General features: G+C 26.0%; 3 protein-coding genes and 1 long non-coding RNA gene across 8 annotated transcripts; 1 reads left to right on the top strand and 3 right to left on the bottom strand.

Moving 5' to 3' along the window:
- Positions 1 to 22,910: 22,910 nt before the first annotated feature.
- LOC145838649 (uncharacterized) lies at positions 22,911 to 38,990 on the bottom strand. Of its 3 annotated transcripts, none has more exons than XR_014370043.1 (6): positions 38,823 to 38,990; positions 28,532 to 28,655; positions 25,913 to 25,998; positions 24,093 to 24,156; positions 23,690 to 23,768; positions 22,911 to 23,165 (listed from the first exon to the last, which is right to left on the bottom strand). It is a non-coding gene; the product is annotated as an uncharacterized LOC145838649 (long non-coding RNA). The 3 variants fall into 3 exon arrangements; XR_014370045.1 differs by lacking the exon at positions 38,823 to 38,990 and adding an exon at positions 29,028 to 29,119; XR_014370044.1 differs by lacking the exons at positions 22,911 to 23,165; positions 23,690 to 23,768; positions 24,093 to 24,156 and having other exon boundaries at positions 25,990 to 26,028.
- A 9,471-nt stretch (positions 38,991 to 48,461) lies between these two features.
- On the bottom strand, positions 48,462 to 59,568 carry LOC145837994 (uncharacterized). The gene is made up of 17 exons (XM_082945508.1): positions 58,491 to 59,568; positions 57,798 to 57,947; positions 57,253 to 57,443; positions 56,051 to 56,228; positions 55,330 to 55,449; positions 54,821 to 54,987; positions 54,363 to 54,536; positions 53,958 to 54,076; positions 53,354 to 53,622; positions 52,754 to 52,894; positions 52,279 to 52,458; positions 51,814 to 51,982; positions 51,117 to 51,249; positions 50,732 to 50,877; positions 50,076 to 50,332; positions 49,586 to 49,666; positions 48,462 to 48,804 (listed from the first exon to the last, which is right to left on the bottom strand). Exons 1-16 carry the CDS (start codon positions 59,550 to 59,552, stop codon positions 49,592 to 49,594), a joined length of 3,531 nt encoding a protein of 1,176 aa, XP_082801634.1. The 5' UTR covers positions 59,553 to 59,568; the 3' UTR covers positions 48,462 to 48,804; positions 49,586 to 49,591.
- Positions 59,569 to 67,013: 7,445 nt separating this feature from the next.
- LOC145838150 (uncharacterized) lies at positions 67,014 to 98,944 on the top strand. Of its 3 annotated transcripts, none has more exons than XM_082945699.1 (19): positions 67,014 to 67,086; positions 67,929 to 68,056; positions 69,468 to 69,644; positions 70,994 to 71,069; positions 71,926 to 71,996; positions 72,334 to 72,383; positions 72,851 to 72,929; positions 74,303 to 74,422; positions 74,888 to 75,033; positions 75,696 to 75,727; positions 76,016 to 76,143; positions 76,688 to 76,852; positions 79,919 to 81,070; positions 81,982 to 82,092; positions 94,819 to 94,876; positions 95,303 to 95,370; positions 95,777 to 95,934; positions 96,357 to 96,567; positions 98,434 to 98,944. In XM_082945699.1, the coding sequence occupies exons 1-19, from the start codon at positions 67,047 to 67,049 to the stop codon at positions 98,539 to 98,541; spliced, it is 3,078 nt and encodes a 1,025-aa protein (XP_082801825.1). In that variant the 5' UTR covers positions 67,014 to 67,046; the 3' UTR covers positions 98,542 to 98,944. The 3 variants fall into 3 exon arrangements, with proteins under 3 accessions (XP_082801825.1, XP_082801823.1, XP_082801826.1); XM_082945697.1 differs by having other exon boundaries at positions 70,991 to 71,069; positions 98,434 to 98,943; XM_082945700.1 differs by having other exon boundaries at positions 67,938 to 68,056; positions 70,991 to 71,069; positions 98,434 to 98,942.
- LOC145838151 (EGF-containing fibulin-like extracellular matrix protein 2) lies at positions 87,280 to 93,505 on the bottom strand. Its single transcript, XM_082945701.1, has 7 exons — positions 93,337 to 93,505; positions 92,519 to 92,652; positions 92,157 to 92,263; positions 91,527 to 91,707; positions 89,376 to 89,579; positions 88,868 to 88,970; positions 87,280 to 88,618 (listed from the first exon to the last, which is right to left on the bottom strand). The coding sequence occupies exons 1-7, from the start codon at positions 93,489 to 93,491 to the stop codon at positions 88,000 to 88,002; spliced, it is 1,503 nt and encodes a 500-aa protein (XP_082801827.1). The 5' UTR covers positions 93,492 to 93,505; the 3' UTR covers positions 87,280 to 87,999.
- Positions 98,945 to 105,721: the final 6,777 nt, after the last annotated feature.

Here is a 105,721-nt window from a genome sequence, read left to right as displayed (position 1 = left end):
AATTTACTATAAACTAAAAATAGACCCATAAATGTATACTTTAAAAAACCTGGAAGAAATTTCAAAAACCTGGAAAAAATTTGGAAAAAACGAGTGGCAACCCTGATTAAAATAAAAAAAAAATGTTGTAAAGGGAAAAGTTTTTGTAAAACTCATGTTTGTTTTTTACAATAAAATATCACTTTATTTGTTTTGTAACGACCAAAAAGTATAAAAGTATTTAGATAAACTTTATTTAAGTTAATAGATAATTTGTCATATATTTCATCCACGCAAAGGTAACTTACTATTTTTTTTTATTTCTAAGTCTTTTAAAATTTAAATTTTTTAAATTTGCTTTCAAATGTTTTTAACATTAAGTTTTATACAGTATCCTGCCACTTAAGTTTGCAGTTTTTTAGCCATAAAAAAGAGATTAAAGTTCTCTTTAGTCAACTTTAAAACTCAAAAAAGTTACCTGATAACAGTAATACTAAGATTTTTTTTTGTTTAAGTTAAAATAAAATTAAAACTAAAGAAATCAGAAATAAAGTTATTAACTCAAAAAATATCAAATCCAAAATTTAGAACAAACAAATTACAGTTTATTCATTAATGTAATAACAAATTAGGTGAAATTGATTGAAGAAAAATTTAGTCCTTGGCAAGGCCAGCATGTTTAAATTTAATTGAATTCATAATACATAAGTGTGTAATATTATATTAAATTACACAGAATACTTTTATAAATGTCGTACAAAGAAACAATCTTTTGTTATTAACTTTACATGATTAGGAAAAAATAAAAGTTAAAAATTTAACTATTTTCTAGTAGTTAAGGTGAGGCTAACCTGTTAATGTTTATATGAATTCATCTATTTTCAATAAAAAATATCTTATAACTACTTTAAATGTTCAATCCTGTAAGACATATCTATCGCAGTGTCGTTAAGTTAGGTATTTGTTATGAAATTTGTTACAATTTTATTGTATTTTAAGATTATGAAACATTTCAGCTTGAAAAAAAAGTTTTGCATCCTAATGTGGAGGACTTAAAAACTTTTCTAGTCTTCGGGCCTGACTAACTGTAAGAAATATTTCATGAGACGACTTATATAAAGTTTTGCGGCCATGATAATTTTATAAAGTTAAGATACACTCTTTAAAATCAAAATAAAATTGAAACCATTATTTAACTATCATAATTTAATTGAAAAAATTAAGTATTTTTCACAAAAGTTTTAATTCCATTTTTTACAAAGAATTTTGTTTAAGCTCAAAATAATACTGCATATCTAATAAACTCTAATATTACTGTTGCACCTTTCTAATTTTAATTCTTACAACAATAAAACAAAAGTAAGTTGTTTTTCTGAAAGCTGTTAAGAACTAGTTAGCAAGTATCGTTCTAAAGACTATTCTAAAGGCATAAAACTAGAGCTAAACTAATCGGTTTAAAAAAAGTGAAGATTAACTGGTTTGCCAAGACATGAAAAGTTATATTGAAAAGTGTTCTTTGTTGTTGAAATAAAATAAAAACTACAAACAGTTATGTAACTGTAGAGTGTAGCGTTTTTGAATGAAGCAATCCATAATTGAAAAGTTGTTAAGTTTCTATTTTATGGAAAAAAAACTGTCGAGCTAATAACCCATTAACAAAAATATCCAAGAACTTTACTTTATTAATTAAAACGTTTAGCTTTAATTTTGTTTGAAAAACTGTATTTACGTGTATATCGTTGTGCATATTAAATGTTTATGTTGTTTTTGTTGTTTGATTTTTAGAAAAATTTTATTCCTTCAATTTAACATTTTTATTTTGGTTGAAATACCAATAATATATTATAACGTCATTATTTAAAGCTACAGCTGAAAATTAAGTATTTAATATTATATAAGCTAAATTAAATATTTCAAACAATATCTTAGTTAAGACCTCAGTCTAATACTTTTATAGATATAACAATAAACGTTTTTAATTCCGAATTCAAATAAAAAGCGAAACATTTGCAATTAAATCAAAATTATAAGAAAATTACTCCAAAGTCCCAACAAATTTTGCTTTAGTTTTCTTCGTTTATCAAGTAATTGAAGTAGCTCAGCTCCTTTTTTTAAGTGGCTTGTGTAGAACACTTGCACCCGCGTACCCTTGCTCCGGCCAGCGAGTATGAGCGTTTCGGTAGAATCACATCATTTGGTACCTACTAACATCTCTCACGTATTCTTCCGGATACGGTTTGTATCCAAGGGGCAATTCTTTCCTGAAGAAAGTCTTGACCCGGGCGTCAACCTCGACTTTCTGCGCGAAAAACGGGATTGATGAAGACCTTCTAGGTGCAGATCTTCTTGTGCGGTTCCATGCCCTCTCTGTCGGTGTCCTTCCAAGTGAAGTACATCTCCTCGTTGTTACGGTACCTCTTCGTTTTGTCGCCGTTTCTGTCTGTTGTTTTGAAATTTTTCTCTTTTTCTACAACGGGCTTCAACTTGTTGGATGCACTGACGACTCTGCCCAACTTCAACTTGTAAGCCTTGACTATGGCGCACCGGTCCCCAGCTCTTCTCTTGTTCGGGTAAAAAATGTACCTGAACGAGACTTTCGAGCCCTCGCTGGCCCATTCAGTGGGACCTCCTGCCTAGCTGTAGTAATCTTCAATAGAAGTGTAATCCACTCCACCATTTTTTATGTAGCTGTCAAGCGACCGGAGCTTTCCGTGGAGCGCTTCGATTTTCGAGGTGAAGTTGTGGAGTTCTTCACGCGTGCAAGTGAAATTTGACACTAGGTGGAGTTTGCGTCTATTTTCAACTTTCTCCACACTTGGATGCGCTCGCGACTCGTAGAAGGAAACGCAGAAAATTAGCAGAAAAAATGGCTTTCCTATCAACAACATCTGAAAAGCGAAACAACTTTTTAATAGAAATATTTTAACTTATTTATTCAGTAATACTCCAAGTTTTATACTAAACTGTAGGTTTTCTCTTGCGAATTAAACATAATTAAATTACCGGCCACTAGAAAAAAAAATTAAAAATATTAAAAAAATTATAGAAAGTAGTTTACTTGATACTAATTTTTTTTTTAGTCTATTTATTTTTGTTTTATTAGAAAAAAGGTTACAACTGTAACTTAAACTGTTTAATGTTATGCAAATTCAGATATAACATTTTTGCTTATTAAACGAGAAAGAAAAACATTCAAAAAGTATATTTAAAGGATCTGGTGAGCTAAAGAACCTTTCGGTTATCGAGTGCTTTTACAATCTATAAGTGATATAAAAAAAATCAAAATTCAAAGTTTTAAACTTTAACTATTAAAACAAACGATAAAAAGAATATAACATACTTTAACTAACTCTTCTCATAATACTTTGAACAAAAAACAATTGTTGTTATTTTGTGTACTTATTTACCTTAAATATAAAAACAAAAGTTAAAAAGTTATACTCATATCTGTTGAGGGAAAATAATTGTTTATATTTAATTTCAAATTTTTTTTGATGTACTACTATATGAAATTTTTTGTAGGTTGACTTTAGACTTTGTAATAAATACAGTTTTTTATCACATCGTATAAAGTTTAATTATATATAGTTTATTTTTATTTAAATGTTGAAAATAATTAAAAAAAAGTATAACAAGTTTCCGTACTTTGAAACACAAGCTTAAAAAAAGTAACTATAAAGAAAAAAATATAAATGAAGACTAAGCTTAGTTTCTGTATTTATCTTTTGTCATTAAAAATCTCGCTCTTAAAAAGAATATATTTAGATATTAATTTCTACTTTTTATGACTGTAAAACGTAAAAAAGTTAAAAACGTCATGCTTGTATAGCAAAAAAAAAGAAGAAGCTCATTTAATCCACTTTGTTACAGCTATTTTACATGTTACAAAATTTTTATAAACTGCTTTAGTGTACAAAACTGTAATTTCTCAAATTTGCTTCCTTTTATAAAACTTCTAGTCTTTTGTGACCTGTTTAGTTTTGTTTTCTTATTAACCTTTTGTGTTAAGGTAGAAAGTACTAGAAGCTTTAGTTGTTTACTTTGTTTTTTGACAGTGTTTTGTATAACTTCTTTATAAACTACTTGTTTAAATCAACAACAAAAGGTAAAACTATCTATTAATTCTTACTATTAAGCGACAAAACTATAAGTATATTTTCTATAGATATGAAGTTTATAAAATAAAATAAAAAACTAATATTACCTTATTTCTAATGCTGCTAATTGAAAACATATTTTTCAAGTTGTAAGTCATTTTAAACGTATTAAGCGATAATTTCATTATAAAGCTTTAAATTTATATATTTAAAAGAACTTTTCTGGTCCTTATTTTCACTACTACAAAGTTAATCAAAATTTAAAACAAGTATACTATAAATTGTTTATACGAATATTAAATGTGTCTAGAATGTCAACAATATGTATAAATATAAACTATTGTAGAATAAAAATAAATACATTACCTATCGTAAAATACGATAACTTTACAAACCTGAAGTTTTTAGATGTTGTATTCTGTCCTTTAAATTTAAGCACACAATTAAGACATTACAGTTAAAAACTTTTGATTTCAAATGTCTTAGTTGCCTGGCTTCTAAATATACTTTATACTTTTAGCTGATCTAATAATAGAAGGTTTTTATTTTAAATATCTGAAACTACGCGTTATTACTTGTAAACGAATATAGGCAATTGAATTTTAAGATATTTTTAACAAGTTACACAAAGTTTTTATCGTGAACTAACTAAATATGTATTCTAGTTATTTTTTTAAATTCAACTCAGTTGCCATAAAACTTTTAGTACCAATTATATTTGTTTCACTGAAACAATTTATCTTATTTTTCAATTAAAAATTACATGTTTTTTGAAATAAAGTTAGTCTTAAATAGCTAAGAAATACTAAAAGACAGTTGTAAATGTTGATTCCAAGTATTAAATGGACTAAACTTAACTAATTTAATTGCATCAAAATTTGTTTTTAGAAATTAAACCAATTATAAGTTTAGGCTTACTTTTTATTAAATAAAAAAGCCAACAAAGTTATACTTTTTGTTCTTTTTGTTGAAACTAACTACCCAAAGGTTTAAAAACAAATATTTATTAACTTTATGATTTTTGTTTTAACACTTTCTGATTTAAATTACACATTGAAAAATGTGTTCTGTTTTAATCAAAAATAGAATAAAGTTTTATACTAAACTAAAAAACTGACTTTACTCTGACTTTGTCATATTTAAGATGCCCGTTGTGAACAACAAACACTTGATTTGAAAATTTTATAAAGTAATAACAAACAAATAACTATAAAAAAATTAATTATTTTTAGTAGACTGCTTAATCTGTTGATACTATATTTTTTTTTAAATCTAGTTATCTAACTTTTTTTGATCTAATTACTAGTCAAAAAACACTTAAAAACTACTTTTAGTGTAAATCACAAATTTTAAACAGCAAACAAGTATTTTAGAAAGTTAAATGAAGAACGTACAACAATACAAAAAACCTCTACTCAAAAACTGTTAACAACTTTATAAAGTTGTAAAATGGTTTGTAAAAAATAAACCTTCTAGTAGCTGGTATACAGGCACCTGCTAACTCTACACCAGACAGTAATTTTTAATCAAGCTATGTATTTAACCATATTAATGCAAACCAAGTAATTTTCTTATTTATGTTATTACTTTTGGTTAATTTATTTATCTACTTTACAATACTTGAGTAGGTGTTTTATACTATTTTAAAACAAGTATCAACTGTTCAGGCCTACTTAGTTATAAATAATGTTTGAGAATTTGTGAGCATCGTGAACTCTTAAAGTTCTATTTTCTGAATATAATTTTTAATTACTTTATATTTATAAAATTAATTTAACTTGTTAAAAACCTTTTTAGTAAAATATATTTTTAAATACCTATCAGTTTTTTGTTATTTTACATACAATAACTAATCTACTTAACAATTAGTTCAATTTCTAACAAGTAATTTTAACAATAAGCTAAGTTTTCACACGCTATTCATATCCTTGTAAAACTGTAAATTTCGGTAAATGTATATTGAGTTTCTGTGTCAATAACAATTTATTGGTCAATTTTAAGCAAACAAAAAGAGAAGTTAAAAATGAAAGTTTTCAAAAAAGCTGTCGGAAATAAATCTAACAGACAAACTGTTAAGAACATGGGAGCTTAAGATTTTAGACAGTAAAAAATTGAATCAGCTTTGTTTTTGCTAGATCAACCTTAAAAAAAATAGTTTATTAAAAAATGGGTTCGTATGACAACTACAGTAGTAAAGAGAAATTCACCAATATAATTTTTTTGGAAAGTTAAAAGTTATAGAGGTTTCGACTTTAACTCAATAACTGTTAAAATGAGTCACAACATTCATCTCTCAATTTTAAAAAAAATTTTTACCTCTAACTTTTAACTTTATGTATTCTTTTTATTTTTAATACATCAACAACTTTAGCATACTAAATGGTTTTGAAAAATTCCTAGTACTCACTCAATTACAGTACTCGCAATATAGTTTATTTAGTAATATAATTCTTTAAATTTTATATTTTTCTTATTTTATAATGATTTATTGATGATTATTATAGTTTATTGAAAGACAAAAAAGTGCTCAAAAATTTTGGTCTCAGGACCTGGTGAACGAAGAAACTGTCGGTTATCGAGTCGCCTAACACGGATACCTTTAAACGTCATGTCCAGGAAAAAAAAATTAAATACCGGTTTTAGAGGCTTAAAAACAAGTGGCATTAATTGTTTTTTATTTTCTTAATTTAGTCTAACTATATAAAAACTATTTTGTCAATATTACTATAGAGAATGTAATTCAAGACTTCTTAAAACGCACCTTTTTGCCTTCCTTACTTATATTTAAATACTTTACGTTTAGAACTAAAAAATAAGTAGTTAATTTTTAGAATAACGTATTAATTCAAAACTATATAAATTTTTTTATAAACAATAATAAAATTCGACATAAGTATCCCAAATGATATACTAAATAAAGATTTTTTTTAGAATTATTTGTTTTAAAGTTTTTCATTATTAAGTTTACATCAATTATACTATATAATTATGTTTTAGTTAAGAAAAGCAGTAATTTGTTATTAATTGTTAAATCAACGCCATATAAAGTAGTCATTTACTAAGCTAAATTGTCAAGTAAGCTTATGTTTCCGCTTTTTATTATTTTCGACTTTAACCGGTTAAGTAACAACAAGTTAAAGTGTTAAATTACTTCTGTAATTAATAAAGTTTAATTATCTTCTAAACGTAATTCTGTTATTATTGTTATGCTACAAAGCTTTTCTTTTTGTTTAACTAATTTAGTTTCAGAAAGATATTAGTATAACTATATATATACAGTTACTTTTAATTTACTATATTCGAATTGAGTTTAAGTTAAAAAAGGTTTTCGAATTTTATTTAATCAGTCGAGCGTTGTATTAAAAATGGTTATTATTACCTTGTGTTGTAATTTGATGAAATTTTATAACTTTTATTTCAGTTTAGTCGTTTGTATTAAGCGTATGTTTAAAAAAGAATGTAAAAGAAGCCATAAAATGTCTCAAATACAACTTTGTTTGAATAATTATTTCAAGAAACTTGAAGATTGTTACAAAATAATTATATTTATCTAAAAAACTTGCTTTTTCTCACAAGTTATGTTGACAATTGAGATGTTGGCAACTTTTAGAAAAATAAAAGGTTAACAACGTACACAGAAATTCTCAATTAAATAACGGCTTCATATGTATAATTTTTAACACACTAAAACTCAGAAAAGATAAGTCATAAATTGAAACAACTCGTTTTAATAATACCACTTGGATTATCGAAATGTAAGCTTTTGTTAGGCTAACTTTTAGTAATCCAACTGTTTTGATAAATATTGCTGTTAAAATTATGTATTAAGAAATATATCAATTTATACAAAATGTAAGTTACAGTCAGAAAGCTTATTAAAACTTGTTATGATTTCTGAGTTATAACTTGTAGATTTAGTTTAAATTTTGTTCTTGTTTAGGTGTTAAAACTATTTTACATTAACTGTCTAGGTCTTATAATTATATTTACTTAATAGTTTTAATTAACTTCATATCATCATAGTCAGAATTGTGGAAAAAATATTTTTATTTTGTGTATAGATTGAAAAAAAGAAGTATTTATAAAGTAAAAAACCAGCTTACAGATAAAAGTCACAAAATGATAAGAATATACAGTATGATATTTTTTTAAAAATGGAACTAACTTACATGCATAAATTGTGTATATTTTTTACATCGTTTGAAAAAGTTAAAAAATAAGTTTTAATTAGTAAAATTAAATTATCAACCAAGCTTTAATCAAGTTTAATATATTAAATTGTTAATATGGTTATTTTACGATATAGCTTCTTCACATTATTTGCTTTATTTGTGGACTTTCCTTAAAAAAAAAACTAACAAAAATATCAATACATGCTCTTACTGTTTAAATTGTGTCAACGGAAGTTTAATAAGTCTTAATAAATTGCAGTTATAAAATTTTAAATTAATTTGCACACAAATATAGTTTAATATTTTTAAAAATAGCAACAAAATGATTAGTAAGCGTAATCTGTGTTTATAGTTGTGGTATACCATTTAGTATTTAATTACAGGCCAATTAATGATAAGCACATCACAGAAATCTAACTTTGTAAACATTTTAATTGCTTACTTATCTTGCTTAGATTTAAGAACTTTATTAAAAGCGATAGAGATTTATTATTTTTATGCATAAACACAATGTTAAGTAAATGTTGATAAGCATAATTTTGAAGTCTTGAAAAAAGATATCAAACACAAAAGTTTTTGATAACATTTGATTGTGTATGCTTTCTCTCTATGCTAAAAAAAAGTAGGACTTTAACAACTTTTGTTGATTGGAAAAAACACGAGAAAATTTTATTGTTAAACACTATATATATTTATGATTTTAAGACTTTGATTCGTTTGAAAAAAAGGTCATAAATATAGATTTTCCGATTTAATCGTTAATGATATTTTGTCAGCAACTTATAATTAATTTTAATGTAAATTAGAATTAGTAACAGATAAACTGCTCTTACTGAGCTTATCATTCTAAAGATGTGTGTTTTGTTATAAATTGTATCTGATTAATACACAGTTTTCGTTTCAATATCTTATCAAAAAAGCTTAATTTGGTAATGAGTTACATTTAAGTAATATGTACTTAAAATTATCATCTTAGTTTTAATTTTCAATCTATATAAGTTTAGTTTAAGAACTGTTTCTATAAGTAGTACTTGAGTTTAAAAAACTTAAAAATTAAAAGATATACCTTTTTAATTGATAAAAATATATTTATTTTTATATTTTCATTATCTGAATAAAGCTTGTTTCATAAATTTTCTGAAACAAGTTTCATACGTTCGAGTGTTATCGAAATAAAACTTTACGTCGTGACTTTAATAATTTAGAATTAAGATTATTTACAACTTAATGACTTTAAAAAATAAAACTGTAATTGAATTTATAAATTCTAAGTTTTTTAGCAATACTTTAACGTTCTGTATACAGTTTTACACTTAAGTTGTATTTACCTTAACTTTAAATGTTTTATTTAAAGAAAAACTAAACGAAATGAGTACATCATTGAATAATTTTAAATTTTGATAAAGTAGTACATTTATTTAGTTTAAACTTTACATTAACCTCGCTGTTATGATCATTTACGATAAATGTTATTTTGTAATTTATAACACAACAAAAAGAAACATTTGTTTTTGATTATTGTTAGAAACGATAATATATCGAGCTAGTTTACAATATTTTGATATTTGCTGTTCCACACAAACAGATAAAATTGTGATACTTTTAACTGTATATCAACCAAAATTTTTGTATGGTAAATTTTTAACAGCTTTTATTAACTATATGTGTGTGTTTTTAATATTGTTATTATTTTAATAACTTTTATCTATTGTTATTAAACTAGATTTTACTTAATAATGACTATTCAATATTTAAAATGTTTCTAGCTTCCATATTTGTTAAGCAAGCTGTTTTAATAGATTATTTTTTAATCATTTATGAGTGCATAAAGTAGTAAGTAACAAGTTATATTGAACTATTGTTTTTATTAAGTTTTTCTATGTTACTTTTTATTTCAGAACTTTATAACTTTATGATCTTTTCAATGTTTACTTTCATAGTACTCAGGCTAAAATAACGATTCAAGCACGATTTTAAAGAAAGCTTGTTTTTTATTAATTCTTTAGTTGTACATATTAGTTTACTTGTTAGAAGAACATTTTTACATAACATTGGCATTCAATACATTGGAAAAATAATTTTTAATAGCAATATATCTATGTAACCAGTTGTAGGTGTTTCAAAAATATAAATTATCGTATAATCGAATTTGTTTTGCAGTTAATACGTAGAACCGATTATTATTTTTGAACAAATAAGAAATTAAACAAAAAGCAACATTTTTTTTCCTAAAAACTATAACGTCTATTTATATATTTTTTTAACTTAAAAAAAACTTGAACAAGACATAAAACTTACATCACGAATCCACGATACATAACCGCATTTTGCTGACAAGTGAAACAACAAAAAAGAACAATTTTTCATGCCAATATTTTTTCGAAAGGAAAGTGCTGCAAGATTTTTTAACTCTGATCAAATATCGTTTGCAGCATTTGTTTTTATAATAATTTATTTGTTTTAAGCAAAATTATGACTAAAAGTTGTGAATTGCTAATTAATATCAATTAAACAAAAAGAAAATAATAGCTTTAATTTTCCTAAACAGTAAGTTAGAATAAAAATATTCTAGTGAGGTGCTTATAAATAAATTTAAAAATATTTTTTCATGCAATTTAATCAGTCCATTTTATTCAACACAATTTATTGTATTTATAAATTTTCAATACCAGCTTAAAATTTATCAACACATTTATAAAGTTAACTATTTTAAAAGTTTATTAAAATCATAACCACTTGAAATATTTTTATAGCTAGTAACAAAGCGTAAATAAAAAGTCTTTTATTGTTTTTGTACATTTTATGTATCAATTAAATTTTGACTGTAACAGGTTTTACAACTAGTAATTAATTGAAGAACATGAAATATATTTGAAATAAAAAAACAGAAAAATTTACGTAGAACTGTTTTCTTGTTTTTATTCAAAAAAAAAAAAATCTTCTGCATAACTTAACAGAAAAATCTTTGTTTTTAGTTTTTACATCTATTCAAACTTCTGATAACTTTTTTTAAAAGACAAAGCAAGTTTAGTACATGAAATTACTAAAAATATTATTGCTAGAATAAAAAAAACAATAACATAAAAATATTGAACATATAAATAATATACTAACAAGAAAATAACTTAAAGTTTTGTTATAAAATTTTTCTTTTGTTATTATGAATTAACATTGGTGGAAATACGGGGAAGATTACTGTATAAAGCAATTTAATGCAAAAAAACTTTCAAAATTTACAAAAATTTATAATAGCTAAAATTTACTAACAAAATTTATCACAAAACATTTTTATTATTTTTTTTTTGTATAACATTAAAAAAAATCATATTTACATAATTTATGCTCAACCAGTTTGTAAACTCGACTTTCTACTGTGCTTTTTACATCAATTTTCTTTTTTTTTTCGTTCTGTCGCTACTTAAATTATATTTCATTTATTTCAAACTTTTATTCGTCAAAGGCATTAAAGCCGAAAAATACAGTATAAGTTACAAAAATAGATTGAAAACATTTGTTTAACTCTTAAGCAATATATGTTTTTTATTATAGTTAGCATTGCAAAGAACAATTTTATTTAAGAAGTTAAAATCTATAATGTATTTATTATTACTTTAAAAGCAAAAAAAAATTGATTATTTTGTTGAATTCTTCATTTTTTCTAAAATGTTTATCGATGAATTGTAACAATTGTCCACATTAAAAAAAAACTTCATTTAAGACTTAAGCGCCTGCTAGTTTGTTTTGCATATCAGTTTACTTTATTTACCTAATTCATTTTAACTTATAAGTACAAAATATTTTTAGCCCGACTTAAAAAATATAATAAAACTTTAAATTGTGAAAACTAAATAATAGCATTAACTTAGTTCAAATTGTACTTTAGTTACGTCATCATGATAGAAGCGATATTATTAAAAGAACCTTTCATTACACTTTTAGATCAGTTCAGTTAACTTAAGATAGCTAGTAATTTATCAAGTTTCAAATTTAATTCAAATCCCTTTGTGCATGGTAATAAGTAAGTTATTTAATTTATTTATTCACATTAAGCTGATTGTGTTTTTAATCTAGTAGTTTTGTGTTCAATACAACATCTATAGCTTTCAATTTATTTAGTAATTCTAGTACAGACAACTTTCATGTTTAAGACTCAAAACTTTCTAGCTAACATGAGTTATAATTTCTAATTTACTTGTTTTGTTTTTTTTAATAGTATCTTCCATGTTTTGTTTAACTTTTGTTTTTCACTTTAAAAATGTAACTAAAGATCTCTTAAAGGGTAAAACTTAGTTTTACAAATAAAATTTTGATTAATTAATGTTGTATATTTGTCTCCTTATTTTCAAATAAGTTTAGAACTATTGTTGTTCCATTTTGAAACTCAAATTTAAATCTGTGACAAAAAATAATAGTTTTTGAAGTAAAGTTGAAGTGTCATACTAGTTATTAATAAAAATCTTAAATCTGCTGTTTTGTTTATTTTAAACTATTACAACTTTGTTTCGGATATAATTTTACAGATTTATACACAGAAACGTTAAATACTTAAAGGTTGTGAAAGCTCAACAATCTCCTTTGGTAAAAAATCACATTAAGCTTTATATCTAGTAATAATTAAGTGTAATTTTTGCACCTGATGTAAAAAACAGAACATCTATTAAAAATATCAAAATAGTTTAAATAGTGCGAAGGGACATTTCGTACATGATGACCTTATCTTTTGGTTAGCTTGTTTGTAAGAAACTTTTTTATATTTAGATAAATACAGTATTAATTTCATTCTAAATAATTTCAACAACAATACATGCATGCTTGAGTTAGGCTTATTTTGAATATTTTTAAATTTTAGTTCAAGTTAATAATTAATTTAATCGACTACATTATATCTACCGTTCAAAAATTAAAATTCATGCAAAAATGACCACTCGGTCAAAAGTAACTACTGGTAAAATATGACTCCGTGTAAAATTGAAGACTTGTGCAAACTACTTGAAATTCAAACTACAAAACAATTTAAAGGATATCAAACTTCTAGATAAAAATTTTTTAAAAAGCAGTAGCTGTTATAAGTTTCTATGCTCAAAGCATTTTTTTGTGTCATAAACATCTTTGTTTTAAGAATTGAAATAAGGCAAGTTGAACTCATATTTTAATATATTTAGATTTTTAATTGCTTGTAATTTTTTAGTAGATACTAAATACAAAGTCTTAAAGTAAAAAAAAGAATTTTTTGTACTACAAATATTTAACGAAAGTTTAAAGTTTAGGCTCTATAGGTTTAAAAATACTGAAATTTTGAGATCGTTTGGTTAAAAATTTGGCAAAGTCTGCCAATTTTCTGTGATATGATTTTATATCTACAATATCTAAGAGTTCCAAAATTATAAACTTAATTATATATCAATATTTTCTAAGGATCTAAACCAGGGTTTCCCAAACTTTTTAGAAAATGGCCCCTTTTATAGCAGTTGAAAAGGCCATGGCCCCCTTCAACAAGATTACTCATAAACTACGAATAAACTACGATAAAAAACACCAAAGACCCTTTTTTTCTCTTTATCTGCAACTCAAGAATATCTAGTGTAATTATTAAATTAAGACCTCATATGCCCCCCCCTGTGGCTCCTTTACTCCTCATGACCCCTCTATTTTTGTATTTATAATTTGTTAAAGGCTAGTTTATAATTTTAGAAAATAGTTTATATATTTATTTATACAAGCTTCTTATGGTTTATTTTTTGTTTAACTGTTTAAATCTATACATTTTGACTTTTTTAATTACTATTGTTTCTTTTAAAATTATTTAATTATTTAATTTATTGATCGAGACTTTTTTATAAACTTTTATTTTGGAGTTTTTTAAATTTATTTATAATTTAATTTATCAATTTGAATAAATCTTATTTGTTTTTTTTATCTCTTTTAAATTTATTTTTACTACTTATTTATTCAATTATTTTAACACTGACATTTATATTTGCTTTTAAATTATTTAAAATTTGATTTTTAATTTTTTACTTAAACTCATATTTTTAAAATTTTAATTATTGTTTAGTTTTCTCATTTTTTGATTCTGAATTTTTTTGTTATATTTTATTTATTACTTGATTTCTGATATTTCACTTTATTTTTTTTCTAATTTATTACATAAACAATTTTTAGTTACTATATTTTTACTTCTAACCCTTTTTTTTAGTTTAATATAAAAACAAAATATTGCAAAATTGTCTTCATGAAAAAGAGTCTTCTCGTGCAAAAATGTCTTCGTGCAATTCTGACTCGTCCCTGCGCAAGAATTAAAACCCGTGCAAAAATGTCTTCTGCAAAAGTAAACCTTCGTGCAATTTTATCTTTGTGCAATTTTGTGCTCTCGTGTAAAAGTATCTTGGTGCAATTTTGTGTTTTCGTGCAATTTTGTCCACTCGTGCAATTTTGTACGCTCGTGCAATTTAGACAGCTACCGATATTACTCACGTTTATTATTTAAATTGTTAAAAGCTTAAAAAAAGAATTATAAAAGTATGGTTTGATAAAGTTTATTTAGTAGTAAATTCGCTGAAAAACTGTTCTAAATTTCTGTTTGGTATACTTTAACTCAAATATAACTTTTATATGTACCAGGCATCTAATTTTTGTATGATTTTCTAAGAAAGATATTTATAAGTCAAAAATAATTAAATTTAAATGAAATAACGATAAACACTGAAAAAACACTTTGCAATTTTATTCAAATAGAAATAGAATTAAATTCTTTTATTCATGGGTTTAAAGATTAAAATATAACAAACTATAAAGAATAACTTTTATATTTAATTGCATGTTCAAAGAGTTTAAAATAGTTAAACATTATGGAGCTCGATGACAAAAAACACAAGTAGATATTATGTCTTTTGAAATTTTTTTTATTTTCCATCTAAAATTTTAAATAATGTTTAGTAAATTCATAATTTTGTGTATGAATATTAACAGAGGTCCTTTTTATTATATTCTGTTCACTTTATGCCATATCATGATCAAAATGTTTGATCATTTTTCAAAAAATTGCCGTAAAAGTTAATATAGTGGTAGAAAAGTTAGTAGAAAAAATAAAAACAAGTTGATAAACAAACTCTAAAAATTTTTTCTACCTTTATTTTTTATTCTTTTAAGTTTTGGCTTAGAATGTGTTTAAATTTTTTATCTTATTAGACATTTTCAAAGTGCAAAATGAATCAAACTTTTTTAAGTAAACACGTAACTTATTTAACTTTCGTTTAATTTACTCTATACCCTTTAACTACTTTGATTGTTTTATTTCCTAAGGTAAGAAAGGTTATTCTAAAAGTTTTAATTCTTTTAGCTAGTAAGAAATTCTTAAAGCATGTTTTGTATGACTCGATAACCGAAAGGTTTTTTGTACATCAGGTACTGAGACTAAACTTTTTAGCGTTTTTATTGATCAATTAACATTATAAATAAATTGTAAAAAAAGGGTTATTATTTCACATACTTTAACTACTTTTTTACACTACTACGTTTAAAAAATTTACAATTAAAAAATTTTATTAACAAACTTTTTTAATTATTGAATAAAATAATAATCAATAACTGGTAACTAACAAATCTATTAAAATACTGGTTTTACTAATATAGTTTCAAAAACTAAAAAGAAAATATACATCAATTATATCAGCTGTATAATTTTTCTTCTTTTGTATAACTTTAAATTCAGAAAAAAAAAAGTTTTTGGCTTATCTAAGATGAAGTTAAAGTAATTTATCATGTTCTCGTGAAAAAGATAATAAAACATAGAATTATCAAATTCAGGTCAGCAATAAAAAAATTAATAATATCTTTCTCTGTAGTTATTCAGTTAATATATAATTAATATAAACGCAGAATTGGTTTTTAACTTTTACACAGTACTAAGCTTGATGTACTATAAAGCATATAAAGCAAATTTATCGAATATTCAATAAAGAGATGTTTACGTATAGTGTAACTAATTCAAACGTAAAAGCAAAAGACTATAGTTTACTGTTACGTTTGTTTAGCTTCATCTAAATAAAAACATCAGTCTGTAGCTAATACTAAAGTACTATATAAGTTTTAGGTCAGTAGTGTATAAAACAGTACTGGGCTTCGTTAATAAAAACACTAAACATGCTTAAAAATAAAACAGTAATAATGTAAATAGATAAACAAGAAGCTTCATCTTGTTTTTTTTTTATAACAAGCTTAATTTAAACAAAACATTTAGGTCTGTAGTTTCGATCAAATTAAGGTATAAATTTGAGGTACTTTCATACAGGCAAAAGAACTGTTGTCTTTCATAGCTTTATATGATTCTTCTGACCACTCATCCTTATCAACATCATAAACAACTGCTGTTTCTAAAAACTCGCCAAAAATAACTACCTTGCTTCCCATTGAAACAGAGTATTGTCTACCTGTTTTGCGCATATCAAAAGTAAAATATTCTGGCATCATTTTGATCGACACAAACTTCTTAACACTAGCATCGTAGACTTCACAATTAGTAATTCTCCCCACAACAAACATCTTGTTCTTCAAAGCAACTAAACCGTGATAAAATACACTTCGAACCGTGCTTGCCATGTACGACCAATTCTTAGAAGAATGGTCATAAAACTCGACAGTGTCTAAAACATTGTCGTTCCCATCGACTCCTCCAGAAACAACTACATTTCCCTGAAACACCGCAGATGCTGATTTCCTCCTTTCAACTTGCATGTTTTTAATTTGGTACCATTTGTAGTCACTAGTATCAAACCAGAAGCAATCAGAAGTGGCTTGCCGTTCAGAGCATCCATTAAATCCTCCGGTGAAAACTATTTTATCCATGAAGACACACAAGCTGAATGTAGAGTAGTTATACGGAATGTAGTCACATGCAATTTTCCATTTGTTATCACTCATTGAATACTTGTTTACAGCGAATCCACGATTTCTACGTTCAAAGCGATAAAGCTTTTTATTAAATATAGCTATGCCGGTAGAAAGCTCATCGATTCTCCTTTTTTTCTCTTTTGTTTTGTTGAAATTAGTTGCGTTTATTAGAAGTACATTTCTGTTATATTTACTACACAAAAGAAAGTCAAACATTTTGTGGTTGCAATAACGATGTTGATATGCATTTTTTTCGTTTTGATAAAACACTTTTTGGTTGTCTAGGGTACTGTTTATCATTTTAAAACTTTCTTCATGAAAAGAAGACAATTTACGTAATACCTTAGAGTAACTTAATAAATTTTTCAAGGCACTTTCCGATAACAAGGGTAAGCGAATTTTTGAAAGAAGTTCTTTTGCAAACTTGCTTCTTCTTTCAAGGTCATGGCTTATCCAGTTATTTGCTGCATAATAGACTTGTAATTCAGAGGTGATATTAAGATCAGAACTAGCTAGTACTTTCAAAACGTTGGCAAAACTAAGCTCTAAAAAGCTGTTTTCTTTACAAACTGTTGTGAAGCAGCAATCTATATTGCATAATAAATTCTTTGAAGTCTTTAGCTGGTTAAAACTGTTAATAAACTGATAATAAAGAGCTAAATTGTTAGCTTTAAGTTTTGTTTTAATGTAACTAGCTATCTTTTTTTCTTCATCATCATTTAGAAGCAGACTGTTTTCTTTCATAATTGGTATTATGTTGGTTATGCCTAGACCAAAATTTCCTAGAAATAAAGTTTATTGATGTTATTTAAAAATATTTTATAATTAGTTAAATAATCAAAACATTTAAATGTTAAAATATTTACTTAAACAAAACTTATTTGCTGTAAATTGTAACTAAGATACATTTTTATGGCTATTTTAAACTGCAAAGAAAAACCATAGACTACAAAATTTTCCTTATACTCGGTAAAACTTTAAATTTTAAAATAATTTCAAAAAATTAAATTAATTTTAAATTGTTATTTTTTCGTTTAGTCACATATACTTCAAATAGAGGATTGTTAGAGATAACGCTAACTGTAATTTGTTTGATAACATAACCGTTAAAAAATAACTCCTATAATTATTTTTGGTCGTTTTCATAAAGTATACACTTTTTCTGTCTTAAAAAAAGTATAAATATATATAAAAAGATTTAAATTGTAGACTTATAAGTTAGTTAAATAAAAGCAGAATCTTATTTTACTTAATTAAAAACATAGTAATCTTATAAATTTGACTAAAGTTAATAGAAAGTGTTTAAGAAAAATATTAAACCACACAAATTTTTAAAAAGCACAATCAATCTAAACCTGATTTGTTTGAAAGTTTTCTGCAAGTACTTTTAAAAGATATTGACAAATTTATTTTAGTCAAATTCACAAATTCACTGTTTGTAGCAATACTTAGTTGTTTTTGGTCTCGACATATCTTTTTACCAGGAATTGATGTATCATTGAGACTCTCCACTGAAGATACACGTTTGTACTCATTGGTAGACATTATTTTATAAAGTAAGCTTTATAATCTGAAAATAAAGTTTAAACAAAAAGTAGTCAAAAATATTATAAATTTATTATAAACAACAACAAACATTTTAGTTTTAAATTCTTTAAAAAAAAATTAACACTTTATCTCAAAACTATATTTCTTTTTGACTCTTTAGTAAATTAGTTTTGGATTCAAGCACTATTATTCTAGCAAAAAAATTTTTATCTTAGTAAATCATCGTTTCTTAAATTGATAGTTTCCACAAAAACTTTTTTTTTCTTCCCATAATAATTACTACTTAATACTACTAAACTACGTATTACAATCTATAAATTAATGCTAAGTCTAAACTAACAAATAAATGTACAAATTAATTTTAACATTTAAAAGTTATTATATTTTATACACATGTTTACAGTAAAAACAATTGAGAATTTTTTTATTGTTTTAATAACTAGTATAAAATACGTAAAAAATATTTGTACAAATATATGCTAAAATTTTTGTTCAGTCGGAAAATTTTTTCAAAGCATTTTTTTGACTTTCCTTTTTTTATTTATACCCATATATTTTATTCACCTCACCAAAGAAACTAAAATCTATGCAAAAAAATATTGAAAACTAAAACTTAAAATAACAATGTAAAAGTTTTTGGTTACTCAGTAAATATGCAAAATTTAATGAATTTTAAGTTTACTAGCTTTTTTTTGTCATTATCAATGTAAATTTTTTTTTTTTGAAAACTTGAGTAAAATTTAAACTATTTCAAGTACAAAAACTAATGTAGTACGAGTTATAGTTTTATAAAAATTTTCACCTTCAAAAAATATTTCTCATAACTAATTTACTAAAAAAATTAAGATATTTTTCATTTAAAAAAATTAATAAGTTTATGTAACTAATTTACTTAAATATTCAAAATCATGTAAACCATGTTCAAAGATATACAAATCCAAGCAAAAAAACGTATTAGGATATAAAGTAATTTTGATTTAGTTTCTTTAAAAAATAATTTAAAACTTTTACTTTCATTCTAACAAATAAGACTGATAAAGTTTAAAAAAAGTGTTAGACGTTTGTAAAAGATTAATTTTTAGAAAATATTAATTTATTTGTTTAAAATTTTAATTTTAATATGAAACCAAAAAAACTCACTAAGTTTAGTTGCTTTATATCAAAACTTACACTTCATAGAAAATAGTAATATCAACTATTATTTATATATGGTATATAAAAAGTAAGACTAAAAAAGTTATTTAAGCATATTTCCCTTTTTAGCCTATTTGTAACTATTCTATGATTTCTTTTAGAATTTTATCTGAAAAATACTAAAATTTATCTGTGACTAAAGTTTTAAAAACAATTTCAACTAAGCAAGTACATGACAACTCAAATTCTAAGTTATAGTGTGTTATCTCTTTTTTATCATTGTTTTATTAATCAGGCTTTAAATGAACTACAAATCAATTTTTTATGTTTCTTTCATTAAAGTCATTTCAAAATGTTATAATACTTGAATTTTTTTTGAAATATACTTATTTTTAAGTTTTAGCCCTTTAAATGTTATTTTCATGAATTTTAATTTTTATGTAACTATTAAACATTAGTAAAAAGTAACATATAACTGAACTTACAAATCCAAACACTGTTAATTTTAATCATTTAAGACTATAAAACCTTTTCAGTCATAAATTTTTATGAGTATTCCGAAAATTAAAAGACTTGTAGTAGGATAACTTTGTTTTTAGAAAATTAACACACACATTATATATTACTACTTCATTAAGTTCAATTATTTTTTATCCTAATAAATTTAAAATTAAAAAATATTCAGACAGAACAAACATTCAAAACAAATGTTAATGAACTAACTGTTTAGTTATCATCAGAAGAGTATTACATAGAAAAAAAAAACGTTAAAGAGGTATAACTGTGTGTAGTCAAAGGAAAACTTATAGAAACTTTATATTACTTTCCAGCTTTAATTTAACAGTACTTAATTCTTGGTTTTTTTAAAAACATACTTTTAAAATACTTTTAACGTTATGAAGTTTTATAGCAAGTTATAGTAAAGATAAATTGAAATTAATTGTAAACTTTTACTAACAATATTTACATTCAATAAAAAACACATTTAGAACTCTTTATTTAAGTTAATAATTTTCAGTCAAATTTTTAATATATTAGATACAGTCTTAGTTACTCACACTTTAATACAAAATACTAAACAAATTACTATTTTTTTAATGCAAATCTTTTTTGTCAAATTTTACATCTTTCTCCTGGTACATAAAAACCTTTTTTAAAAGTTTAGTTAAATTAAAATAACTTTTTTAAAAGCATTTTAGAACATTAAAAGTTTATTATAGGTTTGTTTTACTTTTAGTATTAAAAATATAAAAAAACTACAAATATCCAGGGTTTTTTCTTTAATTGTTAAATAAAACGATATCTAACAAATAGAAAATGGAAGTAATTAAATACAAGCATAATAATATAGAGCTAAAAATTTGCAAAATCTGGTTCAATATAGTTTATTTTTTTCTTATTTTAACAATTAAATTTATTTATTTTTCTTGGCATAATTGTTAGACTTTAAGTAAAATACTTAAAATATAAATAAAACATTTATAAAATCTACTAACAAAATCTCAAAAATGGAAAAATTAACAAAATAAGCTATAAAAAAATAGTCAAAATATATAAAAACTATATTTATCATATACAAACTACAACTACCAACATATATATTACTCAGGGTTGTCACTTTTTAAGTCAAAAAATCTGCCCTGAGTGAGCTCAAACTGTCCTGAGCAGGCATGGTAAAATTTAAAAGTCACTAATAATAGCTGTTTTATCTGTTTACACGTGTTTAAAGTTTTATAGTAAATTGAGAGAAACCTAGAGAAATAAAAGAAACTAAAGTGAAAAATAAGTGGTATGCGTGAGCGCGCTCGAGTTATTCTCTTTATTTTAAAACTTTTCAAATTGACACACGCTTAAAGCGGAAGAGAGTGAGAGAACTAAAATAAGAAATTAGTGATTAAAACAAATTATACGCTTAAACTATTCTCATATTTCTTCACAATAGTTTGTAAATTTTTTAAGTTATAGCTAACTTTCACCTCTTGTTTTACATTTTCTTAAATTTCATAGTTTCTCAATTATTTTTGTTGCTGTATCAACTTTATTAAAATATTAACTAATGATAATTTGAATTACCATGCTTATGTAAACAAACATTATTTAACACTAAATTTAAAAAATTATTCTGTTTAAACAATTTATTACAAACTTATGTTACTAAAGTTTATGACATTAAAAGAATTCGCAAGTAAAAGTTTTAAATTAGTTAATATACTTTTTCTTTGAACATTAGTGGCTATAATATAAAGCAAAGATTCAAATTTACAAGGAACTTTACTTTATTTCAAACAACTTTAATGTGTTTAATGAGTAAAATTAACTTGAAGAGAAAAAATTAATTTTAGAGATAATTATCTATAACTTATTTTACTTAGCTTTAAGTTTTTTTTAATGGTGTTTATGTACGTATAATAAGCCATTAAAAGAACATTATTTTTAATTACTTATGTGCTTTAAGATTTATTTATTCAATTAAAGCTTCAAGGTTTGTAAAAAAAAAGGCAAACTGGGAGATATTGTAAATAAAAATATTTTATAAACCTTCAACACAACAGTAAGTTATATTATTAACAGCTAAATACTCTAAATACTTTTCTGTTGTATAGATAACGAGCTTATTAAATATGTTTATTAATGAACAAGTGCACAACATAAAAACATTTTCCAAAACTATAACTTAAACTTTTTATATTGTTATAATTGGGAGTTGTAGCAAGTTTACAAAAACATTTTTAATTTGTATAGTTTAATTTCTTGTTTAAGTTTAAATTTCAGATATAAAACAAAAAAGCTGTTAAAAATTCACAAAAAAAAAATGGATTTGAGCTAAAACTAGTTTGTTAAAATTTTCTTTAAGGAACACAAAGGATTTATATGAAATTTCAAAACATAATACAAAATTTTAAAAAATACATGATAAAAACTACAAAAATAAGAATTTTCAAAGTTTAATAGACAAAAAAAACTTTAAGTCAAAACTTTTATTTTACAAAAACATATTTTAGTGAAACTTAACAGTTCAATCATTATTGCACTTATTATAGTTACTACAAAAATGCAAAAAATAAACTCTTGTTTTAAGAAATTTGTGCATTTTACATATAAAATTTTGTAAATATAGATATTAAAGAATTTCGAATAAAAACATGATCAGCATAACTGAAAACAGTAGAAAGCCTAGACAATAACTCAAGTAAAAATATTTCAAACTTAAGTGAAGTTTCTCAATTTTTTTTATAGATTTATATGAGAAGTATTTTGTCTTTTTAAGAAAAGCATGACTTTGTTAAAATTTGTGATTGTCATTTTCAATGAGCGCTTGCACAAAACTTGTAAAAATATTTTTGACCTGTATTAAACAAATAATTATAAAATGTTTGAAATTATAGGAATATTAAAATTAGGTTAGATACTCTGTCCATAAAATAGTTTATTTTCGTCTAACACTCAATATTAAGAACAATCTTTAAATAAAACACATGTGTATGTTGAGAAAGTAAATAAGAAAACCAGAAATATATCTACTTTTACAACGAAAAATTTTAGTAAAACGTATGAAAGTTTTAAAACATTCTTTACTTAATTTAATTGGCGTTTAAAATAAAGCATTTATAATAATTTATACTTTTGATTGAAATGCAATTACAGAAAGTATGACAACTTATTGGAAGTAAAAATAATTATTTTATAAGAAACATAAATATTTTAGTAACTTGAGTTTTGACTGAAATTTTTCAATAGTAAAGTAAAAACAAAATCAGACATTTATTAATTCTTGTTAGATACATCCTCTTTAAAACAAAATTTAAGCTATTTAGTTTAGTTGTTAATAAACACAATTGACTATACAACATGGATTTTGAGTGGTTTTACCTGTGCTTTTAACTAAATGTGATATTTTCATACATCTCGTTGACTTCAAAATGAAAGTTAGGTTCTTCCACAAAAGTACCTATAAAAAAAATGAAAAATTTTATTTTTTAAAACTCAGTTATATGGATAAATAAAAATTATTTAAATCATTAGGGTATAAATAACATATATTAATTTCACTGTTGTTAAATTTATCCAAAAACTGATTAGACTAAATCTTTAATTTAATGTTAGTAATTTTTGGTTATAAGAAAGTAGTAGTACATTTGTTGGCGTTTATAAGTAAATGAAGATGTTTATTTTTGAGTAAATAATTAAAAACTAATGTTATACCATATTTATTTAATAAAAGCTTAAATTAAAAAACTAGTTATATTTGCTTTGTCATCATAACTAAGCTTACTTGAATTTGGCGTGTAAATGAAGTCTTTCAGATTCTGTTTAAGTGTGTTTATTGCAGATCTAACCTGTAAAGGTTCGATCGTTATTTTTTTGAAGAAGAATATCTATTTGTCAAATAAAATGAACTAATAAATAAACAGTAAAAGTTTAGTCATGATTTATATTTAAGTTTAGCCATGCTTTAAATACTTTTTTATAATTTTAAGATTGTTTAGTCACGACTTTTGTTATAAAAAAAATTCACGTTATTAATAACACCTTTGGTTAAAATAAAATATAAAAATGTAGGTATATAATTATGACAACATTGTAACATATAATAAATTTATTGTTTATACCAAAAAACATAACAATTAACCATTAAAAAATGGTAAAAAGCATAAGGCTTCTATGAATAAAACTACTTAAGAAGCTTGTAACATGTTATATACAAGGTGTGTACAACTTGTTAATGCCATTAGGGATCTAAATTATTAAAAAAAAAACATTGGCTTTATTTAAAAAGAGTTTGCTAGAACATACTTTCTTTAGAAAAAATTAATTTTTTTTTGTTATATAAACTTTTTTATTAAATCCAGTCAACTGTAAAGTATGAAAATCTGTCTAAGTCAATTTTCTTGGCATTTATAGAAAAAACTAAAAGTCTACCACCTCTTTCAACTTTAAAACAATTTACTTCAAACTTTCAGAAAGAGATCTTGATATTATTTAAAAACACTTGTCATAAAAAGATTTATTAAAATTCAAATTATAATATTTTATGAACTATATAAAAAATTAAGTTCCTTTTTTTATTAAAAAGATTTTGTCAAATTAATAAGGAAAAATTAAAACTAAATGTTATAAACAGATTTCCCCCCCTCCCTATGGACTCAATTAACCAAATGATCTAATTAATAAAATTACAAAATCAAGTTTTGCAAAATCAAAAAAAAAACATCAAAAATTTCAAGTCTAAGTATAGTAATAACATAAAATAAATTTGTTACTAAACAATTAAATAGTGCTTAAAAATAGTATTTAATAAATTATGGAAACTATAATTGAAAAATATTAATGAGTTTTAAAGTAATTAAATAAAAAGGTATTTAGACATTGCATATAAATAATTGATTTCACAACATTAAGTTTCATTTATAATTTTTTGCTTTAAAAACCAAAGTTTAAAATAAAAGTAAGAAATTTATAATACTACAGTACAAAGCATATTATGACCAAAATTTTAAGTAAAGCTATTTGTTCATCTTATACTTCATAAAAAAAAACAACCGATATCGTAGTTAATTGAGTAAAAATAAAACTAAATCTTATTAACAAGTTATTTGCCTCCCTTCACCCCAAGGATCCCATTAAACCATTTAATTTACTTAATAAGTGAAAAGCAAATTTTGTTTTCAACTCAAAAATGTTATTTAAATATTTGCAAAATCTGATTATAACCCTTTAAAAATTATAGTCTAAGTTTATGGAAAATATTGAAAATTGCATTGCTAACTGTTGAAGAACAATACTTACAAGATTGTTAAAAAATATCAATTTTCAAATAATAAGTGAAATAGGATTTTAGAATTTACATGATAAATGATTATTTGTGCAATATTAAACTCAAATTACAAATTATAGTTTGAGAATTAACTAAAAAACATTTTTTATAAAAAACAGAAATGAAAATCTTAAATCCGCTTTAAAAACCTTTGCTTTAAAATATTCAGTAAAAAAAGCTAAGTTTTTCCAGAAAAAAAATTGTGTAGTTGATTTCAAAGTATTTATACTCAAATTTGTATTTTAAATTACTATAAATTGTTACATATAAAAAAAAACCTTTTAAGTTATCAACTGATTTCCAAGATTTCAGATATCTCTATTTTTGGGTTGTTAAACATCTAAAGGTAGTTTATCTTCTGAGTCTGGTGAGTTTTAAAAATACAATATTTAGTCTGTAACATAAAAATTATTAGTACATTTAACAAAATAGTTAAGTCATTAGATACTTACCTAAACTATTAACTAAAACTTAAAGAGCTTAAAAAATCTAAAAATTTCTCAAGTATTTACTGCAAACAAGATACATGGTTATCAACCTTTGATAACAGGGATACCCTCAACTTATATGAGCATTTACATATAGTTTATATAATTCAAAGATAAAACTACTACCAACTGACAATATATACATTAAAACAGCAAGTTTATAAAATTAAGGCAATTAAATAATTTTAATTCAAGAAAAAGTTGTAATTACTAGCATGAGACTCAACAAGTGTCAAAAATAACTTAAGTTAGCATGAGATTCTCATCATTTTTTAACAAACATGAGTTTTCCTGCGTGTGTACAACTCATAAGACAAAAAAAAAAGGTTTTAAGTGATTGAATTAAAAAAAAAAATAAGCAAAACATATTGGGTTTAAGAATAAAAATGCACTTTATTATACCTGTTAGCCACTCTTAATTTACAAAACTAGTTATAAAAAACTTAAATTGTGTACTATAATTTTTAATGACACTATGTAGATCGTTTGGTTGAATCAATCCAATCTATCAAGTAAAACAGCATTAGCCATATTTGACTTAACGGGTTTTAGTAATAACACTTAAAACATTAATGGTACTTGTTTATATAAAACAAAAGCTAAAACTAAATATAAAAACAACTAAAGGTTTATCATCATAACAAAAACGTATCATAATAAACTAAACTAGACAGTTTGAATAAATGTAAGCACCACAGTTTAAATTGAGCTAAGAATACATGTACTTGAATTTTTAATACTTGATTTAAATAGTTTTGTATAATTACTAGATTATTTAGTCACCATTTTGTTTTAAAAGTTTTTTTCACTCAATTAACCAAACCTTCAGTTGGTACAAAATTAAAAATCAAAGTATACAATTATGATAACCTTATGGCATAAAAACTTTAGTATTTAGATTTAAACACATAACAATTAAACATTAAAAAATGGTTAAGAGCATAAGGCTTCTATAAATAAAACTTTTAAAGAAGCTTATTATATATTTAAAGTGAGTATAACTTGTAATGAAAAAGGACATCAAAATAATTAAAAAACAAAACATTGGCTGTATTTAAAAGTATTTACTAATATATACTTACTCTATAAAAATTATATAATAGAAAAATTGAATAGTTTTTGAGAAATAATCTTTATTTTAAAAAAAATCCATTCTAGCTCTACAGTATAAAATCTGTCAAAGCCAATTTTCTCGCAATTCATAAAAAAATCATTGAAAAGCTACCTCATACTTAAATTTTAAACCAATTTACTTCAAACTTTCAGGAAAAATTCTTGATATATAATACAAACCACATGTCAGAATAAAGTTAAAGACAAATTAAAATACATAGGATCAAAAATAAAAAATAGTTTTATTTTTTGATTAATTTATAAAAAAAGTATGTTATATTATTAGGTAATAAATAAATTAAATGTAATAAACAAATCATTTACCCCCCTCCCTTTGCCCTCAATAAACTATTTTATCTAATTAATAAAATAACAAAACTAAGTTTATTCTATGAAGAAAACTTTGTTTTATACTAATAAATTTTAATTCAATTAAAAAAAAACATCATAAAGTTCAAGTCTAAGTATAGTAATAAAATAAGTGTTTTACTTAATTGTTGAATAATAATATTCAATAAAAAATGAAAAAAAGATATTGAACAATAACAATGCATTTTAAATTACTAAAAGAAATAATAATTTTGAAGTTACATATAAATAAAAGATTTTATGACATTAAATTTATAAAATTTATTATAAATGTAAAGTTTGAAATAAAAGATAAATATAAGATAATAAACACAATTTAAAACATATTATGACCAAAATTTTTAATAACTTGTTTATATGAATTTCCAAAAAACAAACAACCGGTATCTTAGTTTATTGAGTAAAAAATTAATCTAAATCTTATAAACAAGTGATTTGCTCCCCTCCAACCCTATAACCCCACTAAACCAATTTATCTACTTAATAAGTAAATAAAAGCAAATTTTATCTATGTTGCAAACTTTATATTGAACATAAAAACTCTATAATATTATTTGCAAAATCTGATAATAACCATTTAAATTGAAAATTGAAGTCTAAGTTTATACATAATATTGATAAATACATTTATAAACCATTAACTTACAATAAGTAATAAGTGAAATAGGATTTAATACTTTACATGATAAATGATTATTTGTGCAAAATTAAACTTTATTTACAAATTATTCTTTGAAAACTAACTAAAAATTAATTTTTCATAAAAATTACTGGTGAAAATCTTAAAACTGCTTTAAAAGAACTTTGTTTAAAATATTGAGTGAAATCAGCTGAGTTTTTCCAAAAAAAAATGTGTAGTTGATTTAAAAGTAAAAATAATCAAATATGTATATTAAATTATTATAAATTATTACAGATAAAAACAACCTTTTAAGTCATCAACTGATTCCCATGATTTCAGATACCTCCCTTTTTTAGGGGGTGGAACATCTAAAGGTGGTAAGTCTTCTGAGTCTGGTAAATTTGGTGTCAAAATTTTGACTGCTGTTACCTACAAAGATGCAAGTGCTTAAATGTTATGTTCATTGTGTTACTGAAGTATCATTAATACAATTCAGAAAAAAAATAGTAATTAGATACTTAGCTAAATTATTTATTAAAACTTAAAAAGAACTTAAATTTTATTCAATTTCTCATGCAATTACTGCAACACAAGATACATGGTTATTTAACCTTTGATAAACAGAATACCTTTAACTTTAATGAATATTTACTTATAATTTATATAAGTCAAAGATAAAACTAATACCAATTGACAATAAATACCATAAAACACCAAATTTATAAAATTAAAGCATTTCAAATAATTTAAATCTAAGAAAATTTAAAATTAGCATGAGACTCAACAAATGTCAAAACTAACTTAGATAGCATGAGATTCTCAACAGTTTTTAACAAGCATGATTTTCAGTAAGTGTGTACAATTCATAAGACAAAAAAAGGTTTAAACAGACTGAATTAATAAAAAATAAGCAAAGCAGACTGGGTTAAGTAATAAAAAACTCTTTATTATACCTTTAGCTACTCTTAATTTACAAAACTAGTTGTAAAAAACTTTTATTGTGCACTAATTTTTTTAATAAAACTATGCAGGTTATATATTAGTTTACCTAATTATTATAAAAAAAAAGATCCCATGGCTTTACCACATAAAAAATTAAATAGTTAAGTAGAATTCATCTAAATAACAAATAGTTTCATGGTTGTAAATAAAAGTATTAAGTTGTAAAAAAATGAATTTAGAGTAATTGTATTTCTTAAAATTTTTTTTTTAACTTACAAGTAAAAAATTATAATTTTATATTTACCTTTAGAAATTAAAGTACTTTGATATATAAATGTAAATATAAGTAGAATTGAAAAAAAAAAGTTTAGCTAAATACCATAAGTTTTGTTTTTTTCATCAAAGTTGAGAAAAAAAGTTCTAAAAGATGAAAAACCATAAATAAAAAAGTTTAAATAATCTGTAAAATTATTTATATTCAATACTACTAAGTTTTTATTCAAGTTTATTTTCTTCATACAGGGTTGCAAATCGTTTTTGAAAAAATTTTTTCAGGTTTTCTAAATTTGTTCCAGGTTTTTAAAAGTACAAATTTTTGGGTCTATTTCAAGTCTAAAAGTTAAGTTTAAGGTGAGAAACTGTTTTGAATAGTATAAAAACATTGAAAAGATACTGTAAAGCTACTTTAAATTAAAAAAAATATGATGACAAATTTTTTTATATATATGACAGATTTTTTAAGTCAAATCTAAATTTTGCTATTGAGCATGTGAAAGTTGTTAAAATTCCAGGTTTTTCAGGTTATTTTTAGTGATTTTTGTTCAAAATTCCAGGTTTTTTTAAGTTTTTTTTTCAAAATTTCCCAAGTTCTAGGATTTTCATGAATTCCAGGTAAAGTGGCAAGTTGGCAAAAAACATAAATGTATAACATTTATTTTTTCCAAATTTACTATTCCATTATTATTTACAACTAACAGTGAACACATTATTTATATTTAATTTATTCATTAGATGACTAAAATTAACCTTATTTAAATAAAAAATATAAACTAACATTAAAGGCATTCATACTTATAAAAATAATTTGGTTTTTTATTGTTAATTTAAATAATGTGTACAAAAGTTCTTTTTTCTTAAAGACTTGTTTTAACAACATTTTCATTCATACAAAATTTAAAATCCTACTGCCGGGGATTTCCCATTTTTTAGTTTTAGTTTTAACTAAAAGGCGGCGCTTGTTACCATGTCTGGTCCTGAGTCACCTGGAAATTTTTCAAATACGTAGAAAAAAATTAACATGTTTTCGATATCAATAAAAATCAAGTTTTTAACAAAAATGGCTATAAAACAAAGTATTGAAACTAATTCACCTAAGTCTCATTCAATATATATGAATACTAGCCTAAAATTTTATAAGTCTTAAAACTAGCCTGATGTATTAATTAATAAATTAAAACTAATATATATTGAATAAGGTTATATTTAAGTAAATTAATATGTCTGAATTGGAAATAAAAAGTATCATTGAAAACTGCAAAGTTAGTAAAGCAACAAAGGAAAGTTTGCTACAACTAGGAAGAAAAAATGATGCAAAATTTCAATCAATGGAAAAAGAAATCCATAACTTGAAAACTCAGTATGAAACTAAAATCAAGGAACTTGAAATCAGTATCCATAATACACAAACAACTCATGAGGAGGTCTTCAAGAAACAAACTACAGAAAAGTCTCTTGATCACAAAATCAGTTAACTAAATGAAAGTTTTATGAAATTTAAAACAGAGTTCTGCAAAAAGTTTGATAATTTTGAAAAGAAACTTTCAATGTATGCAGAAGCATCAACAAACTCCTTTCAAAAACAACCAGACTTTATTAGTAACATTGACAGTAAATTGTCACTAGTAACACATCAAATAAATGCTGAAACTGAAAGGAAATTGAAAGAAAAAAAATCTTTAAATGTCATAGTATTTAATATTCCCCAAAACATTAGCAATACATCAGTTTATACGGTAGAAAATGCAAAAAATGACCTGAATAAAATACAAAGTTCTCTAGGTTCCAACAAGATAGCTGAAACTGAATTAAATGCATTATACCGTATCGGTAAATACAACTGCAATAAAACGAGACCAATAATTTTGAAGCTACTGACACAATCTAGCAGAAAACGACTTTTGAGTCTAAGAAACCTTAAAATACAGCATCTGGGAAAACAAATTAGTATCTACATTAACATTGATCGAACAAAATTAGAGATGGAACGTTTTAGAAAATTGAGATTTGAACTAAAACAAAAACAAGCAGAAGCTAAAAGTAAAAATTTGAACATAAGATACGTTATAAAACAAAACAAAATAGTTGAAAGTACTCAACTGCCCTTTCGGTTTAACGCCCAGGATCTCTGGGCCTAATAAGTCAAGCTTCAACACTGACATGCACCTTAATTCATATTTAATCTTTAATTGTTCTAATACTAAGGCCTCAGGCACTGTTTTTTCTAATAGTTTAACCTCTAGTAGAGGTTTATTTTTAAATGTTTCATATAGTAATTTAAGATCTATATTAAACAAGATAAGCTTCATTGAATGTTATATGTATACGCAAAATTTAGATTTATTTTTTTTAACTGAAACATGGTTAAATTCAAATGCTATTGATTCAAATTTTTGTCCTCTAGGGTATAATATAATCCGTAATGACAGAATAGGCAGGGGAGGAAGCGTTGCTGTTATATTTAAAAACTTTTTAAAATTAATTGAAGTAAAAACTAATTTTGTTTCATCTGATGTTTTTGAATTTTTATGTTTTGATTTGATTCTTAAAGGACTCAAATTGAGATTTTTATGTGTCTACATCCCTCCAAGTTCCTCTAAATCTCTAGCTGTTGTTTCAAACATGATCGACTTAATCAGAAACCTTATTCCAAAACAGTCTCCTTTTTATATTTTAGGTGACTTTAATTTGATAAATATAGACTGGAATATTTCAAGCACAACCTACAATGACTGTCACAAATGTTTTATTAAATTTTGTTCAGATAATCTCCTTACACAACTTATTGACTCACTTACCCATAAGAACGGTAATATCCTCGATTTACTGCTTTGTAATTATATGGCATTAGATAGAGTTAAGTTTCATTTGGTTGATTCACCTTTAACATATATAAATGATCACAATGTTATTTTGTTTGGGATAAGTGTTCACTAAAGTAAAAAACCATCTCCTAAATCACTCTATCCAAATTTTCGTAAAGCAAATTTTGAGAATATTAATAAATTTTTATCTGAAATAAATTGGAAAGTTCTTTTTAACAACTCAAAAAATCTACAAATGTTTTATGATAAATTTATCAAAACAATAAACTTTTTAATCAAACAATTTGTGCCTTTGATTAAACAAGACAGAAAAGTGAAAACATATCCTTCTGATATAAAAAAGCTGTTAAAAGAAAAACTAAAACTCTACAAACAATGTAAGTTAGATAAGCAGATGATAGAAAAATACAAAACTGTATCAAAAAAATATGAAAAAGCAGTGAAAGTGTTCAACATAGAACATGAAAAACGTTTTTGCCAAAACGTAAACTCAAAAAAATTCTACAGCTATGTAAATCAAAGCTCAAGTTAACACCTTCTTTACCTGTATTAATTAATGAAAATAATTTTCCAATAATATCAGAACTTGATAAAGCCTCTTTTTTAACAAGTCCTTTCAAAAGGTATTTATTAAAGATTGTGATGACAAAAATTTTAAACTTGTTAGTAAAAAGTGTTTGGAAATGAAAAACTTCTTCATAAGCAATGATGAAATAATTAAGTCTGTTAATCATTTAAAAGATAAAATAATCAGAACGCCTGAAAACATTCCTTCATATTTTAACAAACGTACTATTTATTCCCATTTCTTCCAATTTCACTAACTTTTAATTGTTCACTAGCTACATCCTCTGTACGAAACCAGTGGAAAGTCTCATATGTCATACCAGTGCACAAAAAAGGTAGTAAGTACAACCCTTTAAACTACAGACCCATTTCTTTGACAAGCAGTTTTTGAAGAATTTTCGAACATATAATTTCTCTAAAAATACCTGATCACCTTTTTATAAATAAGCTAATTTCACATAAACAGTTTGGTTTTCTACCTAATCGATCATATAGTTATCAACTGTTGATTTGCTTACACTCATGGTTGGTTTCATTTCTAAGAAATAAGTCAACTAAAGTTATTTACACAGACATTCAGAAGGCTTTTGACTCTGTATCCCATTTTAAACTGTTAAAGACTTTAACTCAATACAAAATTCATAAAAGTTTAGTTAGCTGGTTCAAAGAGTTTCTTGAAAACAGAACCCAAAAAGTAGTTATTGGTAACACTTTTTCAGAGTTTTTACCTGTTTTCAGTGGAGTGCCTCAAGAAGGGGTTATTGGCCCACTTTTATTTATAATTTATATCAATGATATAGCTTTGGAAGTAGATGTTGATAGCAACATAAATCTCTTTGCAGACGATACAAAAAATTTTAGCCATTCTAACACAATTCTACGAAAATCTTAGGATAAAATTTATCATTGGCTAAAAGAAAGAAAACTAGTTTTAAATCCTAGTAAATGTCAGGTTCTAAACATTCAAAAAAATACATCTAGTATCACTTCTGAATTTAGAATAAACAACATAAGGTTACCTTCAACTAAAGTGTTTAAAGATCTTGGAACTTTTATTGCAGAAAACCTAAAATGGAACCACCATATCAATTACGTTTATCAAATTGCATCAACTATTTCTTTTCAAGTTTTAAAGAGTTTTAAGTCTACAGATATAAACATACTAAAAAAAAATTATCTCGTTTACGTTCGTCCTAAGTTAGAATACAACACACCAATTTGGTCTCCATACCTGAAGAAAGATATTAACCTCCTTAAATCCATTCAAAGAAAATATACAAGAATAGTCTTCAACCGTTGCAACATCTCATACACATCTTATTTTGATAGGCTCTCAAAACTTTGTTTTAAATCTTTAGAGTATAGAAGGATTGAGTTTGACTTAGTTACTTTTTTCAAACTGATTAATAGTGAAACTACAATTAATTTACAGTTTATTTTTGAACCTCATAAATGTACTTATTTACTGAGAGGTAACAACAGAAAATTTACATGCAGACATAATTTCAATAATAATGTTTGGCATAATTCTTTTTTTTATCGTTCAGTTGAATTATGGAACAAGCTCCCAAAAGAATTAGTTTTTTGTAAAAAAGTTGAGCATTTTCGGTTAAGGTTAAAAAAGTCTGATTTAAATAAATATTTTGTCAGCAAAATTCATAAGTAATTTTTTTTTGTTATTTCTTCATTAACCACTGGTTGTATTTGTCTAATTTGGTTTGACCTATAGCTTTATTTTACTAGCGGCGCCTTTCCTCTGTGTATAACAAAACCTGTTCCTTAATACATAGTTTATTGGCCTGTTAAAGTGCTTGGGGCCTTGGGTTCTTAAGTTTTGTTTATAGTCAGTGTTCTCAACATTTATCAGCTACTACGAAAGTTCAACAAACGCTGAGTTATCTGAGTATTAAAGATTTGAAAGTAAATATAAAGCAGGCTCTCCTAACAAAAGTGAAAAACATTGTTCACATAAAAGCGGTTCTAGTTATACGAACAAAAGTGAAACAAGTTGTATGGATAAAAGTTAAACCAGTTACTCAAATGAAGGCTGAACCAGTTGTTCAAATAATGTGAAGCCAGTCGTTCGAATGAAAAGGAAACCAGTTTGGAGTGAAACCATTTGTTCGGGTGAAGTTGAAGTAGGATATTGTTGTTCTCTTTTCGGAAGCACCGGAATTATAAATTTTGTGTTATAATTTTTGTGTTTTTATGTTAATTTTTAAACTTTAATTAGTTAGACTCAATTTTTTTTCATTTTTAATGTACAATTTTGGTTTATTTTTGTCTTTTTGTTGTATGTCTTTCTGTATAAGTGGCCTAGGTTTTGATGCCTGGGTCCTTCGTATGACAATAAACTTACAATAATAATAAAACTACCTTGAAGTTATCAGAACCTCCAAGAGATTTTCTAAACTTTTAGAATACCCTTGTTTCCCTGAGTACCCTGAGTGTTTGGCAACCCTTGATTGGTATAATTAATAAAAGATAACAAACAAATTATTTAAAACTACATGGGTTTTGTAAATTATACTTCTGCACTAAAAACAAAATAAAATTAGCCAGATCATTTATCAAAAGCTTTTCTCTTTAAAGATATATAACAAATAAAGTTCTCCACTTATTGCTTAAGACAAGGTTGCTATATTTTTTGGCAAATTTTCTCCAGGTTTTCAAAAGGTTCCTCGCGGTTTTCGAAAGTACACATTTTTGGATGTATTTTTGGTTTAAAGTTTACTTTGAGGTTAAAATCTGTGTTAAGTTTTATGAAAACATTCCACAAATACTGTAAAGCTGGTTTAAAACTGATTTTTTTTATAAAAAATGTGATGATGCTAAAAAATATTTAAAATCTATATGATAAATTTCATTGTGTCAAATCAAAATTTTAGTACTAAACATCTAAAAGCTGTTAAATTCTAGGTTTTTAGTGATTTTTGTTCAAAAATCTAGGTTTTTTTTTATTTCAAAAATTCAAGATTTTTCAAGGGTTTTAGTCTAAATTGTAAAATTCCAGAGTTTTAGGATTTTTATAATTTAAACTGTAAAACAAATACCTTTTTTAGGACTTTTACAAGGACTCTGTAAAGAGAATGATACAACTTTAATTATTTTAAGATTTTGTTTTTATGACAATCTTTTACTCTAAAAAATAGAATACCAAATAAATAAAAAAAAAAGTTAAAAAATTGAGAGCATTGTATGTTGGTGGACAAACATCCAAAATCTCAGTTGGGTCTTGCTGACTGTCTGTAGGAAGATTGTCAACCTGACTTTTTTACCCATATTTTTCCTGCAGATTGGGTGACTTCCTAGCACGTTTATGCTTAGGACTCTCTGCGGGCAGTTTGGTGTTTGTGTTACTTAACTTAGATATAATAAAAATAAACTGCTTTTATACTAACTTATAATGTAACAGTGAATTTTATCTGTCAGTACTATAGACTATTTTAGACTACTTTTTATAAATTAAGCAGTATTATATGAGTCAAGTTTCTTTTATACAAAAGAACCATCCAAAAGTTTTGTAAAACATCTTACTCAAAAAATATAATCTGCTTTCAAAACTTTTATAAATCACTAGGCAAATGTTATTTAGTGAAATGTTGCATCATTGATTTTAAGCTTTATTTCTCATGACTGCAGCAAGCTCTAAATGTTTTCTTACTAATCAGAGTTCAACAATGAACAACAAAAGTAGTTGCAGCAGTTCATTGCAAATTAATAAATATCTTATTGTTAATAGATTTTTTAACTTTTATAACATTGTTATATTAACTACTATAGTTAGATATTATTATTAGATATTAATATTTTTGAAGTTTTAATTCAAATGTTATTAGTTAAAGTTACCAGCTAAATAAATAGTAAAATGTTAACAAAAAATGTTTAGATAAAAGTATTCAAACATCTGCTCTAATGTTACATATTTAAGTTGCATTTATATTCTTTGTTTATAATACTACAGCAGTTCATAACAACGAACAACCATAAAAAAACTAAACAAATGATGAAAAAATAAGAGCGTTTATCCAAAAAGCAGAAATTAAACGCCTTAACTATTTACTTAAGTTTTTTTGTGAGTCTAACAAAAATAATATTTCATAGCTTTTATACTTTGTGCAAGACTCTAAATCAAAATTTATTATGCTTTTATAAGTTAGAAAGCCCATTTTTTTATCTACCCAAGCGTGAAATCATTAACTAATTTTACATTTCATCTAACTTTTGACAACAATTAAGTAAAATTCAAAACATTTTAAGTTGACTACAGAGTGCAAAATTTCGGATTCTGCCAAGTCCAAATCTTATTTTGAAATTAGGATCCGGCCTAATCCGAATCCAAGTTCGAATGTTTGATATGGTAGATCACTAGTTAAAACTATTTGTTAGGGTAATAATTACAAATTACAACTAAAAATTGAGGTTTTTTAGTCTAAAAGTGTAGCTTGGAATAAACTAATTTAAAATTAACCTTTTCACCTTAAATACATTTACCTATTAATTACACTTTCCTTTCCCAAAATTTAAAAATGAATTTTAGTTTACCTACAGCAAACATGCATTAACAGAATTTTATATTCTAACTTAGTTTAAAACACTGTTTCAATCAAAAAGTATTAAACAAACCAAGTAATCAGAAATTTCTGTATTGTACTCTACTATGTAAAATTAGTTGACCTTTTTTAAAATCTTCATAATCAATCTATTCAGGATTGCCACTGGTTTGTTCAAATTTTTTTTCAGGTTTTCCAAATTTCTTCCAGGTTTTTAAAAGTACACATCACATTTTTGAGTCTCTTTTTAGTTTTAAGTTAATTTCTATTTAAGAAACTGTGTTAAATATTATAAAAACATTGAAAAGATACTGTAAAGTTGTGGTTTTAATAAAAAATCTTAGACGATGACAAAAAATCTTAATTATATGATAGATTTTTGTGTCAAATCAAAATTTTACAACTGAAAATGTTAAAATTATTAAAAATTCCAGAATTTTCTAGTTTTTTTTGATCAAAATTCCAGGTTTTTTAGCCTAAATTGTCAAATTCCAGGTTTTTCCAGGTAAAGTGGCAATAATGTCTATTGCACTATATTTTTAAGTAATTGTTAAAGTTAAACATTATTTATAATATTAGTTTTAGTAATTTATCTCAAAACCTAAACAAATAGAGATGATTATTTTTCAAAAGAGCTACTTCAGAGTATATTTTTATTATACATAACTGTGGCACTAGTTGTTGTAAACTTTTTCTTCATTTATTCTAAGACTAAATAAATTTTAAAAAAGAAGAAAAATTGAGTACCATAATTCATTTAAATTAGACTTTTATTGATTGATAACTAATGATTTCATTCAGATTATTCCTAGGTTTTACAAGAGTTTTAGCCTAAATTATGATATACTAGGCTTTTCCAGGATTCCACTTTTTTTTTTTTGGAGCCTTCTAATTAGCCACAGTTATCCTAAGTTGTTCCAAGTCATTGTGTTTATATTAACTTTTAACTATCTTAAGTTGCTTAAGTTACTAAATTGGCAACTGTGGTAAATTGTTTTAACACCTACAAACTTTGTTGTTATATTTGTTTTGCATGTAGTCTAAAACTTTAAATATTTTTATATGTTGCCAAATCAAAAGACAAAAATAAAGCCTGGAAACAAATATAAATAAATAAAAATTTGAAATTTAATTTGATTAGTAATACTGTAGTTATTTATTTGTGTACTATAGTTGCAGCTATATGTAAAAAATAATTGATTTATGATGTTATAACTACTTATTATTTCTAATTTTTTTTTTGTTATTTTCTTATACAGGAAATATTATTCCATAGCAATAAAAAACATTTAATTTAGACTGAGCAAAAACAATGTGTCATATATTTTAAAAGACTAAATTAAACTATGCATAGAATATAATACATTTTAAAGATAATGCATTTGTATTTAATGCTAGGATGCTAATTCACTAGAGACTTTTTAAGAACTTACCAAAAGTTTAAGCAGCAATTTTATAAACAACTTTCTAAATACAAAATAAATTGTATTAGATATTACAGAATTTGCAATGAGCATTTGTTTAACTTTAAGGACTTTTTCATCATCTTTATTATTACATTAACTTTATTTTTATTTACCCTAATAAGTATCTATTCCACAGTTTCCTATCCAAAATTTTAAAAATAATATATTTTACAAAAACATTTGTAATCCATAAAAATACCAACATATCAAATTGAGAATTAAAATAAAAATAATAAAAATTGTTGGTATAAGCATTTATAGTGAATGGGCGATGTAAATAAAAACTTTTCTATCAAAAATAACTGCAGCACTGATTTTTTATTTCTATTTTATTTATTTTTATGTTAGATTTAATATTGAAAACCTAAGAAATATCATATAAAATAAAGGTTTAATATCAGTTTAAGTTATATAAAACAATTTAAAGAACAAAAATACTAAACTTATTTTAGTAAACTTAGAGTAATAATATAAGTAACTAACTTGGTAAAAAATTAAAATACTTAGTCTTAGACTATATAACTTTTAAATAAAAATTTCAAAGTAACTAATTGTAATATATATTGCAGCTTTGATTTTTTTCTTATGTACATTTAGTATAATCTAAATTCAATCAACTAAAAATTGAAAACATATAACTAAAAATCTGTACTTTACAGTGTACATACATTTTACATACTAAGTTAAGCAAGTGAATGTACAAAACTAAAATGGTTTTTATTAACTTCAAAAATGGTTTCTAACAACCGACTTAACATTAGTGCATCAGAGACTGAATACTTAGCTTTAATTAACATATTAAAATAGCCAACTTAATTACTTAATTAAGAAACCGTACTGTTTTATAAATTAAACTACTATAAAAGGTAAGTAGAAACCATAATTAATTAAAGTGAAATATACATAATTTTCATAATGATATAGTTTAACTGTTCTCTAAGTTTGTTGATTAAAATAAATTTAATAGTAATTTTTAGGCCTAAAAAACTAACTTTAACTTAAATTGTAAATCAAAATTAGAATTTTTAATAGCAAGTATAAAAATACATCATAGATAAAAATTGTTTAAAATTTGAATAGTTGAAAAAAAATCTACACAAAAAACCAACGTGAAATAGTTAAAGTATTAATTATAATTACAATATCAGTATAGAAATTTTTTAAATATTACGTTGTAAATTTTAAGAGATCTGGAAAAAATTAAATTATAAAATTTTGTGTTAAAAGAAAAAAGTTCAAAATTTACCCACTGTTCTCATCATTTATATACTATATTCTACTGAAACATAAAAAACCCTCAAAGCAGCTTTTTTCATAGCTGGTATTTTTTAACCTAAAATTTAAAAAAATCTTAGATTTAGTTAAAAGTTTTAAGACATTTTATAAAACAAAATTATTTGTACACACTTAATAAAATTACTTCGATGCATTTGCAGCCTTATTTTACTAATCTTTCTGTTTGAAAGGGTTTTATTATTTACCTTATTCTAGTATATTGATTCTGAAGCTTTTCTTAAGTTTATAATATTTTTATTATATTTTGAAATAAATTAATCGTATATAACTAGCAAGGTTTGAAAACTTAATTAAGTATTTTAGTTAAACAAAATCAACTACACACTGAGACAAACACTGAACAAATTTATTAACATCTGCACAAGATTGATACTTAACACCTAACTTTGCGAAAATGATATATTAGATCGATTTCTCTTTAAAAAATAAGTTAGTATGAATGAAAAATAAGAGTTATGTTCATTTTTAATAGTTTTAACCCTAATGCCATAACAGTAAAAGTGTGCATATGTTTGTGTTTGAACTTTTTTTTTAAACATTCAAAACTCATTTTCTTTAGAGTGTTGTTATCAAGTAAGATGTTTATCATTTTTGTGACTTTTTTCTTTACTTCCTAGCTTTCAGTTTAAGAAGCACATTCACAACACTTTTCAGTATTTAAGAAAGTGTTGAGATAATATGAACAAAAGGCGTATTGCTGATGTTAAAGTGTATTTAATTTAAATTTTCTAAAAAAAATTTTTAATTTAAGCCTTTTGACATATTTTTGCAAAGTTTAACCTACAAACACAACTCTGTATATCAAAATATACTTGTGTTTTATGGACGTTATTACTTACAACTTAATTTCACACAATTTAACATACATTTTACTATAAAGAGATTTAATGTAACATAACTTTTTAAAAACCTTATAGATTATAAAAGTAATAACAAAACCAAAAAAAGTGTAAAGCACGTATAGTAATAAATACAGAGTATATCTACATAAAATACTTTTATTTTAAGTCACACATTTTATTAATTGTTATTAAAATATAATTTTAAGTCTAAAGTATCGTTCAATATCCATTTTTTTTTCGGAGACTAGATTTTATATACATAAACCATTATTGTTTTTATCATCAATGTTGTTTTAAATATTTTTGTTATATAGGTAAATTTTTAATTAATATAACTTTAAATATAGCGTTGTACTAAATATAAAATTAAATTTAATGTTTTACTGAAAAATCAACTTTATTTTTTTGTTCAAGAACCCGTTGTTTGATTATAGGTTTAAAATGTCAACAAAAAAAGCTCTTATACAGAGTTTAAAATGCTTTTTAGTTTTTAGACCACCGGTTTAAACAAATAACGCTACTTACTTGCAAACAAAATTCAAACTTTTGCTTTGATGAAAAAGTTGTGGTTTTAAATTAAATTATGTCCTTATATTTCAAAAGAAAATAACAACTTAAACCATGTATGTAGTAAATTTCATAAAACTAAACCATTGAGGTATAAAAGCTTATGTGTACTACACAATCCAGTTTATTGTAAAATTAATTTTAACTAATATCATCTATTTCATACGGTGGCAATTTTTAACTTCTAACATGGGAAACAATAAAAAACATTGATCATTTCAATTTATTGATACATAAATAGCTATAACATTAACTTAAGATAAAAATTCACAGTAATTAACTTTTAACAGTTTAAATATCTTGCATTGAAGTTTAAAAATAAAACAGTAAATAATTCTATAAGCTAATACTTTTTTTCTGTTTGTAAACTACTGGAAAGAATTTAAAAACAAGTGTTTTTAGTTTCGTTTAATTGTTGATAAATATATTAATCCTATACATTTAATATACAAGTTAAAATAAAATAACGTTTTTCGAAATCATCAAAACATAAATACGTTAGAATTGACATACGTACTAGAAAGACAACTGCTTTTATTTAACTATATTGGTTAATTGTTAATTAAAAACAACTCGTCATTTATCAAAGTTGTAACTTTGTAAAAAAGATTTAAGTTTTGGCTCTGTATTATTTTTCATAAAACTATAGAAAGGGTGTTAAGTAATAAAACTTTGGTGTGAACCGGAGGCGCGGGAGTTACACTGGCCTCTTAAAAATAGAAAAGAAGTAAAAAAAATGCACTGTCCTTATTCTTTATTTTTTTGCTTAGTTTGTTTTTTATTCAACTGTGTTTATGTAGTACTTGAAAAATAAACCATTTTTTTTATTTTTGAATACCAAATATACAGGTTCAATATACGGTGCGTAAACATCATTGCGTACCGGCTTTGATGAATAACTTCATAAGGATTTTTTTTCATGTATCAAGTAAAAAAGCAAATAGTTTATTTTATCAACACGTATACAAACAAGATAAAAAATATTGTAAAGCTTAGATTATTATAAATCGTGAGACAAGCTTAAAGTTTGTTGTCATTAAATTTTGATCTTACAAAAGACAAGAATACGAGTTCCAATACATCTAAGTGTAAGTTTAAGAAAATGAAAGTTTGTCATTAAAGAAACTTTTTTTTCAAGAAATAAAAATTGCTTCATATTTTTATTTTAATTTTCAAATTTTAGTTAAAGTTTGTTTATTTATATAAATCAATTTAAACAGTTCTAAACTAAATAAATACTGTTAAAATATCTACATACGCGTCATTTTCAAAACGCTACTAAATTGAAATGCAGTACTTAGTTAATGAAATAGTGAGATTTAATTGTATATAATTTTAAATAACTAAACAACAGCAAGATAATATACAAGTTTTTTTGTTTCTACTATATAAAAGAAGTGTTTAACAAACAATTGATCAGTATGTTTCTAACAAGTACAGCTATTCTAATAAGCTCATTATCCTATGTGCATAATAATGGTTTTTTTTCGTTGATAGGGTCAAGTCTAGTACTAGCTCTACGAGCTAGTATGTATATAAGCCGTTATCCAACAAATTATAAACATGTTATTAGTATTAGAAAAATTATTGTAGTAACACACAAGACGGTATTGACTTTAGAGTCACTTTGTAAAAAAAGATATAGAAGCTGTAAAAAGTAACAAAATAAATAAACTATTAATTTAGGTTACAAGTTACACATAGATATTTTAGACTTACTAAATTAAACCGTTTTCAAAACAGTATTTTCTATGAAAGTAAAATGTCAATGAAAACGAAATATTAATTCAAATTACAAAGTTGAAACTGTAGTAGATATTTTGGAACTTCTTTATGTCGCGAACCAATTATTAATAGTACAGTTTATTTTAAGAAATTTATACTACTTGCCAGTGGCGTCGCGTGGTATTTTTTTTAGGTGGTGCAGAATTTAAAAAAATATCAATTATTTTAATAAAAATATGTTTTTACTTTCAAGTTTGAAAACAACTGAACTTTTGCTACACCTGAAGATAAGCTTTGCTTTTAAGGGCATAGGGGAGATGAAACAATTTGATCTTATTTTATGTAGTTTTTACTAAGCTACAAGATGCTTTTTACAGATTTTAAAAATTCAGTATATGTTTTAAGATATAGCCGGTCAAAGTCAAAGGCAACAAAAGGTTCATAATGGGAGGCACAAACTAAAACAGTGTTTAAAAAAATGTTTTACCCCCCCCTTTATGCCCTTAACATCTACTTAAGAATTATTTTACTGAAATTACTTTATACAGTTTAAATTTAACTACAAGTCATCTTTTATCAATATAAAAAATTCTTAAAATTTTTGAGATATGGTAATTCACAGTCAGAGGTACAAATGAATCCTTATTTTTATAATATAAACTCAAACAACAAATAAATCAAATCACTAAAATCATATCTTTTTTTTATAAGTTGGCCTCAAAATCTTTAGATGTTTCTTTTATAAAACAAAAAAAAATTGCTAAATTAGATATTTAAAACACCAAGAAAAAAAAAGTTATAACAAAAGTTTTTTTTTTGTATATATAAAAATATATATTGATACTTAAAAATTGAAAACTTCTCTTCAACAAAAGTATAAAGTTTTAAAAAAATTAGGATGAAAAAGTTTAATTAAAAATTGTTTTAAAAATGATGGAGAATATAGGTTTTCAGTTAAATTGTATTTTTTGCTGTTTTGGTTTGCTCCTTGTATAATAAACCATTGTACTCTCTGGCTTTGACTGGTTGTAACTAAAAGTTTAATTGGAAATTTCAAGTTTATTAAAGAGTAACTATTAGCTTTCTGAAAAAGTTAAAATAAGAACAACATGTAAAAAAGTGCCTATACACCCTCCCCCTTACTCCTCACTAATTTGCACATTTTTTTTACAAACATTAACATTTTTATTAACTTTTTTTCTAATTTTAATGTTTTTTGTTGGAGGTTTAAAATTCAATAGTTTTTTAAGGGTATCTTTTCTTTATTTAATATTTATTTGTTTTTCATTTTGATGACAGTATTTTTCTCAGGAGCTCAACTTTTTTAAGTTTAGTTGTGAGGTTGTTGAACTTTTCAAGAATTTTAAAGATAATTTATAAATATGTAACCATTATAGAAGTAAAAGTTTGGTTAGTTAGTTTTCATGTGGCCATAGGGGTAAAACAATTATTTTTTAATTTTAAATAACCTTGTTATTTTAGAGTTAAAATTAAAACTGCTTTAGTCAGCCTAAATATTTTTCTAATTTGATCTGTTTTAATTTATCTTGGGTCATCTTGAGTTTTTAACATTTATAAGTCCTGATTATGAGGCAAGGCAACCATGTTTCAACAATTTTATCTAAAATTTTTGCTTTGTTTATGAAAAAATAAAACCAAAAGTTATATAAAGTAGAGGTAGACTAAATTTTCCTAAAATGTTAAACTACTCTAAGTAATCAAAGTTTCTAAATTAAGGCTATTTACTTTATTTAAATATGTTACTGTTTCAATAATACTATTTTTTATTTATTATAAATCTAAAATATTTTTCTGTAAGAGTGAACTAGAAGTTTATAATAAACTTCTTAATTCTTTTTTTCAGAACTTGAATTTTATTATTTATTTTATTAACTTTATGATAACAATAATCAGTTATAGTTAAGTTTATGTATGCAGATTAAAATAAAAAATCAAATTTTTAAGACTTTGGTGATTTAGGGTTTTTATCTTTTTTTTCAAAATATGCAATTTATGACAAATCTTTTAATAGAAGTGATCTGTTAAATTTAAAAGATCATGTGGGTACATAAACTCAAGTTTAATCCTTTGAAGTAGCTTGCTTTGTTTTTATTTTATGTTTACAATAGCTTGTAGATGATACTTAAGCAAGTCCTGTTTTAGGGAATTTTCAACTTAGCTTACTTACCGCAAGATATTGATTTTGCGGTAATTCTTGAAGAAATTTTGCTTTTTTGAGTTCATTTGCGGCAGTCAGCTAAGAGTTTGCGGCAGTGAAGTGGGCAAAATGGTCGTTTTCAAAATTGAAGTTTTAAAAGAGATTTCGTTCAAAAAAATAACGAAAACGTTATAGATACTTATCTTTTTTCTTAGAAAATTTCAAGGTGGTGCAGTTGCGGCAGTGCAACACCCCACGCGACGCCCCTGCTACTTGCTATATTTCTATAAAATGACAATTTTTGAAAATACGCTTATACATAAAAAACGCTTAACATATAAACACAGGTTCAAAAAACTTTAAAAAGAATTAAAAATACAATTATGACATATATTTTATTAAAAAGAAAGTTTTGCTTCATTGTCATTTCAACATATAATCATAAAAATTATAAAAAACCATATGCAAGTTTATAAACTTGAGGTTTAATAAATTAATTTAAGTTGTTTTTTTTTTCATAACAATGACTTTTTAAAGTTTGGTATAAAATAATATAATTAATTTTATCGGTTTTTAAATAGTATCTGTTAATTTTATTTTCTGTAGAAATTAATAATGAAATTTTAAACTTATTTTAATCTTTTTATCAAGATTTAGCACATTAATTTTACTATTTTAACAAAAGAAATTAAAGCCAACATTGTTTAACCGATTTTAAGTGAACATGTCGTAAATCAATAAGAATAAGACCTTAAGTTTAATTTAGTGAATTTTATTTCCATTATTAGAAGCTAAAAATTGTTTTATAATACAAGCTTTTAGTTTTTTATGGCCACGTTTAATTTAAAAGTTTAAAAAATGAAAAAAAAAGTGTTAATTAGTTTATTTTTAGTATATTGCTAAAATGAAAGTCTTGAATTGGATACAAATATTGATAAGACACTATGATTTTTCTTTGAGTGTGTTCTATATATTTAAATGTTCTAAAATAATAACATCTAAATTATACTAAAAAATAAATATTGTATATAACTAGATTTTTGGTATAAAATTTAAGTTTTTCTATTTTACAAATAACAAGTGTCTTGAATTTGAAGTTTTTTAGCATTTTTTGTTGAAAGATCCACGTTTTTTCCAAAGTTTTTTTAATTTCATGTTATTTACCTTAATTGTTAAATTCTAGGCAATTTCAGGTTTTTTACTTAAGCTTCATATAAGAAGCACTGCATTTGAAAAAAAATACCTTACCTACTATGCACTTAATAGTTTCAGCTCCATAGTACTATGTTAATGTTTGGCACTGTTAACTAGGCTTGATAAAAAGCAGTGAAAAAAAAAACTGCGTTAAAAAAATGATCGAATTTTCTGGTTTTAGCCTTTACAAAGATATTTTTTTCATAAAAATACAAAAAATCAGTTTTTTAGTATTTATAAAGAACTGAGAACTAAAAGTCTTATGACCAAATAAAGTATTATTTTATGTAAGAAAAGAAAAGTACATAAACAAGTAAATATTCCTTGCAATATGTTTTAATTTTTAACTGAAAGAGTTTCGAAGAGTTGCTTTTTCTAAAGCAGAAGCCGAACCAATTTTTCTTTAATTTATAATTTGAGCCTCTAACATTTGAATTAACTAGGATTCCACTCTCTGAGTGATCACAAACTAGTCCGTGTGTACTAGGCTAACCTAAGTGAGCCTTATTTAAAAGAAAAAAATAAATTCCTAGATAAAAAATTGATAAAAGGAAAAAAACAATTAATAAGAATGTAAATTACAACAAATTTAATTAAACTATAATAATTTAATTAAACTATAATAATTTAATTAAATTTGTTGTAATTTACATTCTTATTAATCGTTTTTTTCCTTTTATCAATTTTTTATCTAGGAAATGGCCAAGGCAAATGATAGTGTAATATACATCATCTTGTTTTTTGGCCAAATCGTAAAAGATATTAACATTATTTATAAAATAACTATTTAAGAGTTTAAATAACATGCAAACTAAGGGAAATCAAAAAAAAAAAAATTAAAAAAAAAATTATAAGGCTTAACAAAACAGACTATTCATGACTATAAACTACACTCTTATCAATAACTTTTGAAAGACTTTAAATCAGTTTTTATAAAAAGCTAAATGTAGAAAAACTTGTCACTATTTTTTGTATTAGTTGCATATTTAGGGGTAGCTAAAGGTTTTTTGTTCATTTTTATTATAAAACTATGTTTAAGGTAAAAAACTGTCGTTAGTAGTATAAACATACTAAAGATAAACTAATGCTTCTTAAAATAAGTTTTATAATGGATAGAATTTCAATAGATAATTATTTTTTTGAATATGATATATTTGTCTTCAACTCTAAGTCTTATAATTATACACGTAGAAACTGTTTAAAATTCCAGGTTTTTGCAACTATGTTTTACCAAAAATATTAAGAGTAGTTCTAAGAACTTTTTAGATTACCTATAATTACTTAAATAGTTTTTATTTACTTTTATTGAAAATTAAAATGGTTTTGTGTAAATTTAATCGTGTAACGGATTTCCTAAAAAACTTATTAAACGGTGAATTTTATTTTTGATTTTCAGTGACTACTTTGTAAAATTTTAACTTTATAACTTAAAATATTCTTTATAGTTGTTAAGAGCTAGAACCTAATAAACTATCTTGTCTTAATAATTTAAGGTTTCATTTAGAATTTAAATCAAACTGCATTATATATCTCATAGTTTTAAATACATCTTATATCAAGTATCTGCTATAAATACAAGTATGACATTTATTAATTTATCTTTAACTTTTAATCACTTACACATTTATATTGATTTAAGTTAAAAAACCACAACAGAATATAAAAAATGATTTTAAGAAATATTTAAAACTTCTTTTTATCTTAAGCATTGGCTAAATATACACTCATATAGGTATTAATAACAATAAATAGTTTAAATAAATTCCAATAAAACAACTTTATAGTATTTATAATAATAAATAAACAAATAACTTCGGTCAAGTTTAATAAAAAATCGAACGCAACAAATATTGTAAAACACACCTGTTAAAAAATCTTCTAAAACTATACATTCGAAAAAATTTCTACTTACATTAAATAAAATAAACTTTTTAAATACATCGGAAAAACACAATCGGTAGAAAATTACTTAAGAAAAAAAAAATAGTTTGAAAAATAATAAACCAAGTAAATAAGTTAGATTTACTGTAAGTTTACTAAAAAGGAGAAAAACATTTTGTAGAGACTGTTTGTAAACATTTTATAAAAGTAAGAGAAAATGCAATTTATCTTGAGTTATTTACAAAATAAAAATACCTTCAGTAATGAAACTTCAAATCTTTCTTTCCTGTAAAAATAAGATTGTAAATATAATACGTATTTATATACAAGAATAAAAGTAAGAAATATGCAGATATAATTTTCAATTTTTATCAATAATTTATATTCTATGTACTTCAAATCGTGTCGTCATTAAGAAAAACTAAACCATTATTTTCTACTAACTAATTGTTTGAGTACTTTGTGTTAATGATAATCATTTCCATTAAATAAAACAAACTCTTATAGAAACTATGATTTTCTACTTTTGAAAATTATTTGTAATAGTAATAGGTTGTATTTAGTATTGTACTTAAACTTGTAATTTTTAAATAAACAATTACTTTTTAATTATTTTCAGCAGTTTAAACTAGTTTATACCACTAATTTACTTTTTTATTATTTGTAATAGAAATGTTCTTTATTTATTTACCATTAAATAATTTTCTTATTTTTAATTATTTGTAATAGCAATTGTTTGTATTTAAACTACTTGTAATTTTGATATATATTTTAATTTACTTTTTAGTTATTTGTAATAGTAATTAATTGTTTGTTTTATTAATTAATTTACTTTTTTATTATTTGTAATAGCAATGTTCTTATTCTATTCATTTATTTACCATTAATTAATTTTCTTTTTTAAAGTATTTGTAATAACATTTGGTTGTATTAATTTATATTTATTAATATACTTTTTAATTATTTGTGATAGTAATTTTTTATTTCTATTATTAATTAAATTACTTTTCAATTATTTTTTATAGAAATTGGTTGTATTTTGCTTATTTATTACTAATTAAATTTACTTTTTTTTAATTATTTGTAATAGCAATTGGTTGTATTTCCTCTCCGGCTTGATTCGTCATATAAACATTTCCGTCTTCACCCTAAAAAATAAAACAAATACATCATCTATAAGAAATAAACATTTTATTAAATTAAAATACAAAGTCATACGTTAAATGTTTTGTTAAACAAAAATTTATCAATATTTAAGTAAAAGTCAAAACATCAACATTCATTAGTTTGAAATAAATCAGAAATTACAAAAATTTTAAAAGCAAATAAAAGTATAGCTAAGAAATATAACACTTAATTTCTTGTTAAATATTAAAAACAAACTAGATAACAATATAATACTCACTAGGAAACGAGAAAAAAAAATGTAACAAGATTTACATCATTGTTTAGTTTTAATATAAAGTTAAAATAATCACAATAATTCAAATGAGTAAATCAAAACCACCAGTTAAGATTAAAAACTAATGTTACTTAAATTCAAGTATAATTACTAACCTGTACAAAAGTAGATCCGGGTTGTCCGATGATGTACCCCTCGTCGGTCTGTATGAGCGTGTAACCCTCGGGCAGCTCGAAGTACTGACCGTCGCCGATTGAAACCAGTTGCTTGCCGCCGGCGCCACCTTGCGGCTGGTCTTTCGCGTCGTCTTGCTTCATCTTCATCTCGGAGTTCTGTTCCTGCTGGGCGGTTGCTTGTTCCTGGTGGTGCTCCTGAGAGCTCTGCATTTGCTTCGATACCATGGATGAGTTTCCTGGTTTATTTTATTTCAATATTAAAAGGGATGTGAGACGAAGAAAATTTTATATGTCTTTATGTATATTGCCTTTTTAATTGTAACTAAATTGTATTAAAAATATTTTATAAATGCCAAAAACAAATAGATAAAACTTTAAGGTAACAATAAACTGTTCCGTAATTAATAAACAACTTTGTAAACTAAATGAAGATGTTTAAAAAACAGGATTAACAGAATTAAACACATAAAAAACTTTTGTAGGTAAAGTGGTAAAATGAGATAAAAAAATTTGAATACTTAACAAAAATTCCATTACTGAGAACATAACAGATACCGTAACTATCACAATTTAAATTATCAAGTAATGGTTATATACCACAAGTAGTATAAAGTATTTTAGCAACTTGAACTAACCAGTGGCACTGATATTGTTGTAGTTGTTGTGCAAATCATTGTTGTTCTGTTCATCTTCAACCAAACTGTTCGATGATTTTCTTTCAATTTTGTTTTGAGCGTCCAAATTTGCCCTCATCTTATTTCTGAACGGATTGTTCCTATTTCTATATTTTAAATAATCCATATATAATAAAAATGCTAGTTTCAAATGTAAAACATTAACAAAACATATATAGAAAGTATTAGTAACTAATAAATTGTTTCTATTTTCACATTAAAAATTTATTACTTTTAGTATCAAAATCCAACTAAACTATTAAAATTTTAAAGAATAATGTTTATAGCATAAGTAAAAAAGCACATTATCAGAAACCAGGTTAAAGATTAAGCTTATCATTAGTACCTGCTAGAATAAGCCCATTTTTTGTGGGTGTTGTACATGCTTTGCGGGTAGCTGGCAGTATTGTACATGTCGTGCCTCGGTTTGAAGTCCATGGCGATCGAATTCGCTTGCTTCGACGCCACTGCTTGTTTTGCTGTTTGATTTGAAATAAGATTAGTAAAAATGAAAATACTATGAAAAAATGTAATGCAACTGGTTTGGTGAGAGTTTGACTATTTACTAGAGAAGACTATTTACTTAAAATTGTATCAAACAACACTAGAGATAAGAAATGTATCAGTATTTATTAAATATGTATAGATTAAAACTAGTGCAATTGGTACTGCACTTTTGCAAATTCTTAATTACTGCATTTAACTTAAGAGTTTAGTAGATAACAAAGTTGAAATGTACAATTATCTACTTATTACGTAATAATGTCAAGTGCACAAATAGTTCACCAAAGTTTAAATAAACCTTCATATTGTGTTAATTTAATAAAAATTGTTTAAAATAGTAGATTACGTAAAAAAAACAATTTATACATTTATACTTAATAATAACAAACTTTAACAGTATTCTTTTTGTTAAACTAAAACATGTTTCTTACACTAGGATCTTTAAATTTTGAATAGTTACATTTATACTTATCTATTATTTCTTAAATATATTCTAATAATAATTGACGCAAAACATTCTATTTACATATAAAACTTACATTTTTCAGACAGATCTGGGAACTTGACCCTGTTGAGCGGCTTAGAAGTTTTCTTGGTCGAGGGGATTTTGAAGGAGTTGGCGACCATCATGGGCCAGGTGGCGTGTGATTGGACGAAACCGACGTGGGAATCCACCGAGCAACCGTGGACACCCAATGATTCAGCGGCCTGATAAAAAAGTTCTTTTCTTTTGTCTAAAATTCTTTTAGGTGATTATTATCTATGTTAATGTACAACAGTCTTAATAGAGAATAAGTTTTACAAAAAAAGTATCTGATTTTTTTTCTAGAGCCATAAAAAGATCAATTTTATATAAATAAAAACATTAAAAGAGTTTCAATCACACCTAATATTGCTTTCTTACTCTTAGAAGTCCAGAAGCTACTACTTAAGTTTATTTTTCAAAGTTGAAACTATTATGTAACACTCAAGCATTTATTTTGTAGAAGGTTTTTTCCACTCACTTTCTTATTGTAGACGGGCATCAACGTCACTTTCTCTTTTCTCTTGTCCCCGGCCACTTTAACCGCCCTCCGTTGAAGCGTATTGTACCTCGTCGACTCCTTGTTCACCGAACCGTGAAGGGATTCGAGCTGCTTGTAAAGCTGCACGAACGACACTTTCTCCTTGTCAATTTGTCCGCTCTGTTTAAAATTGTATTTAAGTGTTGTAAACTGGTTATCAATTCAAAACAAGTTTATTGGGTAAATTTTTAGATTGTGGCTTCCTAATGATTATTGTTGTCATGTTATTTAAGGTTTAATTTTAATGTGATTTTCATTGAATAATACTAATTAAGATTTAATAAAAAAATTACCCTGTTTAAGCAATGAGAAAAAAAAGCCTTCTCATCAAATATATACTACAACTTAAAAAAATTGAACACTTCAGCTAATATTAATAAACTTTAATAAAACTTTCCTATATTTAACTATTTACCTTATGGAAGAAGAAATCAGCGAGTGTGATGTTGTTGAGAGCTTGTGGCAGAGCGATGCTTGTTATTTCATCGATCGTGCACTGTTTGAGGAGGTTCTTCAATTTTGTTTGATTGTCAACGCTTTCATCAGTGTCTTCTTCCTGGTAATAAATTGTTTTTGCAAGATGATGTAGTGATAACTTTTTATTGTTAATTTAAGTGTTTTTAAACTAAGTCGTTTCAAAAGGAACTTACTTTACTTATTTCTAAACCTGGTATCAACAAGTAATAACAGTCCATGCAAAAGTTTTTTAGTATATTAAACAAACAAAATAATAATTCAACATTAGTTTACTAACAAATTATAATGTAGAAATAGCAATAATTTATCTTTTTAAGTCTCATATAAAAACAATCAGTAATAAACCACGTGAACTATTAGAACTGACTGAAATTGGTAACAAACTAACTAACGAAATAAACGAGCTTTGGTTGAGGTTAAAAAAATAGAAGTAACAATAAGATATTTGTTTTTTAAATTAAAATTTGTTTATCATATAAAATTTAAATACAATAAATTATTTTGTGAATAAAACAAAACCTAATAAAAACAAACTAACGAAATCAACGATCTTTGGTTGAGGTTCTTTCTCCTCCTCCTTCTTATCTTCTTCTTTCTCGTCTCCCTCCTCGTTCAAACCCATCTTCCTGGCGATCACCTCGCCAGGAGACTCTTCCTTCTTCTCCTCTTCCTCCGCATCATCCGATTTGTTGAAGAACTTGTTGATCAGGTCCTCGTCCTCCGAGTCTTCATCTATCTTCTGCTGCTTCTTCGGTCTTCCGCGCTTGGCCGGGGCCTTTGCTGGTGATTTTACCGGCTCTTCTGTTACTGAGATGGTTGAAAATGTTAATAAATATGCCAAAAAAGATTGTGCACGTTTATATATTATATAGTTTTATCTTTCAATGAAGTAGTAGTTTTTAAGGTAAGATAGCAATATTGTCACCCTTTTGAAAGCCCTGCACTGAAGTGTGCTTGGATTCAACACTTTAAAGTTTGTGAACACTGAAAACTTTGCTATTTCAAACAAAACATTCTTTAGCAAAACACGACAGTTAAATACATAATGTTGTGCTTTTGGATACACACAAATAGGTCATTGAATGTTTTAAAGAGAATTCTTATTAACTGAATATAAATTCTTACAAAGTATAAAGACATACTTTCAGGTTCAGGTTCTTGGGGAATTTGTAGTTGCTGGGGTTTTTGAGGTTTGTGGTTGGATGGGTAGCATCCCGTTATCTTCCAAATTTCCTCCTGATCCATCAGTGATATGAAGACTCTGTTAATAAAATAAGTATTAGTGACTGTAAAAAATTCAATACAGCTAGAAGTTGCAACTTGATATCTTGATAGCAGTGTAAGATTTATTGTATCTAAGGAGTTTTCAAGTAAAACATTTAGCTTTTGGTTATATAGAGAAAGAAAGGTTGTAGTTACGTTAATTTAAAATTAGTTTAAACAGCAACGTCTAAAACCAATTATTATTATGTATAAACTATCGAAGTAAAAGAAAATACTCCCGGGAGAATTATTATAAACAAATTTAAACACAAGTTTTTATTTACCTTGGCACGATGTCAGGGTCTTCCTCAGGGTTTTTGACTTTCATTTTCTTGTTCGCGGGCTGGTCTTCGTACTTGAGGTTCAAACTGGGATCGGGTTCCGGTTTGAAGACCACTCCCTCGATGCCTTCGTGTTCGTACTTCTTTGTCAGCCTTTTCACGTTTACCAGTCCCACTCTGTTAGTTGAGTCAATAAGTTGTATTAATTATTTTTATAATTAGAATATACAGACTATTAAACATGATGATTAGTTTAGTTGTGCAAGTGATAAAGTAAATATAAAAGCAATTTGATTGAGTATATTTGTTAATTAAAACATTGAATACAAAATTAAACAGGAATTATACTTAGTTGCACGACTGAAAAATAAGTTGAAATTTGTAAACATGAAAACTTTTAATTCTTAAATCTGTAAATTATAACAAGTTTAATGTAAATTATAATGTTTAAAAAAACCAACTTCGGCTGTTTTCTTTTTCTTCCGCCGGCTCTGTACGGAGATTCGGCGGTGAGGTGAAAAACGTCGAAAACTTCCTGAAAGTTGTCCGAGGTCCCGAACACCCGCGGTTTTCTTTTCCTCCTGCCGTCAAAATGCCTGTGGTGGTTCATCTCCGGATACGGCGTGAACTGTGGAAGTAAAATCTATGTGGAAACAAAATTTGAGAATTGTTATCTCAATTTCTTATGTTTGTAACTGGCAGCAGTACTATCAATTTCCAGGTACCAACTAGCAAGTGAAAATAAAAACTGATGTAATATTTATTAAGGTGAGGTATAGAGAAGAGTAATGTCTAAATTGTAAAGTAACAAATATTGTTTTATAGTAAATTAAAACATTTGAACAAGATATTGTTAGTACTAATTTATCATTACATAGAAATAATAAGAAAATAAGCATATGAGTTAAAATAACAAAGATTTAAAGTGTTGCTTTTTTATTTTCAAAACTTTTTATCTTTAAAAACCAACCTCTTCAAATTCTTCATCTGGCTCATCAGGTCCTTTTTCGACTAATTGAAGATGGTATTTTGGATTCAGGTCCATTTTGTCCAGCATATCAGGTGTTAGGCCCATCAATTCGAGTGTCAGCTGATAAAATTACCAATTTATTATAAACTCAATGATAAATACAGAATAAAAAAACTAAGTTAAATGTAAAAAATGAGGTTATTTCTAAGTAAAGTAAATTCAAACATATAAGTTATGTAAGCTGTTAAAATGTAAAAACCATTGTAAAAAAAAAATAAATTTCAGAATTGTAAAAAAAATATGTCCGAAAAATAGTTAAAACTATTAAAAAAAAGACTAAAGACAACAACCACAAGTTTTAAAAGCAAACACTGAGTTGTGTACTTTTTACACTCATGTAGACAATTAAACTAACTTAAGTTTTAAAAAGAAGAAAAAATTATGTACTTCCAATAACTTGAGAATTGATACCTTTATATACAATTATTGTTAAACATATGTAATTTTTTGATGATAAGAGAAATTGGGCATTAGAATATTAAAAGAAAAATATTGAGTTGTGCTGCAGATTTTGAATTAAACCAGTATTGTTTAATTTAAAAATAGACAAACAATTTGTGTTTGAATTTAATCTATATTGTTTTAATTCAAAATAAATCATAAAATAAACACTTTCATGTTATATTTATACCAGTTTTATTTTGTTAAAAAATAAACGAACAGTTTGTGTCGCTTCATTCCTGTTGAGTTTGTCCAGTGCGTTTTGCAGCATGGATCTGGTTGGAGCGTGCCTTCTTCCCATCATGGAGTTTTGCGACAACATGCCGTCCGGGAGCGTTCTCGGTCTTCCCATCCTTCCTCGCTTCTTGTTCGTTATGTTCGGGTTGTAACGCGCTTGTCTGTGTTTACAAGTAGTAATTGGTTAAAGGTATCATAAAAATAAAAACATTTGACATAGAGAATATAGCAATTATACTCAATTAAAAAATAATAATTTTAAATTAAGGGTTTCAAAATATCTTTTGAACTATAAAATAAAAGGCTAAGACTTACTAAAGACTTAAGTATATTGATACTATTATCAAACTAGGTATACTATACTCAATAAACTTGATATAAATAAGTTCATGCACGATGAAAAAATAAATTATCTATGACCTAAATGTTTATACTTACTAAAAATAAATTAACTTGTAGCTAATAGAAATAGAATATTAAGGGCATAGGGGGGGGGTAAACACCCTTTTTTGGTTTTTTATCTTATTTTATATAGTTTTTGCTAAGCTACAAGATGCTTTTTACAGATTTCAAAAATTCAATATAATTTTTGAGATATAGCCGGTCAAAGTCGGAGGCAACAATAGGAACCTTATGGGAGGCGCAAACTAAAATGGCAAATAACTAGAAATCACTAAAAATCTATCTCCTCCTACGTTTTTTGAGATAACTACCTCAAACTTCCAGGAAATGTTCCTTGCAATATTTAGAAAATTCTGTCAGAACAGAATTTTAAAAAAATGTAAAATAAAAATTTTATAACAAAAAAACTAAAAAAAAACTGTTTTTTTTGTTTATTTTTTATATAAAATTTTTATTTTTTAATTTTTTAAAAATTCCTTCCGACAGAATTTTCTAAATATATAAAGGAACATTTCCTGAAAATTTGAGGTAGTTATCTCAAAAAACGTAGGAGAAGATAGATTTTTAGTAAAATAGTCTATTTTTGCCGTTTTAGTTTGCGCCTCCCATAAGGTTCCTATTGTTGCCCCCGACTTTGACAGGCTATATCTCAAAAATTATTTTGAATTTGTAAAATCTGTAAAAAGCATCTTGTAGCTTAGTAAAAACTATATAAAATAAGATAAAAAACCAAAAAAGGGTGTTTACCCCCCCTATGCCCTTAAACTACTTATTTAAACATACTTAGTTTCAGGAGAGTTCAGTTTGGTGGAGCTGTATTCGCTGGTGTTGTCAACATCGTTCATTTCATCGTCGAAATTGTAAACCGATTCGTCCTGACTCATCGAGTCGTACTTCCTCTTGCTCCCACCCCTGAACAGGTTCTTAGGAGGTTTCGTGAAGCTCTTGCCCGAGGGAATGTGCCTGAAGACGACCTGTGGAGATTTAGGGGGATATCTAAATGTGACCTGTTACAACAACAAAATCTGGCCATTAGCCCATAGGTTTTCACCTAACTTGTTAATTGAAAATGAGACAATCTTAAGATAAAAATAAACTAAAAAGTTTAGTTTGTTTGCAACTTTTAAATATTAAATGGTCTTGTGTTGTATACCAAAGTCAAAAAACATTAATTTTTTGTTTTAGTATTAAAATTTAGAAATAACATAATCTCATCAAAATTATAAATATCATAACGCAAATTTCATCATATAAAGCAACATTTGTTTAGAGACAACACATTTACATAAAAAACAAATAACATATCATCATATAAAACAGATACAAACTTTAATGTTTGGATTGTTCTGCAGAGTTTCCAGCTGATCGGGTGTAATTTGTGATTGGTGAATTTGCACGAGTTTAGTGCCGTCGTCACCAACTCTCACATTTGTTCTGTTGAACGCCAAACCAGGAACCCCCAAACTGAAGTTGTCCCCCTGAAATTAAATTAAGTGTGTTGGAGAAAAAAGTTATGTTAATAAAAATCTGATACAAATACTTCTTTAAAACTTTTATATGCATATTTGACTGACAAAAAATTGACAAAAGGTAAGAAATTTATATGTTATTAATGATAATAATTCCTACATTTATAAAACTTTGAAAAACTTAATCAAATAAAAAACTTAAAAAAATTGCAATGAAAAGATTTTAAAACAGAGTAACAGTTAAGTATACAGATAAAAGCGTACAAATGAGAACTAGCTATCAAAAATTCTATAAAACATAATAAATACTTAACTTTGACTTTGAATAGAAAACTACAAAGATCAAACAACTTCACCAACTCACTTTTTTAAAACTTCAACTTATTAATTACTTTTTGTATACTTTTATTACCAAACTCATAAATTTTTCATGTTGTACAAATATATTTCAAGAAGACTTTTAGAAACTTAAACACATTGAAACAAAATAAACAGTAAACAAATTTATAAAAAAAACAGATTATACTAAAAAGTAGATAAATCAAAACCAACTTTTTGAGCTTCATCTTCATCATTTTGTAGGTTGTTGTTTGCCGCGTTGTTCTCATCAAGCTGCATGCCATTGGATGAGAATATCTTGTTGGCATCCATTGTTGAGTTCTCATAAACGGACCCGCCGAGATTGGTGGTCATGGAAGGAAGGGTCAAGTCATTTAAATTGTCCATTGCTGCTGCTGCCTGTTGCGAGTTCTGCGTCACAAAATCGAGTCCTGATGTTGAAGTGTCAATACCGGTGCTCAAAAGCGGTTCTGTGAGTGATGACAGCGTTTGGGTGTCTGCCACATTGGTCATCATTTGAGAGTGGTCAGTGATGATTGTGGGAGTCTCTTGGGCTGAAGAGTCCACATTTATGATGTTCAAGTTTGACAGAGTGTCCTGGCCCAGCAGTTGAGACTGTTCCATTTGCTGCATGTTTGTGTTTTCTTCCGTAGTACCAGACAACAAATTGTTGACAAAGTTCTCCATGTCTTTTGACTCTGAAGTTTGTGGGTTGGTTTCAATTGACTGAGCGTTGAGTAATGCCTGGTCAATCACATTTTGCTGCACATAAGATCCATCAGCTGCTGAGACAACAGCCTGGTTTTCAGTAAACTGTTCCGTGTTTATCAGCTGTTCTGTGCTTATGGTTTCAGTGTCTTGTTTGATGTTAATCAGGTCTTTGATATCCTGTTCAGTGGGTAGAGGTGTGGTCTGTTCCTGAACAGTTTCAGTGGGCTGTGGGATTGTAAGTGGTTGCTCAGTTACTGTTTCAGTAACAGTTGCTTGTTCTGCTGAAAACATTGTGGACCCCGTGGCCATGTGCTCTGTTTCTAATTGATTTTCATTTTTAACTTCCACACCATCCATGTCAACAACATTTTCTTGCATCACTGTTGTCTCTTCCATGTTAACAGTAGTTTCTTCAACTACATTGAGGTGTGTGCCATCGTCAATTGCCATTTGTTCCTCCACAACCTCTTCAACTACCATCTGGTCGTCAATTTGTTCCTCTATCACCGTTTCTTCCACTACATTCTGCATTGAAGGGTCGTTATTCGGATCTAAACTGTCCATAGTGTGCTTATCAGTTTAAAAGTCTGTAAAATTATTCAACTGTAAACTTATACTTAAACTAATTAAACAGTCAGCTTGAAGAAATTGGAAATAGAGTTTTTTAATAAATAATGAAGAGACATCAAAGTTTTTTTTTCATTTTTTTTCTTAACTATCATCTACAAAAAGAGAATTTGTACTTGATACTGTTAACAAAAGTGTCTAAAAAGTTTTCTTATTAACTTGATTTTTTGTAATAAATACACATAAGGGTGTTCAATAAATTGATATGGTTGATTTCAATGACTTCTGATAAAGCATTTGAAAACCATAAAAATAGTTTAAATCAATATTAGTGTGCTCCTCATTACACCAGATTAAAATTAGGATTATTTATTGTAATAAAAACCTATTTAATTTAATATTTTATCAAGTACTTATCAAAAAAAGCAACAGGGCACAGCTTTTTTAAAGGTATAAAAATGTATTGTATGGTTGCTTGGAATTCACAGAGTAAGTCTAAAAATTTTTAACAAGAAATTTTGCATTTCAAAAGAAGAAGTGGATTAAGCTTGGTCCTCTTACAACAAGTAATTTATGGCAGAATTGCCACTCTTCAAGGAAAAAGCCTACTTTAAGTCAGCAGAGTTCAAGAGAAAACTGTTAATATGAGCCAAAAATGAAAAAAAAACAAAGCTTAATTAGTTAAAAATAAATAATAAAGGGATTTGAAAAAAAAAAGAACAAAAAAACACCTTGAGGTTTATCATACTAGTTGGATTTTTCAAAATAAAAACAATTAAAGGTTTTATAAAAAATTTAAAATAGCCCAAGTAAATATCAATTTTCAACCTAGATTGAGTGTGTGGAAATTTAATGGTTTTAACATATTTTCAGTAAACTTAGAGCTAAACAGAATGTGGAAATCTGGTTTGAAACAGTCCAAAAAAAATCAAATTTTGCAGGGTTGTCTAGGTTTTTTGAATTTATTTTTGGGATTTACAGAATATCTTCTAGTAATTTAGAAACAAAGTTTTTGGTAAATTTTTAGTATAAAATTAAACTTAAGGTAAAAACAGCTTTAAACAGTATAACAACATTAAGATGGAACTGTTAAGTTACTTTAAACATGTTTTTTTATTAAGAAAATAGAGTGATAAATTTTTTATTGATATTTTTTTTTGGAATTAATTGAATTTTCACTATTTTACATTTAAAAATTCTTTAAAATTTCAGGTTTTAAAGTGATTTTTGTCCAAAATTCCAAGTTTTTTAAGTTTATCTTATTTTGGCAAACAATGATTATTATTAATATTTCCAGATTTATCTATAATTGCAGGTTTATTGGCAACCCTTTTATTGTGAACAAAAATTCTAAACTTTGCAGGAGACATAAACTAAGACTTAAAATAAAAAAACATTGATTAAATAGTTTTAAAATGTTCAAATTTTATTTTTATTTATAACACAAGAAAATTGAAGCTTTTCTAAATCAAAACTAATAAAAAACTAAAGTTACCATATATTCTTTTTAACCAGAACATGTATAGAAGCAAACTGTATGTAATTATTTTGGTAATATAAAAATCATATGCTAAATAGAAATATAAGTTATCATTTTTCTCTTGTATATATATATTTTTTGTATATGTGTTGGCCATGGGTTTTGATCTTGCAATGTTTAACTCAGAGTTCAATGTTGTTTTTTTTTGTATAAATATTATCATAGAGATTAAAAAGTGCATTACTGTGTAACTGCAAAATTAAGTAAAGGGAAATAGTGTAAACAGTGTATTTTTGCCTGACGCTTTATTTAGACTACTGTGCATTAAATTAAAAAAAAAACATAAACTCATCTTTATACATATTTAAAAAGTTACTTAAAAAGCTTCAGACCACATGAAATGTCATGCTTGACAAATATGTTTTATTTGTAACTTATTAGTTAAGTGTATTTGAATTTAAGTTAAAAAACCTAGTTAATTTTTTATCTGATATTTTAATTAATTAAATTTTTGACAACAGAAAGTTTCCTTCTTTTTGTTAATAATTTTAACAAAAATATTTAGATATATTGACTTTTAATCATTTTAAATACTTTGCTTTTATTTATTTTCAAACTTTACATGCTAAACCAACACAATAACCAAAAGTTTTTTTCTTCTAACAAATTTTACACATTAAAAAATAAATACCTAAAATTAATAACCTTATTTCAAAAAAAAAATTATTAAATTTTTTTTTAATTTCAACTCTTTAAAAGTATCAGCAAATTAAAATGAAAGAGAGAATGCTTGACAAAAGTTTTATAATACATACTAATAAAACAAATCATAACATTTTATTAAATGTATAATTATTTTAGTTCGTGCTTTTAAATTTATGTATATTTCCTTATTTGCAAAAAAAACACAGAGTCATGCAATTCAATAAAGTCAGCTATTTGTTGTTGATCAATCTACATATGACTTCAAACATCCCCAAAGAAAGTAAAATATTTCTACGAGCAGCGCCAGGGTTGTCACAATCAACTTTTCAAAAACTTCCAATAAAAAATTAAATATTAAAACAAACATTTTATCAAACAAAATACAAACTTCAATAGGACTAAAAATTCATTAACAAGTTGTTACGTTTATGTGTAAAAAAATTTGGAATGCGAAAGTTTAAATTAAAAAAATTGAAAAACAAAGTATGTTAATGTGAAAAAAAAGCAGGTGACAACCCTGGCACTGCTCACCAAATAAAACAGGCGCTGAATACAGGCAATTGAAATACATTTGCTACCATAAAACAATTGATCCATAAATAGAATGCTCACTTTAAAAGTGACATCAATCTCTTAAAACACAAGTGTTGTTATTTAATGATAAAGTTAATATCAAATGTAATTTTTTTAATTTCCTAATGTTTTTGTGAGCAAGTACAACCTGAACTGGTTATTTTTATAATACTTTTGCATATACATTAAGTAGTTATATATGTATGTGATAACAAATAAAAAAATTTATTTGTATAATTGTATAAACAAAAAAGTTATATTGATGGTAATCTTCGATTATTTTAAATTAATGTGAAAAGTTTTACATAAAAGGTACAAACATGTACCTAACTAAATAAGGTGAAAATTAATAAGAAAGATTTTTATTAAATTTTTTCTAAAGTTAGTTATGTTAAGTATTAATAATATTTCAAAACACTTAATTGGAACAAATATTTTCAACAAAAAAAGAACTAGTTTTGGTTTGACAAAATTAATTAGTTACTTCTAAACTAATATTTTTTTTGTAATTACTTAGCATGATATTGCATCAATATCAAGCTGAAATTATATAATATTTAATGTCTTTTTTAACCACAAATTTAGGCTAAAAATCAACGTTTTAAACTAGCTATTTAAATACATAAATACTGATTCAATTATTTAAAAACTAAACAAGATAATAACTTTTAAAATTGGATTTGTATAATATATAATTTTTAATCCAAACTATAAAGAATTATGATTATTTTTAAGCTAAAAGTATTTAAATTTCTTAATGATGTATCAACTAAATTACATTGTATTTCTACCCTAAAAAATTGTGGTTAAAAAAGATATCAAACACTATATAATTTCAGCTTGATGTTGGTGCAACATCATCCTAGGTATAAATTGCCCATAATATTTCCTGAGCTGCATATAGGACATTTTGTTTTCTATTTTTTAACTTAATCAACAAAGTTTTGTAAAAAATAGAACTTCTGCTAAATTCAACACTTCCGACTAACTGATGCTAAAAGTTATGATTTTCATTAATATTTAAGATAAAATATCAACTACAACATTCTTGTAAGCCTATTTCCAAATTTTAAGTAGTTTAAAAATTAAAGTTCCTTTACAACCAAGCCTTTATTAACTCAATGTTAGTTCAGTCATTTAATTTTTATCAGTTACTTTTTGTTATTACTGTAGTGGCTAATGGAATAATGGCAGCAATGAAAATTTTTGAGTTGAATGTTACAAAATTAAAAACCAGTGGTTGACAAAAAAACATTTATATATACCTCCCCCAACTCTAAGTATTTAAATACAGTTTCGTTTTGTTAATGACCAAATCTATATTTTAAACTAATATTAAACTATACACACTTAGTAAATGGTAGCAAAAAAATTACAAATTAATTGATTGGTGTTTAAACAAAATAACTCAGCACTAAATGTCTAAAAAATCAGATAGGAGGTTATGGTATAATTTAATAAGTCAAGGCCTTTTAATATTTTTCAATAATTTGTGACTAATAACAATTTTATTAATTCAGAGTTGCCACACACTTTTAAACGTGGATAATTGGATGACTTAAGATCTTTTCAAGTTTTTAAAAATTTAAAGACTCTTTTAATTTAATTGTAAAACTCAAGCTGACTTAAGGTAAATTTATTTCCTATGAATAATTCAAGAAATGTTGAAGATTCATTAATACTATCAGCACAATATTTATTCTAGATATTGAATGATACTTAGTTTCAATACTTTGTTGTTTTGAAACCAATTTATGAAGTTCAATGTAGTTTATTAAACAACAAAAAATACACTCAAAATATTTTGTCTTAGGGCCTGGTGCAAGAAGAACCTTTTGGTAATCGAGTTGCACACCACAAATACCTTTTGAGTCTTGTCCAGGACTTGGTTTCTATTAGTTTAAAAGTTTTTTTCTTTTAACATTTGAATAGACTCAAGATAGTTTAAAGTCACTCAGGATATTTTTTGACTTAAACAGTGTCAACCCTGTTAATATTAAGCTTATAGACATGTCACAATAATCCAGTCAAAACTAGTGTAAAAATGTACTCAACATTTTGGCTTTGAATACTGTTTAAACCAGTGACTTTTACAGGTGTGAAATAAGCACAACAGGATTGTCAGAATTCCAGAAACATAAAGTTCTGAATACTGAAAAAATGTTAGTATGGACTTGAAATGTCATACTTAAATTGTTTGTGGTGATTATCTGTCATTAATGAATAAACAGCTTTAAATTTTTTTTTTAATTTTTAAAGTATTACATCCAATTAAAGAGGATAAAATACAATATTTGAATGCTATATGGGTATAAGCAATTTCTCATACATTTTAAAGATGTTTATTTATTGGTATTTGAAACTTTCAGTATAGCCACTCACGCTGCTTTTAATTAAAAATAGTTTGGCTACCTCGAGTTTTTTATGTTTAGAAAAATTCTAGCAGGATAGAATTTTTTTAATAAATTTTAGGCTAGTTTTTTTATTAAAATATGTTTATTCTGATGCAAAGTTAGTGACTTGTAAACAAGTTATAAAAACTTTTTTTAATATTTAAGCTTGATTACTGAAAACTTTTTCAATTTTATTATAACCACAATTTTTTTTTAAGTCTTTTTTCAACTCTGGCTAGTTTTTGGTAACTCAAGCCAAAAATTTTTCCCAAGAAGTTTCAACTCTGTTTTTTAAAAACTGTTTTTTTTGTTTATTTTTTATATAAAATTTTTATTTTTTATTTTTTTAAAAATTCCTTGCGACAGAATTTTCTAAATATATCAAGGAACACTTCCTGAAAGTTTGAGGTAGTTATCTCAAAAAACGTAGGAGGAGATAGATTTTTAGTGAAATAGTCTATTTTTGCCGTTTTAGTTTGCGCCTCCCATAAGAAACCTATTGTTGGCTCCGAATTTGACCGGCTATATCTCAAAAATTATTTTGAATTTTTTCAATCTGTAAAAAGCATCTTGTAGCTTAGTAAAAACTATATAAAATAAGATCAAAAACCAAAAAAGGGTGTTTACCCCCCCTATGCCCTTAATTGTTTTTTCAAGGCAGCAACTTTTATAAACTAAATTTTATCTTAAACTAATGCTAAGACTACTTCAAAATTTACTATTAAATTTAATAACTTTAAAGTTTCCAGTTTAAATAAATATTTAAAATGTCACTTAACAAGTAATAAAAGGGTGAAATGTTAATGGTTTAAATATCACAATCAGTTTTCAGTGATTTGTTACAATTGAAAAAACCGAAAAGCATAGTTGCCATTTTAGTGATTAGCAAAAGTCAAGAACTACTTAAGCATGACATTCTAGTTAAAGCAAACAGATAAAAGTTGAAAAAAAATATTTATTATTCTAAATTCTTTATTTATGGAATTCTGATAACCCTGCTTGCAAGTTTTTAAACTCAGGTAAAATATTGAGATAATTTGTTGTAATATTTGCAAAAATTTAATATAACCTAAAGTTAATTTCACCATTTAAAAACTTAGTTGAAACTATTTCTATGTAAATTAACAATTTATGTTAAAATAAGATACCATTGTCAATACATCAGAAAATTGAAAGTTTTATAATTTTCAAAAATAAGGCTATTCTAAAAAACTTTCCTTTTGTGTTCAGTGAAGCATATCAGGAAATAAGTACTGTTTATCATGTCATTAAAGAATGTTCTAGTAGTTTTTAGAATTTTTTTGGAATATAAGCTTGATTAACAGTAGTTTTTTTCAGTTTCTGCTTATGCAACTTTTTTTTTTCTTAATTAACTAAGGCTCACTTGTATGCTTCAAAGAATGGAAACTTTGTATACATATTTTTATGCATTTCAACTGGTCATAATTTAATTAAATATTCAGTAATCCAAATGTCAACCACCAAATATTCAGTAATTCAAAAGTAATGAACTTCAGTAAGTATGCTTTTGCTGTTGATCTTATAGCAGAAGTACAAATCATTACTTGATTTAATATTTTTCACTGGCACTTGGGTAACACTTTCTTTTAACTGTCGGCTGTTGCAAGGTTTAAAATAGAGTACAATATTTAACTTTTGCTGACTTTATTAAAAGTAAACATTTCTACCTTATTACTTTACAATTCAGTTTACTATAAATAATATATTTAATGTTCAACAAAATTTTATATCGTAAATGTTTGCTTATAATTTTTCCCCGTACCCCAGAGCTTCAGTAAGAATAATTAAATTAAAGTAACTTGATTAAAATTAAATTAAATTGATCTGACTTAACACAACTCTTAACTTTTGTAGTTATAAATCCAAGTATTAAAAAATAAAAAGTAATCAAAAAAATGTAATGAATGTAAAAATAATTAACTTCAAAAAAAAAGTTAATATCTTTAACAGTTTTTTTCTAATAGAAAAATCTTAAAAAAAAGTATTACAAATAATCACTCAAGTTGATGAACTTTACTCTATTTTACTTTATCATGTAAGCTTACATAAACACTACAGACAAATTGTTATAAAAAAAAATTTTTGTATGAAAAATACATGACTTATTTTCCACAATTAACAAATTAAACTCAGCATTTATATAACCTAGCAAATGTGTAAACAGGTTATAATAAATAGACAGTTTTGCATAGGAAATGGCAGATACAATTTCATTAGTTGAAAAAACTATTTTAGTATCTATCATATATATCCAATATATCATAATCTAATACAAGTACATAAAACAGGTGGTTATAAATTTAAATTTTTGCTTGAAATATGGCAGACAACAATGCAGAACATATGATGATGCAGCAAGGTATTTATATATAAAAAAACTGTTTTGTATTATTTTAAAGTTAAAGATATGAATTTAAAAATTCATAGCATATAGATTTTTATGATATGCAGAAATATTCTTAACTATAATTTTGGTAAATTGCAAAAAAAAAACACTTACCATGTTTCCATAAACAAACAAAGCATGCAATCACTATATTTTGTAAATTATATTTTACTAAATCTTATGAAAATATAAAACTTAGTTTCATAAAAGTTGTACAAATAACAGTTATAATCATTTACAACATACACCTCCCAAGGTTGCCACCCAATTCAGGCTTGTTAATTTTTTTGCAATACTCCAGGTAGTTTGAATACTTTTCCTAAACTTTAGGTTACTTTTCTTACTTTAATTTTTTTTCTTAAAAAATGTTTTTCTAAAAAGTTATATTCTATTATATTGATGTTCTTAAGTATTTAAGGTTCAATAATAGTATATTTTAAGTTAAGCTCTTTTTTTTTAATTTTCTCATAAACTTAGTCGACTCAGACTAGCTTTTTGTAACTCAGGCTAGTTTTTGATCTTTTGTGTTGAATTTTTTCCTTAAGGAGTGGCAACACTGCTAATTTCACCATAACAAAACAATAAATAACAAATTAATTCACCATCAAACACAACTTACTAACCAAATCTCCCCTGTACAAACAAAACATATAATTATTAGTATGTACATGAATAATATAAAGTATGTCAATCAAACACATGATACTAACCAAATTTTTCTTGGAAAAACAATTAGTATGTACAATAATTAGATAGATTTATGTATTTTCAAGCAATCACATTATACTAACCAAATCTCCCCTGTACAAACAAAGCATACACAGGTATGGAACAGATGGAGACGGATCAGTCTGATATCGTGTCTCAAGCGCTGAGGTCTGCTCAACCCGATCAAATGCAGATGATGCAGGAGGAACAGCAGCAGCAAATGGAAGACGACCAGGTTAAAATTTGAATATAATTTAAAAATATATTTGATATTTCTGATTGATTTGTCTTGTTTTTGTATTTTGAGGATTAAGGTTAAAAGTTTATTGTCATATTTATGCTGCTTAAATTGTGAGTCTTTTTATAAGTTAACATATATTATCATATTATTTAAAGTTTAGACATAAATTTTTGATTAGAACTTTCAAAAATTTTAATTTCAGTTCAAACTGTTTGTTTGTGCTTTTAAATTTGAATAACAAAATCTTCTTTTATGAAAATCTTCCGTTATTTACTTTTTTCTTAATTTGTGAATGTTACTTTTTTAGTTATTTGTTAGTTAATAAAAAAAATTTGTTTTCTTATAATGTAATTATATATTTTTTTGGTTTTGCATATTTTTGTTTAAGAAATATTTTTAGTTTCTCTAAAAGCTCTATATATTTTATTATTATATGACTGCGGTATAAAAGTGGATAAATCTCTAAGCTTTTGCATATTACAAATGATTTTATGAGGTATAAGAAATTTTATATTTGTTCTTCCAGAACAAGTTCAAGCGTTCTTTAAAAAAGAAAAATTAATTTTCTATAAAAAAGTAAAGAACATTTTAAAGCTCTGTAATCTTGAAGATAGCTTTACAAGCCCACACTATTTTTATAGCAAACTATTATACCTCTATTATTTTAACTTTTAAAAATGCAGGTCAAATATGCAATTAGTAACAATTTTATTTATAGAATATCTTAATATTTACATTTCATTTCCAAGTATATTTTTATAAAATATTTTTTTTTTAAACTTTTGTAGTGTACTCATCTTAAATTAGTATCAACCATTTTTGAAGTATTAAGTTAACAAAATCATAAATCATCTCTTTAATATTGTACTAGAACTGTATAATGACTACAGTTGTCAACTGTGTTTAAGTTTTACTTGATAATTTACATTAAAAAAAAATTATATTTAAGTCTTACAATCAACCACAGGTAATGATGACACCAATTCAGTTCTATAGCTTTGATATTTATACTTTATTTAATTATTTACCTTTATGATGAAACTTGTTGACCAATTTCTAAATCTCCACATTAATTTACTATTAGAATTATGTATATAATGATTACAATGTGCAGTAAGTCCTTTTAATAACTATTACTTAACAAAATACACTAGAAATTTTAAAATATATTTTATTTCTGTCTTACCAACCATTCACATTTCTGAAAAAATTATATTAACAAAATCCCAAATCACATATTTAATATTGTACTACAAGTGTATAATGGCTACAGTGCAGTTGAAAAATCAAATAGGAAAACAGTTTAAATATATTTATAACAGTTTTATTCTCAGCCACAGGTAGTGACAACTTCTACAAAGTTACCACTTAAATATTTTTTTTTATTTTTGTTTACCGACCACAGGTAGTGACGACGTCCCTGCAGTTCGATCCGTCCAACCCGAACGTCTTGTACACGTCCGACGGTCAGCTGATCAACAGGAGCGACCTCTCACCAGAGGAACAGCTGTTGGTTCAACAGGCGCTTCAGCAGCACCTCGCCGAGCAGGAAGCCCAAGATCAGTTGCAGGGCATCGATGAGGTAAAAATTGAAAATATGTAGTTATATAGGCATTTGGCAGTATTTTCATACGTTGGAAATTTATTTGTTTATTTGCTAATTTTAAAGATGTAAATTGTTAGTCAAGTAGTACCTCTAAGTTTCATTGTTTAAAGTAATTTGTTTTTGATTTCTAATTAAAATATTTAGTCCAAGATCAGTTGCAGGGAATCGATGAGAAAAAAAAATGTATTAGAAACAAAAAAGTAGCATTTTAAATAATATAATAAAGAAATATGTACAAACCCAAGATCAGTTATCAGGTTTTGATAAGGTAAAATATGCACCAAAGCAGTACCTCTATGTTTTAAATATTTTTCTTTGTTTCTAATTAAAATAAATGGCCAAAAGTCACTGACAAGGTATAGGTGAGGTTTGAGTTGCTTAAATTTTAAGTTTAATAATTTGTTATGATATTTAATTTCGTGATAACATTTTCTTTTACAAAGTTTTATAAAAAGTACTATATGTTTTTTAATTGAAACAGTTTTTCTGCTCTGTATTTAAAAACTAAATAATGATAAAACTGAAAGTTTCTACTGTATTGAAATGGATTTGGGAAATACTTGTTTTCTGTTTAAGTCTGTAAACAGATTTTGTTCTCTTTTCACAACAAATATATAAACTAAGTTAAAACAAGGTTGTAACAATTAAGTGAGCAATTAAGTATCAGATAACAAAATAAATAAAATTTATACATACTGCAAATTTCACTAAGCTGAAGTACTTTAAACAGTTGAAATTAATATTGTTTTTTTTTTGTTTTTTTAACTACAGGCAACAAAAGCTGCAGAAGATGAAAAAAAAGTTAATATTTATTTAAAGGTAAAATTGTGATGGTATATTTAGTTAAGAATTAAAAGTTAAAATATCTATAAAACAGTATTAAAAGGTTGCCAAAAAACTGAAATCTTAGAAAAAACTTTGAATGTGACAATTTAGGCTGAAAAAAACCTAAAATTTAAAAAATTTTGAACAAACCTAGATATTAAATAAACTTTTATATGCTAGGAGTAAAATTTCTATTTGATGTTAAAAATCTATCGTAATTGTTTTTTTGTCATTATTAAAAATGTTTTCTGTTAAAAATACGTTTAAAGTAGTATCTTTTCATTGTTGTTATAATACTTGACACAGTTTTTTACCTTTAACTTGGTTTTAAACTGAAAATAGACCCTAAAACGTGTAATTTAAAAAACCTGGAAGAAAATTTGAAAACCTGGATAAAATTTGCCAAAAACACTTGGCAACCTTGGTGTTTATAAAACTAATTCTCCCATCTTGTTACAAACAGTTCAACTTTATATTCACTATTTTAATTTTAATAGCAGACTGCAGCGACTTCAAACGGAGAAAATGTTGAAAATATTGCAGGAGGAGCTAGTGGGGAACAAATTAACAAACCAGGTATATAAATAGTTATATATATAATTATTGTGGTAAATAAATTAATAAATCAGTTGTTTATAAACTTATATTGATAAAATCGGGGAAAAAATTAATAAACCAGGTGTGTAACATAATTATATATATGATTATTGTGGTAAAAAAATTAATAAACTTATGTTGATAAAATTGGGGAAAAATTAATAAACCAATCAACTATAATAAACAAGGTGATAAAAAATTGTTGAGAAACAATTTAGTTTACAGATAAAATGTGTAATAACTAATTTGACACGTGAAAAAGTTTTATTAAGTTTATTTAAGTTTATATAAACTTCTTCATATTTTAAATTTAGATATTGTAAAAATCAAACTTTATTTGCGTTTGACTTATTTTTCGTATTTTATTTTGTATCAGTTAGTAGTTGTCATCTTTACTCTTCTTGTTTTAAGACAGTGATAAATAAACTTAACCAAGTTTTTTGCTCAAACTTGATATATTTTTTAATGGTTAACCTTTTTTTTTTCAATACATATATACTTTGCCTTTTCTAGTGTTTCCTAACTTCAGAAACTTTTTTATTTATTTAAATCCACTTAGATTTATAACTTAAAAATTAAATTTTATTTTACAAAGTGTCAGATCTAAAATGCACATATTTTATTATTAATCTGTTGCTGACGTTGTTACAATTACTATAAAAACTTTGAGAAGTCCTTTACTTTTAATGTTTCTAGCAATTGATTCAAATTTGACTTCCATTTTATCTACTTTGTACTCACTGCTTTCTAACTCAACGATTTTATAAATTAAAAGTTTTCAACTGGTTTAATTGCTTACTAGCTAGCATACTAAACTCTTCAATTTTTCCCACAGCTGATTTGGTACAAACCATTTCCGACAATGTTAGAAGGCAGCAGGAATATGTGAAAGCTCAAAACTTACTCGTTAGTACTTGTTTACTCTGTCAGAAAGCTTTTTTTATTTGCTTCCTAAACATTTAAGATTAAATAACCAATGAAAAGATTAAAATATGATTAAAGCTTTATTAATCTGAAATTTTGATTAAAAGTTATTTATTAGAGTAATTTGTACAATCTTTTCCATATAAGTTGTTTTATTTAAGTATCTAAAAGTAAACTACAATGTTTTTATTTTCTTTTAGTTGTATTACTAACAAAAATTCAAAATAGTTGTAACAAATTTTTTCGTATAAGTATAAACTAATATATGGTTACAACCAGATGTATGATAGTAATTGGTTTTATTTTAACTTAAATTCAGATGCAAGCTTCCGAGTCTAATAAACCAGCAGAGTTACCTCAGGGCTACAGGTAATAATTTATTTTAAGTTGTTAAATACATAGATTATTCTATAAGGGTTTCTAGAAGTTGTGTTGTTGTGCACAGGTTTTTTTTAAATAATTAAACAACTAAAACGTTGTAACACTTTTTTTTTTGAACTTCTGTGCTCTTTAATATATCAAGTTTTAAACTTCTCAAGTTTAGTTTATATTATTAAAAACAATCAAACCAAAAGAAAGTTTATTTATTTAACCTATATCATTATCATCCGTGCCAATTTGTGTGTCAACAACTTTCAAACGAGTTATAACAATAAATGTTTGTTGAATTTGTAGATACGAAAAGAAGATTGTGATTAGGCGAGTAAATTAAAAAAATATACGTATTAAAAAAAATGTTTACAATTTTTTTTTTTAAAGATACGAAGAGAAGATTGTGATTAGGCGAGTAAATTAAAAACATATACGTATAACAATAAAATTTTTATTTTTTAAAGATACGAAGAGAAGATTGTGATTAGGCAAGGCCAGCCTCACGTTATGAAGATGCCTGTTAAGAAAGCAAGGGGTAAAGGGGTGAGTGATATATAATTTTTGTTATTTTATTGTATTTGAATGTATAGTGAGTTAAATTTCAATAATCTATTGAAGTAAATGGTGTTAACTCAAACTAAAAATAATTGTTTCTAACTCCCGCGGTAAAAGGTAAATCTTATGTGTATTATTCTGTTGTGTAATATAGTAAGTAAAACCTAATAATAATATAATATAGTAAGTACTATGTATTAACTCATAACTAAGATAATTACCAGGTTTTACTGATACTTGATTTTTAATTCTGATCATAGGATGTTAAAAAGAAGTATGAAGTCTTTCCAAATTTGAATTCTAATGTAAATAGTACTAGAAAGATTTAGTTATTAAGTTAAATATACTCCATTTTCAGTTATAACTGTCACCTGTTACTCAAAATCTGAAAGGTGTTAATTCATAATAGTTTTCATAACAAGAAATTAATAAATATTTCAACCTAACACATTTTTGTTTGTTCTTAGTCATAGGTTATTAAAGGAGATATTAATGAACATAGACATGTAAGTTTTCCAAAATTAATGAAAGTTGCAACATAAAAATACAATAATGAGTTATTATATGAATTTTTTGATCCATATATTTTTAGGGAGTAGGGCGTACAATTTTATTTTACTAAAATTGAGACTGTTATTTTTTAAGTGAACTAAAAAATATATAACTAAAAAATATATTTTAATTTTTATATTTCATATAGAATTTTAGAAATTTAATTTTTGAGATATAATAATTTTATAAAACGTTTCCCATACAAACGTATACAAGAATTTTTCATGGCCAATTTTTTCAAATGTTTAAATATTTACTGAAATTACATTTCATGCTACGTTTCTAAATACTTCACTTGAATTTTTACAAAATTATTTTGTAGTTAGATGAAAATTTCAACTACATTTTTTATTCTAATTAAACTATTTATTTTTTTTATGTTTACTATAACACATATATGTTATAGTATTTTACTAATCAATGTTTCAGGATTTAAACTACATATTTTAAAACATAACATTTAAACTTTAAACTAATTTTTGTTTTCCTTGTTTGCAGCTTTATTTATTATGAGCTTTTTATTAAATATCTTAATTTAGTAAAACATATAATTTAGTTATTTTTATGTCCACAGCTTGATCTACCTCTATCCCAATTTTAATGCTTGTAATAAATTATAGAGAGTTTAAAAATATAACTTTATTAGATGTGCTAAAGGTTTTTTTGTAAAAAATATACATCTTAATTTATAGTTATTGTCATTATTTAGTTTCTAAATATAATAATTTAATGTGCTAAAGGTTTTTTTGTAAAAAATATATATCTTAGTTTATATTTATTATTTATTATCTAAAAATAATAATTTTTAGCTCGATCTTCCCCCAGCTCTTCAGAGTTTGATGCCGAAAGTGGACGTCGGAAAAGACGGTCACTCGGTAATCAGAATTCACCAGTCACAAATTTCTCCGGAACAGTTGAAATCTTTACAAGTTAGTTTTTAATTAGTTGTTGAATGACTGAGATCAGAAGAAATAATAAAAATATAATTATATCGAACACTAATATTAAACTTATTATTACATACAAATTGACCAATATCAATCAAAGTTCTACAAGTTAGTTTTTAGATAGATAACAAATAATTCAAGACCATTTGAAACCTTACCAAGTTTGTTAAAACATTTATTAACAAATGGAACTGTACTGGTTGAAACCTTCAAGATTTTTTAATATTTAATGACAAATTAACTACTAATTAGTATAAATATCAACAAATTTGTATTTGTTTATAAACAGTAGTTGAAAAAAGTATTTCAAATAAATAATTATTTTCAGGAAAATCCCAAATATTACCAGATCAATTTACAACCATAATCTATTAATATTTATAAACTCCTTAAAATTATTGATAGATTGATTTATTAAATAAAATAATTTTCTCATCTATTCACCAGGAAAACCCTAACGTGCGTCTAGTGTTTCGGCCACCAGGGGGCAAGAGAGGGGGTCGCGGGGGTCCGAACCGAAGGAGGGGACGCCCCAAAAGCAAACCTTACAACGTCAGCGACAGGGGAGGTCCCGATTCCCCGTCATACAACGAGTTAGTTTTAGATATTTATTGCAGGGTTGCCACACACTCAAGAAATTTTGATTCTCTTTTTCAACTCAAGGCAGTTTCGGTTTTTTCTAAAAAATTCAGGGAAATTTTAAGATTTTTTAAAAATCTCAAGGAAATTTTTTTCTAGATCTAGAAATTTTTCAATATTTTGTTCATAAAAGTTTATTTTATTCATTTTTAAGTGCTTGTTTAGAAATTGTTTAGCCTTGCGTCAAGTTCTTCAATATTCTCTGAATTAATATGGTAATTTTTTAATAAATAATTTTTTTAAAGGAATTGAAAAAAACTCAGGGAAGTTTAAGGTTACTCAGGGAAAATTTTTTGACTCCAAGAGTGGCAACCCTGTTACAGGCTGAAAAAGCTTAAATGAAACTAAATATTAATTATATGATTTATATAAAATTAAAAACTTGAAAAATCGGCTAGTGATAAATATACACTTTTATTTATTCAAAGACACCTAGCGGATATAATAAGTTCGTTTTTTAATTGTATTATATTTAAGCTAAAATTCCTTGAAAATTCCATTTGCTGTTTTACATTTTGTTGTTGTAAATAAATGCTTTATGATACATCTGTTTTAATATTTATCTATTATTTTTATGCTTAAAAATTTTTTATTTATTGATAAAAATTTTTAACAGTTATTCCGGCTCCCGAGGTAGAAGGGGCAGAGGTGAGAAAGTTTTATTATTTTTTTGATTATATTTAACATATTATGCTAAATATTTTATTTATCGGTTGATAACTTTGCCAACCTAGTCTTAATTTGAAAGTTGTAACAGAAAAGAAATAAACCAAATATTATTTTGTTCCTTGGTAGATTAATGGATACGTTTTCGATTTTTTTTAGTTAACTAACAAATATCTTAAATGAACTAAAATACAATTTATTCTTAAAATCACAATTAACCACAAAAGTAGTGCATCATGGGTCATGCAATAACATGTAATCTTGCAACAGGCAGGGGATCTTACGTCGGAGGGGGATACAGGAAAACGGGAACCGAAGCTTCCAGGATGGACTGGCTGAGAGCTCAGGACACTTACGATGCTGAGGCCGAAGCAACACAGCAGAGACTCTCTTACGTGGTGAGATACTTATTAGAATAATTTGAATTTTTAAACTAAATATTAAATAAAAAATATTCAGTGTATATCCAAGCTACACAGCAGAGACTCTCTTATGTGGTGAGATGTTTGTTAGAATAATATAAATTTTTTAATTAGATATCAAATAAAATATATAAGTATATATTGAAGCAACACAGCAGAGACTTTCTTATGTGGTGAGATACTTATTAGAAATGTATATAAATTTTTAATTAGATGTCAAAAAAAAAAGTATATATTGAAGCAACACATCAGAGACTCTCTTATGTGGTGAGATGTTTGAATTGAAAATATAAGATGTAAAGTAACTTGTTGAAATCACTAAAAACTTTCTATTAACTGTAGCTGTTTTCAACCGCTGCTGTAAATAAGCGATAAGTGAATTTTTATTTGTGTATATCATTACGTTGTTCAACTGAAACTTTGATACTTTTCGCTATAGCTATTTCAGTAAGGCAATATAACTAACTTTATTTTGTTATGTACCTCAACACAGTACAAGTATATTTAATTTGATCAACAGCCACCAAAGCTGAGCAACTTGTCTCAAGAGGAGCAACAAATTTCGCAACGCAGGAGGAACAGACTCAAGGAAGTTTTGAACGAATGCAGTCCTGAGGATGTATTGCAAGCTACACTACCACATCTCTCTAGAGTGTTCTCTGTGTATGAATTTCTTGTTATGAAGGTAAGATTTATAAAAGTTAAAATATGATATATCTATGTATTGCAAGCTATATTACCTTGCTCGAGCATTTTCTATGTAGGAGTTCTTTGTTATGAAGGTAAGATGTATAAACAACAATATTCAGATAATGTTTTATTCAGATATAAAAAATTTTTTCTGCGTCAAAACTTATTTTAAAATCTAATTGCATACAAAAAATTCTATTTATGAAGGTAAATAGCAAGAAATTAAAATACTTGACTTTATAAACATCGGTCATCTTAAAAATTTCAATAAAACTACTTATAGTAAGCTTAAACAATGTAGCTAAGCATGGTACGTATGTTTAATGAAGGGTGTATAAGAGCCAAAATTTCTTTAAAAATAAGAAGGTACTAAAAACATACTATATAACAGCCAATTTTTTCACCGCTAGCAGTCGCTATTGAGCTACGGCGCCAAATCAAATTCCCCGCCCAAGTAGAACAGATTTGAAAGCGCGGTTCACAATGTTGTAAATGTTGCGTGCAACGAAATTCGAAAGATGTCAGCGATATCTGGTGTAATCGCCAATTAATCATCTTGTATAGTGTGACGTAATAATGCCGTGATGTCATAATCTTGAAGTTGTTGTTGTGACGTAATAACTAAAACGAAGTTGTTGCCGCCAATGCAGTGTTGTTGCAATTTTTTCTAAACAAAATAACATGTTTGATTGTTAAAATTAAGCAATATTTTTTTTTAAAGACTTAAAATTTCAGCCATTGTCAGTTATAAAGGATAAAGTAAACATTTAAAGGATATTTTAATTATTTTATGTCTTTTCAAAAGTACTAATAAATTTTTCTCCATTTAAAAAAACAAATCTGGAAAATACTTGTAAATGAGGTTTAGTATTGTGGTAGAAAAAAACGTAATTAGTGCAATCTTTTAATGTGAGTTTATTGTAAGTTGTAAGCTTTTAAAGCATTGAGAAATTAATTATAACATTAAAACTAATTCCTGTGCAATTATTCTGTGGATTAGTGTAAGAAACATTACAAGTTTTCAAAATATGAGTTTTCTGTTGAAGCGTGCATTAAACACGAAATTTGTTTTTAACCCTATTTATAGTATTTTGAATATTCAGAATACTTTACAATATTTCATAAGAAGTTTTATAGTATTTCGACTTAGCAAGAAATTTTGTGTTATTCAGTTCACAGAGCGTTTGGTATGTTTTCTGAATTTTACTGATTTGTAGTTACAATACATTTATATCTGTCACAATCCATTTATTAAACGCTTTCAAATACAATTGATGATAAAATGATAGTTTCTTATATAATATTTACTAGTTTTTTATACCATTTATATTAGTTTTCATAACTTGTTATTTATGTTTTAACTTAAAAAAAAAAAGTTTAGTATTATTAAGTTTCTAAAGATAAGATGACAAACTTTGATTTTAAAATAAGTTATTAAATGATGTAGTACAACAATCTAACGTAAAACATATCTAAAATTTATAGGAATTAATAAACTTTAATTTTTCTCTCATTTTAAATAAATAAATGTTATTCAAATAAGTTATGTTTGAATATTTCCAAGTTATTTAAACTTACCTTTAGTAATACAGTAATGAGAATTTTCAAAAATACATTTCTAATTTAATTTAAACTTAAAATGTTTAAATCTTTAAAACATCGTTACTTGACTGATATATAACTTCAATAACAATTGTGTGTAATTAAACATTTACATGTTCATTTATAAGTATATAAATCAAGTTTATGTGAAACAGTAGCAGGACTTCCTTTTATATATCAAACCAAATACACATTTAATTTTAAATATTTTGATAAAAATCATTATATTTGCGTCATTTAGCTATCGTGTTGAACAGATGCACAAAAAATATTACTACTTAAAATTTTAGATAAAATATCATTTATATATCTCACTTCCGCCGAATTGATAAAATAGCTTGCTTGTCAAAGAATAGTGCATACATATAAATATTAAAAATTATTTGTTGATATAAAAGTGGATATATTTATAACACTTTGTGGTAAAAATTAATTTAACCAAATACTGGGCATAGTGTGTAGTTAAAGTGTGTGTGTCATAAAAGTTTTTACTAAGATTTACTTTGTAATTCAACAAAGAGGTAGTTACAACAAAGAGGTAGTTACAACAAAGAGGTAGAGTACAAACTGTATGTATAATAAGAAATACATTTAAATGCATATTGATGAAAAAAGATTAATGTGATTTTATCAAATAACTGTGCACGAACTTATTTTAAGTAGACAAAATTAGTTTACAAGCCACTGATACAGATAAGTCTCTGTAAATTTTTAATTTAAACTAAATTATAACGTAAACAAGAAGAATATATATTATTTTCAAAACACAAATAAAAGCAATCGGTCTGAAATTTGCATTAGTTGGTTAAAAATAAAATTGTATTGCAAATCTTATAAAAATTATTAAATAAATTTTTTTAGATTTCCAAAAAAACAATTGTATATTGTTTCAAAATATGTATTTTTCATGAACAGTCGTTTACATTAGTTTAAAGTTTTTATTTTAGAACCGCTTTGTATAAATCACTAAACTGTTAATGTTTTATTCTTACTTTTTCTTGTACACATAATTATATTTTAAATTTAAATACAATCGTTCAAAGCTCATTATTGCCCTAAAAACAGTTGTTCATATTTGTACCAGATATATTGCTATCCAATTCAGTTTTTTTTTTCTTGCATTTTCACAGGAACATGAAAACAAAACCCAACAGCTCGAAGAGGACGAAGATCAGGTGGGCTTGATAATATAAACCTGCACAATTTTGTTTGTCTGCTTACATTTTCACAGGAATTTACAAACTATTACGTTTTGAAATTCACTTTTATTTTTGCCCGGCTTTTTATTATTTTCCATATAAATTTACACAGACATTAACACTGTCATGTTTCTTTCACTTGAAGATAATTAACTCATATATAAAAGGGTTGATTATACTTATATATGTATGTTTTCGCACATGTTCATTATTTCCTAATGTTTTCGAAGGAACATTATTCATTTTGTATATTTTCGCAGGTCGAGGGAGACAAGGACCAGGTGGGCAGGGTGTACTTTGGGGACGTGTACAAAGAGTACGAGTCGCTGCACAAGTACATGTCCAACCTCACCCCCAAGTACTTCGACGCGCTGAGGGACAAGAGGGTGCAGAAGCAGAAGGAGGAGGAGCAGAAGGCGCTGAAGGAAGCGCAGGAGCAAGAAGAGAAGGAGAGGGAAGCGCAGGAGAAATTGGAGAAGGAAGCTCAAGAAAAGGCAGAGAAGGAAGCCCAGGAGAAATTAGAGAAGGAGGCTAAGGAGAAAGCAGAAAAGGAAGTACAGGAGAAGGCTCAAAAAGAAGCTCAGGAAAAGGCCGAACAAGAGGCCAAAGAAAAGGCTGAGAAGGAAGCTAAAGAGGCAGGGGAAAAAGAAAAGACCGAGATGGAAGTTCAGGAGAAGCAGGAAGCTGAAGAAGTTCAGAAACCAGCCTCCGAGGCAGCAGATAAAGTGGAAGACAAGAAAGAAGCAGAAACTAAAGCAGGTTCCGAAGTCGAAGACGGAAACAAAACCAAAGAAGCTGAAACAATAGAAATCACCATGGCTGAAACAGAGAAAACCACTAAAGACGAGAAGCCTGAAAAGACGCAAGAAGAAGCTGAGGTCCAAGTTAAGAAGAAGGAACAACCTTCAGAGGATCCAGCAGAGAAGAAGGAATCTGTAGATGCTAAGCCAGAAGAAAAAGTAGAAGGTGACAAGGTCGAAGCGATGGAAGTTACAGAGGAAGCAAAAGAAACTACAGAAGAAATTAAAACTCCTGAGGACAAATCAAAAGACTCGGAGGTTACAAAGGAAGCTAAAGTTTCAGAAGAAGGTAAAACTTCTGAAGACAAACCAAAAGAACCAGAGGCTGTTGCTAGTACTGAAGAAAAAGATGCTGAGAAAGAGAAAGAAAGTGCAGAGCAAAAGCAAACAGAAGAAGCGGAACAAAAAGATGACAAACCAGCTGAAGAAAAAGAAATTAAAATTGAAGAAGAATCCGTTGAAAAAGTTTCAGAGGAAAAATCTGAAGATAAAAAGGAAGAGGAAGAATCGGATAAAAAGAATGAAGAGGAAAAATCTAAAGATAAGAAAGAGAAGGATAAATCTGAAGATAAAAAAGAGGAAGATGAATTTTATCACATCAAAAGTCATTTGGTGAGTGGGTTCATTTTATTTTATTGAAAACTTATATTATAAAAGTACTTTTATATATTTTTTGCAAGTAAGAATTTAAAGGTGACTATATGTAAGTATAACTAGAAACTTGTAGATTAATAAGAAGTCGTAGCTTTTTTGTATACCTTAGATTTGATATAGTTTTGTTTAAACTTTAAAAAGAAATTCTAAGCATAAAGTATAAAAAGACAGTTGTTGAGGTTTAAAAAACATTTGAACTGTTTCAAGATAATTGGAAATTTGTTTTAGCCAATATTAAAAGGGTTATAAAGTTTTATAAACTTTGTGAATATATTTTATATCACAAATGTGTATTAACAAACTTGAAGTTTTCGTGTAAATTGTTCAAAACTGTCTTGCGGTTTTATTCTGATAAAAATAAACGTGATGAATTGGAAACCGCAATGAATATTTTGCAATTTACATTCTCAATTGAGAGTTTATCAACTTTTCTGCTGTAATGCGCGCTATTTACACCTTTTAAAAATTTTATCTCTGAAAAATGTCGCTTTCATAGTCACGAGGTGCTATTAAAAAATATATGTTTGTAAAAAGTTGATAATAATAAAACAGCTGGGTTTTTAAAATTTTGAAGTAATTTTAACTTTTAAGAAATTAATTAGGTTTGTACATCAATTAAAAAAAGTTAAATAAACTAAAAAGTTGTAGTCAACCAATTGGTAACGAGAATTGGTTTAAATAATTAATTTTACTACAACCATAAAAAAGTGTTTATAAGTGATATCACATGTTGAAGGACTTTTTACATGATATAAAATTAAATCTCATAACTGAACAGTAGTTATAATCAAGTAATCAACGTGAGTTAACATATTTAAAATCACTTATAAAATAAAACAAAGTTTATATCTGAATAAATTGTTTCACAGTTGGCCAGATCCTTAGGACTGGAAGGAGACGTGTTGGAAGACGCGTTGATTGTCCTCGTTGAAGGAGGAGACGATCAGAGCAATATGAACAACTTGCAAGACAATAACAAGGTTAGTTTAATTAAATAAATGATAAACAAAAATAAAAAATGGTTAGAACCATCAAAAAAATCAGTCTCAGTCTAAAATTATCTTTTGTTTATCTAACATTCAATCATGTCCGGTCTTTAAAATCAAAAGAGGAAGACTACTTTCATCCCATTTTAATTTTTAAATAAACAATCACACGTAAGGTAGTAAGTAGGTTAGTTCAATTTTTTTCGAGATTGCATGAGTGTTAACATGCAAGGCGTTGACAGGTGTTGAATCATCACATTACTTTTAAAGTGAAACTAAGTAGGATTGTTATGCTAGCTCACAGTTGTTCAGATTAAGACAAGACATTAAAAAATTTAGTTAGTAAGTATCATACGATGGTACTTTAGTGTTGCCTGTTTGGCAGCAACCGTGGCCAAACAAAATTAAAGTTGAAGCAAATAAGTATTTATTCACCAAAGTTTTTAATAACTTAAAAATAAAGTAGTTAAAGCTACAGTGTAAACAAAAGGTTTACAGCTCGTAAAATGTGAACAAGTTTAATATAAAACCGAAAATTGCGAAAATGTGGTGCATTGTTTGTAGCTACACCTACTTTTAGTTCAATATCAACACAAGCTTTCCCAAACAGCAAGTGTTGAAAAATAGTTTCAAGTTTCTTACAAACAAATGTTTTGCAGCTTTTTTTCAATTCATTAATACGGCTGAATTACAAGTTGAACTACATCTGTTTCAAATTGATATATAGCAAGTTAAGCACCTTGTACTGATATAATAAAAACATAATTGATTTAAGTTTATTGATTCTAGCAATCAGATTAAAGATTTTATGTTTATTAACTGCTGCTAAAATACTTTAGTTTTTTGAAATGTCTTAATAATTTTTTAAAGGTTTTATTGAATATTCGTAATTCGAGTTTCCTTATGAAACTTCACAGCTGAATAAATTAATCACATCCCTGCTAAATTACAAATTTCCTGTCAACTTTAAATAAATTCCCAACAGTAGATAATTCCGGCATTTTGATATAATTATTTGAGCTTTTCCGGAACAACAAAATATTTTACTAGGATATTATATGAATTCCTTACGTGTTTTGAATATATAAAGGAATGATATATACGTCATTTAGTTAATATTATACCATGTTAAGTAATATGAAACGAGGTGTAAATATTTTCTTCAGAACTATTCAAAATCTTGGAATTTTTCTTGAAAAAATTGAAAATTAATTAACTTGATTATCAAAAGTAATTGCTAATAATTAATCCAATTATGTCATAATTAAAGAGGTGCAAAACTTTTCAATGAAAAAATACCATCTCTGGAATTTGTTGTTAACGAACTTGTAGTTTTAAAGCATTAAATAAGATAAATAACTGATAAAAATGTCATTACTTATCATATTGTACTTAAATAATATTTCACGAGACTTAAAAACGTAATTTTGAAAAGACTTATCTATAAAACTGACCGAAAAAAATCAATTTAAAACTAAGCTCAAGTTTTTCAATACATTTTTTGAAATGTTTTTAAGTCAAACTTTTTAAACATGTTTTTATAAGCAATAAGTTTGTATATTAAAGAAAAAAAAGCAAAAAAAAAGGTAAGCTTTTTACTTATTTAACAATTAAAGATTTAGAAAAATGTATGCAGTTCTGTTCGCAACTTCAATGTTTTTACACTTAAAAGTGTAAATTTCAAACCAAGGATAAAACTTTTTAGGAACAAAAAACCCTTATTGCTGATTATTAAACATGTTAATAATAAAATAAAATGAAATTAATTAAGTATGAAATTTATAAAATTAATTAAAAAACACTTATTTATAAAACTGACCAAAATAATTCAATTTAAAACTAAGCTCAAGTTATTTCATTCATATATTATATACTTACTTTTTATACACTTCATTCATTAAAGACTTATGATACCAGTTATCTTAATACTTTAGTGAGCCGGAGCTAAATGCTAATATTGACCGTAAAATATCGCTAAAGTATTCGTGGAATTCGACACAGGCTGAAATAAGATACGGTAGAGATTTGAGAATGTTTTCTACTAAGCACTCACTCTCTGGTAATATTTCAAACGCTTTAAAACAATGCTGATTGTTGAAACGTTCTCAAACGCAACTTTCAAGTTTAATTTGTAATCTAGAAAATATTCGGTGAAAAACATTGAAAAGTTCAAATGGCAAGCCTAAATTCCATTTAAATTGCTAATATTGAAAAATTTACCCATATTTTAAGTGCATATAAAATAACCATGTATCATTTCAATTAAACATTCAAAATATTTTCATTCATACACGTTTTGAAATGTCTGTGGCGAAATTTTATTTGAAATATCAAATTACAGGGTGTAATAAATGTTTGAAAACTTCAATTAAGCTTCTGACCTTAAATGTATAAATTAAACCAATATTATCTACAATTATCTGAAAAGTCATTAGGTTCTTTAATCATGTGTTTTTAAAGTATATCAATACAAGTTGTGCAAACTTCAATTAGCTTGTAATTGTGTTTGAGAAACTTCTAAAGCAATAAAAGTTGCATGTAATAAAAAAGCATTTAATTTGATGAAAGCTCACACTCAAACACCTGTTTTAAATTGTTGTAAAGCCCTGATAGTAATTTTTGTAATTTTAAATATTAAAAATTCACAACTACAGTTTTAACAGGGATTTGCTTCATTTGTATATATTTATAAATATATAATTTTTTTTTTTTTGATTTCTTCGTCATAATACTTCTGATTTCTTATATAAGTTCACGTCTTGCAGTATACTTTTTGTTACTTTTGAGGATGAGATGATTGAATAAACCTGAAACAAGTTTTTAATTTGCAATAAAAAAAAATCATTAAGTTTTATTTGTATCTGTTTATTTCGATTCCGATTTGTTTTATCTCCACTTTATCTGAAACCGCTCAAGGCTTGCGAGTTCTTTCTGATTGCAGATTGTATTTATATTGCAGATTGTATTTTTTTGTGTAAATATTCCACCTTTTCCCATGGCCACGGTTTAAATAAATATTAATTTTTCTTTTGTTCCCGCGTTTGTGTGGGAATTTCTTTTGTTTGGAACTTTGCTGCCGTGAAATTGTATAGGAAAATTTCCACAACATTTTTATATTAAACAAATGTATATATTATATCTGTTTTTTTTTAAATCAGTTTAATTTGAATTTCTCTATTTTTTATAAAAGGGAAATTTGTTTTTTGATTTAATTTATATTACTACATTAAAACATTTTAAAATAAAAATTAAACTTGTCTTTTATTTACATAAAAGAGAAATAGATCTAAAGAATTTTATAAAATAAAAAAAAAAGATTTATATATTGAAACAAATAAACTCAATGTTTGCATTCCTATTGTTAAGCACTTCATTTCAAAAACTGATATACTTTGACCTTTTAAATTTTAAGAAGTCTCTCTCTTGCGCGAGCAGACACTTACAAACTCGCTTAATTAAAACTCTTTGTGACGTAACAAAAGCTGCTTGAAGGGAGATAAGTGCACCACTTGTAATAAGCCGCCGAAAAAAACAACATCGCGACAAAAACAGGGGATTTTCCCTGAATAAAAACAATTCTGTATGCTAGAAATTGAACAATATTACATGTTGGATGTCTTACAATAGTTCATTGGTTCTTAAATCTCAACAAAAAATATATACTTATCTGAATAAAACAACCATCACGACGAAATAAGGTTTTTTCCCCGAATAAAAACAATTTTCCACGAAATAAAATCCATGGTTCGGTTATTGTTAGTAAATACGATGTTCGGAATTCAACTTATTGTGTTCATAACAATAAGCGATACGAAATTAGTTTGTTGAAAACAACAACGTACTTTTATTTAAATTTATAAGTTTATTATTACTTCCAACGAACTAGTTTCGTTTACATCGTTCGTTATTTTTAACATGAATTATTTGAATTCCCAACATAGAATTTACTCACAAACAGTTGATTTTCTCATCCACATGCTACTGCATAATAAGTTGTGAGCGCAGCTTGGTATTTGTTAATTTAATGTTTGGAATTTTAAATACTCAAATAAACGAAAAAAACCGGTAGATAATAAAGCCTTCCAAAGTAATTAAAAAAAATCTAACTAGTAATTTTACAACAAAATTCCAAGTTTGTCTTGTTGGTACAACTTACAATACCAATCAAACTTGAACGTGTTGTTCTCTATTACGTAACAATGCGCATATTTGCGGTAAGACAGCGGTAGAGGGGGGATTAAGTACCTCTGAAAATGCCAGGAATTTATCTGTGTAGCGTGCACAAAACAGATATCATGTGCCTTCTTACATATCTACTTATTACATTTCAGTCGAGGTTGATGAATTGTGCAATTAGGTAATGTTAATTTTCCAACCTTTGTAATCTCAATATTTCCAAGCGATCACTCAAAAAATTTCGATTTTCCAAACCGATTGCGGTTTTAGAGCAACTTTAAGGGAACATTTTACTTCAAAGCTTGTGATATGTGAATTCGAGCTACAATTGTGCTTTAATCTAAAAAAATGTCTATTAATTTTGAGAATACATATAAGTGTTTTCTACTAACTGCTTGTCCACGATATAAAGCTTGTTTGCGAAACTGTATTGCTTTATTCAAGTACTACGACATTTGGAAACATGAAATAAGTATCTGAATTGTTGGCAATAATCCCTGGCAATATAAGTATGAACAACATATATTGGTATAGTAATATGTTTAAGTAATGTCAAGTTCACAAGTAAAATTTTGTGTAAACATTTCTGCAACTCAAGTGTTTGTTTTTCATATGTACCTCTCTTATCTCAACAGAAATATTTAAATGTGTTGCAAATTTTGGGATTAGTCGCGACTTCGGCCGCAAACTCACGGCTTATGATAAGTTGCGTTAAAGTGATGTGAAAAAATAGTTGTTTGTTTTTGTTTGCAACCAAAAAATGTTCCCTTAGGGTCACGGTAGCACCTAATGAAAGCTTAAAAGTTGCATTTGAATGTTTTTGTTTGAATAGGGATTTTTCGAAAAAGGCTTAAAAGAAATGACAAAAACACTCAATTTGAATAGTTGTTGATATAATGAAAAACTGCAGAAACTTTCTGTATATTTAAGGGCAGATACTCGAAAATTCAATTAAGTCTGCCAACATAAACAACTTTTTAAAAGTTTTCAGAAAACGGTTTTGTGTTTTGAGTCATTTATTTAAAATTCACGAAAAAAACTCGTATAACAGTCTAACATGGCAAGAAAATAATTACAGAAAAAAAATTCTAACGTTTTCTTATTGTTACAAATAAAATGTGATTTCGTATAAATTTACAAAGGCACTTGCTGTTTTTTTACACAAAATAAAGACAACTTAAAAAATTTTTTAATGCAAGTACTGAAGTTTTAGTTATAAAAATATTCATTTATTTAAAAAAAAGATTAATCGTATGTACATAGCAGTGTATGCGTAGCCTTAACAAACATTCACGATTCAAGCTAAAAAATTAATAAAAGATGAGGAATTTTTAAACAGTTGTTGATGTTAAATTTAATTGTGATTTTAAAGGCACTAAAAGTTTTCTTTTTCATTTTTTTACTCTGCTGTGTATAAGGCACTAAAAAGTTAAATTTTTTAATAAATTCAAGGCACAAACCTTTCAATTAAAATTTAAAAAAAATTGTGTATAAGGCATTTAAAAATAAATTTTTAATAAATTCAAGGCACAAGTCTTTCAATTAAAATGTGCAGCAGTAAAAGTTGCAGCTTGACAATTAAACAAAAAAACAACTTTAAACAAATAAAAAGCAAAAAAACAAAGTTGTGTTTTCTGAAGAGTGTACTTTTGTCTCCAAAACTTCCAACTTTATTAAAAATTATTTCAGTTTCCACTCCGAACCAACATCAGTGTTCTCATCCAATCAGAACTCGTACTGGCTGACGAAAATGGTCACCGTCACCATGCGGGTGTCCCTCTTCTTTCCCGCCTTGTTGTACGTCGTCATGTCAACCTTGATCCGGTGCTTCCCCGGCCCCTTGATGCTCTTCTTGGTGTACAGGTACGCTGTGGGGCTCCTGCTGCTGACCTGCCTCAGCCCGAACGCTTCCTCGTCGCCCTCCTTAACCTCGAACTCGTACCGCTGCCGCCTCCTCCGCGGCTTCATCTTGATCCGGAAGATCTTCTTGGGGGCCTTGAGGTTTGATGTGATGTCGACGTAGTGGTTGTTGATGCTCATCGGGAGCTGCTTGCACTCCTTGTACTTCTCCGGTTCCCCCCTGAACGCCTTGCACCTCCGCCTGCACGCGTTCGTGGTGATCTGCCTCTTGCTGAACTCGTCCGTCCTCGTCACGTGCTGGTAGTACTCGTCGGAGGGGCATTCCCCCGTCCCCACGCACTCCCTGCCGCCCCTGGTGTTGACGCACGTGGAGTTCTTGCCGCACGTGTTGTCCGTTGTGACGTCATAGTAGACGCTGCCGCTCAGCGGCTGGTTGTTGTCGCATTCGTTGATGTCGATGCAGGCGAACTCGGATCGATCGTATCTGGAAATATAAAATTAATGAATTCATTTGTTTTAAAAAGTCTGAAAATTATCTTGGAAAGTCAATAAATATATTTAGATTTATCTAAAATTGTTTGTTGTTGTAAATATTTTGAAGCGTGGAAAATGCTAAAAGAAATAAAGACTTCAAAAAAATATTTTACTGAGTTGATGAAATATTTTTATGAGAGAGGTCAGAGAATTGTTTTAAGACTAAAATAGTATAGATAATACGAACTATTCAACTCACCCAGAAGGACATAGACATTCGAAGCTTCCGGGAACGTCTTTGCATTTCCACTGACACTTTTGACCTTCTCCCAAACTGCAGTCTCTCACATCTGTGCATTCACCTTTAAAAAAATAAGTAATATTTAAAAATAAGGATGGAAAAATATTTAGCAGAGATATTGATAGAGATAATGAAAAACACACGCGAGTTTAATTTGGACATTACTCAATAAGTTTCAAATATTAGTCATTCTTTTCTGCTGTATGCTTTCTTATGACTAATTGCTCTTGCAACCAATGTTGCTAATTAATAAAGTTCGTTTGCTTTTAATTTAGCAAACTTTTGGACAATATTAAATGCTACAACCAGAAATTTTTAATTATGCAAATAGTTTCTTAACTAGACGAGTTAAATTCAGTATGGCAAATAAAAGTACAAAAGTAAAAATAAAAGTACAAAAGTAAAAATAAAAGACTTAAAAAACACAAAAAGTGCTACTGGCGGGATTCGAACCCTAGCAACCCACCCTCATCGTTCTTGACGAATCCCCGGTGGCATCTGCAGTAGAAGCTTCCCTTGGTGTTGATGCACTCTGCGTTTTGTGAGCAAGATGTGTTGAAGTCGCACTCGTTTATATCGATGCAGTACCTCCCGCTAGCGTCGTGCTTGTAACCCTCGTTGCATTGACACTCGTAACCTCCCTGGGTGTTTACACAGTGCTCTCCGTATGCTGTTCAGAAGAATTTATTTGTTACTTATGTGAAACATTTGGTAGATATTTGGAATTTTAGTTTAGAATTGGTTTCTGGCTGCTTTTGATATGTTTATGAGCACTTAAAATCTCTTATTTAATGAGCTATTCTTGAGAATATTAGGGATTGGGATTAATTTGTTAGAACCTTGATATTTGTTAAACTCACGTTTTTTTTGTTTGGTCACAAAAAAACAAATCATTGAAAAAAATTGAACTAAATAGTAAAAACTAGTTTCAATATTAACCACGAATCTGTCATTGTTTGTTTAAACCTAAATTGAAAAACATTACGTGATGTTTAAAATAAATATTGGTGGTTATTGATTTTCTAAACGTGTGGTATTATTGATTTATTTCGATTGTTTAAATTTCAAATAGTAAAACTGATGGTTTGAGTAAAAATTGCAAACAATCAAAACAAAACTATCAATCAGTTTTACAAAAACCAAAAAAAAAACATTCTGTAAAAACACAGAAACTTGTAGGAACTCAAGGATTTTGTGAAAAACAAATTTCAAGCAAAAATACTTGGTTAGCTTCTTGAAAAAAACGCTACAAATTTTAATTTGTACAAAACTAGACAAATTCAAGTGTAATGTGAAAAACAAATGTTCTCATTTTGTAAAATACCAGATAATCTAGTTTGAAATGTACGCTAACCGAAATACCAGAGAAAAAACCAAAAACATTCGTATCTGCATTCTAATCAGGCCTGTGGTAAAAAGTCTCATATATATATATATTTACGCCTCTAATAAAAATCTGTAAATTATCTGTTAAGTATTCTTGATAAACGAAATAACCTAGTAAACAAACAAAGTATTAACAGTTATAAGAAATCTGAGTCGTTTGACGAACTTGTATTCCCAGTTTTAAAGTTTCTGGCCAAATAAGTTTGCCTGTTGGCATAAGTATTAAAAATAAGTCTAAATCTTCTGTTTCCTGTTGTAGAAAGTCTCGTATATTTTGTTGAAAGTTACAAGTTCCAAATGCAACATAGACACGTGTTAGTGCAAATTGTCAGACGTTTGAAAGTATTCGTTGGCACATATTGGTAGTAACATTGCGCCAATATTCTACTGGAATGCCAGACAAACAGTCTCATTGTTGGGTAATCCGCTTACGCGAGTTTATATAATCACACATTTCCAATTTCAAAGCTCTAATCCCCTTTGAAATGTGGAATTGGAAAGCTGAAATTAAAATTTCAATAAAAGTTTGTCAATTCATTGCACACTGATTGACAGTAGTTGATACAAAGTTCTTTTTTTTGAAGTCGATATTTTTGAAAGTTTGAGGGGTGATCTGTAATTAAGTGGTCTGACAAGTCGCTTGGTTTTGAGAAGAATGACAAGTAATTAAGATATCGAGAGATTATACAAGTTTGAATTGTGTCAGATTTATATAAGAAGATCGGATCAAACACACAATTACATCACTTTATAAACTTTCGACACACTCTTTCCTACTTGAAAAAAGTAAATAAAATATTTTAGACGGAACTGTGTAAAAAGCCTGTAACTGAGGTTAAACATACATCTTTTAAGCGAGTTTAAATATGTTAGAACCTCTTTTAATGCTGAGGTTTACAATATTTTAGTGGAAAAGGTCAGGAAAACCACAAGTAAATTTTTGGGATAAAAGTTAGAACCCTGATTGATTTACGAGCTTATGGTAATGACAATGAAGTGGAAAGGCTCAAAACTGTTGCTGAGTTTTAGCTAAGACAGATTTAAATTTTAAAAATATTTAAACTTGAGTTTAAATCGCTATCAGTAATATAAAATGTATTTTATTTTCTCCTTAATTGGACAATAAAACTAAAATTTCAAAAAAAAGTTTGTCATGGAGTCAGTCCATATCATGTTATATATATATATATATATATATATATATACATATATACAAATGTTTTAAGCTAACCAGTACACATGTCACCGGTGGCGCACTCATCAACGTCCACGCAGCCCATGTTCGTTCGATTGCGTACGTAACCCATGTTGCACTCGCACCTATAGCTCCCCCTAGTGTTGATGCAGTACTCGGAGTTTTCCTCGCACGGGTTCATGATGCACTCGTTGATGTCCCTGCAGTATCTCCCTATCTGTTAAAAATTTTAAAATAAAATATTTAGAAAAATTACATTTACAAATCGTACCTCCCTATCGGTTGGGTGTAGAGTATTGTAGAATAAAAAATGTGTTACTATCTTTTCGAAGAAAGCTGTAGATGAATATAATATATATAGTTGTGTTCCTATCTGCTAAGTGACACTTAAGGATATACAAAAAAAGTCTTTTTTTAACAAAAGTTATCTGTACAAAATTTGTGTTTCTGAACATATTTTAATTCCATTAAGAGTTACCATGAAAAGTATTTATATGTTGCAGAAAGTTACAGTTAAAAAGAATTAGTTATTACTAAATGTTTGTTTATTTTTTCATGAAAGTTGAACTTTCAATTCTTTCAAAATCTATAGAAAAATTTTCAATTTGGCTATACTACTCCCTAAAGTTAAGTTTTCAGGTTTTTTTTTTTGTTTGTTTAACTCACTTGTTTAGATCCAGACGGGCATATGCATGAATAACTTCCCTCGCTATTAATGCAAGTATGTTTTCCACAATAACCAAGATCACATTCGTTAATGTCCACACAATCGTCTGTTGAAAAATATAAAGTTTCAATAATGAATATCACAAGTATGCTACTTAAAATTATACAAAGACCTTTTATGACAATTTCATCAAAAAAATCTATCAAAATCATTAAATAATATATCTAAATCATATCATGAAACGCCGCAATAATAACTTGCAACTTGTATTGTAAACAAACAAGAAAGGTAGAAAAAAAGGTTAAATGTTTCCTCCGTGTCAATGAAAAAGTGACAATAAAAGTACATACTACAAACTAACTAGTTTCGTTGAGTTTATGTCCTCTTGGGCAGAGACACTCAAAAGTTCCCATCAAATTTTGGCAAGTTTGACCGTGTTTGCATGGAAACTCCATGCATTCATTGATGTCTACGCATCCGTCTTTCATCGAGTACCTGGGGATAAAATAATGAATAAAAAAATTAAAAATAAGTTAAATAATTTTCTTAAAAACCGAACTTAAAATGTCTGAAAATAAATTGATTGTTTTTCTTGAAAGTATAGTTATGTAGACAGTTGGTAATTTTCTCTTTGATAAATCTGTGCTATGATATGTGTAGCATTGTAAAACATCTTTTTTGTAGTTATAATGTCACTGGTACTTGTTAAAATAATAACTTCTTATTTCAATTTAAATTTTCAAAATATTTGCCCCCTAGTTTTGCGGTTTTTCTTCCCAAAAATTTTTTTCAGTTTTTTGTGGCAAAACATGAAAACTTTTAAACTCATGGAAACATTCAAACTTGTAGCAGGTAATTAACCCGCGCAAGTTGCCAGGCAACACAACGACAAAATCGTCGTCGCGCATCAGTGAACACGCCGCAATAATAACTTGCGCCTTGCAACTTGTATTGTAAACAAACAAGAAAGATGGGAAAAAAGGTTAAAAGTTTCCTGCGTGTCAATGAAAAAGTGACAACGAAAGTAAACAAGACAAAGAAACTTTTTAACGGTTTTTTTACAAAATTTGTTTAAAAGTTTCTAAATTTGTTGAGTGACTTAGTTTTAAGCAGTTTGCCCAAGTAATCTACATGTTGTCCTGAAATTATTTTTTTTAAATTAATTATTTTTAAACTCACTCGTATCCGAACGCGCATTCGTATCCGTCGAAATCCGGGTCTCTGTTGTCATGGCTACTAACGTCCATGTTGTCATGATGACGCTTCTTCTGGTGCCTTCTGCCCTGTATTGTGACGACACAGGACAGCAGCAAAATTGCCGCACAAAGTTTCATTTCTATTTATAAATATTTCTGAAAAGAGAAAGGTGTAATTACGCTATAGCACCGGTCGTTAAATGAAAATATCTCGAAAATATTTTATCTCTCAAATCAACCTGAGAATAGTTGCCTTGCAGCTATTTTGTTTATGTTTGAATATTTTATCGTGTTTTTTATTTATTTTTGTGTTTATACATCAGTTTTTTCAATTTATTTATTGTTGTGTTTGTATTTATGTCGTGACAGTTCTAATTTAAAACGAACTGTTTGTGTTAATTAAAGTCAATTTAATAAACTATAGTGTCTATATTACCCTCAAAAATTCTCATTAACTTTTGTAACAAAATGACAACTTTAAAATTCCTCAAGTGTTTTTTAACAAAATAAAAATAATTTAAAAACCCCTGACTAAAACTTGCAACAAAATTCTGTTAAACAATTATCTAGAAATGCTAACAAACAAGTTCTGCTAACGAAGTATATATCGACATGCGAGCTTTCTTATCTTACTAACAAGCTAGCTGATTAATTAAGAGGCAATTATCTGATTACTGTGAGCTCACAAGGAGCCGATTACTGAAAAGAAACTTTCAACGCTAAGGAGGCAAGTGCCACTTTTCAAAAGGATATTCGCAAAACTTTTTCCTTTTTTCATCAATTCTCTCATGTTTCAGTTCTCTCGAATTTGTCTCAAAATGTTTCTTTCTTGTTTCTGAATTGAAATATGCTAATTATCCTCAAATAAAAGCCTATTTTGTTTACAAAATTTTCTACTTTATCCCCTTTTGAAAATAAATTGCCTCTTTCGAAAAGTCTTTAACCTTTCAAAGTGCAAACTCGAGTTTTGTGACCTGAAAAGTACAAAATTGTTGTTTTAATTTTGTTGCGTGCAGGGAAATGTTGTTGAAAGTTTTATCAGATTAAGCATTGTTTGCAATGCAGTAATCTCCAGTACAACCCCTATATATTTCCGTTTTGTTGTTAATCATTTTCGTATTTGTGAGGTTATTATTAACTCAATTATGTAGGATAATTAGGGATATCGTAATACAAAGAATTTGTACAGTATTGTTAAAATTTATGATTGGTTTTCAAACTTATTAGTTTAATAAGGTTAAGTGCTTACATATAAAAGAACATTTACAAAATATATAATAAGCTAATGTATATACGAAGAGTTTTTGATAACCACTAGAACACAAATCATAAGTTGTTCAAACGAATTATTTAATAATGTTAAGTAATTATGCACAAAATTCTATTTAAAAATTATAATGTCTTTGATATTTAATAGCAATAATATTTCCTTTAAGTTTTTTAAATAAGTTTTTATATTTTTCAGATGAATGCAGTATCTGATTCAGGTTTGGACACAAATCAATTACAAACTCAAATGGAAGGTATTTTTTACAATTGTATTCATTTTTAGTGAATACTTATAATTTAATATTTTTTTTGTGAATCTATTGAAAATGTCTAGCTTATGAAAAAATTATAATTTTGAACTTTTCATTGTATGTATTTTTTTCAATATTTACTTACTAAGTTCATTGCCTTTATTAAATTGGTTTAATTTTATTGTTCGATGTTTTCAATTGTTATTATTAAGGAGTGATATAAAATTGGGTGTATAATTATTTACTATTTAAATAAAATTAGTTTAAGACAAAAGAATATTGCAATTTTAACAATAAAATAAATAAATATTTGCCTATAAAACTCACTACCTTTATAACCAGGAGAAACATGTTTAAATGTTTAATTCAATTGTTGTTATTAGGTAGAAATATAATATTTAAATGTTTAATTCAATTGTTGTTTTTAAGGAGTGGTATCCCAACAACAGCAGCAAATTGATAATTCTCAAGTCACTTTTGTCACCGGTAACCAACAGGTAATAATAACTGTTTACAATAATAAATATTGTTTTTGTAAATAAACGAATGATATGGATAAATTCAGTGTATGCAAAATAGTTTTGTTTTATATGACTTTTAAAAATGTTGACCATTAAAAAAAATATAGTTATTTTTTTTTAAACTTAGCATTTGTTAATCAATAGTAAAGCTTTGTTTTTCTTTACAAAGAAAATGTAAATGAAATGAAGAGTTGTAATTAATTTTTTCAAACTAGAACCAATAACTAAAATGAAAGCAATTGAAATAATAATAATATAGTGAATAAAAAAAAATAGAGCAATAAATTTACATTTTATTATCAACTTTTTTGATCAACACAACTAGATTGAGCAATTAATAAATGTGTTGATTAATATCAGTGACTAACGAAATATTTGTTAGATATCGTCATTGGGCGAAAGTGTGGTGACGTCATCGCAAATGGATTCCAGCATAGTGACGTCACAGCAGCAGGTCGTGGAGCATATGCAAGTTGATCCGAATCAGATGCAAGTCGAGCAGCAGCAGCAGGTTCATCAGAAAGTCGAGGAACAACAACAGTTTGTTTATTTATTATATTTGATGTTTTAATTATTATGTTTTATAAATTGTATAAATGGGTTGTCTTGTTTTTTTTTTATTTTGGTTATATTTTCTATAAATTTAATCTAATATTTTGTCTTTTCAAGTATAAGATTTCTTGGTTTAAATAATTTAAAAAGACTTTTTGCAATAAAATCAAATATTTTGTTTGTCTGAAGTTTTATTAATTTCCAGTTTTAAGAATTCCAGTATAAATTTCAGTTTTTTTTTTATGTTTTATGCTTAATATATAGTTCTTATAAAGTTTATTTAAAAATTTCAAGAGTTTTTTGATTTTAGAGTCTTATTCTTATAAGTTACAGTTACTGTCACAACTACAATAATTGTTTACCTTTTTAAATTCAATATAATATTTTTTTTAATAAAATTAATTGAACAGAATGCAAACGTCGGAGGTGGTCCAACAACAACAGGAGGTCGACCAGATGGGACAGACCATCCAGCTGGACCAGGGACAGAGCCAGATCATACCGGCCAGCACTGACGGGGCGCAGATCATACAGATCGGGACAGGGGAAGACCGGCAGTTCATCGAGGTTCCGGAGGGGTACACTCTTATCCAGACTGCTAATGGGCTTGTTATGTCACAGGTATGAAGTTTATAGATTTTTATTTGTTTAATTAATATACATTGATACAAAATGCAATGACTTGTTTTGCTTCTCGTGTGGGTTTTGTTATTTATTTTGTTTTAGTTATCACGGTTGCAAAAAAAGTCTGGAAACCTGGAATGTTAAACAATTTTTACATTTAAAGTAGTAAAATTTTAATTTGACTCAAAAAATCTAACCATATAGATAAAAAAAAATTGTCATCATCAAAATATTATTATTAAAAACACATTAAAGTAGCTTTACAGTATATTTTTTCAATGTTTTTACACTATTTAGAGCAGTTTTCAACTTTAAACTAAAATCAGACTCAATAAGGTGTGCTTTTGAAAACCTTGAATAATTTCTCAAAAAAATTAGCAACCCTGAGTTATTCATTGTAATATTATTATACACGCTGACAATGCCTATGTCTCAACTAAATATATTTATTTATTTTTAGTTATTATCTTACACGCGATACAGATATCTAATGTAGTAGGTAACAAATTGATTTATTAGTTTTACTGTTCTTTCCTCATTAATAAAAGTACTTTTTAAAATTAAGATAAAAAATGTTTTTGTTTTACATACTTTTTAATGATTGTTAAAGTATGCGTATTTTAATTAGTTAACTAATTTAATAAGGAAGAAAAAGGTCTTATGCTAGGGATAGAATTCAATACTTATAAAGAGATTAAATACACAGAATGTTAAAAAATTATTTTATTATTGGTAATTATTGTAAGATTGTTGGTAGAAATTTTCAAAAAAATTATAGCATTGAAGTTTTCTTTTTTAAGTTCAAAAGGATATCTTGTAATTAGTTTGTAAACTGGTTAAAATAAATAAAATGTTTGCTAACTTATAAACGCGAATAATGTTTTTGATTCAGAAAAAATTAGCTACCGGTCTAAAAATTTTAATTGAAATTTTTAACTAAATAGCAACTGTTCATTGTTTAGAGTTTTGAAAAAGTTTTTTGTCTGAAATTCACGTAAAATTTAATATTTTAATTCCCCTCTAAGCAGGATTTCCTAAGTCAAACAAAATCGTCAGGTTTAAATTTTTGCTGAAAAATTTCTTGAAATTTATTTGTTGGCAACATTTTATAATAATATTTATATATAGATTGATGCTAATGATTTCTAATTAAGCGTGATAAAAATTTTGCCGGGTAATTACATGAAAATTAATATTTTCAGATTGATATTTGAAACATAATCCATTATAAAGTTGTTACTTTTAAATTTTAATTTGATGTATTAAAATTAATCACATTTAGAATTAAATATTTTACGTAAATTAAATTACACTTTGCTTTTTTTCTTCTTCAAATATTTAAAACAAATATTTTACGTCAACAGTTTTAAGTACTTGAAAAATTATTTGGATTGCTATAACTACAATTTTTTAAATACAAATTCAAACTAAAGTAAAACTAAATAAATCATTTATTTAGTAACAAAATTAGTAAGTATTATTTTATTTATTAAAACACCTGTCAGATATTTATTTATATTATCAACCAGCAACTAAAAATAATTTCAAGTAAACTGGACTCATGTTAATTACTACAGTCCTTACAAGTACAAAGATATGTGTTTATAGAAATGGTACCATGTACATCTAATGAAATATAGCCATGATATTTCTATCATAAAAATATTGTTTTGCGTTGACTAGTTCTATCTAGTTTATACAATTAAGAAGTAGCAGTTATGTTTCTAAAGTCTATTAAAGTGACGATTTTTTGATTTACACCAGTTAAAATATTAATATCAAATAAATTAAACTATATCTATGTATATTTAGTAAAATATAAACTATTTATTTTAATGCTAAATTTTATTTTATTCCTAACAGCCGGGCACGACGATCACCCAGGGCGACGACGGAACCATCTACGTCACAAACGAAGACGGGACCACGGTACCGCTTACCGACGCCAACCAGGGCAACCCCCAGCAGTAGTGACGTCTCACTATGATCAGTGACGTCATAATATAAGTGTGATGTTAGGTAGGTTCTCGCGAGTAGATTGTTAAAAAAAGTGCTTCAATTTTTACTGGAAGGTTTTTATTTTCGTCATTGAAACATATAAGATTCTTATAAATTCGAAACTAAAATAGTTAAAAAGTTTTTTATTTTTGACGACTTGAAAGTATAAGTAGATTTTGTTGTTTAGCGAAAATATTTTAGTTCTTAGTTTTGCTTAACTGAATTATTTGAATAAAACATTTTGATACGATAGTTTGGTGTGTATATTCGTAAAATAGTATTTTTCTGATAACAGTCTTTATACAGAAATACACATATTACAATTTAAAAAGTTCTTATATATATGCCTCATAAATATTGTTCTCATTTATTTTCTATCGTTTGATAAAACCTTTGAAAAGTTAAAAATATTTATAATGTGACACTTGATTAAGTACATAAATTCTTAAAAGTTTTTTTAAACCTTTTTATATATGTAATGAGGTTTCTTCTAAATGTTATAAAATAATAAATTGTGATAAATTTATGGTTTGTGAAATTGACGCTTCGGTTTTAGTTGTCAAGCTTAAGTGATATAAAAATTAAAAACTTCAGGTTAATTAATATGTTTTTTATTTTTTTTGAAATACCTTGTACACTTTTTTGGTTCTTTAAAGTATTTCTGCTTTATTGTGGTGTTGATAAAATTTTTGTGTTTACTAACATTTTAAATAAAAACAGCTTTTTACTTTGAACGCGGTGCACTATAATCTTTTAATCTTACTTAATTAATTTGTATCGCAAACTTGTGAGTTTATAAAGTTTACGACAGTTAAAAGTTGCTACAAAAATGTGCAACAATATAAATGGAAAACAATAAAAAATGTTCGAAATTTGCAACAATAAACTTTATATATATATAGCATTCAAGTTTAAATTCCGACAAAAAGAAGTTTTATTTTCAAATCCCCCCATTCACTCTTTACAGCAGTTGTCGTAAGGATTGGAAATTTTTTGAGGAACATTTTATAGGTGTGCCTCGGCAGATTAAATAAGCAATAAATATTTTTCCGACCGCTGTGCAGAATTTTTTCAAGTTTATTAAAGTTTTAATATTTTCACAAATTAATTTGTGAGGTGGAACATGTAATTTGGATTTTTTTCGGTTAAAAATAGCTCGGCTCTTAATACATTCAGTTTTGAGTTTATTGAAGGTAGTTTAAATGTATATTTAAGTATTATTTAAAATAGAGTTTTTCTTATGCGTAATAAATGAAACTAAAATACTTGATTAAAATACTACTGTTTGTTAAATAGATTTCTTTTGAAACTAAACTGTTTTTTAGTTTATTTTTGATAAATTATTTGCAATAAAACTGTAACAAAATAGAAATAAACTTTAATCTAGAAAAATAGCTCCAAAGGTTTTTTATTAAACTTTACTTTAAATAGAAACCTGATATTGCACTTTGTTAAGTTTTTTATTTATGGTTCATGAATTTCGAAACTAAACATGTAAGTTTCCATTGATTTTATATATATTAAGATAAATATGTTATTTTTAAACTTAAAAAAGTTTCCATCTAACTAAAACAAAAAAAATACAATTCTTTATATAAGTATTTTATATAGCTGCTTTAGTATTAAGAAATTTGGACAATTTAGTTTACTACCAAAGTTATGTTGATGATCTTAAAATGTACTATGTTTTTCCAGTATACGTTTAAAAAATAAAATTTATAAAAAACTTTTTTCATAATAAGGAAAACATAAATAAATACTGGATAAATTGAATAAGTAAGACAAAAGTTAAAACTAGACGTAAAAACAAACCTCTTAGTTAATCTGTTTTTGTTAACAACAAAATTAAATTCCCCACCAAATTTTTATGATTTACAAAACTTAAAATAAAAACATAAATCGTAATTGTTTTTTTATACGCTAGGAAAAAGGATTTTTATGTCGAATAAAGAATTTAAGTGTATTTTTTTTTTTTTAGTTTTTAATTAAAGCCTAAACTTTGGTAAGGGTTAGTGAAATTCGGAATAAAACTTTACTATGTTTTGCTGGTAACTCCTTAACAAAAAAACTAACAAATCAACTACTAGATAAAGAATGATAAATAATCAAGAACTGAGTAATTTTTCTTTAAAGATCAGTTAAACTAGATTTAAATTTAAACGATGTATTTTAACGATTTTTAGTAAAAAATTTAAGTTTTTAATCTTACTATTAAAAAACTATGACCCGCTGACCAATACTTGTAACCTGCTGTGTACTTATTTCTAATAAGCTGAAGTAAACAGAATTTTTGATCATCAGACCACAAGCCTTCGGTAGACTGAGACCTACTGGTTTCGTTCTTATTGAAACTCGTCAGTCAGTCGCAACCGAGTAACTTGTCTCTTTGTATAAGAAAGATCAAACTTTGTAGACTATCACCGATGTTTTAAATCTAATTCATATCTTTTCAAAGCAATAATATAAAAGTTTTCTAAGTAAAAACTCAGAATTGAGCTCTTTATTTATTAATAAGCGAGGATTTATTATAACTTAATTAATCGCAATAACTTCAACTCGGGGAAACCTTTCTGCTATACCAAACAAGAATAATATTGTCTCGTTACTTACAAAGTACTGTCAAACGTTGGTTTGATTTAAAATTTTCCATTCAAACAAATATTAATAAACTATTTCAAAAATAGGACAGTTGAAACTTTGATGACTGTACTTACAAAAAATAATAAGTTGACTGCATTAACTTCTTTGTTAAATTGCATTAAATTATGTAATCATAGTTAAGTATTGTTGTTCAAAAAATAACCGCAAAAAATATTTGGTACGAGGAACTGGTACACAAAAAACCTTCCACTTGGATACAATTTGACGTCCAGGACTAGTACCTTTTCAATTTGACTATTTTTTATTTTCAAATATGAGCTAAAATAAATAGAAAATTTTCATGGAAAACAATTACCTTTGAAATTTTAAAATGAGTGAAAATGTTTACTAAAATTTTATTAAATAAAAAAACTTGATCAAAACAATCTATACAAAAATTAAATAAATAAAATTAAAATATTTATAACAAAAACAACTTATTTCATCTTCGATATGGTATTTATGTATATTTTGGAATAAAAACAGGCTTCACTAATTAAACTCAAAACTTGTTTGTTAAATTTATTTTGTAAAACAAGTTTTTAGAAAATTAATGATTGTATTACTTTGTTTAATAATATAATATTTAATTTATTAGAAAAATTTTATTTGGACAACAGTTTATGTCGGTTCAATACAAAAAAAGTGATTAGTCAAAATCAAAAACAAATAAGTTAATGCTAGAATGACTTTTTTGTTACAATGTAACTTAGTACTGAAAATTAAAAATAAACTAATTGATCGATTTATAAAATTTGAAAAACACGCTTTTATCTTTTTAACCAAATTCTTTTGAAAGGAAACAATCTTGTGCTTAAACGGCAGTAATTAATTGTTATAAATTAAATTTATGATCTGCTTTTCGAAATATTTTAAAATTACTTTGTATTAAGATACAACTAATACCTTAGCCGAATTTAAACATATTTTGCGTAGGAGGGTTTTTGAAAACAGTTCAGTTTGAATTCTTTGAATTGTTAACAGTATCTGCTTAGTTTGTTATTTTGTAATACATAAACTTAGTACTTAGTCATTTTTAGTTTCTTTTTTTTAAACATATTTTTGAAACATGATCAAAAAAGTGTTTGATGTTAGAATTCAAATCTTTATGCTTGATATTAAACAAATAAATAAAAGACTTTAGTTTATTTTTTTAAGGTTATAGTTTGTTATTTTAACTTGAAAGAAGCTTTTATTTCATAGTTTTAATTTTGCATTGTTTTCTTCTTTAAAGTTATAAATACTTGAAAAAAATAGTATTTTTTTCCAAAAGTAGTTTAAAAAAGTTAGTACTCACGTTTATAAGTAAAGTAATACCTTAAAAAATAAAAAAAAATTATTGAAAATTTTATATATAAGTAAAATTTTTTTTTTTATATGCATGAAATCTAGTGCAATTTAAGTTTTTGTTTTTACAAAATGCATTCTTTTTTAGTTTAAGAGTTTTATAAAGTAATAATATGGGTTGTCAAAGTGTTAGATATTACAATTAGCTTTATACAACAAATATTAGTATTTAAAACGTGTTTTCTATATGCAAGCAAAATAATTTATGTTTGTACTTTTTGTAAAAAGTTAATAAAGCTGTAAATACCAGCGAAAGTAATCAATATAAAAATAAAAACTGTCCAGATTTATACAAATACAAAACTTGTATATGCTATTTTATTATTATTTATTCTTAGACGAAAAGTGACAAAAGTACTAAAGGATATGTATTAGAATTAGACCATTCTGTAGTTTACTTATAATAGTTAACATTCGAGAAAAAAAATTTATACACTTAGTGCTAATTTTATCAAACAGTCACTAATTTTGTAAGCTATTAATTATGCTTTCTTTTAACAACCAGAATAATTTTTTAAGATCTTTGAAACGGACAACTTTCAATCAGGTCTAAAAAACATGCAAAGTTTAATTAATTCAATGAACATTTTTTGTACTAAAAATGTTGAATTATATTTTGTTTAAATGGAAATACAATGAAATAAAAACTAGATAAAGGTCGTTTAGTTTTAACTCTTTAAAATAAATCAAGATTTTGTAGTTAACAAATAACATATATATAATATATTGTATTATACTTTAAAAAGTCAACATAGGTTTTATTTTAAACTTAGTTTTATTGCTTGAAGTTGTTTTAAATTTTGAAGAATATAAAACAATTCATCAATTAAATATATATATAGTTTATTGAACGACAAAACAAGACGCTCAAAATATTTTGTCCGAGGACCTGGTGCACGAAAAAACCCTTTCGGTTATCAAGTCGCACACAACTTGGATACCTTTTAATGTCTTGTCCAGGGCGTCTTTTGCTTTTGGCACATTTTGTTTTGAACAAATAACAACATATTCACCTATTTTATTTTCAGTTTAGCTACCAAAGTATTATAAATTACTTATTTCAAAGTAAATATAATTTGTTTTTACGATTATCTAAACAATTTTTTTCAAAGCAGTTATTATTACAAAAAAAAATAACTTAAAATGAGAAACACAATCAAACTTCTTCTATTTACTTTGTTCATTTACCAATCAATTTGCCACATAACTAAAAGAAATGTAAAAAGAGATTTGTCTGAGAACGAAATAGAAGAATCGAACGTAAACAAAGATATGGGTGAATTTCCTGCTTTGAAAATAAACAAAAATATGGGTGAAACACCTGATGTGAAAACAAATAAAGACATCGATGGAAGTCCTGAGTTAAGAATAATCGAAACTTATGAAAAGTTTCCAGAAGATAAAGATGGTTTTGTTCAAAAAATAGAAATAAAAGATGTTAAAAAAAACTAGAATTAACTGTAATAATTTGAAAATAGCTGATTATGTTACAACTTTGAAACACTTATAGTCTATTTTTCAGGTAACATAAAAAGCACATTTTAGTTAATGTAAATTTTAAAATATATTTGATTTTGTTTTGGAATGTATAAATTTGCATAAGAAAGTTAAGTTTTCAAACAAAACTTTTAAATTTTAAAATGCAAGGGTGAACATTAACAAAACTTTGAAAGAAATATAACAAGTTAACAAAGTTTAAATAATTAACTCACATGGTATTTTAACGTAAAATATTCTTTTAAAGTTTATTGACTTATTCAATAACAAATATGCATTTTGTTCTTAAATGTTACTTTTGTTTCTATTTAGTATTTATTTTGTATTAGTTTCAATGACATTATTATTTATAAACAATAAATTTTATTTATTTATTAGTCAAAAACTACATTTGTATCAATTCTATATAATTCTATTTTGTACTTTACTTTTGAATCTTATAAGTGTGAAATTAAACAGTTTATTTGTACTAAAAGCCAGTATAGCTTAGATTTTTAAGTTATTTCAAAAGTTTCTATTCAACAGAAAAGTTACTAATTTTCTTTTTTTGAGGCTATTTCAGATAATAAGCTAAATAATGCAGAACCCTCTAAAAGTTTTGTGGAAAATAAATTTACGTTTTTAAATAAACAATGAAGTGTATACCATTTAAGTTTATTAAATTCATAGTTTTATAAAAAATTAAAACTTAAATTTTTTAACAACAACTAAACTAGAATTTACTAATATAGTATTAAATCCAAATTCGGTCCGCCAACAGAAATCTTTAACCCATAATGTATTTTTAAGCATAAAAATAGTTTATGAAAATAAAAAACAAAGTTTAACTTTTTTACCAACCCTCAATTCAAGTTTGTATAAAAAGAAGTACTTCTATGATGACTAGTTAACTAAAGTTTGCTTTTTAAGAGTTTTGACTTTTATACCACTTACGTCAGGCCGCGAAGACTTTTTTAGTTAATCTGGCCCATTAATGTTTTTTCTATAAAATCGACCAATTTTTTCTTAAAAACCCTTTTGATTACTTAGTTTTGATTGATTTAAATTTTACATAGAATTATCGTTTCAAATTATATAGAAGAATATATGCCGCTTAATGTTTTTTTTCCTCAAACTTAATCATGTAACTGGTTATGGTATACCGAGAAAAGTAAAATTTCTTGTCAACAAAATATGCAAAAGTTTTCAAATATTGTATCTGATTATTAGCAAACAATTTTCTTCAAACTGATTTTATAATAAATGAAAACTAGAAACATATTTAATTTTTATGATACATCTTAAAACTACTAAAACTTGAGAAAAATACAAACTTTTAGTCGATGCACAACTTTATTCATTGAACAATAATAATAACATCTCACTTACAATTTTATTTTTAGTAAAGATTATTTTAAGTAAAAAATTAAGTTATAAGCTTTTTAGTAGCTGTAATGATATAAACCAGTTTTAAATCGTACAAGCAGAAATATTTATGTTTAGAAATAAAGTCTCTCTTCTGCATAACCTTGCGGATGTTTAATATAACTAATACGAAGTTATTTGATTAAAAACTTTATGATAATAACTTGAGTATAGTAACCTCTCGTATATTTACGCACTCGTGACGTTACGCACTCTCGTTTAGCTACGCATTTTAGAACTCTAAAAAATTTAATATTTTTTAATA

The sequence above is a fragment of the Thalia democratica genome, chromosome 6 (genome assembly GCF_965202585.1).
Source record: "Thalia democratica chromosome 6, ktThaDemo2.hap1.1, whole genome shotgun sequence".
Classification (NCBI taxonomy): domain Eukaryota; kingdom Metazoa; phylum Chordata; class Thaliacea; order Salpida; family Salpidae; genus Thalia; species Thalia democratica.
The sequence above is the reverse complement of the archived record's forward strand: the minus strand, read 5'-3'. Positions and strand labels throughout refer to the sequence as shown.

Coding starts and splice junctions, on each gene's coding strand:
- LOC145837994 (XM_082945508.1), bottom strand. CDS start 59,552: ATGGACAGTTTAGATCCGAATAACGACCCTTCAATGCAGAATGTAGTG. Junction 57,948..58,490: donor ATGAAGATGAAGCTCAAAAA/GTTGGTTTTGAT, acceptor ATTTAATTTCAG/GGGGACAACTTCAGTTTGGG. Junction 56,229..57,252: donor CTGAACTCTCCTGAAACTAA/GTATGTTTAAAT, acceptor TTGTAAACACAG/ACAAGCGCGTTACAACCCGA.
- LOC145838151 (XM_082945701.1), bottom strand. CDS start 93,491: ATGAAACTTTGTGCGGCAATTTTGCTGCTGTCCTGTGTCGTCACAATA. Junction 89,580..91,526: donor CACCGGTGACATGTGTACTG/GTTAGCTTAAAA, acceptor TCTTCTGAACAG/CATACGGAGAGCACTGTGTA. Junction 88,619..88,867: donor GAATGTCTATGTCCTTCTGG/GTGAGTTGAATA, acceptor TTATATTTCCAG/ATACGATCGATCCGAGTTCG.
- LOC145838150 (XM_082945697.1), top strand. CDS start 67,047: ATGGCAGACAACAATGCAGAACATATGATGATGCAGCAAG. Junction 71,070..71,925: donor GGAACAAATTAACAAACCAG/GTATATAAATAG, acceptor TTTTTCCCACAG/CTGATTTGGTACAAACCATT. Junction 95,371..95,776: donor TTGTCACCGGTAACCAACAG/GTAATAATAACT, acceptor AATATTTGTTAG/ATATCGTCATTGGGCGAAAG.